The 131,348-nt window shown below is 39.8% G+C and overlaps 2 protein-coding genes across 3 annotated transcripts; one reads left to right on the top strand and one right to left on the bottom strand.

Annotated features, from left to right (window-relative positions):
• Positions 1-6,692: 6,692 nt before the first annotated feature.
• On the top strand, positions 6,693-34,647 carry KCNMB3 (potassium calcium-activated channel subfamily M regulatory beta subunit 3). 2 transcript variants are annotated; one of them, XM_075200577.1, is made up of 4 exons: positions 6,693-6,899; positions 25,518-25,713; positions 28,709-28,907; positions 34,114-34,647. In XM_075200577.1, exons 1-4 carry the CDS (start codon positions 6,836-6,838, stop codon positions 34,519-34,521), a joined length of 867 nt encoding a protein of 288 aa, XP_075056678.1. In that variant the 5' UTR covers positions 6,693-6,835; the 3' UTR covers positions 34,522-34,647. The 2 variants fall into 2 exon arrangements, with proteins under 2 accessions (XP_075056678.1, XP_075056677.1); XM_075200576.1 differs by lacking the exon at positions 6,693-6,899 and adding an exon at positions 10,572-10,871 and having other exon boundaries at positions 25,513-25,713.
• Positions 34,648-48,705: 14,058 nt separating this feature from the next.
• PIK3CA (phosphatidylinositol-4,5-bisphosphate 3-kinase catalytic subunit alpha) lies at positions 48,706-107,330 on the bottom strand. Its single transcript, XM_075202161.1, has 23 exons — positions 107,116-107,330; positions 105,066-105,159; positions 104,596-104,721; positions 102,225-102,647; positions 99,014-99,223; positions 96,972-97,222; positions 94,715-94,960; positions 94,546-94,631; positions 93,660-93,765; positions 88,633-88,785; positions 88,393-88,527; positions 87,757-87,881; positions 78,052-78,133; positions 76,156-76,320; positions 75,211-75,314; positions 73,930-74,101; positions 73,225-73,331; positions 73,007-73,128; positions 72,375-72,453; positions 63,481-63,651; positions 62,701-62,818; positions 62,184-62,335; positions 48,706-57,086 (listed from the first exon to the last, which is right to left on the bottom strand). The coding sequence occupies exons 4-23, from the start codon at positions 102,574-102,576 to the stop codon at positions 56,816-56,818; spliced, it is 3,207 nt and encodes a 1,068-aa protein (XP_075058262.1). The 5' UTR covers positions 102,577-102,647; positions 104,596-104,721; positions 105,066-105,159; positions 107,116-107,330; the 3' UTR covers positions 48,706-56,815.
• Between the last annotated feature and the right edge of the window lie 24,018 nt (positions 107,331-131,348).

Raw genomic sequence — 131,348 nt, 5'->3', positions numbered from 1 at the left:
TCTCCATTTCTTAAATGCAGTGGCTCCATCCAAATTACAGTGACTCCATCCAAATTACAGGTGTATCAAAGCCTCAATGTGGAGAGAGACAAAAACCAGGACTTAGAGCACATTTGTGCTGTGAAGAAGTTTGACCCTTTACAATATACTGATTTGAAAGATGATGTTCCTCAGAAAGGGGCAAATACCCATTTATTTGGAATTGGGGAAAAGACCTTGTCACAGTGCCCTAACATGGAGGACACAGTTAAAGGGCTGCGAGAAGCTACCAAGGTGTAGCAGGCAGCCACCAGGGAGCAGCAGTTAGCCCTTGAGGAGTCCTTGAGGCAACAGCACCAACACCATGAAGCCCTCAGTAAAATGTTGAGCTCTGTGCAAGAGGGAGCTCTCAATATCTCTTTCAGTGAGGAAGGAAAGTCTCAGGAGCAAGTCATAGAAATTCCCATTTGTGACACCAGAAAAATAATTTGCTGAAACAAGATTTGAAGTTACAGAAGGGGAATGTTTAAGATGCCAGCAGCATATATAGCACCTGGGGAAATATATAAACAGGCTACAAGATGAAAACAAACCTGAAGAATGAAAGGGAAAACTCTGAGAAAGGACTTGATGCCAAAGTCACAGATATACAAGAGAACATAAAGACCATAACTCTGGTTAAAGATGTTGGAAGGTGATACAAGAATCAGTATGATAAGTTAGATCCAGCATTTGTCTTGTAACAAAGGATCTTCCCAAAGAGTGTATTTAGCTTCAGGGAAAACTGGTTAGGGTCCCTGGGGTGTAAATGGAGACAGTAGGATGGGCTCTATTTGCAAGGCCCAGTTCGGGTCTTCTGTTTTGCCAGTTTAACAGCAGACTGGTTAATTTTTGCAGCTGTGAGAGGTGTTTTTAAATGCTTCTCTCAGACTTAGGGAGGAGTTTGGATGCCTCCTGAGAGTCTGTGCAAATGTTGACCAATTACAAGCCTTTTTTCTATGTTTTGTGTGTGGGGGGGACACACAGGAGAGAGGGTGTTCATGTGTGTTTTCTTAGCGTTGGACGGATAAGGTGTTTATTTTGAAGGTTTTTTTTTGTTTTTCTGTTTAATAAAACTGGCTGAAGCCATGTGTACCAAAAGCCTTGAAATGTGATTTCTCTGCTGCTGTACACCACCAACTACCACAGGAGATGGCACCTGTTCCCTTAACCTGGTTACACCATTAAATATAGCTCAAAACAGCATAATATGTATTATCAAATAAGAAAACATATCAAAAAAAAGTCAGAAGACATATCCCCACTTGTTTCATTTGTCAAGAATAATATATATGAAAAAAACAGATTTATTATTCATCTGTATTCTACTACTATTTATTTATAAAATGCTAGTAAAAAGTATTGGTTGTTAGAAAATTGTCCACCTCTTTTTATCCTATCATTGATGGATCATTGTTACACTCCAGCACTGGTTTGTGCACTTTACTTACCCAATCCAGGTTATCTTCTCTCAGCCACTTCCTTCTTTTAAAACTTGACTGATGGCATCATAGGGCCTTCAATTAAAAAGAGCCCTGTATATATGCTCCTGCATATTGTCCTCTTTTGCTGGTAATCTCCAGTATTTCTTGGTTCTGACTATAACGTGTCTTTTGGACCTCCCTTTTGATTCTGACTTGGCTCGATGCGTCCCAGCTGCTTCACTGGTTTCTAAACCCTGTCTGTCAGATGTCCCTCCAGGTTCTGATTTAAAGCGTCACCAACAGTTTGTGTATCAGACCCCGGCTTGCCTGACCTTTCGTCTTCATACTGATTCAAAGCTCAGTCACCAGTTACCAGCATGACACACCAAAGGACAGGGTAGAGGGCCACGACCTGCGAGTTCCGATTAGCAAACCCCAAACCTCCTTACGTATATCCCTGGTGAAAATCGGAGAGTCCGTTAGACCACCCCTCTCTTCTGTCTGTGCTAATTTTGGCTAAATCATCAATTTTGGTGTAATCATTTGCCCTGAATTATGACAACTACTGTCATCAAAAAGTATTTTGTTGCACAGTTACACACACATATACACGCAGCACACATTTACTTGGTACATAACAAGGGAGTATGTGTTTAATGTGTTATTGTTATCAGCATCCCTATTAATTATTCACATATATAGTTCTGTCCCTAAGTTTATAGTGTTTTTTGTTCAGTACATTTTAAAGCAAATATTGTTTAATTTTTTTATGCGTTAATGACCCTTTATTATTCAGTGCGTTCCAGCGTCTCCATATGTTGCTCTGGCCCTCTTCCTATTCTGCTTCCTGCTGAATTCTCTAGAGATATTTTAGGTGACATACACACCATCTGTGTCCTGATACACGGAAAGCTATTTATAACAATGCACACATCTCTTCTCACTTAAATGTTGACTGACTATTAGACAGCTATTTTCCAAACTATTTATGTTATATAAATAATAAAAATAGTCTATGTAAAAAACATGCAACGTGTATGTTATTCCAATGTGAGCTTCTGTGCAATCTGCTTTGTATACATATTTATTTGCATAATATATTTCTCTCTCTCTCTATCTATCTCTCTATATCTATTGTATAACACCTTATTCCATCATTATAATATAACATCATATGGCTCTAAGAAATAAATGTATCAATCGGTGTTTATCTAAAACAGCAGATTTTCAGAGATTTACTGCAGGTATTTAAATGGTGATAAAAATAAAGGCTGAACCCACCGGACTTTGCCTATTTAAATAACACTGGCAAATCACTGAAAATTGACGGATTCAGATAACCACCAATTGCTACATTTACCCCTAGGTTTCCACTCGAAAACCATGGGTACCACATTTTAGACAGATTTTCATATTGATCATGCACATATTTAAAATGTATTCTGCTTTCACTTATTTAACTGATCTTTTACAAGAGACTTCAAGTGTCTACTGTCATAAAATCATATTGGGGTTACCGTCTTCTGGGGTAGACGGCTGCACTTCAGACAGATCCGCCAAGGATGTCACATCAGTGTCACGGTCCAGAGACTGGATAGGAGCCCAGTGGCAGGCAGAAAAGCTAACCAACAGGAGATTATAGTATAAGAATAGTCAAATGTAGCCGGGTACGGTACACAGAGAGGCAATGAGGTCCAATGGTTAGGGAAGAAGCGAAGTCGAGGGCAAGCTGAAGTCGGTACACGAGTAGTAGATGTCTGCAGGTAAGAGAAGCAACAGGAACAGGAGCTAGATCACAGGCAAGGAGCACAATAACCAGGCATTGGAGATAGGAACTGGCCAGGCTTTTATAGAAAGTCAAGTGGTGGAGTTAAGGCATGCTGGAGCATCAGGAGATCACTGGGACTGATCTGGAACACAAGATAAAGGCAAGGAACTGTCCAGCAGCCATAATAGCTCAGTCAGCAAAGCAGCATTCCACAGAGGCAAAAGCCCTGGGTTCGAATCCTGACAACCAGTCAATTGTTTTGGCTTAACAGCTAGTTTTATTCACCATGTTCAAAACAGACAAAATATAAACAAAAGTTCCTAGCCTCTCTGGCTTCTAACTCTAACACACAGGAACACTCTCTCTCAAGTGAGGGCTCTTGTGTTCCACACATGCAAAATATAGGATTTACTGATCACCGTTTGCAGGGTCTCTCAGTAAGCATCCACCCTCCTCCCCAGGTATGAGAGAGGGTGAGGAAACTGCCTAGCATATTTTTAACAGTAACTTATCTGGTGCAACTCCTGATTAGCCAGCAACTTTCTAGCTCTCTGGAAAACCCAAAATGGGCCTTATAAATGGAGCCCACCCTCCTCTCTCCATTTATACCCATGGACCCGAAAGCTAAACACTGTCACAGTCTGCGAAGAAGTTACTAGCCGGTATTAGCACTGCTGAGCAGAGAGGCGCAGAGTCTAACACACCCCCGGTGTTCACCAGGCTGCCCCGCAAAGGAGTTTGGCCTTTACTGCAAGAGGGTGCACAGGTTGCGGTTCTCCAAGTCAGCCACTGGCGTAGTAACTGAGTGGACGGGCATAGTCAATCAATCCAGGTCAGAACCAGCAGAGAAGTGAGCTACAAAGGAGGATCCAAAGAGTCAAAGTAGCCAGGAGTGAGAGAGCCGGAACAAGCAATAAGGTACAAAAACATAGTCCAAAGGGAAGTCAAGAGATAAGCCGGGTCACAATGGATGCAGGTTCAGATAAACAGGAAAAGTGCTAGAGCAGGTGTGAGAATCAATACTCTGGCACCCTAATGTTGCCAGAGGCTCCTATTTATTCCCATCATCATCATTTATTTATATATATAGCGCCACTGATTCCGCAGCGCTGTACAGAGAACTCATTCACATCAGTCCCTGCCCCATTGGAGCTTACAGTTTAAATTCCCTACCATACACACACATACAGACAGAGAGAGAGACTAGGGTCAATTTTGATAGCAGCCAAGACAGAAAGCCTTGGACATATATATATATATATATATATATATATATATATATATATATATATATATATATATATATATACACATACGTGTCATTTGTCACTTTCCCAGTGCTTTTGTCACCCTACATATATGGAGATTTCATTGTTTTAAAAGTATCATTTGCAATTGTGTATTGGTATCTTCTTTGCAAACCCACATAATCACCAAATTTCAGCAATCATATTTACATTCAAAACAATTTGTATCCAGAAAGTATGCATTCACTTTTGGTTGGACCTTGGAGCATGGATCTTTTCTTTTTCTGAAGGAGATGATTTGAAGATACAAGCTTAAATACAATTTGTACATGTAAGGCAATTTGATACATGGTATGCAACACATTCCAGATAACTACTTAGGACTCATTCCAGTTTCCACAAACGAAACCACCTCTCTGGAACTTATTTGTGTGGCTTCTGTTCTGTTCAGAGTTCCCTAGAGTCTACGTATATTGTAAGAGTCATCCCTGAAAACAAGAATTCTCCTGAACAAAAAAAAGTTCTTCTAGTATGTGAGTACAATCAAGACACTACAATAAATAATTAGAATTCCTGAAATTTTACGTTTTGAATTTTAAACATATCAATTTACACCAGGTCATCTACCAGTTGTATTTTCCATTTTCTTTGATCAGCTCTATTTTATCAGGACATGAATGCTACATGGCCAAACACAGTTGAAAATGGCAAAGTTTGTAAAAGCGAAATCTTAGCATTAAAGAAATGTTGGCACTATATTTAGTCACTATATAAAGAAGTGTATAGTTATTGTGGTCAATTTTGTGCAAATTGTGCAAAAAAAAAGTCTGTTTTAGGAATCAACCAGATCAGTGGTTTCTCACTGCATTCCCAATGTGTTCTGCCTTATGAAGGACAGCAAAGAAATAGACACCGTAAAAGAGGAGGCTGGAAAATGATGAAGAAGGACGCAATGAGAGGAACCATTCGTCTGTGATAGCCCTTATTGTTGGAAGCTGCACCTGTCATCAGAGTAACTTTTCTTTTCTCCCACAACCTCAATAAATTATCCTATTTCACTGAATATTAAATAAATTGCTGGGTCATAAGTTCGATTCCCGACCAGGGCGACCATCTGTGAGCGATTTGTATTATATTAGGGAATTTTAGACCAATTTGGTCTAAAATTGTCACATATGGGAATGAAACAAGATATATCACAAAGTGAAAGCTAGCTACTATGCAACTCAGTCAACTCGGAGTGTAATATTACAATTCATTCCACTATTATTGACTTTATATGTAGAAGATCTTCACTAAACTTCTAAATAAGGAAAATAGATGGTTGAATGATCTGGAGCTGAAGCCTACAATGGACAAATCCTATGGAACCAGGAAGTATCTATGCCTAAAGGTGCTATTATACCCTCTGACCCCAACGTTCCGCCCAAACACCAAATGGCCAGGCATATACAGATTTAACCACGTAAATGCTAAGTCTTCCACAGCTTATGCGTCATCGGTCAAGCAGATTTTCCATTATTGGATTGTGATCCATTCGGATGGAGTCTGATTGAACAAGACGATAACAATATCAGTCTAAAGTGGTCAAAATTGATCAAACTGGTCAACATCATCTATAGATTCATGCCCAGATTACATATTTACTGCTGGTGCTTCTTTAGGAAGCAATCTATAAACCACAGGGTGCTCGTCCATCTCAGCTCTTCGAAACTATAAAGTGGGTTCTAGATGTTTGTAATTGTCCACAAATGTCTACAAAATTTTGACCATTCCTTATCAGAAGCATTTTATTTCTTAACAAAATTTGCCATATTATTTGAAATATTACTAATAATTTATTTAAAAAAAATAAGTAACTGTTTAAATGCTTGTTCTCATATTAAACCTTTAAATTTAACCTGCTGTCAAAAAATAATTCACTTTCTGCAGAGCAGAGTATTGCTAGAACCTGCAGGGTTAATTATGCATATTGAGAGCAATAAATTAACAAAACAGTGGATTAATTGCTAATGTAATCTCTTGGATAATGACATTGAAATTGTAAGTAATGATTTCACACAGACACATTCCTGGTTTTGTTGTTGCATTTCACGGTTTTAGTGGCCTGATAGAAAAGCAAAACCAGATGCCACCTCTTCAAATATGTATGAGCTACTGAGTAGCTAAAGCTTCCTTACTCTTCAACACAAAAAGATTATGTACAATTTTAGCCCGTTCAGCCAGAGACAACAAAATAGTCATCAATTATTCACAGGTCAATCGGACTGATGTGAAAAAAATCCCGGGCAAGGCAACTTGTTCAAGGATACAAAAGCTTCAGGTCTAAAATTCTTTCAGGAGATTTTAAGCAAAGATCAATCAAGGGTGTATGAAGGATGACAAGCAAAAGGATACCTACTACTCAGAAAGAAGCTGATGGATCTTTATTCCTTTTTTCGGGTAAAGTATTCCATTTGACCAAGCTGTTCTGTGTGTGGGTTTGTGTGTGTGTTGGCGACTGTGATTAAAACTTTAGACAGAGGAGCTAAGTAGAAATCAGAGAGGATTAGTTTTTGATTTAATTCCTACACAGAGATAATATGTCCTGGTGACAGCAAGATGGACCATCCTTCAGGTTATGAGTGCCAATGTAATAAACGCTTTATTGAGTAATAGTTAGTGTGTTATAGGCTGGAAACATTCATTTCTTCACTGATTTACACCATTTTATTAATAATATCAACAAGTGATTTTAATATTGGATTGTGTGTAGATGATTTAATGGTATTAAAATAGTTATTAGTACAATAATTTGTGTTTGTAGAAATTATTTTTTCTTTATATTATGAGCTCCTCGCGTGTAATTGTGCCGTTGGTAACACAAAAGGAGCAGACAGGCTGTATACAGATGGTAATTGGAAAAAGATTGGTTATTGCTGCACTCTGGCCCTGATGCATGTTACTCTATATGTCTGATACCTGATATTACTTGCAATGGTACATACATTTCTGTGTAATCTTATGCTCTAGCTCATACTACTTACTTCTCTACTTCCTGGTCACAAATAATTCAAAGAAATGGCATATGTGCACGGCATTCTTCTCTTCGGCAAAGTTAAACACTTTTTTAGTTTAGTTATGAAGTGTTTTATGAAAATGTGCTACTTAAAAAAATGACATAAAATCAATGATTCATTTTTGTAGATGTTTGTACAAATGAATTTTTAGTGTAAATATAGGTACATTACACCTATATTATAATTTAGTTTGTAAAAGTGAATAGACTTAAAATCTATTTCAAAGTGGAGGGAAAACATTATTTTGAAACACACACAGAAACATGTAAATACAGTGGTCAATAATGTAGCAGAATGGAAAATGTATATATATATATATATATATATATATATATATATGTGTGTGTATATATCCGATATCGAATACGTCAGCATTGTCTGATTACGCCAGCACCGTATCTCAATGGTTGTATGTACTATGCCCCAATTGGGTGTTTTTCCACTAAAAGTATTTAACAATGCTTACTTTCATTGTGTGTAACTTTTTGTAACAAACATTCTAATATATGATGGTATTTATAATTGCTACAAATTACATGTTATGAATGTCTGAAATAACCAAATAGAAATATTTGGCGATTGGGTAGAACCAAATCCAATAATGTTTAATGTAATAATTTCAGAGTACATATAAACATGTAACTGTTGATATTGTATCCAATTTACTTTTTGTTGCACTTTTAATAAAAATAACTAAAATCATTACAGGAAAGATTTAGGGGCACATTTATCAATCATCGGCAAAAATGAGAAATAGTTATCAATCCTTATCGCATGGATAAGGATTGAACTATTTCTCAAATTTATGAAAAACAGATCACAGAAACAGCAGTTCCAAAAAAACTGCTGTTTCTGTGATAAAAAAAAAAATCACACTTACCCCCCTCTTCGGAAGCACTGTCTCAGGATCTCCTCCAGGTGTTCTTTGTTCCTCTTCATTCTTCAATTGCGCATGTGCAGTTCGAAGAAGATCCCCGCTCTGTCTCTGCAACTATAGTTGCAGAGAGAGAGTGGTGAGTGACAGGGAGGGATCATGTGATCCCTCCACACATGCGCTGTCCAGCTCTGCTCTTCGGAGCAGAGCTCACAGCATTGGATTTTTTCAATTTTGATAATGTACGCCAGCTTCCGCTATCTAACAAGTTTCGAAAAAAATGTTTTTTCGGAACTTGTTAGATAGCGGCCAGGACCAGTCACCATACAGTTGAATGGTGACTGGTCCCAAAAACGAAGAGGAGTGTAAAGCAGCAGATATTCACACTATCTGCTGTGATGCACCTTTATTAAATATGCGGCGGACACACCGGGACATGATTTCCACGGTAAGTGCACGATAGTGCACTACCGTGCTTTCTTAAATATGCCCCTTAGTGAAATAAAATGACCCCCCCAAAAAAAAAAACAACTTGATTTGCTATAAGCCTTGTCCAATCAGCTGCTTTGACAATCTTTCACTGAGCAGTGTACTTCCAAACCGATGTGATACACGTGAACATCTTCAGAGTGCCCGCCATGGGGTAATCTCTTAATCTACAGAAGTCCCGGCCATGGGGGTATCTCCGGATCTGCAAAGATCACAGCCATGGGGTTGAGGATCCCCATTCTACAGGAGTCCCAGCCATGAGAGTAAGTACAGATGCTCAGAAATATTGAACCAGTTCAAAATGTTATCAAATTTCACCTGTACTATGGCCACAAACATGTTTGTGATACAGTCATCAGTAGACTCTAATTCAAATTTGTGATTAGAAATTTGCATCAATCATTCTAAATTCACTATTTTCCTTAAAATATTTTTTTTATTATTTAACACAATTTAAATAATGTTTTTTATTAATAAACAATTATTGAATATTTTTTTAAATTGAACTTCAAATGTTACTGTGTTTGAAGTTTGCCATTCTACATTAGTAACTAAAACCCACTAAAAGATATCAAGCTGTTCACATGTGCAAACTGGCTAGAATGTGTGGGAACCAGGTCAAACATGGTCAAAGCTGTTCGACTTTCTTGAATTTACCTTGATTTTTTAATAAATCTAAAATTTGGGAACATTTTGTTGTTTAAGAGAATTAGTCGCACAAATCTGAGTATGGATATGTGGCCAGTTCAAGCATCTCTAGGGATGAAAATATCCAATCTGCAGTAGTCCAGGTCATGGGTGGAATAAGACTCAATCACAAAATTTGTATTAGCTGGAGTCCTTCAACTTTTTTGCGCTTTGGATTATTTTAATTTCTTTTTGATCCAAAAATTTAGAAGATGAAAGTTTTCAGCTTCTGATTATTGAACACAAGTGTTTTTTTGGATGGATGGATTTGGATCTATGGATCACCAGAACTTCCAGTATATTAAAAATGCCCCCTGATTTCATTTTATACTGTTTTCTTAGTTTTCATGATTGCGCAACCAACTAGTAGTACATTAATCATTAAATGTATTTTTAAATGCTTTTAAGCAAATTCGAATTTACTAATTATTAGTTATAATTTAGTAACAAAAAAAGTGTAATATACAGTATTAATTGTAAAGTGAAACGATGGGTAAGTGATTCCTGGATCCTATCTTCGGTTAACCTTTTGCCCGCTTTTGCAGGGAGATTGGACTACAAAGTGCAGTGTGGGTTGAGTGAGTTTTGAAACTGTGTGCTTAGGATATGGGATGGTTCAGACCACCAGGAAGATAGTGTTTCTCCTGCACAAGTCCCAAAATTCATCGCTTGCTCAAGATAACGGAAACCCTGGAATGGTTAACAAGTATTGATAAAGGTTAAGAACTTGTGATCTAGCAATGCATATGAAGCTCATCCATAAAGTGACTTGATTCCTCTGACACACTGCATGTCAGCCAGCTGTACAAGAAGCCAGATCCTCCCCTTGTAGTTTACACTGAGCTCCTGAGACACTTGAACTTCCCAATGGAATAAGTGTTTCTATAGAAACATGCCATAGACTGATGCAGAAGCACCCAGGTGATAAAATATGCTTTTCATTACATAAGCATTAATTAGAGGCCTGTTATCTTCACAGGAGACACATTCTTCCTTGCCACTAAAGAAGCTTATCTTTAGTTTTCAAACAATCTTTAGTTATTAAACCTATTAGCCTGGGACACGCTGCAGCAATGGTAGCAGACAAGCACTAATAGAAGTCCCAGGTGGTCTACATATTGGGGCGGACATGGAAAAGATTAAGAAGTAAAGGCCAGGACATGGACTTAGCTGCATGTATGTTACGTGTTGTGTGTCCATGGCAGTGTTTAGGAAAGAGATGTGGATGCCGCCAGTAGCTCACAGGCAGTCCTTCAGTGTGCCCATCCAGATCACCTTACAGGGGAGCCGCAGACGTTACATGAGGTGAGAGGACCTTACACACTTCATATGTATCATTCATTTTGTTTACAGCAGTTAAATTAGTTATTATACGGAGATCATCATACTACGGTGACGTTTCCCGTCTGATCCCTTATACGATGTGAAAACCTAAATTCCCCGACGGAACTTTGCAAAGTGACGTTTGGTTGTGTTTTCTGGGTGTGGTATAAGTTTTGTAGGTTAATAGGTTTTGTGTACGCGTGGTTTTGTACGGGATTAGGAATCATTTCTAGAAATGCATTTTGCTTTTAGGTAATCCGGCTATTTGTAGAAATTGAGAACGGCTGACACAACAAAACCAGCGATCGCTATTTATATAGTTATATGCATTTTATAAAGTTATATGTTTACTTTATAGTTGTACTATTTTGTTGATAAGTGATGCATTTGAGTCATTATTTAATTAAAGGGACAATGCAGCCAATATAAATAATTCCAACTTTTCTTATTTAACATAGAACTTCAACTAACTGTTGCTTTTTATATGTGCAGGCCATTTTAATAAAAATGTGTTTATTGATAAATTCATTATTTAGATGTTTACATGTGACACTGATTACATGGAATTGTCTGTGGCTTCAAATGTATGCCTTAGTGATGTCACTAGTTCCTAATGAATGCATTCTCTCAAACATTGGTTTATCCCAGTGGATTCCAAACTTTATCAGTTTAAGGCACCCTTAGGGTCTCCAAAATTTTTTCAAGGCACCCCTAAGCCAAAATAATTACCAAGTAGTCCCCCGCCTTGCTTACCACTGGCCCTGGCCGAGGCACCCCTGTGAGATCGCCAAGAAACCCTAGGCGCACAGTTTGGGAACCACTGGTTTAGCCCATAAAATGGCTGCCTTGGCTGTGTGTAGGTAACCTGGGTTTAAGGGTAGAGGACTCTTTTTATGATTATTGCATTTCGTGCAGGCCAGATGTACTCTTAAACCTTCAAATAGTGCTGGCTCACATATGCAGTGAATGGTCTCCATTTTGGTCTTACCAAATTGGCTATTACAATAGCTATGATAACACGCAGCTATTTCTGATACAGGAACCTATCGAGATGCTAGTCTATATTGATAGCTGAAGTGAAGTTAGATCAAAATACGACTGAATTGGTATAAAAACAATTTCCCTCACAGAGATTTCTTTATAAGCAGGAGTGAGAATGTGCAATGTGTACCAACACAGTCTTCTACTTGGTATTGTAGAAGCTTTGTATGAAGGGTATATTTAAGAATGACCACATTTTTGACACGATCCCTTTCAATCCTTATTGCAAAAATAAGGATTGAAAGATCATGTGTATTTATTAAAAATTTTCAACAGGAACAGCAGTCATGAAAGACTGCTGTTCCTGCGAAGACCCCTCTCCTATCTTTTCTTTTCTCCACCTTTGCGATAGTGACCGGAAGGGAAAGTAGTAAGATGCGGTGAGGGATCAGTAGATCGCTCTACCCCAATGCTCTCCCCATACAGCAGACCTGAAAAATTACACATACGGTAATGTACGCCATCCTGGTCTGTCATATATTACCATATGTGTAAATGCCTTTTCGTTAAAATGCAAAGCAGCAGATTTCTACGATATCTGCTGTGATGCCCTATTAATAAATGTTAACTAATCTTAAAGATGTGGCTTATCCCCCGAAAACTGTCATTTTCTGGGAATTTTAATGAAAAAATTGATTGTTAAATAGGCCCCATAGTGAGGTGAGGCTGAGTCTTCCTGATCCTGAATGTGTTAATAAAGCTAGACATTGTGCAGAGGTGTGTATGTCTTTTAAAGAATTTATGTTGATGTGGAAAAAAATACCCTGGTCTGCGCTGTAACAAATGACAGTATCTATATCCATAAAACATTAACCAGTATGTTATATGACACATTTCATAGTTACTCTAGAACAAAGAAACCATGGTTTCTGCTTTATATAATGAGTAAGGGCTATGTCTAAATGGAGAAAATATTTATTTTTTATCTAGTTTCTTTCACACCTACATCACTGCCTTATTGCATCTAGTTTTCCTGTTGGTTGCCCACATGTCAGCATTATGGTACATACCCACTGGCAATTGTATTCTGCATTTTACATGTATTTTAAAAACATATAAAATGCATGGCAAAAGATTTGGCACTAAAAATCTTTGTTCCAAGTCAGTTCATGCACATTTAAGTTTCGCATTTGGTTAAGTCGAATTTTTACTACTTCCATTTCTGTGTATTTGTTGTCTTTCAGTGCATTTTAAAATATACAATCAATCTCCAAGATGCTAGTAAAAATGCATGTCAACGGCATATTGACGCAATTAACACTTGCGACAGCTTGCAACTCACTACGAGAGAATGGGAGGAACACGGAATTGTGAAGGCGTGACCATGTAAATACATCCTAGTCGCAGTGAGGCGCAGACGCAACACACGTCAAAACAGGGCTAAAGCTGTGCGGCAGGAATTATGTGGTGCAAACATTAGCTAGCTGCAGGAACTGCTCAAAGCTCGGTAGGGTATTAAGAGTGGGACGCAACTGGGGTTGCTTGCCACTCGTAATACCCTACCAAGCTGTGGCACACTCCCACTCCTACACTTCTTAAACGGACTTTGCGTCTAACTCTAAATAAGGTCATTTATAAAAGTTGCATTTCAGACCCCAGTGGGTATATAGCTTTTAGGTGAAAATCACATGGTTCCTCCTTCAAAAAATATCTGGTTAACAGCAATAGATCCACTTACACTATTTAATGCATTCTGTCATAGGTAGAAGTAAAAGTATTATTATTATTCAGTTTTCCCTGCTCAGCAATTTTTAAATGCACACACATGAAATATACACTCAGTGGCCACCTTATTAGGTACACCTGTTTGTTAATATAAATATATAATTAGCCAATCATATGGCAGCAACTCGATGCATAAAACCATGCATCCACAATGAGGAAAAATTGATCTAATTGCAGTGGCTGGCTGGTCTACGGGGCAGAGGGGCATCTGGCCGGTCCCATAGTGGGCTACCTTGTGCTGGGTCACTTGTATTTTTTCCATTTAAAATGTTCCTAATAGGCTGCTGAGTTGAGATTTGCCCCCCGGGCTAAAATTTTCCAGCCCTCCCGTGTCTAGGTGACTTTGATTGTGAAATGATTGTTGGTGCCAGATGTGCTAGCTTGAGTGTCTCAAAAACTGCTGATCTCCTGGGATTTGTATGCACAACAGTCTCTAGAGTTTACAGAGAATGGTACTCAAAACAAAAACATCCAGTGAACAGAAGTTCTGTGGGTATAGACACCTTGTTAATGAGAGAGATCAGAGGAGCGGTGTTAGTCATATTTCCAACTGTCAAACTTACAAGTAGACAACAAAAACTCAAATAAAGATGCTTTACAATAGTGATATACAGAAGAGCACCTATAAATGCACAATACATTGAACCTTGAAGTGAGTTGGTTACAGAAGTCCACACCAGGTTCCACTCCTATCAGCTAAGAACAGGAAAGTGAGGCTACAGTGGGCAAAGGCTTACCAAAACTGGACAGTTGAAGATCGAAAAATTGTTGCCTGGTCTGACTAATCTAGATTTCTGCTAAGCCTGATGGCTTATTTAAACAACGTGAGTCCATGGATCCATCCTGCCTTGTGTTATGGTTAAGGCAGGTAGTGGTGGTGTAATGATGTGGGGAATTTTGTTTGACACACATTAGGCCTCTTAATACCAATTTATCATTGTTTAAATGTCACAACCCAATGGAGTATTGTTGATGATCATGTGTATGCCTTTATGGCCTCAGTCTACCCATCATCTATTGTCTACTTCCAGAAAAATAGCACACAATGTGGTTCCACAAACATGACAATGAGTTCAGTGAACTTCAATAGCTACCACAGTCACAAGATCTCAATCCAATAAACCACTTTTGGGAAGTGGTGGAACAGGAGATTCACAGCATGAATGTGTAGCCGACAAATCTGCAGAAGCTGTGTGATGCTATCATGTTAACATGAACCTGAATCGTTAAGGAATGTTTCCAACGCCTTGCCGAATCCCCTGCCTTGAAGAATTCAGGATGTTCTGGGATCAAAGTGGGTCCTACTCAGTACTAGAAAGGTGTAACAAATAAAGAGGCCACTGAGTGTACATCATGCAGGGTGGCACTAGATTAGTATACTTTCCAACAGTACAGATGTTCATGGCATATGGGAAAACAGGTATACAATGGCTTCCTTTGAGCAGATGCCTTTGCAGCTTTTAGAGTGCTAAGTTGGTAAGCGGATTTATTGGGGTTTCTAACATAGTTGATGAGGTTGCAACCAGTTCATCAAGTTTAACCTTTTTTTTAGATCTCCTGTTCTCTTATATTTGAAATTGATTCAGATGAAGCAACTGCCAATCTGTTTAAATAGGGGGAAAAACCCTCCTGACCCACTATTTCTGTCCTATTTCTCCCTTGATCCTACATTTTAATTAACGTTTGTAACCCTGGATATCCTATTCCAGTAAAATTTTGTATAACCGTTTCTTAAACATATCAATTAAATCTGCCATCACAACTTTCTCAAGCAGTGAATTCCATATCTTGAATGCCCTTACTGTAAAGAACCCCTTCCTTTGCTTGTTGTGAAACCTCTCCTCCTCTAAACTTAGGGGGTGACCACATGTCCTGTGTGTCCTTGGGGTAAAAAGTTCCCATTAAAGTTCACTGTATTGACCTTTGATGAATTTGTACATATTATTCATATCCCCTCTAAGAAGTCTCTTTTCTAAAGTAAACATGCCTAAACTGGCTAACCTTTTCTCATAACTTAGACTCCATACTCTTTATCAATTTTATCGTCCTTCTCTGAATCCTTCCTAGTTCCAAAATGTCTTTTTTATATAGTGGTGCCCAGAACTGTACTCCGTATTCAAGATGAGGTCCTACCAAAGATTTATATAGTGGCAAAATTACACTGTCTTCCCTTGCCTCTATGTCCATTTTTATGCATGCCAACACTTTATTGGCCCTTGTAGCTGGTGCTTGACATTGAGTACTGTTGTTAAGTCTACAGTCATGGCCAAAGGTTTTGAGAATGACACAAGTATTGGTTTTCACAAAGTTTGTGCTTCAGTGTTTTTAGACCTTTTTGTCAGATGTTGCTATGGTATACTGAAGTAAAATTACAAGCATTTCATAAGTGTCAAAGACTTTTATTGACAATTACATTTATTTTATGCAGAGAGTCAATATTTGCAGTGTTGACCCTTCTTTTTGAATACCTCTGCAATTTGCCCTGACATGCTGTCAATCAACTTCTGGGCCCCATACTGACTGATGGCCGCCCATAATCAATGCTTGGAGTTTGTCAGAAATTGTGGGTTTTTGTTTGTTCACCCGCCTTTTGAGGATCACAAGTTCTCAATGAGATTAAGGTCTGGGGAGTTTCCTGGCCATGGACTCAAAATTTTGATCTTTTGATCCCAGAGCCACTTAGTTATCACTTTTGCCTTAGGGCAAGGTGCTCCATCATGCTGGAAAAGGCATTGTTTGTCACCAAACTGTTCTTGGATGGTTGGGAGCAGTTGCTTTTGAAGGATGTTTTGGTACCATTCTTTATTCATGGCTGTGTTATTAGGCAAAATTGTGAGTGAGCCCACTCCCTTGGCTGAGAAGCAACCCCACACATGAATGGTCTCGGATGCTTTACTGTTGGCATGACATAGGACTGATGGTAGCGCTCACCTTTCCTTCTCCAGACAAGCGTTTTTCCAGATGCCCCAAACAATCTGAAAGGGGATTCATCAGAGAAAATTACTTTACCCCAGTCCTCAGCAGTCCAATCCCTGTACATTTTGCAGATTATCAGTCTGTTCCTGATGTTTTTCCTGGAGAGATGTGGCTTCTTTGCTGGCCTTCTTGACACCAGGCCATCCTCCAAAAGTCTTCACCTCACTGTGCGTGTAGATGCACTCACATCTGCCTGCTGCCATTCCTGAGCAAGTTCTGCATTGGTGGTGCCCCGATCCCGCTACTGAATCAACTTTAGGAGACGGTCCTGGCTCTTGCTGGATGTTCTTGGGCACCCTGAAGCCTTCACAACTATTTAACCTATCTCTTTGAAGTTCTTGATGATCCAATAAATGGTTGATTTAGGTGCAATCTTACTAGCAGCAATATCCTGTGAAGCCCTTTTTGTGCAGAGCAATGATGACTGCACGTGTTTCCTCGCAGCTAACTATGGTTAACAGAGGAAGAACAATGATTTCAGGCACCATCCTCCTTTTTAAAGCTTCTAGTCTATTATTCTAACTCAATCAGCATGACAGAGTGATCTCCAGCCTTGTCCTCGTCAACACTCACACCTGTGTTAACGAAAGAATGAAAGAATCACTGACCTGATGTCAGCTGGTCCTTTTGTGGCAGGGCTGAAATTCAGTGAAAATGTTGTTTCTGGGATAAACTTCATCATTGTCATGGCAATGAGGGCCTTTGAAATTAATTGCAATTCATCTGATCACTCTTCATGACATTCTGGAGTACATGTAAATTGCTATCATAAAAACTGAGGCAGCAGACTTTGTGAAAAATAATATTTGTGTCATTCTCAAAACTTTTGGCCATGACTGTACTGTCTACTAGGACTCCCGGGTCCTGTTTCTTTTTAGTTTCCCCTAAATTTATCCCATTTAATTTATAGATTGCGTTATTGTTTTTGATCCCTAAATGCATAACCTTACATTTATCTATGTTAAACTTCATCTTCCATTTGGCCGCCCAATCCTCCAGTTTATTCAAGTTCCTCTGTAGAGAAACTCCATCTTGCTCTGATTTTATTACCTAACAAATTTTAGTGTCATCTATGAAAATGGAAACTTTACTCTCTAAACTATCATCAAGGTCATTAATAAATATATATTTAAAAGGAGTGGCCCCAGCACGTGTCAGGTGCTGTCCCCGCACATCCTCCATGTGCTGGGGGCGGCCGCCTGTCTCTTCCTGCTGAGCTTTTTCTCTCAGCCCAGCACATGTTCAGTGGTGTCGCGTTCCATTGGGTTGTAGAGAGGCCTGATAAAATAGAATATTAGGTCAAACTTAGCTCCAGTGTCCTCCCTGCGTGTTCCACTCACCAGAATCCTGCTCCCTTGATGTATTCAGCCAGACCGCCTCTGAAAGCCTGCCCCCTCATCGACCCTGGGACTGTCCCATCAATTTGATTCCTGGCAAGAATATTCCTAGAGGCAGGGTAATTCTATTGTCCTTACCTGAGACACAAGCCATGACGGAATATAAGAAAAAGGTGGTACCTTGAAACCCTGCATAGACCGCTGATCTTCATCACGATCAAGAATCGCTACCCAATTCCCTTCAATTCTGAATTATTTGATCACATTCGTTGAGCTCGGATCTTTTTCAAATTGGACCTCAGAGGTGCTTATAACTTAATTTGAATTTGTCAGGGCGACGAATGGGAGTCCGCATTTAATACTTGGGATGGGCGCTATTAGTATCTTGCTATACCCTTCGGACTCTATAATGCCCTACGGTCTTTCAAGAGTTTGTTACTGAAATTTTCCAGGATCTCTTGCACCAATCTGTGGTTGTCTACCTTGACAATATTTTGATTTTCTCCCAAAATCTCTCTGCTCATTGTAAGCATGTTAGGGAGGTCCTCTCCTTATTACGTCAAATCCTTCTGTATTGTAAGCTGGAGAAATGTTTCTTTGAGCTCCCCCCAAGTACCTTTTCTGGGGTATCTGGTCTCAGGCACTGGACTTTAAATGGATCCTAAGAAAATGGAGGCAATCCTTAGCTGGCCTCAGCCCATTGGATTAAAGGCTACATGGCACTTTATTGGCTTTGCTCACTACTACCGTCAGTTTATTTGGTTTTTCCACTCTTGTATCACCCATTACCTCACTCACTTGTAAAGAGGGACAAACCAAAACCTGGCTTCTAGAAGCGAGCTTTGCCTTTAATGCCTTGAAGAAAGCCTTCTCTATTGCCCCAGTTCTCAGGCAATCTGACCAACATAATCCATTTTTTTCTGGAAGTGGATGCCTCCACCGTAGGAGTTGGGGCTATATTATCATATAAGAATTCCTCCAGAGCTTTGGCCCCATGTTGTTTACATTCTAAGAAATTCTCCCCCTATGAAGTTAATTATTTCATTGGGAAAAGAAACTTTGGCAATCAAGACCACTCTAGAAGACTGGCAATACCTTTTGGAGGCAGCTCTTCATCCCGTCATAGTCTTCACGGATCACAAAAATCTTGTTTACTTACAATCTGTGCAATGCCTTACCCCCAGCAGGCTTGCTGGTCTCTGTTCTTTTCAAGATTACAATACATTTTGGCCTACAGTCCTGGTACAAATAATTTGAGGGCTGATGCTCTTTCCAGGTCTTTTGACTGCTTAAATATCTACCCTCCTGCAGAGATTCAGCCCATTCTTAGCTCACTCAAGGTTCTGGTTTTGACCAAGTCCACAGTCAAATCACCACCGATTGGTCTTTCTTCCGTTTACTCTCACCTTCCTACCAAAGTCTTAAAGTGGGCTCATAACTCCAAGTGAGACATGCTGGTATCAAGAAGACTATTGCCCTCCTGTTTTGTCATTATTAGTGGCCTTCCTTGGCTTCGGAAGTCCATAAATATATTCAAGCCTGTAATGTTTGTGGCCGACACAAGGTCTCGAGACAACTTGCGGAAGATCTTATTCTTCCCCTTCCTGTTCCTGACCCACCTTGGACCAGCATCATCATGGATTTCATCACTGAACTACCTGACAGCCATGGCTATAATACCATCTAAGTCGTTTTAGACCGCTTTTCTAAAACGGCCCATTTTGTACCACTGAAAAGGTTACCATTGGTTTCTGAATTATCTCTCCTATTTATCAGTAACATCTTTCGTCTAGATGGGTGTCCCCTCATATATATCTCCAATTGGGGGGAAGGGGGGGGGGGTACAAGGTGTTTTAAGAGTTCGGAGGTCCTTTTGTAAAAATCTTGGGATTGACCTAAAGTTGTCTTCTAGGTACTATCCTCAGACCAATGGACAGATTGAGCAGGTCAATGAGGATTTGGAATCCATCTTTTATACCTCCGAACACCAATCTTCCTGGAGTGATCATCTCCCAGGAGTTTTCCCGTTCTTCACAGTGTTTGCAAGGTATCCTCTTCTACCCACTATTTCTGATTTACCTGACACTTCTGTTCCTGCTGCACAGGGCATGGTCCCTGATTTCTCTCAGATCTGGACTCAAATTCAAACCAGACTCTTGGAAACTTCAAAATGGTACAAACATTATGCCGAATGTCAATGTAAAAATCTCCCTGTACTCCAAGCTCGTAACCAAGTTCCTTCAATGAAATTTGCACCACACTTCATCAGTCATTTTCGCATTTCCCATGATATCAATCCAGTTTCCTACAAGCTCCAGCTGCCTCCCTCTCTAAAATCTCATAATTCGTTCCATATATCTAATATATAAAAGAGAAAATTTGTCCTTCTGTCTGTCTTTCTATACAAATCCACATTTTTCAAGCGAAGATCATGAAATTTTGCATACGAGTGTATTAAAACATGACGGAGGCAACTAAAAAATTTTAAAATTGAAATTCATTACGGGGTGGGGGTGGCGAGGGGGGTAACACCTAAAAATCATCGAAAACGACCATAACTCTGGAATGTCTGGAACAATTTACACCAAACCTGGTACACATATGACTTACAGTCTGACAACAAATATTGTGGGGGCAAGACACCCCCACAATCCTAAGGGTGGGGGTGGCGAGGGGGGTAACACCTAAAAATCATCGAAAACGACCATAACTCTGGAATGTCTGGAACAATTTACACCAAACCTGGTACACATATGACTTACAGTCTGACAACAAATATTGTGGGGGCAAGAAACCCCTAGCACTCCTAAGGGTGGGGGTGGCGAGGGGGGTAACACCTAAAAATCATCGAAAACGACCATAACTCTGGAATGTCTGGAACAATTTACTCCAAACCTGGTACACATATGAATTACAGTCTGACAACAAATATTGTGGGGGCAAGACACCCCTAGTACTCCTAAGGGTGGGGGTGGCGAGGGGGGTAACACCTAAAAATCATCGAAAACGACCATAACTCTGGAATGTCTGGAACAATGTCTTGGAAGAAGTTCCAAAAAAAAGGGGAAATATATTTTTTCTGGATGCACCCGGAGGAACAGGTAAGAGGTTTCTCATCAAGTTGTTACTTGCTAAAATTCGAGTACATTCCAATATAGCTATTGCTATGGCCTCTTCTGGAATTGCTGCAACTTTAAATCCTGGTGGAAGAACAGCACATTCCTGGTGGAAGAACAGCACATTCGGCTTTCAAGTTACCGCTTAATCTGGCCCGAAGTTAAACTCACGTCTGCAATATCACTAAACGAACAGAAAAAACTCACATTCTGCAGCAATGTCAGGTCATTGTATGGGATTAATGCACCATGTCACACAAAAATGCTTTACAGGCCCTCAATCAAACACTTCAATTTTTAAGAGGCAATGATTTACTAATGGGTGGAGTCACTGTTGTATTGGCTGGAGATTTTCGACAAACATTGCCGGTCATTCCAGAAGGAACAATGGTGGATGAAATTAATGCATGCCTTAAATCATCACATCTTTGGAGGCATGTTCGCACTTTGCGACTAACCACAAATATGAGAGTTTCTCTGCATGGCAACACAATGGACGGTCAGTTTGCTGATCATTTCTTAAATATTGGGAATGGTTTAATGCCGCTTCATCCAGTAACTGGTCTCTTCAAACTCAGAAAAACACTTTGTAACACAGTTGTGTCTTAAAATTCTTTAAATCCCGTGCAACGCCGGGTATTCTGCTAGTTCTTTATAAAACCACTTGTACTCAACGAATTTTCCAAGAAACCTAACACCCCCATTCATATTAAAACTGTTAGAGGTGATGAGTATTAGGGGGAACACATCCTGAAATACTCTCTGGAGCAAGACCCTGTTTCTGGTTCATTGGAAAGTCTACAGCCCAGAAGAAAGATCATGGGTCAATATGAAGGATCTTCATGTATCGCGCCATTTGTCCAGTTTTCTAAAGAGACATGCTTCTAATTCCCTTCCAACAGGGAGAAGAGAGGGGGCAATGTCAGGTGCCGTCCCCGCACTTCCTCCGTGTTCTGGGGATGACCGCATGTCTCTTCCTGCTCAGAGTGTCCTGTTTCTAGGCAACGGGATGCTTCTTCTCCTCTAGGCCCAGTACATAGGGATGCTCCTTTGCTCCCCCATGTTGGCGGTCTGTGACATACTGACCACTGGATTTTTCCTCTGGCCCACTCACAAATTTCCTGCTCCCTTGGTGCAGTGTATTTTTGGCTCCAGACCCAGCTTGTTTCCTGACCTTCCCTTTGGATTGTGATTTTGGCTCATACTGATCTCTCTGGTTCTAACTCCTGGCTAATCCTGACCATTCTCTGAACAGCTACGTTCAGAGAGAGAGAGAAAGAGCTGATAAAAAAGCTTGATAGTATCTAGTTTCAGTATAGACCATATTTCCATTGGTTCAGCATTCAGGACAGTCTAATGTAAATCAGGTCTTAGGTCAGTTCAAAGGATTTCTCTGGGATAAGGGGATCACCTTCCCCCAACAGCTGAAAACATGTGCTTCTCAAGGAAACTGACCCAAGCCAGTTATAAACACAATGCCATTTTGATCATTCAATCTTTTATCTTCCATAACTATTGATTGCAGGAAGCGATCACAAAGCCGAAATTATAAGATGAGAGATGGTAATGTGCAGATCAAAATGATATCAGACATGACACCTGAACCCTAAATAACACTGAAGTGTACATATAATCATAATATATAAACTAATAATAAACTAAATACTATCTGCTCATAAATCACTGTATAACGGAACCAATATGAATATGAATTATATAAATCACTAAATGTTGTAATGTGAGTGTGTGTGCATGCTGAGTGCAATATCACAATGAAACAATATTAACCAGTATACTTTTCGTTCATCCAATTATACGACTTCGACAAGTTGCATTTCCAATTTTATTTATTATTCTTAACATTTGTACCTTTCTAGTAAACACTGAAGTAAAACAGTGTTTAATCCCTCTGCTTTTTCCCTATTATCATTAATCAATCTACCCATCTCACTTCTTAAGTGTCCTATATTGTCATTTTTAATCCATTTGCCATTTATGTACTTAAAAACTTTTTAGGGTTTGTCTTACTTTCTTTTGTAAATTGTTTTTCACTTTCTAATTTAGCCAATCTAATCTCATTTTTGCATGTTTTATTACATTCCTTGTACCTACGGAAGGACTCCTCAGACCCTTCAGACTTAAACAATTTAAATGCACGCTTCTTCCTTTGCATTTCTTCCCTTACCTTTCTATTTAGCCACATTGGTTTAGACTTAATTATTTTACATTTATTTCCAATAGGAATGAACTTATACGTGTATGTTTCCAACATTTAAAGACAGCCCAATTTACTTTTCCATTTTTTACTTCAAAAACGGTGTCCTAGTCTATGCACTTTATAGACTCCTTTAGCATATCAAAATTTGCCTTTTTAAAGCTGAAAGTCCTAGATGATCGCTTATATTGTTGCTTCTGGAAACTAATTACATATGCGACCATATTATGATCACTGTTTCCCAAGTGTTCCCTTACTTGAATATTTGATATTACATCGTCATTATTTGTTATTACTTGGTCCTGTATGGTCTGCTTTCTAGATGGTTCCTCTACTATTGGGGACATGTAATGATCTTTTAGTGTGCTCAAAAACCTGTTGCCCCTAGCTATACCACAAGTCTCGTTACTCCAATCAATGTCTGGATAATTAAAATCCCCAATAACTAAAACTTGACCTAGTTGTGTAGCCTTTTCAATTTTCTGTAGAAGTTGGGCTTCCTCATTCATGCTAAATCTGTCTATTTATAGATTATCCCTATCAGAAACTTCTCTGACCTTTTTCCTCCACTGGATATCTCCACCTACAATGCCTCTATACTATCACCAATACTCTCGTAAATAACTTTCTGTATACTTGGTTTTAGCACTGGCTTAATATAAAGACATACTCCTCCTCCCCTTCTGAAGAGAGTATAGCCGTCCAAGTCGACTGCCCAGTCCTGTGTATCATCACACCATGTCTAAGTAATTCCTATATTATCATATTGCTCGCTCATTGCTACTAGTTCTAACTCCCCCCATTTTACCCGTCAGGCTTCTTGTCATTTGCAAGCATACACTTAAGTATATTGCCTCACTTCGATATTCCTTTTTGCTTTGATATGACTGTTTTTCGTATTGGCTTTAACAAGAGCCTCTCCTTATCGGCTATGCTTCTCTTTCCCCCCTCTCCACCTCCTTGACTCTTGTTAAATTCCCCCTTACTACTCTCAGTGCATATCCTGTAAAAACTTGCTTGCTTTTGTTGCTAATTATTCTCAGGCACCTGTTTCATTGTTTACAGTAATGTTAGAATTTGTAAAATATTCTGTGCTCCTTTCCCATCACTGTCATTGAGTCATGTGCTTATTTCTTAGCTATCACAGATACTTTGTCACAATACAGTCTTGCTGACCTCCATTTTAATCTTGGAACAAGACTTTTAGGGGGGAATTCAATTGGCCGTGTTACTGTAAAATGTAATGCGCCGTCTGCTCACTATTACCGTTATTACGGTAATAGTGCGCTTAAATACTTAAATACAGTAGATTCAATGCCGGCTTTTTGCTCACAGCTCCATAAGCTGCAAGCAGAAAGCCGGGTTAAATTTACCGTAATAACGGTAATAGGTTTAACGCTACGCTACTTCGAGGGGAATTGAATTCCCCCCTTGGTGTGTTTTTCCAAAGACCAGAAGTTCCTTTTCCCTCTTACATGATACACCTGACAATTGTATGCACTTAAGAATCTGTTGCATGCATCACGCATTATAAAAGTTCCCCATGATAAAGCGGCTTCTTTCGCTGATCTCATGAAGCTTTTTTTCCTTAGCATTTGTCACAGAAAGATATTGCAACCCTTACAAATGAATAAGGATTCATTACAGAAGAATTTGGTACCTGGAAGCACGTTTGTAGTGTGTTTCAGGGCTTTTACTGCACATTGGGGCATATTCAATTGTCCGCAGTTTCCGCCTCGGAAAAACTATTACCAGTATTACGGTAATAGTAAGCCGGATTTCAGCTCGCAGCTCCCTGAGCTGCGAGCTGAAATCCGGCTTACTATTACCGTAATACCGGTATCTACTAGCAGTATTACCATAATGATGGTAATAGTGCGTGGGGCGCCTTACTTTTGGCTGTAACTCCAACAATTGAATATGCCCCAGAGAGTGCTGATGTATTGCGGGGAGTGAAAGATAGAAAGACTGAATTGTTTAGCTAAGTACAGGTTATGCTAATTACAGACCCTCTTCTGGGGCAAATGAAGTGGGTTATTGGAACAAAACAATCATTTACCCGCTGAGAGACCCTATTTAGGCATTATGAAGCTGTGCGACTGTGAAACGTATTTCTATGCAATGGAATGCTTTTATTCTGCTTTATTTGCGGTAATAAAACAAGAAAAAAGGGAAGATGTGCACATGATAACGGGATTCTCTGCTATTTTAAGGGAAGCCTTTTCTCCCATACCTGGCAAGGCAAAAAGAAAAGAGAGCAGCAGCGATGGGATGAAAGCGGCGGATAAAATGAAAAAGCAGGTGTCCAATGCTGGAGAAGACAGGGCGATGCTGTTGGGGTTCACTATGATGGTGCTCTCTGTACTTATGTTCTTTATACTTGGGGTCACCATTCTGAAGCCGTTTATGCTCAGGTGAGTCACACATATGCACTGCTTTAGTTTATAACAATACATTTAACTTTTATAATCACTTTTTAATTATATTGTTATAATACACCTATGACTAGAATAGGTATTATTAACTGTGAAATAGATTATTTAAGGCATGTTCTGACATCAGAACACGCCATAGATGAGGATATTTTCACAGGTGCCTTGGACCCCTATTACCAGAGCAACCTTCCTTCTCACCTAACCTCTCCCCATGCCAATTCCTGGACACAGCCTATTCCATACATAGGAATTTGCAATAACTTGACTTAATTACTGATTAGCTTACTGTACAGCCATTATGATTGCTAGAAAAGTAATTAATGTTAGATTAGTATGAGTGAAAGTCGGTCTATGCTAGTGAGGGTCTGATTATTATAAGGAAAAAAAACCTGTGTCTTGCAAAAACTGCAAATTTTGCTGAATGAATGGCTTCTCTATATTTATCTAAGCCGACGGCTGGTGAAGACTATCGTCAGCTAATGCCAACAGCCTCCCTATTTACCAAAGCCCTGATGGCTATTTCCGACTGTGATTGCCTATGCTGGGGGACTCTGACGAAGCCCCCCACCGAAAAAAATGCATTTTTCTTTTTGTATTACAGCATCTTTCTTTTGTTTTCTATTTTTTACTCTTTTTTCTTTCTTTACGAAAGTGGAACTGAAGCCCAAGTTTGGGCTTCCAGTTCCACTGCGCACATGTGAGTTGGGTCACACATATGGACCTAACACTGACAGGTGAAATTGTAAGTCTCATCTTACCGCTGACAGCCAGTATCACCGGGTACCACCAAGCTGCCCCTCCAAAATGTTATTGATCGATTGGGTGAGAGAAATTTTCTCTCTCTACAATTGTTAGGAACCCCTATAGCCGGTACAACACAACCCGGAGTCTGCTCTGCCAGTCTGGTGTTCACTGGAGCCCCTAGTGGTGGGAACAGACTTAGCCACAGACTAACAGAGGGTCGTGAAGTGCGTACCGGCTGGGGAGAACCCAGGAAAGCGAAGTGAAGTCCAGGCAAGGGTCAAGGGCAGGCAGCAGACAGCGAATCCAATAAACAAGCCGAGGTCAAGGGTCACGAGCAAACAGGAAAGTCGGTAAACACGCCAGAGGTCGGGGTCACAAGAAACACAGGCAGGGTCCAAATCCAGGCAAGGGGTCATACACAGGCAATCCAACCGAATATCCACAGGATAGGAACAAGGAGCAGAGCAGGTCAGCAGAACTGGTAACAGAAAGCTATAACCTGCAGTGAGGCTGCAGACCTCACTGCCTTAAATACACAGGCAGACCAATCAGGGCTTGAGTGCACATTTGCAGGCTAATTGCCTGCTATACCGCTAGACAAATCAGAGCTTGCCCCTGGACCTACACTCAGGTGTAGGCTAATAAATAATATGCCCTGCTTAATCAGTCCACAGGCTGTGAAATACTACTGAGCATGCGCCCAGCTACACAGCCTGCCGGAGTGCATAAAGATTACTTTCGGCGTCCGGCCGTTGCCCTGTCTATGTCTCCTTATCGGTCTGTTTATATATGTGTAATAAGCATTTTGTTACAATTTCTATGCAAGGAAAAGTAGACGATATTGCTATTGTGGATAAACGAACAATATATTTTCACAGTTCGCTACCTACCTCACCAGTTCCATGACGCTCTTTACCACTCAGTGCTAAGATATAGACGTATCCTTTAATGAGGTGTTCTTAAAAGATAGGAAGTTAAGCGATTTGTAGAGGCAAAAATCATGTCAGCTGATATTCTGTAAATTACAACAGTGTAAAATTAGCTGATTCAGAGAAAAAGCCACTTTCAGACTAATACTGTCAATCTACTATTAGTTTAGTATCACCCACTGTACAATGGCTGTATAGAATGTACTCTGCAAAGGCTCAGTTTAGGAGGGACAACAAATTAGTTTCTATAGCAGTGATTTGTGGTTACCCACAATTGCTGTGTGTGTATTAGGTGAGTTGGGGACTGTGGTGCATCGGCAACATACATTATTGATGGATGCCACCACTTTGTAATTGTGGATTGGTTGTTTAGCTAATAATGGATAGCAGTTCAATGAGTACATGACTGATGAATGCTTTGTACACATGTTTGTTGAAAAATAATGCATGCTAAAAGCATAAAGAAAGCCTTGTACTTCATGGGCCTGATTCATTAAGGAAAGTCAAGCAAGAAAAATGAGTAACTTTGCACATTTTTATTCTTCTACACTTTTATAAAAGGTTTGGTTAAGTAATCTAAATATATATATATATATATATATATATATATATATATATATATATATATATACACATACATACATACATACATACATACATACATACATATACACACACATATCAGTAGGGGGGTGCAGAGACGTTAAATGGCCATGAGGCGATTTCTTTTCCCCACTGTTGATTCTATGCTAGGCTATTAACTGGATGTCTTTTATGTCTAAGCAGGGGGTAAAATACCTCTCATAAAAGATTTTTAGATCAAATTATATTGATGTGAGCAATTTGTAGCCAAATAGCTCACACAGTAGAGACATCAGTGCTGTTAATCACTCACTGGAACTAGTAATAAAAGTTATAGTACTCATCTTTATTTGATGAGAAATACATTTGTGTCATGCCAACATGGATAATTAGATAATTATTTATGTATAAATATGTTAAAACACACTCATTAAATACACAGTAGAACACCTGTATGGATGGATGTCTCTTTCCTCTCCTTGGAAGTGGCATTCTATGCAAAGGAGAGATGAAGAGAGGTTTGGCTACTAGCATTCTAGTAACATTTAATTAATATAATTTTAGCCACTATTAATTTAAATACAGAATTGAAAGGACAGGTGCAGGTTACATTTTACTTTACCAGTCATACTCTCAGTGCATGTTATAAAGGTGCTGATACGCAAATAATAAGCCATGACTTGAGCACCAATATCTACTACCTTTTTGTTGTTTATCAGTGTCTGGAATGAAGAGTCAAACTGCACAATTATCCAAGCTGATATTATGGATGACTGGGTAGACTGTTCATTCACATGTGGTATTGACTGCCATGGACAATCCAAATATCCCTGCCTTCAGATACTGGTCAATGTGTCTAGCTCTGGTCAAGTGGCTGCTCTGCACTATAATGAAGAAGCTGTTCAGATAAACCCCAAAGTAAGTATATTAGTGTCTGGTAATGGACAGCAATTACCCAAATCCTGATAAACTATTGAGTACACTTAAGGGTCAATGTTGCTTTCAAAAGAGTGCTTCCTCTTTATAACCCCCATTCCTCCACTTACCACTAGACATATTCTCTGAACCATGACATGTACACACACAATTATTAATCCATTTTCCCCCTTTAGAACGACACCACCATTACTTAGTCAACCAGTTCAGAATATTTGTACACATAACGTATTAAAACATTTCTTTTAATAGAACATTGGTGTGAGGATACCACCCTTTCCTAGGATGGCAGTTAACCTCTGTGGGATTCAACTCACTTGGGTAAATCAGAGTATATTCAAAATAAGGCTTTATTACGACAGCACAACACCACAAGACGTTCACAAGATACAGGGTAATGGTAGCACGTGTCCTTCAGCAGCCTCTTGCTGTCAGCACTCCAAAGTAATAATCTCAGTCTCTTTCAGAGTCTTATCTTCCCACAATATTACCACTACCTTTCAGATAGACAGTTACTATGTTGCCCAGCTTGGGAAACTGGCTCACACAGACCCTGTCCTGGTAGGGTTTCCTCCAGCGGCACCACGATGCCTGGTCTAGAGTACTTTTTCGCTGATGTCTTGTACACCATGATCCTCCAAACTAGAATAGCTCTCTTGGCATTCTCATCCCTATCCCTGTATTCTTGGCTGTATACACAGGCAGTAGGGTCAAATGTCTCAATCCCCCCCCCCCTTACAGCAGGGGTCTATCAGTGGAAAATTTAACTGTTAGACATACAGTCTCTGTTACCTTGATTATACAAAGGAATGGCTTGACTCAATTAGCTATTTGGCTGGATACACTAAACAAAGGGTTACAATATAACATCTAGGAATGACACTTCACTTTGTGTGAAACAACAAGACATTTGACACATTGTGTCTGCAACATTACACAAAATGAGTCTGATACATTTTGATACAATAACATTTATATTGATACATATTAATACATTTCCCAATGCTATTTCAGACAGTATATTGCTGTGGAGACACATTGCATATCATCTAGAAGTTCTAACCTAATTACTTCTCAGATTACCTGTTGACCTAGCTAATTAACATGGGCTGCAAGCTAGCTATGCCAAGTTACTCAGACATTGTCCTGATTACAAACCAGAATTACGCCACACCTCATAACAATGAACATTTGAGACAAATGGAAAGGACCTTAGCCAACACAAGCAAAATGCCTTCTGCTGTCCTGTTATTTTCACACAATATGGCAATATTCTTTCTATTTCTAATACATACAATATTGCAAGTAATAGCAAGGGCAAAATGTACCTAATATCATAAGATAATAATACACATAATACACCAATGCTGTGGTGTATATACTTAAACTGGGCCATGGATTAAAAAGTACATTAAACTGTGAAAAATGGGTGATGAAAAAAAAGTTCTCAGTCCAATAGCACACCATTTAGTGATACTCCTCCCCCACTTTTTAAACTTGAGCCCCAATCTCTTCTGCAGACACTACTGCAGGTTTTATGCGCTCTCATGCGAGGTGAACCAATTTCCTGCTGGGCTGTGCGCAGCCTCCAGCATTCAGTTGTTGCACCTTGTTATATTCTTGTAGCCGCCAGCACCTGTCAATTCCCAGAGGCTCTGCGGGAAGTTTTGGTCTCCTGCTCCAGTAGCTACTCTGAGCCTTTACTGCCCAAGAGCCCTACTGACCGACTTTCCCTGGTTGTCTGGGGTCCTACCTAGCTATGCCTCCACCTCCCCCAGTCCCATCCTGCATTTCTTAATTCTGCATCTGCTTATGGACTGGATTCTTGTAGGAATCCTGCTGCACACTATCTCCTAGGCTGGGTAATATCTCTCTGAGCCCTGCTTTTACCAACTCAAGTCCTTTTCTCCAGATCCACTGACTGAGGACTTGCTGCAGCTCTCGGCGAAGCCGACTATAGTCATAGCTTGCACTGTGTACTGCTGACTGGCATGGGGTGGGGGTGGTCTGTATGATAGCTGCAATCACTGGAATTCTTACTGGCTGCTCCTGAAAGAATAGGGCAAGGTCTGAAGGTTTGCAGTAGCGCCTGCTCCTCGGGCAGTGAGGTGGTATAGTAGCTCAACCCAGTCTCCATTGACCATTCCTCCACCACATCTGGGAAGTTCTCCTGACTTTCCTTAATAAAGTCCACCTCAGATAGTTTTGCACATATGAATCCCCCATCACTTAGCACCAATATACAATGTTTCTTGTGGTCCTCACCCGACTAATTGGCTTCCAGGATTTCCGCAACATAAGTCCCAACTTGGGTGGCTTTCACTGCTGGGATCTCTGCTATCTCCATCCTGCCCGCATCATCGAGTAAGCACAATTCCTATTTACGTAGTTTTTCCACTAGCTGTGGCCTGAAGTCATCCTGGGTAAAGGCAATTTCCCTTGCCCGCATAATCCCCGCAGTTCATCCAGTTTTAGGGAGTTATAGTTGTTCATGGCTCACGTTTCTTGCAACTCCTCCGATAAATTTCCTTTGGGTGTTGTGTAGCCCGCACTGTGCTGTACCTATAAGGCGCTTGGACTGCAATCACCTGCGTCCTTTGCAGTCTTGCTGCCACCACTTGTGAGGATACCACCCTTAGTTGGGATGGCAGTTACCCTCTGTTGGATTCAACTCACTTGGGTAAATTAGAGTATATCAAAAATAAGGCTTTATTACGACAGCACAACACCACAAGACGTTCACAAGATACAGGGTAATGGTAGCACGTATCCTTTAGCAGTCTCTTGCCGTCAGCACTCCACAGTAATAATCTCAGTCTCTTTCAGAGTCTTATCCTCCCACAATATTACCACTACCTTTCAGATAGACAGTTACTATGTCACCCAGCGTAGGAAACTGGCTCACACAGACCCTGTCCTGGTAGGGTTTCCTGCAGCAGCACTACGATGCAATGCCCAGAGTCCTTTTCGCTGATGTCTTGTACACCATGATCCTCCAAACTAGAATAGCTTTCTTGGCATTCTCCTATCCCTATATTCTTGTCTGTATTCACAGGGAGTAGGGTCAAATGTCTCAATCCTCCCCCTTACAGCAGGGGTCTATCAGTGGACAGTTTAACTGTTTGACATACAGTCTCTGTTACCTTGATTATACAATGGAACGGCTTGACTCAATTAGCTATTTGGCTGAATACACGAAACAAAGCATAACAATATAACATCAAGGAGTGACACTTCACACTTGCGTGAAACAACAAAACATTTAACACATTGTATCTGCAACATTACACAAAATGAGTCTGTGATACATTTTGATACAATAACATTTATAATTATACATATTAATACATTTCCCAATGCTATTTCAGCCAGTATATTAGTGTGGAGATACATTGCATATCATCTAGAAGTTCTAACCTAATTACCTCTCCGATTACCTGTTGACCTAGCTAATTAACATGGTCTGCTAGCTAGCTATGTCAAGTTACTCAGACATTGTTCTGATTACAAACCAGGTCTATGCCACACCTCATAACAATGGGCATGTGAGACAAATGGTAATTACCTTAGCTAACACAAGCAAAATGCCTTCTGCTGTATTCTTTCTATTACTAATACATACAAAATTGCAAGTAATAGCAAGGGAAAAATGTACCTAATAACATGAAATAGTAAACATAATACACTCATGCTCTGGTGTATATACTTGGACTGGGCCAAGGATTAAAAAGTACATTAAACTGTGAGAAAAGGGTGATGAATAAGTTCTCAGTCCAGTAGCACCCCGTTTCGTGACAATAGGTGACATATATTACAAGGAATGCTGTCGTAGCTACTTTATGCCTAGCTACTAGGTTTTCCTTTATTAATTTTGCTGTGGAGCTACTTTATTAATCATCCACTTGAATCTGGAGAGCCGCAGGTTGCCTAAGATTGAATTGATGTAATTCAGGACTCTGTTTCTGACAAGGCCCAACAATATGTCCACCCACCCTGTACAGTGTTCAGCTGTAGTTACACCCAACCCAGCCCTCAGACCTCGCTATCAGTGCATGCTATGCTGATCACTTTCAATGACAAGTTTGTAACATCCACCTGGGCTGCGGGAACACACAACACGCTTTACTCATGCTAACATCTTTTATTGATTTATTATTCATATCAAATTATCATGACCAACTGTCTTTTAATGATATAATATTAAAAGGATTTTAAATGAATTACTTGTAGTGTTTTTTTCATCATTTGTTATAAAAAAACACATACACAAAAAACCCACAATTCACTCCTGTTAACATTCATGTAGCTTAAAACACAACTATAAATCGCAGTGTGGCCATTAGATTAATGCCATGAAAAAACGTTTATGCAGATACAATGTATACATGCAGCAACAAGACTTCCATTAAGTTGTGAGTTAGGTGCACTTTATACTTAAAGCACTTTGGTTTCATGGAACTCCTAATAAAAAGAATATTCATATCCAACCTAAAACAGGATTAGGATTATCAACTAGAAGTCTTTGATGTATGCAAGTCTGTACAACATCAGACCTGCAATTCATATTGTAATAGTGATCCAGGCCAGATTTGTATAGAAACCAGAAACACAGCTAGGTATAGGTAGCAGCAACATATAGGGTACAACACACACAGCGTTCTGCAGTCCACCTTGACTGACAAAAAGATATATAAATATATGGAGGGGAAACCCAACAGATTGAGAAGCAGATTAAAGGATGGCAGGAGAGAGACTAGGCAAAATAAAGTGAAGGAAGGGGAGGGGTGGAATCAAAGATAATGAATTGAAGAAGCCTTATACGAAATAAAGTGCTACATTTTTAAGAAAATATGTTTAACTGAAGGGAGTGTGATCTGAACTATAAAATATGTGGGTTCAGGGAAATTCGTGCAGCTGGAAGACAACAAACGGCTATTCTGATCCTTCATATAACACTATTTTAAGATATTAGTTTTGTTGTTTATGCTTGTATATCATATTTAAATTGACCATAATGATCATCAAAAATAGTTTTTTGCTCAACATGAGAATATATTAGGTTAGTAATGGCCGACTCGCTGAAACAGGTTAACGCAATTCCCGCTCTTTCTGCTGCTGCTTCGATTTTCTACACCAAGTTCAGTGTATATCAATATTTAATACTAATATTTCTTTGTACTTCATACAGTGCTTTTATGTCCCAAAGTGCCAACGAGACAAGAATGAGTTGCTGGATGGCGTGCTTGATGTGAAACAATACTTTGAGCATAAGAATGACACTCCATTTTCATGCTTCCACCAGCCTGACAGTAAGCCAGAAGATGTCATACTGATTAAAAAGTTTGACCGGACGGTGGTCTTTCATTGCCTTTTTTGGCCAACTCTCATGCTCATTGGAGGAGCCTCCATAGTCGGCATGGTAAAACTAACACAACATTTATCCTTAATGTGTATGCTCTACTGCAACCCAACAAGAGAGGAACCCAGAAGTGTGACACCACAAGTGGACTCACAGCAGAGCAGAAATAGAAAGGATGATAAGACTTTAAGGTGGAGATTAAATTCCCAAACTATGAGCAATGCTCCATTTAACTAATAGAGGACAAGGAGTGTTCAAGATGACCATGTGAAAAGTCTTCTCATGTGTCAACCAGAAGTGTAGCATACTGTAGCCAGCAGAAAACTGTTTATATTATAAATATGACAATAAGAACCATTTGTAGCTCTAAGTTTCTTTTTAAGAGAAATGTGAAAAATAGCACTGTGATGTTTTTTTATTAATGACTTTAATGATTTGAGGTGTTTACAATAAACACAATCAGATGCATGCTATTTTTTTTATTAGTAATCATATTGCTGTCTCTTTGCATAATATAATATATTTATATTTATCTTTGTAACCTCCAGGGTCTGCAAAAGCTAAAAGTTTATTGTAAAATGTTGCTCACCTGCTGAACACCATCAGACACACTTTGGTTTACCTGAAGAGGGAGCTGGATAGTACAGCTTTCCTTTTTGAGTACAGCCTGCATCTCATGTGGTAGTCAATACACACAGGTCAGGGGCAAACGCAGGATTTGAGGAGGGGGATTTCCACAGCACACCACCAGTGGGCATGACCAGCATGCATGGGGGCGTGGCTATTATTTTAGACAGTGCTCTCCAACTGTTCCAATCCCCCTTTAAATACACGAGCAATGCTGCATGCACTACAGTTAGGTGCATGCAGCTCCCCCTTTATGAGCAGAGCAGTGTGAAGCGGGACATTCCTCCCAACTGTCCCTGTACTCGGGACAAAGTCCTGACTGAGTGGGTCAGTCCCCAAACTCAGAACTGCCCCACCAGAATCAGGACAGTTGGCAGACTGTCCTGCTCTCTCCTAACTGTTCTTCCTGCTTTCAATACTTGTTGCTGCTGCTCATGTCCTAAGCTCAGCTGCACTTGTCTGGATCCTGGAATGTTGGGTCCTTGTTTGGAAACAGAATAGGTACATGAGATATAGAAATACCAGCAATGAGTGAACACAGGCCTCCCTGACTCTATGCAGTCCAATATTAAATCAAAGCAACTCATGTTTTATTATAAGTGCCCCTTTCTTGTAACCAGACACACTGTAAAATAATTTTATTCACCTTTAATAAAAAAAAAAAAACAAAAAAAAAACTATTTCCCCCAAACAACCCCAACATTAAATTAATAGTAATCACATTTATTTAAAAAAGCTATTTCCTACCATACATTAAATAACTTACATTCACTTCTAATGAAATAGCAATCCTTTTTCCAAAACTCTGCCACACATTTAATAGCGCCCAAACCACCCCAACATTAAATGAATCATCCCACCCTACATTAATAAGTCTGCATCAACCCCACTATTAAATTAAATTGCCCCACCATAACCACACAAACAAAATAACACCTATTAATTAGACACTACCTACCTCACACACTACATTGCCACAAGCCCCCTGTGCCATCACAAACACACTACATTACCACAAGCCCCATGCCATCTCACACACACACACTACATTGCCACAAGCCCCGTGCCAGCACACACACACACACTACATTGCCACAAGCCCCGTGCCATCACACACACACTACATTGTCACAAGCCCCGTGCTATCACACACACACACACACACACACACACACACACACACTACATCCCACGCTTCCTCCACCAGCCGGGTGGGGGAGAAAAAAAAAAAAAAGTCAGGCACACCAGGCAGGACAGGGGTTTCCAGAGACTAGGAAACGCCCCCTGCGTGCGCCCCTGCAGGTTGTCCCCAAAATACTTTAAATTGCAGAGAATTATAGTTCTGATAGTTAACATAGAATTTTGGCTGATCCAGCAGTATAATCATTAATAAAATATGGATTCAAAACTATATATATTTTTATACATTAAATACATAAATTAAAACGATTTTATTATTTACTGTACACACAAAGTTTATATAGTCAATCTTCCTTGCATACACATATTTTCTTTGCTATCTAGTAGTATTCATATGTGTAGTGTTTAATACATACATTAAGACTATACCATGACAGTGATCACTATCAGTTGTCACTTACACCTCACCTGTAATATGGCTTAGAAAAAAAAAAAAGAAAAAAAAAAAAAAAGTACTTTAGGGAAACACAGGACCTGAAATGCCCTTACTGTAGCTTGCTAACATTCACCTGACCCTTACCTGCCCAGTTCTGCCCTTCAAGTCGTAGGTCATTTGCATTCAGATATGAATTGCATGCAATTGTGTTCATTGGTGTAAGGTCTGAGCATGCATACACCTGTTTAAGGCAAGATACGGCATGTGAAGGGGACTTTCACCTGAACAGGAATCAGGCTTAGTGCTTCAGGAACACTATTTCAATCACACAGTTGCCCTTCCCTATGCTATCAATCCAAACACCAGTCTGCAAACTTTCATTCATACAATTTTTAAATGATTGCCTTTCCTGCTCATCCCTTTTATCCTCCAGCCTTCACACCAGCTATAGCAGTTGAGCTGGTATCAAGGCTAGGTGAGCACACACCCAGCAAATTGCTGGATGTTAGCAGGGCTGGATTTACCGCTAGGCAACCTAGGCAACTGTCTAGGGCCTAGCGGTCCCCAGAGGGCCCAGTCAGGACTGGCGGTGAGCGGGGTAGGCAAGGCAGAGGGGCGCTCCCCTCTCTGTCCGCCGACATACTAAAATAAACTGTGGCCAGAAACAGACTAAAAGACAAAACAATCACCGAGGAGCTGCGCGCTGGAGAAGAATGAAGACAGGAAGACAAGAAGACCAGAAAAGAGGAATACAAAAGAGAAAAAGACAGGTAAGTAAGACGGAGGCACATAGGGTGAGGTGATAATGAAGGGGCACAGAGGTGATATTGTGAAGGGGCAAAAGTGGCAATAAATGGGCATAGTGTGATGATTGAGGGACAAAAGTGACAAGGGCACATCCTTGGATTCATGCGTATTATTTACTTCATAAGTATTTCTGTCCTGACTTAAATACTTATTAAGTTGTTTTGACCCAACTACTTAAAAAAATGGGACTGCTCGATAATTATTTAGGGGTGCCTTTTTCTGTAGCAGGGTGGCCTTGCTCTTTTCATGTTAGATACGCCCCCAAAGATGCAAGCCACGCCCCACCTCCTTTGGCGACGTGCTGCTCCGGCGGCACATGCTTTCACTTACACTTAACTATAGGGGTATATGGTAGGCTACAAAATATAGTGCTATGGATTGTTTCAGGGAGGGGGGCCAAACCAGTATTCTGCCTAGATCCCCATGAAGTCTAAATCCGGGTCTGGATGTTAGACACTCCTTAAAAATGAGGGTCTACTTTCTTAAAATCAAACCAATGTCAGACTATTACGGTTTATGGCTGGCAGAACAGAAAGGAGAGTCTTCAGAGGATGTTCTAGAAAAGATATTCCAAATCCCAACACACATTAAAATACATCTAATACCATTGATTTACCTTATCTGATTTAACTATATAAAAAAAATATTTGGGGAATAAACAGCGTATTATGTATAGTAACCTAAAAAAAAAGGATAACTTTCAAATGGTAGCGGTACAGATTGTACCATTACTCTACCCACTTACTTTGAATTCCGTCGCATCCATAAGCACTTTCTAGTTACAAGAATTCACAAGGTACAAAAAAAAAAAGAAGAAGTATAAAACATGTAGTAGCTCATTCTCAGCATTCTTTAATTAGGAAGTGCCTATGTGTTCCACCGTGCGTTCGACTGCCTTGTGACTCCCCGAGGTTGGCACAAACAATAAACAGTGAGGTACCATTCTCACAATTTGGGGGCATAGTTTGAAATAGATGTGTGTGTGGCTGGTATAAACACGTGTTCTACTTTACAAAACGGGAACATTGAAACTTATTAAAAACATTGTTTACAAATAAATAGAGAAATTCAACAGAGATCCAGCAGTATAGATGTATAATCAGGCATGAGGCATACATCAGTTTAAAGTGTGACATATAAAGCCATCAGTGATCATGCCCCAATGGCGCTCGTACACTGTGTGCTGGATAGAAACTAAAATGATGTTCAGCAATAACATTTCAAACTATAAGGGGGGTGAGGGTATTTGTGGGAGGGAAAAAAAGGAGAGTAAGAGTGAAGGTAGAAATTAACATAATGAGATATAACAGGGATCCAATGGTATTCTAGACTGGAGAGCCATTCACAAGTAAGTATTAAATCTGTTCAGAATCGCAGTATAGATTGATTATGGTATGAGGCCCATGGGGACCAGACCTTGTAGAAGGATACGGAGGAGCCCCTCAGGATGCTGGTGCTATGCTCCATCTGATAGGTGTGCCATACCCGGCTGCAGACGATTTATAACATCGATGGTAAGGTTTTTTTTTTCCAGGAAGCAGCTATTTGACAGGTTGCTGCACTATGTCGGAACAACATAGAAGTATGTATTTGGGAGAGGATGGTAGGGATACACTAAAGACTGTCAAGGAAAAGGAAATAACAGCTGTTCAGAACAGACGTAGTTTGGGACAGTCCCACCATATATACATGAAAGGGCCAGTTTGGTCACAGTTCCTCCAACAGACGGGCATGATCATTTATTTTCATACATAGAGTTCATGTGGTGATGGGCAAAAGGGTTGAAGAGCCAATAAAGGTTACAAATTTAAATTCATTATATACACAAGTAGAACAAAAGCAACAAACAACACACACATATAACGAGAAGCATAATGAATAATGACAGGACAGGCAGATACAGGTAAGAGAATGCATACATATAGAATACAGATATAATGTTACTCTGGCTGTCATTTATGAGGCACAAAATGGTTGGGCACAATATCCTTTTTGATGATGTGCAAATTATCAGACGTGTACCCTGGCCAATAGGAGCAGTTGAACACAGGAAGGAGCAGCACAGTCCTTTTTCAATAAAATATGTATTCATTCAAATTTACAAATGTAATAACAAGCGTGCAAATGCAACTTTGTTTTTTTCAGCATGTATGGAAAATATTGCCTGCTTTAGCATGTAGCCCTCAATACTGGGCAGCTTTATTTGAACAATTATTATCCTTTATTTAAAAGGCGCCACAAGATTTCCACAGCACCATACAGAATACAGACGGTGGACCATACAGGGAAAACAGTACAGAACAATAAACTAATACCAGGACTCCAAAAGCTCTAAACATCGCTAGTAAAGTGAAGTTGGAGCAGAAGAATAAGTATAGAGACAGGAGGGTGGAGGGCCTTGCTCATAAGAGCTTACATCCTAAAGGGAGGGCAACCAGACAGGAGACACAAGGAAGTCAGAGGAGGGAATCAAGTACAAGAGGAGCGAGTAGTGGGACAGGGGAAGAGAGGTGAGGAGATCAATCATGGAGAGAAGGTTAGGTGGATGGCTAGAAGGCTTTGACAGTGATAGAGAGTGGGGGAGATCAGGTGAAGAGATGAAGGATTGATTCCCATCAGTGTAAAGGTGATATTGAAGACCGAAAGAACTGATGAGATTACCCAGTGAGGTAGTGTACAGCGATAAGAGTAGAGGACCAAGAACATAGCCCTGAGGACTCCTACAGGGAGGGTGGAGGGGAGGTAGGATGAACCATAAATGGATACAGAGAAGGAGGGGTTGGCAGGGTATGAGGTGAACAATGTGAGGACAGAGCCAGAGAGACCGAGTGATAGAAGGGTCTGCAACAGGAGGGGGTGTTCCACGGTGTCAAAGGCTGCAGAGAGGTCCAGGACAATTAGCAGGGAAAAGCGACCTCTAGATTTCGCCAAGAGAAGGTTGTTAGTAACTTTGGCCTGAGCAGTTTCAGTGGGGTGGAGGGGGCAGAAGCTGGATTGGAGAGTGTCAAGAAGGGAGTTTCCGAGAGGTTCCTGTTGAGGCGTTTGCAGACAACCCTCTTTAATAATTTAGAGGCATAGGGAAGAAGTGAAATGAGGTGGTAGTTAGTAATTGAGGTTAAGATTGGGATTTTTGAGAATAGGAGAGATAAGGGCATATTTAAAGGAAGAGGGGAAGATGTCATTGGAGAGTGACAGATTGAAGAGGTGTGTTAGGTAGGGGCAGGCAGTAGGGGAGAGGGAGTTACGGAGGTGAGAGGAGATGGGATCCACGTGGCAGGTATATGGGTAAGAAGAAAGGATGAGGGAGTGGACTCCTTCACATGAGGTAGGGAGGTACGGAGTGATGGGGCTATCAGGAGAATGATGCAAGGAGGAGATGCAGAGTCTCAATTATGGAGGAGAAAAAGAAGGCATTGTTGGTGACAGAGGGGGAGAGTGGGATAGGAGGGGCGGGAGAGAGTAGAGTATTAAATGTGGCAAAGAGGAGGCGGGGATTGGAGGACTGAGAGGAAATGAGGAACTGTAGGAAGAAAGGATATATTTGAAGTGAAGGAAGTCAGCCAGGGAGCGAGATTTACTCCAGAGGCACTAAGCAGCACGAGTACACTTCTGAAGGAAGCAGGTGAATTTGGAGTACCAAGGTTGGGGGTATTAAGTGGCGACGGTGGACAGAAGAGGTAGGGAAGACAGCATCCAGGGCAGTGGTGAGGGAGTGGTTGTAGAGGGAGGTTGCCTGGTCAGGGTGGGAATAGGGGAGAGGAGAGTTTTTAGAGAGGAGGAGAAAGTAGGGTCAAGAGCATCAAAATTGTGCCTAGTGAGGGTAGTTTTAGTTCAGGGGGGAGCAGGGGGAAGAGAACAGATTAAAAGAAAGGAGATGATGGTCAGAGAGTGGGAAGGGAGAGTTAGAGACGTCCGAGAGATCAAATTGATGAGACAACACAAGGTCAAGGGAGTGACCAAGACAGTGGGTGGGGAAAGAGGTCCACTGTGTGAGGCCAAAGGAAGAAGAAAGGATGACAAGTTTGATGGAGGCAGGGTCAGTGGGGTTATCAATAGGAGAGTTAAAATCACTGAGTATAATGGAGGGGAGGTCAGAGGAAAGGTATTGGGGAAGGCAGGCTGTGAAGTGGGGCCAGGAGGATGGCAGTTGATATACACAGAGGTGGATGTGGGAGAAGAGATGGATAGAGTGGACTTCAAAGGAGGAGAAAGAGAGGTAGGGCACAGTGGGAATGACCCGAAAAGTACAGTTGGGGGATATGAGGAGGCCCACACCACCTCCTAAACGGACATCCAGTATGGTGGAGTGGTTGAAGAAGAGGCCCCCATCGGATAGAATGGCGGGAGAAGCAATATCAGTAGGAGAGACAGATTTCGGTACTAGCAGGAAGGTTAAGAGAGTTGGAGATGAAGAGGGCAATTTATTACAGATGGATCTTGAGTTCCATAGGGCACCAGAGAAGGGGAGGAAAGTCAAACTAAAATGAAACTAAATGAAAGACTAATAAAAATGGAAGGTAATAATAAACTGGTAAAGCTAAAGTCTACAAAACCAAGCAGAGAAGAAAGAATGCACAAATACAAATGGTGCAAGACCATAGGTAGAGGTGAAACTGGATGGTAAATGTCCACAGGAACTGGTGTACTCAGGCAATGGTAAAAGAGCAGAAGTTCAGGTGAATGAGTTTAAGTGAGTACAGGGGGTATATCTACTAAACTGCGGGTTTGAAAAAGTGGCGATGTTGCCTATAGCAACCAATCACATTCTAGATGTAATTTTGTAGAATGTACTAAATAAATGACAGCTAGAATCTGATTGGTTGCAGAGGTAGTTGAGAGAGGTAGGGAAGATAGGTAGTATATCCAGCAGGAGGAACTGAAGGAGGCCACATGAGAGGGCCTATGGGTGAGGGGAGGTTGGTAGCAGAACAATCAGCGTACGTAGGTCACATGGTAGATCATCCAGGTCAGGAGTAAGGAGAAGTAGTGGAGGAAGGCCCAAACCGCAGCCTGAATTGACAGAGAGCACCATGTCAAGCAGAGTGTGAAAAGGTGATGCTGTCCAGGGGCAGCATGATGGGCGAGGGTATAAGGAACCAGAGCAGGAGTTAGTAGACCGCATGAAATAACAAGACACCGAAGTGGAAGACAGCAGTCCAGAAGGTAAGAATGAAGAGCAGGCATGAACCATGTCCTGGAGAAAATGTCACTAGCGGTGACCAGGAACTGGAGCAGCAGGTGACAATGGGGCATCAGGCGTTGGGCAGTACAAACCAGCGAGGCTTCAGTTAGGAGGCATCAAGAAAAGGAGACTGCAGGGCCGGTGGTAGGTAGACCGGCATGTAGGTCAAGGGATCGGGTCGATCAAAGGATGCGCCCATTTACTGTAACTTATTGTCTTTATTTTATTTACTGTTACTGCCATTTATTGCCTTTATTTTACTGTTATTTATTGTCTCTATTTCCTCACTGTTTTTGCTAATGCTCTCCTTGCCTTATATTTATTTTCATCTCTCTCCCATGTTCTTTTCATATTCATACATTTCTTCGCTGCATTTGCTCTGTCATTCCCCTCCCTCTAATACTGCACGGCCTGCCATACTTTTATGCCACATGATTTCTCACCTCCATCTTAGGCCTCTTTAACCATCCTTATCTCACTCTCTCATTCTCCTGGTGTCTTTTGCCTCCCCCGTCCCCTGAGGCCGTCTGTCTAACTGTCACTCCACTTTATCTCACATTACATGGCCTACCATGTTTTTACGCCACATCCTCTCTCACCTTCATACTTAGCCTCTCTAACAGACTTCATCCCATTCTTTCTGGGTCACCTCCCCTCCTCCTCTCTCTCCCTACTATGCCTCCCCGCTCTCACCCCATGCCCATACTCGCCCCACCCTCTCCTCCCCGCACTCCCCTGCGCACTGCTCATCTTGCTAACCTCATTCCCATCTCCTCCCTTTCTCCTGTGCCCTCTGGAATGCTAGATCAGTCCACAACAAACTGACTGCTATCCATGACCTCTTTTTATCCAACTCCCTCAACCTTCTTGCCATTACTTAAACCTGGCTCTCAGATTCCGACACTGCCTCCCCTGCTGCTCTCTCTTATGGTGGCCTCTCCTTCACCCACTCCGCCAGACCTGGTGCCCGCCCTGGTGGTGGAGAGGGCTTCCTCCTAACCCCCCCCCCTGAACCCTCCCTCTCCTGGTTTGAAGCCCACTCTATCCGCCTCTTCTACCCCATCCATCACCGCGTCACTGTCATCTACCGTCCCCCTGGCCCCACCTCCCTTTTCCTTGACAACTTTGCTGCCTGGCTTCCCCACCACCTCTCCTCTGACCTCCCCTCCATCATGCTCAGCGACTTTAACTTCCCCATCGACAACCCCACCGACCCTGCTTCCGGCAAACTGCTCACCCTTTCTTCCTACCTTGGTCTCACTCAATGGACCTCTTCCTTTACCCACTGCCTTGGTCACTCCTTGATCTGGTCTTCTCCTACTCACGTAGTCTCTCGGACTTCTCCATTTCTCCCTTTCCTCTATCCGACCACCATCTCCCCTCCCAAAACCTACTCTGTCCATGCGCAATCTTGATGCTCTCGATACTCTCCATTCTCCCCTTTCCTCCCAGGCCTGTCCCAACCAGGCGGTCTCCCTCTACAATCACACCCTCACCTCCGCTCTCAATGCGGTCGCCCCCGCCCACTCCGTCCATCCTCGTTGCTCCAAACCCCAACCCTGGCACTCTAAATTTACCCACTTCCTCCAAAAATGCACCCGTACCGCTGAAAGCCACTGGAGAAAATCCCGCTCCTTGGCTGACTTTCTCCACTTTATTCATCCTCTCATCCTACAGCTCTGCTCTCTCACTCGCTAAACAATCTTTCATTAAATCCCTCATCTCTTCCCAGTCCTCTAACCCCGCCACCTTTAGCAATCTCCTTGCACCCTACCCTCCCCCCCTGACTGCCACCGACTTCACCTCCTTTTTCTCCTCTAAAATCAAGGCCATTCGACTTGAAATGTCCACCTCCACCCCCCCCCCTCGCCACCTACCCCTTCACTCCTTCCACCCCGGGTAAATAAGTCCACTTTCATCTCATCCTCCTCCCCCCTTCTACCTGTCCCCTGGATCCTATCCCCTCCCACCTTCTTCGCTCCCTTTCCCTGACCACCTGCTCCCACCTCTTTAATCTTCCCCCTCTTCCTTCAAACATGCTCTCGTATCTCCCATTCTTAAGAAACCTAATCTTGACCCCACTTCTCTCGCTATCGTCCCATATCTCTTCTCCCCTTTTCCTCCAAAATACTCGAGAGGCTTGTCTGCAGCAGTCTCACCTCCTAACTTTCTGAACACTCCTTCCTTGATCCTCTCCAGTCTGGTTTCCGCCCCCTTCACTCCACTGAAACTGCCCTTGCTAAAGTTACCAATGACCTCCTCTCTGCTAAAGCCAGGGGCCACTTCTCCCTTCTTATCCTCCTTGATCTTTCAGCAGCCTTCGACACCATGGACCACCCCCTCCTGCTCCACACCCTCCAGTCCTTTGGCCTCTCCGGCCCTGTCCTGGTTCATCTCTTACCTTGCAGACCGATCTTTCTCTGTCACCACCTCTGGTTCTCTGCCCCCCTTCCACCCTGGGTCCCACAGGGCTCTGTTCTTGGACCCTTACTCTTCTCTCTATACACCTCTTCCCTGGGTGAACTCATTAGCTCCTACGGCCTCAAGTACCACCTTTATGCTGACGATACTCAACTCTACCTCTCCTGATCTCTCTCCCTCTCTCTTTAGGTTGTCCGCCTGCCTCTCTGCCATCATCTCCTCCTGGATGTCCTCTAGATTCCTCAAACTCAACCTCACCAAAACTGAACTCATTGTCTTTCCTCCCCCTCATACCTCCTCCCCCTCTGACCTCTCTATCACTGTCGACACCTCCTCTATCTCCCGTCCCCCAACTTTGCTGCTTCGGTGTCATCCTCGACTCCTCCCTCTCCTTTGCCCCTCACATTCTCTGTCTTGCTAAATCCTGCCGCTTCCAGCTACAGAACATCGCACGCATCCGCCCTTCCTCTCCCAAGATGCCACCAAATGTCTCATTCACCTTCTCCTTACTGGCCTCCCCCACTCTCATCTAATTCCCCTTCGATCTGTACTTAACGCAGCGGCTAGGCTTAACTTCCTTTCTTGCCGCTCTTCTGTCTCCCCCCTCTACCAAGCCCTTCACTGGTTCCCCTACAGAATCCTGTTCAAGCTCCTCACGCTCACATACAAGGCCCTCACCAACTCCACTGCTCCCTACATCTCCAACCTCATCTCTATTCACACTCCATTCCGCCCTCTCCGATCTGCCAATGACCATCGCCTCTCTTCCCCTTTGATTACCTCCTCCCATGCACGTACGTACCCAAGATTTCTCCCGTGCTCCCTCCCTCCATCAGAACCCCCAATCTGTCGTTTCAAACGGGTTTTAAAAACCCACCTTTCTCAAAGCCTTCCAGTCTCCCACTTAACTTCCTACCTTATCTTCTGCCTCTCCCCCTTCTTCCCCCTCTCCTGAATCTGCCTCCGTTCCCTTCTCTCCCTCTCACCTGTGTCTCTGTCTGTCTACCCCTCCCCTTAGATTGTACTCTCCCTTGAGCAGGGCCATCTCTCCTGCTGTTTCCTCCACTTCTAACTCTGCTCTCCAGCTACCTATCCCCCACCCCTCTGGGGGTCTCCCCATCATTCGAGCCCTCCCTTCTTGGGCTTCGGCATTTGCGGATCTTCCCTCCCCCTCTCTCTAGCTGTGCTTCAAGCTTACTGAGTTACTGTGCTTATTGTTTACTGTACCATGCCGTCTCACCTCGTATTGTAAACGTTTGTCCCTGTACGGCGCTACGGACACCTAGTGGCGCCCTATAAATAAAAATTAATAATAATAATAATAATAATAATAATAAGAGTGGGGTGGAATAAATCGGGAGCAATTGCAAAATCTGCAGCATAACAGGCATCTCCAGAAGTGAATGCAGGGCCCAGATGGATTTCCAAGCTTGGCTCCAATGGAGAGCACACAGGACACATCCATCCTGATCAGGAACACACTAGTGAATTTGGAGTTGAGCAGTAGCAGATTTATTGAGTACATATACATTAATGTGAAAATTCCAGTCCCTCTCATTTTACCTTATTGGAGGCTTGCAATAAGCCATTTGGTCAGAGAAGATCAAAATTTAGTGCAAGCTAAATGGACTTTTGTAAAAATAAACCCAATAGCTAACAACTGCAATGGATTTTTTTTTTTAAAATATTAAAAATATATACTATTCTTCCAATATTTTTAAAATTAAAATAAACATTAATATATACTATTCTACCAATAATTTGTTCAAGTACACACAGTGATTACATCCATTTTGTGGGTTGAACAAAAATTACAACCTGATTAATATACAACATACTTGCCTACTCTCCTGGAAACTCCAGAAGAGCTGGGAACCTTCCCAGATGCTGCCCACTTCACTAGAGAAGGTGGGACTTGATGTCATGACCTGCAGCAAATCACACAGTGGCCCCACCCCTGCGCAATGACATGATTAACTGCATTGTGGGCCATAGCGAATTTGTGGCATCATGCCCCTTGTAACCTGTCACTTGGACATCCCTTCTGGGATCGCCCAGAGGGGAGCTACAAGGCAAGTATAATAATATGGAAGACACAGGTACCATCACTAAAGCACAATCACACTGGATCCTAGGGAATTCATAGGTTACACTCAATATTTTAGCTTACAAAATGGATGCCTCCACTGTGTCAGCTATTGACTCTGAGGAAACAGAGATTCTAGTGGCCAAGTTTTGTCATTTTTGAAAAACGCCTGTCTCAGATTAGTTTGTGTAGGGAGATAGTTCTCAAAACATATAATGGGGGATATAGAAAAACTAGAACAGGTAAAACCACTGGAAAAAAGTGGCATAACCTCACAACGAGTGTGATAATATGCTGTATAACTATAAATGCTCTATACTTGCCTTCATTGTGAGCCCAGTGTCTGTATAGATTCTGAAGGGGAAAAAGGATAGTGCACTACTAACATCAATTGGATATTGAGCAGCACGATCGGTTTCTTTTCATGAATTGACTGCCTCCACTATAAGGTGATCATTCCAGTTTATACACATATTAAGGGCTAAAATTAATAAAGCTAAATTCTGGAAGGCAACAAGACCTATAGCTTGAGCCATCCAGACTTTACTAACTCAACTTTACAAATTTAGGTAGGACAGTACAAATCCAGATTCCAGGATAATTGTGAAATATTAATGGGCAGCGCATGCACCTGTTGCATTGCAGTATTGAAAGGATCTTTTTAGGAGATGGGAAGGAGGGTGGTGGCCACCCACAATTCAGATGTGCTGGGTATGCCCATATGTGACACGTGTCCCAATTTGACAGTTACAAAGGTCGAGTGGCATGTTATAAGGTTAGGTAAACCTGAAATAATTACATTGTACCTCTCACACTAACATCCAGCAGACACAAACAATGATGAACCAGTCTTATTTATTATGATTTATTTGAATGCAATTTACATTAAAACACAAATGTCTTCTAAGTCACCCTTGGAATAAATTAAAAAAGACATCCGGTCGACATTAGAGATTGAAGCATGGGTCATGGCTTTTCAGTTAGTCTGGAAAGGTCATACAATCACCTGGAAAATGACAGTGTTGGGGAAAAATTAAAAATCAATATTACTATTGTGTTTTCAAGCAAATTAAATTGCAAAAGGGAAAATATGTCTTATAGTGGTCCATTTTTATTTACATGGTGTTAGAATTCTTATGAATAGCATTCAGCTAATGAGACCTGTTTGCACTCTTTCTTGGTTGCTCCTGCTGGAAAATTATAGAATCTCCTGTAAACCTTAAAACAAACTTCCAGGTATATTCAGTGTGTAAAAGTGACTTGGAGTTACACTTAATAAATCCCTGTCATATCAAGGCAGAAGAATGTTACTAACCTTTTATGCGTATTTTCATTTATAAATTAGTGGCAGCATTCTTTAATGAAGCGGTCAGGAGTAGATATGGACCAGCATAAAACAGCAATACCATAATGTGCAGTCATGGTAAATTACTTCTACTTGGCTCTGAAACATATGAAATTCCAAATAACTCTTATTGCATCTCTCCCAGATAGTCTCATAGGAGGCCTACAGTATCATACCAGCAAACAGGACACACGATTTTTGGTCAGAGATTACATGTAACCAATTGCTTATAACAATAAAACCCTCCAAAGAAGCTGGGCCTTCAGAGACTGTCTGCAAAGATAGCTCCCATACCATTTATAATAAATTTATATGTGCCTATGTTCATAACATCATCTGAAGAGAGACACCGAGACAAGAATACAGCTTGCCAGAGGTTTAAAATGCATTTTCCTTTATTCAGGCATCAGAACCTGGGTAACCAATATAGACATAATATACATTATGGATGATGATGTATAGTCATATTAGCTAATGTAACAGAAATATGCAGGCAGTTTCTTCATCATTTTAATGACCAGCTTACTTCAAGTCAAGAACATTTCCAATAACAAACATTAAATAACAGAGAACATGTTAGCAAAACAAGTCTTTTTAAACCAAGTTCTTAACACACAAATGAGGAGGTTGTTATAATGACTAAACATAAGAGGTGAAAATAGACATCAAAATGTTAAATCTGAAGTTGCAAATGCAAACAAGACAAATATGCCCAATTAGTCCTGCTGTGGCGAAGTCAAACTTTCCTAACCAGCTGTGTTTTGGCAACAAGAAATGGAAATTATTAAAAAAATGCAACAAAACCCCAGAAAATGTATTAAAAAAACAAACAAAACAAAAAAACAAACAAACACCTAGGGGCTCATTCACACAGGGTCTTCTATTCTGATCTTATGCAGTATTCCATTAAATATAATGAAAAATAAATGTCAAATGGCACTGGACACCCTTAGATCAAATAATTCTACAATTTCTAGACACACTGTAGACTTCTCTCAAAGAGGACAGACATGCAATCTACAGAAACTGCATGAGCAAGAAAAAATACAAATGCATCACAACTATCAAGCTCTAAAGACAGAAAAATCAAATACAATTTTAGTGTAGTGTATTATGTTATGCAATTAAGTGTCAAGGTGTCAGGAGTAAAAACAAATAAAAATAATTTTTTTTAGGACCCCTACTAATGGGTAGCTGTAGTCACTTGAGGGAAATTGCCCTGTTAAAGGATCACCAGGAAGCAAAGCAAGGTTAGCAAACCTCAAAAACATCAGAACAGATATGATTTTTGCAGTATTAGTACGGAGAGCAGACAGCTAGATCATCACTAATACCGCTTTCATACTGCCGCCCAGGCAATATCCCAGGTATATTAACCTGGGATATTGCCGGTGTACAGAGGCTCCCCCGGAGTTAAATTCCCGGGTAGACCGCGCTCATACTTAACACGGGTCTGCCTGGGGTCTCCATGGCAACATCACAAGAGGAGCTCTGATTGGCTCCTCATGTGATATTTTTTTTTTGTTTTGCTTTTTTTACTTTAATATTGTGTCTAGTAACACCTGGGTTGAAAAACCCGGGTTGCACCATTTATAGTGCAGGCTTCCCAGGGCAGACCTGGGAATTAACCCACCAAAAGACTGGGCTTGCCATGGCAGAAACCCGGGTTTTTGGTGCAGTATGAATGTGGTATAAGTCACCATCTTGGGGCCTGTTCATGTAGCGATCATCTTCTGGCAAACTGCAGGGCAATGCACCACAGTTAGCACTACAAGATATAGTTTTGTTTCCTTTGCATTGGTCTTCATTGCCTTTTGCTAAAATACATTACATCAACTAATGATCTACCAATATTTTGCTAAATCACTCAACTCACTTCACTAATCATTGGCATGCATGTCAATTAGGATAACTATTGTCTCTGTACAACATTGTTTTATGCCATTACAGTGTGCTTTATAAAGAGGCAGGAATAAGTATAAAATTTGCATAACAAGTTGTATTTCCAGCATATAGGATAATGCAAGTCGGCTCTCTTATGCAGGTACTGTATCTCACACTACTTTTAAAAAGAACATGGTTTTAAATCCTTTTTAATGGTGTACCTAAATGGGTTTTAAACAGCTCTTATGTGGGTCCAGCCCAAGTGTAAAATGTGAAAACCACTTCAGACTAGAACAGATGGCTGCTTTGTAGGAGTTAGAATGACATACAATATAGGTGCAATTATTGTATATGGCTATCATATACTGTACTGGATATCATAGTAGCATCCCAACATAAGTTCTGCACACTTAGCAGTACCGCCAAGATTCATATTTTAGTCTTGAATATGCAAATACACTCAATCACAAAGGGAGAAATTAATAGTATCCATTACTACAGCTGAGGTAGCTGAACTGAGGACCACTTGATCGTTGAAGTCAGTCTACATCCTAAACATTTTTTTTTTTTAAAAAGGCACAAAATAAATGTTAAAGTAATTATTAATGTATGCAAGAATGTACATTTAACACTTATGTTTATCATGCATTTTAGCAAAGTATAGAAATAAAATTCTGTGGGAATTACTGGTTTTATATATTCACACAAATTGAATATAATCTATAAATATTCCTGTTATAACTTCATTTTCACCCCAAGGCTTTACACATTATCCCTTGCAGAGACATCAGGCAAATAGCTAAAAGAGAGCCGTCATCAGGACAAAATGTTATGTTGTAAAAAGACAACTGTGGTTTATGTTTCTAGTTTATTTCATTTTCGAAAAACTGTATAATCTTGGTTATAGTAGTAGGTTTCAATCTGTGGAGAGATTCTAATCACTGGCTAGGTGCCAGCTGCAGTGATACCTCTACATAGTAAGATATATAGTAAGTAGGTTCATATAAAAAAAAATAAAAAAAAAAAAAAAAAATATATATTGTATAATAAAAAAAGCTATAGTTTGGTTCCTTTGCAAGAGATGTCGTTTCATTACAAGTCTATAATGGGGTATCTTCCAAGACTGTTAATACAGTAAAAATATCCTGTAACTATTAGCACTATACTTTCATTTTCCACCAGATGCTTGAGAACTAGTTCCTGTTTCTGCATTTACAACTTTTACTTTTTAAACAAGTTTTCAAGGATTTGAGACTAAAGCAAAACGTAAAAAACACCCAGTAAACAAAGCTATACCCCGTAAACAAATCTACACCAGTTAAGTTCAAACCATCCCTAAGTTCCAATAGAAACTCCACAGTTCAAATAGACATGCACATTTAATAGAAAGCAGTTAAAAAAAACACATTGTATTCTATCCTCTTTGTTCCCAAAAATCACAGTTTCAAAATTCCCAGAACAATCATGTAGGTTGCCTCTTGATGTTTTCCCAACTCTACACAACACTATAGCAAAATAAGAGCAGCTCTGGTGGCTCCCAACAGTTCATGTTTTTTCTCTAACCAGAAGAGAACGTTTTACACCTTAGCGTAGTGGCTGCCTAATGCAGGCCTCAGAAAGGATTTACCAAAATGTATGTGTTTGTTTTTTTAAAGCAAAAAAGAGTAAATCACAGTTGCCTAAAACTATCACGAGAATAAACCCTTTCTATGGAGCTAAATAAGCAGCTACGGTGAATGCAAAGATCAGTTTGGCCATGGATGGTTGCGGTGACAAGAATTCTAGAAACCAATCAGAAATGGACAGTATTTCCCAGAATATGAGAGGTTTACAAATGAACTGTGTCCACATGTAGAATAGCTCTAAAGATGAAACACACTGGGTGTTGCTAATAGAATCGGTTTTATAAAATAATTCCTCAGAAAGAAAACAACATGAGTCATTAGGAGCACATTTCTACAAGGTGCAGCAAAATCATGGGAAAGATACAAGCTCATTTCAAAAAGAAGCAAAGAGACTATGTATCCAACAATATCACCAAACTTCAATCATTATCCACCCCACCAACATTTATTAACTGTTTGAACACAAGCAGTTGATGGTAACTGTAAATGTGAACCCTGCAGTTTTTAGAAATGTATCACAGAAGTTGAATACATTTTTAGATTGATAATTAGGAATTATTTGCTTTGAGCTGGTAAAAGTGCAGTAAAAAGGCCAAAAGGCTTTGCACGTGCCCGTCTTAGACTATCTTAAAAGTTACACAGGATCAATGAACAATTTGAACCTGTTATAAGAAATTTAAACTAGTCTAATTCATAAGAATAAATAAAAATGGTCTCTTGGAGCTCATACCCACTGGCAATAATGACAACGCATACAACAGTAGTAATCAGTTTATAGCATCACTCTACCCACTGCCACTGTGGCAGGATTCCAGTGTTTGGAATGCATCTTGAGCTATCCACGTGCATGCACCACAGATAAGGCATTGTGGAACCCTAGAGTGAGCTTGTAACAAAGGCTAGCAACAAATGCACGTCAAACCCATTTGACACGAGTTTCTGCTAGCATTAAAACTGCTAACACAACACCAGTGGATACCCGATATAATATATTATAATTAATTAATTTTGGAGCTACTTCTGAGCACCAACATCAATGGCTCTTCTAGTGCATAAATACAACCACTACACATTGCACATTTTTTGCCCAACAAAAATTAGAAATACATAAACTAATCAAATAGCTAGAACTATATGTATACACAGAGACGCTGTAGGGCAGAATATAGAGGTAATTTATGATAGCAAACACAAGTTTATTCTAATGCAGACATTGTTTCTGGCACTGCTGCACTAGTATTTATATATAGCCTGCATGTTTCTCAGTCAGTTCTACCAATGATCAGTTCTTCAGCTTCTACCACAAGAAGTGCAGATAATAGGAAACGGGTTCTTGAATGGCCATTTTAGGGAAAATTAAAAACACATTTAGATTCTACATTTAGTTCCTTTTAATAAACAATTCTAGATGGATTGTTTCTGGTACAATACAATGCACTGCTGTTGAGAACAATGGATATTTGCATTGACTACCACAATACTTGGCAAATGACCATTGAGGTTGCATGTGTGAATTGTAATGCATCTATTTCTGCTTGTAACAGAAGTTAAAGTGTTTGGACACCAACTTATCAAAATCTTTGCAGGCTTTCAACTTATATCTGTACTGGAATCAGTTGTGACCAATATCCATTAAACCTTTATGCCAACAATGGACAACTTCATAAAAAATGTAAATACAAATAGATGTGTATGTATTGCAATTGTGCGGTCTCGGGGTGTGGTGTAAGTAATATATGGGATTCTCACAGCCAATCCCGAGAATCCTTCTGCTACAAAGTTCCCCAGCCAATTGTGATAAACATTGCACACACAGACTGAGGTTTTTTTTAGCTCCTTTAAGTTAACCTGTGACCTGTACAAAGTAATGAAAGCCATTCTGGAAGCCAACGTTGTTGAACGAACATTCAGCCTATCGATGTACTAGGAATAGTGACGTCATGAGCGGTAAGACAAAGTGTATTCTCACAAATACAGCTTCAGACCACGAAATGGCTGCCTCCACTGATTTGGTAACCAGCAATCTTTAATTACATCCATAACTTATGAAATCAATGCTATTACCAGTCCAATAACTTCCAGTTAGGATGACTTGCATCAGCTAAAATGAAGTTGTGTTAAACTGCCCTTTGGATAGGAGCCTACATGTGTTATATTCCAACTGTGTCAAGAGGACACAATTACAGATTTTTATTTTCCATGTCCTGTCATAAAAAAACAAAACAAATAACACCTTCTTGGATTTTGCTACATACTACTAAAATAAACTTTAATAAATATTCCAATGTTGTTTAAGAAATGTATGGCATGTAGTTTAATTATGCTTTGATTTGGATCAGTATGGACACATTTTTGTAAGTTTAGGATAAAATGCATGTGAAATGTGTCCCAATAAAGTTTTTTTTGGTTTTTTTTAAATTTGCATTTGTGTATAGCTGGAAGCTCATTTATAGTACTGCATGTTATATAATGCAACATTGTGTAAATGTTAACTTTGGTATTACACCACTGCTAAAATGAAGTGTGTAACATTGCCATTTCATTTGCAAAACAAATACTACATTTTTCCCTCGTTTTTCTGGCAAACGTCCTATGACTTTGGGTCACTTTCTAAAGTGCATGCACCATTACTCAACACTTGTATATAAGTCTTCCTTGTTCCAATATGAGTCATACATGTCTGTCACAAAACTTTTTAATTATAGGGGCCCGCTGTAACTTATCAGTACTACACCTTTTGCACTAAAGCTTCCGTTTCAAATCTCCCGATTTGAAAACAGCTGCTTTGTTGCTATAAATCACAAGGGAGATTTCTCGTTAACAAGTACTACTACTAAGGTGTTTTAAATTATTTGGGAATCTAAGTAACAAAACTTACAATATTTATGATAATTTCAATGTAGGCAAAGGAAAATGTCATAGCAGGAAGAGAAGTAATCTAAAGCAAAACATGCAAGAGAAATGTGAGGCAATTCATATGCCTGTCTTTATAGCATATGTGAAAAAACTCAGCAACTAAAAACTAGTTGAGATAACACTATGGCAAAATGTATTTGTTACGAATTGGTATTTAACCTTTTTTAGGCTGTGCCATTCACCATATATACAAAAGTTTAGCAAATTACGGCAACAACAACTTGTCTGTTGCTTTTCAGGAACTGGAAGGACAATGAATTAACATGTCCCTGGATTAGTGTCTTATCCTCATAATACACAAGTGTCATTACTCCATGTTTCAACAAGTTCACATATACTTGATCTAATATCTTGCTTGGTGATATTATCATCTTGTCTGTTTATTAGCAACATATACTATACTACTGGTACGCCATACTTGTTACAATCAGAATATTAGAGTTCAGCACCCCTTTAAAAGTAGATGATCACTGGCTGCGTGAAAATAAACCTCTAATACTGTTGTAGTTTACTTCATGAGATACATCATACCATACCATACATTATTTAATAACTGAAAGAGAATTCTGATCAGTCCATAATTATCTTTTGAACTAACTTATAAAGTGGCTTATTTATCTGAATGACTTGCACGCCTTGTAGTTTACAAACATTGCTGTTGCAAGAAGATAGCTTACCCAGCGGCAGTGTCCATGAGCTGTTAAGTGATAAATGCATCAAAAACGAGACAACCAGTCATGAGGCTAGATGCAGTAAGGGGCTATTTAGTAAGAAATTTAAATACTGTTTAAGTAGCATCTTAACTGAACACAGTATCAAATGTGTTGATGCACAGTCATTTGCTAGCTTAAGTATAATCTGACAAAGATAGCCAAAAAGCATGCACAACATAGTGTAAAGGATTCTCAGTAGTCGCTACAAATCCCCAAAAAAAACTTGGTAAAATGACCTGGGCAGGATTAGGTTCAGACACTGGTAAAATACAAGATTAAAGTAGGATGATACCGGGAGAGTTATAAGAGTAAGCCCCTTAATGAAACATCAAAAAACCTGTATGCATACATATGTAAATAAAACAAAACCAATCCATACACTTTAGAGCGAGTACAGATTACATATAATGCAACCTCTGAAACAAAGAACCTTAGATATCAAGTTCATGGAAAATAAAGAACAGAATTTGTTAACAGACTAGGAAGACTATAAAAAAATAAGAGTTTAATAATAAGAGCAAAATTCTTCAGTGCAATAAGCGTTAACTTAAAACAATCCCATCTTCGACTGGTCTCTCATTTTGTAGTATTTTCAGAAAAAATATAAAAAAAACCCAAACATTTAAGTAATGATGAGTCTCATGGTCAACACTAAATATACGTAAAGCACACAGTCGCTGTGTGAATTTCAGACCTTTTTTTTTTTTACACTTCAGGAAAGTTTGAAACTGTTGTGTTCGTATGACTGGTGCAACTTTTGCAACTATAAACAAAGATATAAACAAAATGTCGGAGAGAGACAAACCCAAGACCATCCTTCTTGCAAGACTTACATGGTATATCACATTGTGAAAGAAAAACAAAACAATGGACTCTTGTCAATCGCATCTAAAGTTGCATTGTAGTTGAACAATACTGTGAGGCATTTCGGAAGAGCAGTTCCCTTCAATCTAGTTCCTAGTATATTACTGCACCAAGGTTCAAAAATCAGCATTCCAAAACACACATGGGAATCACAAAAATATTTCTCTATGCCAAACTTCTATTTGTATCAAATAGACCATGACCATATACACTGGGTACTAAAACGCCAGCGAAGAGGGTTAGCCTCCTGTTTGACATTAAGGCATAACGTTTGAAATCCAGACTGTAGCTCTTGAAATGTATTCCTTTAGTGTTGTTGTAGACCCTGTTAGTGTTAATGGTTCTGGTGCATTCTTATAGCTGCTGTTGTGATAGTAATGTTCTTTGTGGTTTGTGCAATTCCCATGCAGCCGGTCTTTGCTGCCTGTACATATTAACAGTGCAGTGTATACCCACAAAGTGGGTGACAAGTTCCAGCACCCTGCTCAGTTTAAAGCACGCTGTTTTATTGTGTGGAAGATCCAGTCCACTTTTGTTGTCCAGCCGCCATGATGGGCATCATTCATCTGTTTCATGAAATATTCCAAAGCTTCCTGTTCAGTTTTTTCCAGTGCTAGTGTCTTTCTGATGTAGGCAATGTCATCAAAAGACTGCAGTTCAGGCATTCCAGAACCAAGCATCATGGAAAACAAGTTGATAAAAAGATTGGCATGCTGGCGAATTGCCAAATAGGCTTTGTAACACATCTCTTGAAACCTAAAAAGATGAATATGGATAAGAGAAATTATGGTTTCTGAAAGAATTTACAAATCAAAAGTAACAATATGTAGCTATAGCAATAAAAACTATATTTTGCTTCTACATTTTTGCAAACAGTGAACACATTTTTTTTTTTTTTTTTATCATACACCGGTTACTAAGCAGGGATTTGATGGCTTCATTCAAAGTAAAATCTATAAGCGCTCGCTCACACCATAGCACGCTGTATAGGTGATGCTGTGCAGAAACAGGTGGTGTTTCTCGGCTCTCTATATAAAGAAAGAGGTTTCCAATGCCAACAACATTAACATATAACTGATATTTGTGCAACACAAATCCTACATGAGAAGTAAACAAGACACTCCTAAACCTATAATATCTGCCCTTGTCACCAATTACACCTTCTAAGAGTTACACAAATATAAGCAATAAATACTTGAATGAATCAATTTGTTGTTAAACAGCAAATTAAACAAAAACCTTTTTACGTATACGGGACACTAGTTGCGTAATAAATAAAAGAAAACAATATTAATTAAATGGTTCCTCAAATCAGATACCTACACATATTGCCCAGAAAGCAAAAGAACTGTCGGCCTACGTGATCAAATATAATAAGTTTCATATTGGGCGAGTTTTAGTTTTGGATGAAAGCCTTATGTTGCTGAATTTTCAAACTGTACATTGGACAATGAATATATAGTCACAAAAAACGCATATTTTTCCCAATGTAGACACCATTGCTTTTCCTTTCTTTTCTCCCTGTTTAGGGTTAAAGATTTCTTTAACAATCCCTTACTTCTCTTAGAGCATAGCCTGCAATCTCTCCTCCACCATATAAACAGATTTGCACTCTAAACCAACCAAGGGGTAAATTTATCAAGCTGTGGTTTTGAAAAAGTGAAGACGTTACCTATAGCAACCAGATTCTAGCTGTCATTTTGTAGAATGTAGTAAATAACTAGAAACTGATTGGTTACTATAGGCAACATCTCCACTTTTTCAAACCCGCAAGCTTGATAAATTAACCCCCAAGTCTCCTCATACCAACTGTCACTGTTCATTTCCAATTTCTTACAACAACTTCTCTGCAGCTACCCTATCTACCCAGCATCTAACCCAACCTAAGCTGTGGCACTGCCCTCAAAATCTCTACCGTAGAATGTTATATATGAATTTATAAAATATATTGCCATTTGCCACTCCTCCCAAAATGTAATGGGCATACATTCCCAAATAAATAGAATTCAAATCACTCATCTCTGCTCGATCTTCTAAGCCAAAAATGCCTCATTAATACATTTAAATAACGTATGAACCCTCCCATACCATGCAATCTGATCTATATCACCACCCATGATCCTGGTACCTACTTCAACAATAAGATCCAATATGAAATGGTATCCTCTTCCCAGAGCTACATCTGTTCAATTCCTTCCCTGCATTCCCTGCCATCTTGTCTTTATTTGATGCAAATAAAAGGACATCTCTGCCCTCTTCTTCTCCACTGACTCTGGACCCGTCCCCTCGACTATCAGTTGGTTGCAGTCTCCTATGCTGTTTCAAGTCTTAACATCTGTAATATCTCCTTCATTATTCAGTATCTTTTCATCATTATTCAAGCAGACATTCATTACTCCTATTCCTCACAAAATCTACTGGATCCCTCTTCAGTAGACTTTTGTATCAAACACTCCACAAAGACTGCACCAATTAGGGTGCTCAATCATTTGATCAGTGCCAAATCTAAAAGGACACGACTCGCTTCAAAATTTTCCTTCACTTCACGGCTGTATTTGAGACCATCGACAACTCGCTTCTAATACAATTGCTGCAAGGTCTTCAGCACACTGTCCTATCCTGGATCTAAACATACCTATCAAATTGCTCCTTCAATGTTTTTTTCTCTGGAGTCACCTCCAATTAGTCCTCTAATATTTGTTACACCAAAAGGCTCAGTCTTCTCTATTTAGATTACATCTCTTGAAAAATAAAGTTCCTTTGGATTTCAATGTCATCTTTATTCAATGACACCCAATTTTATTTATCTTCTCCAGATATTTCACCATTTCTGTTGGGTAATAAGCAGTCTTATTTTACTACTGTTTGTTTCCAATTGTAAAGCTCTGTGTACTATGCTGGAGCTATATAAACAAATGATTATATTAATAATTGTCTAGCAGAACATATAGCCCCATCTCCATGAAATATACCTATATATCAAGTGCACATAGTACATATGCATGCCTATCAAATACAGTTTATATACGTGTGTGTGTGCATGTGTATGTATAATATATATATCTATCAATATCAATAAAACACAACATCACTGGTGCTGCTTTTGTGTTTTCATGTTTTACAACATTCATTAATGTTATTTTGTTTATTTTACAGTTTATGTTACTTTATTAGTTTAAGCAGATGTGCTATGAAGCAAGCAGATCTGCTGGTTTTCCAACGATTAAGTACCAGCATGCTTAACTGACAATCTTATGTCAATTATATTGTTCTCTTAGAATGTGAAAATGCATGAAATATTCTGAGGTCACTCATATTGTCTGCTCAGGCACAGCAGTGCCAGGCTGATGTACTATGCAAGCTTTAGTGTGTTATCATAACAGCAGATAAGCCTACAGCAATAAGCCTTATGTGAGAAAGCACCACCAGGTAATGGACCATTGCTGACCTTGCATTCCTAGAGCTACTAACTTTATTTTTTCTCCTTTTAACAGGCTGATCTTTAAACAAAAATGTAGCACACCATGCACACACGGCGATAAGCACACGTGGCAAACATTTTATGATGCTGATGCCACTTGCTACGCACTTAACATATTGAATAAGCATGAAATGAACATACCATTAGAGCAAAAATTATAAATGCAATGCTTTGCACATCCCAAAATTAAATTTGCTAAAATGGTGCGAGTCATGTACTTAAATTAGTATAAATAAATAAATTATATATATATATATATATATATATATATATATATATATATATATATATATATATATATACATACATATATATACATATATATACACATATATATACATATATATACACACACACACACACACACACACACACACAAGGTAGCAAAAATACTACATCTGATGGGTGATCTGGATGTGAAGGAAGTGAATACATGGTATGAGCACAATAGCAGGTGAGGCTATATGTTCATATTGTCTTACATGCCACCAGACAGCCAGCATGCCCGCATACAAGCTCATAAAAACCCACTGTAGAGCCAAGAGGCCCAACATGTGCACCCAAATATACAATATACCCGAACATGCCTACCATGTAGTCATACTGTCTACTATACAGTCTTATACATCCAATACTATACCCTCAAATGCATCATGACGGCTTCCGCTCACTGTGGGACTGTGACACCTGGCAGGTCTGTCCCCCAGGTGTTGACTTCCCACAAGACACTGTATCTAGGAATTGGATAATAAGTTTTAAAAGGCAGCATATGTCAGCTGCCTGTTCAAAGGTGGGCTTTTAGCAAGCTGGCCTTTCATTGACAGCAGAGGTCTGGCACAAAGGACAAATACTCCTGCCACTCCAACCTTGGCAGAATCTGCTTTTAAAAGCAGCATATATTTAAAATTTATCTTTTTAACCAGTTGTTTATGACAATCATAAATGCATAACCCTCCTGGGTTATGTAACCAAGTAACTTCGGATGCATTATCCCTAACAACCTGACATTTCTAATACTATTCTATGTTTATTCACGCTATATACTACACTCCTGTCAGTCCTTCTACCTTTCTCTCTCTACACACACTTAACATGCACACAGAGAGCAAAAAAATTATGTTATCATATATCCCAAACGTACCTGTCATAAGTTTTGGATATACCAAACTTACTAAACTTACAAACATGACTTTTATTTAAAACAAACGTAGGGAGGAAGGTCTGGTAAAGGAGCTATTGCAAGAATATCTTTTCATGCCAGCCCATTTCAGCTCTTTCAATATAATCATAAATATCTGGCTGATTTTAGTAAAACCTCTATTTGCAATTAATGTCTGGCTATAAATCCACAAAAACACAGGACTCAGAAACATTGAGATTCGCCTTAAATGTTTCATGTGTCAATTTAAAGCATAGTATCAATACAGCAACCATCAGTGAATGAACACGATCTACAGGACTGAATGTTTAGCTATACCCTTCCCTTGCCATTTCCCTAACCTGAGACTCCCTCTTTCCTATTTTTCTCTCTACTTCCTGCATTCTCACTTAAAAGTAATAAACTCTGAATTTGCAGGCCTGTGACAGTGGTCATGTATGTATACACATACAAATAGAAAATTATGATAGTGACAAGCTACTCTGATAGCAGCTATCCAGCAAAGTTGGCTGTGAAATGCTGTTTAATCCAATACAGAAAAAGTACTGCCTGGGGTTGTCAGGAAACTGAATATGCTCATTGTAACATCACTGGTGGATCCCACAGTAACAGGGAGTAGATCCAGGTTTACTGTGCACCTCAGTGAAGCTAGATCTCATGTATAAGCAATCTAATATCACTATCACACAATCAGAGCAACAAAGCAAAACACATTCTCAAATGTGTCTCCTTAAAGGAAAGAAATAGAAGAATCAATATGTAACATTGGGAGAACAAGTAATAAAACCATTTCTCCAGAGCTGGGTACACACCGATACATTTGTTGTGTCGATCACATAAAAAATGATCATGTTTTATCGTACCAAAACAAATTGCATCTGTTGATTTGGTTTTATAAACAAAATAAAAATCATGATCAAAGATGTTGGGCAAATGTGGAAGTGTGTATGCACTGATGACCAGCAGTGTAGGCAGATCTCTAAAGAGTGTACAATCTTTTCAGCAGATCGTTATGAGAGATAAATTGTGTAGGTGTGTACACAAGAATCTGCAAGATCATCGGGACTTTCAGTCGTTGGTAAAATCGTTACAGAGATCGTATCTGAAGTAAAATAAAATAGAATGACCCAGCTTAACGGTCAAATGTCATGAAAAGGAGTCTGGTCTTGAAGGCATTAAGAGATGAATTGTTTAATTCAACTTTATGGCTTACCTCTCAAAATCCCTGGTCTTTGTGCATTCTTGTATTCCCTTGCTGATGACAATTAAAAAGTCCTGTGTTAAGACAAATGGCACACGTTCCCGCTTGTAGCCAAACTTTTTCTTTTTGTGATCCAGAAAGTGCCCAAAATCTATGTGAAAAAGCTAATAGCAGACCAATGTTAATACTTCGAAAAAATTAACACATTAAAGAAACAGCATTAAGGTGTGCCTAATTTGGTGTCTCTCCATTCATTACGACTACCGCCTCGATTTCCAATGAATTAAAGCCAGGACTTAATTTGTGCTGCAAATACAGCTGAACTGATCCAATTTACAACAGCGCTGAATAGAACTTTCCTATTCAGTGATACTGAAGAGATTTGAGGTGACTGCCAGCTTCAGGTGACAGAGGTAAGGGATTATATGGAAGGGACTCCTACCCTCTATTTTCTACATGGCGGGTTTGTCACAATAAAGGAGGGGGGAGGTTAGCAAAAGTAGGGAAAATATTTTTGGTTTGAACTTGCCTGTCCATTGTCTTTCACCATAATGTTACTGTTGTGGCGGTCACCTATACCAAGAATGAATGTGGCAACACAATAACCAGCACATGATCGAGTGAACAAGTCAATGGCAGCATCATACCTAAGAAACAAAAGAGACAGATTGATTAATGCATACACATATTGCCTTATCCTTTGTGTTAGGGGTATGTAAAAAGAGTCAAAATTTATATATACCATACATAAGAACAATATTTTCACTAACATCGATCACATTAGCGTAGTGAATGAACATATCAGAGACAACTTTGGTACAGCTGGCTAGCTTAATTTATTTTACAGTACTTTAAACTAAAAAAAAAAAAAAAAAAAAAAAAAAAAAAATACCAAACAAAAAACCTCCTAAAAACACATAACACAACAACAACCCAATGCCTGAACACAGTATTTTGCTACGAGTGTAGAGGGTTATTTGTCTTACACCCACATTCTAAACAGGTGTAGTAATAGTCTAATAACAATCACTGATTTTCATAATCGAAGAATTTAAGTCAAATTCTAGTAACCACAACTAGAAATCTCTAGTGCTAATAGGCCGGTGGAAGGTTAAAACAGTTCTTCACTGGCTTGTGTATGGTCTGTGGCTACTCAACTCACATATCCATACGCAGGACATTTGTCTACATGCTAAAATGTGTGTATATTGGACGATTCACACAATACATTAAAAATGCTATATAGCAATGCAAGCAGTATAAAGTACAAGTTAATGATTTAAGGTCAATAAATAAAATCACAACTTACGTTTCTCCTTTGTTTTTATCCCTGAGCCATTGATGTAATGTATGACTGTTGAACTGCAGAGCACCTTTTAATCCTCCCTTACACTGAATTTGCATAATAGTATGGGAGCATCTGACCACTTCAATGAGGCCTACACAGTCCCCAATAGATAGACAACCATACGGCAGCATCCTAAAAGAGGGCACAACACACTATTATAAACATTGGTCAAGAACTGGTCATTTTTGGTGTATCTATTGAAGCATGAAAACGGTTTACCTAACCTGACAACGGCAGGAGATTTGTTTGGGTGGGGGGTAAATAAGCTTCAAAGGGAAAGAGGTTGATTGCATCGTCACGTATGTGTAGAGCATAAGAGTAGATGCCACACAAGTGGAGAAATGTGCCAAACTGTGTGTCTATGGCAGACCATACTATATCTCCATCTATGTATATTATCTATTTATCTCTGTCTATATAAAGACAAGCACACATATACACACACACACACACGAACATACACATAGAAATCTATATGCCCTTAGTAAATTTCCCATAGAACCGTCAGGTAGCTCTCCATCAGCAAAAGCTGACTTTATGGAGCCAACTCTGGTACTTCTGCCAGGAGTCTCATAGTATATGCCAGGTTTCGGTTAAAGAAGTAACAGTAAGTCGATAAAATCCTATCTTGCAGACTCTGTCAATGGACAGCCATATTTCCAAATTAAAATAGAATCAAAACAATATTTATTAAGGAAGCACATTTGTTTTGCATTTGTAATATGCATTGCTTCTCATTGGAGAATCAATTCACTTTTTTGTTGACAGTCAAAAAGTATAAACGGGAAAGGTGACATGCACAAGTCACACAAAAAGCCTGTTCTCTCAGTGCTATGTGTGGGATTTACCTGTAGGTGTCACCAGTGGAGAGAAGACAGAACAAGAATTGAAGCTCCTCCTCTCTCTATCAATAGTTATCTCCACCACTCAGGATTCAGGTTTTCATTCAGCAGAGCTGTAGAGGTGGAGAGATAGATGGGAAATAGACAGAGAAAACCTTCAAGAGTGGTGGTAAGTGAAAGAGAGCAATGAAACGCCTCTGAAATATTAACGGCAGGCCAAAGTGCACTGAGAGTATGAGCCAACAAGAAAGGCATTTAACAGAGAAAAAAAAGCTGTTTCTCTACCGGCACTAATAGTCCATGCAACGTGTGGAAAAATACCAAAGTCTGCCCTGCAAACTTATGGATGCGCAAAACCATGGACAACATCTCCAACTGCAAGTAAAGAGTAAAAAGGACAGAAAGAAAATTCAAAGCAAATTTGTAAGGTAATCAATTGGTTTCCTAGGTGCAAGGCAAAACTATCCCGAGCCCATGAAGTAGAAGAAGAAGTACCATTAGTAGACTGTGCTTCAATGAAAAGCATATCAACTAATGCACAATTCCTAGGAGTACCATTAGATCTTGCCATAGATACCAAACATAAAAGTTAATTTTATGGAAGGAAGCAGTCCTGTGAATACATACATAATTGTCCAAAGCACAATGAAGTAAGACATCTGAAGTTAGAGGAAAAGACCACATATCCTTCATATGTCCCTCTTTATGTATTTACAAGTGATAGACCATTTCTGTGTTTCAACTGCTAGTAAAAATACTCCAAGTGGCATGCCTGGAAGAAACTCACTGCATGGGTGCAACAAAAAAACAAAAAATAAAAAAAAACTCAGCACCAGATTAAAGTAACAGCTCTTAGTAGGAAGGACTAGGGTCGGTGCAAGCATTGGGAGTTTGCCCTCACCTCTGCTGCAGCTCTGATCCTCAGATTGCAGTGCTTGGCTGTGACTTCATAGCCCAATGCCACTTTCCCAGCCCACCACAGACAGCTTCACAGTAAGAAGCTGTTTGCTGGGTCTCCATGTCCGCGTCAGGCGCTCTGTGTGGGGCATCACAGGGCCATTAAAAACAATAAGGTTGCTCATTTAGTGTTTTATGAGCCCCCTTAAACAGTATCACCCTTGCTGGGTGTCTAGGCTCACCTAATGGTAGCACCAGCCCTAGGGGGACAAAACCTTAAAAAGAGAAAGAAAATTGAGAGAGCGAGCCTAGTGAACTGAAACAAGATAGTTAAAGCTAAATGTCAAAAAGTTAAGAGCCAGGGACCAACCCAGGAAGAACAGAGGTTCTGAAACTTAGAATAGCAGAAACTACAAATTAAGCCAAGGGAATAAGACAAATAGCTCATTAGAAAACAGGGTGTCCTGAAGGGAGGCGACATACAGAAAGAGACATAATTGTAAAAATATTGTTACTTTCATGGTGAAATCCATACAGAGCAATGAAGATGGTCCAGATTTCAGTAAAACTTTTGTGGAAAGTTGACAACCTTCTTGAAGATTATTTATCTTGGGCAGGAATAGTACACCAAGCTCTAAAAGTAGAGCTTTAAAAAGTCGATTTTCAGCCAACCATAAAAGAGAGAACACTTCAAAAATATGTATACATAGAACTACGTTACCACAATGGCTGACATAGTTGAACCATCAAATGTCCATTCCAGGAATTAACAATGAAATGTCAAATCTGCATGCCCACTATGACTTACTAGGTCACCTCCATGTTGTCCAGTTAGATTACCTGGATCATTGAATCAGGTGAATTAATGACCAGGATGGCTTTAGACACAGAACCATGGCACTGCAGAGTAAGCAAGACTTAAAAGGCTAATCTAACTAAGGAGGGAGAAAGGCTGCTCCCCACTACAATAGACTGTTTGATGAACAACTGGAGTTTAAAAAACAGCCACCATGAGATAAAGTATATGCTATACAAACTTCACAGTACAGCATTTTTCAGTCATAACCGATGAAACCAAATTGGTGCAAATTGTCTTTTTACATGCAGGAGCAGACGAAATTGTGCCAATTGTTCAGTACAAGACTGAATGGAAATATCTATTTAATTGCAGGACATGGACATTATTAAACAAAAAAAAAAGTATTACAGAATAGATAGCACTGTTAGAAAAATCCATACAGTTAGTGGGCTTGGTAATATTCTCCATCTTGTTTACCACTCTCAATTTTATTTAAACTTTTTATTTTGAATGGACTTAAAAACACAAAACACCGCTGCCGATTTAATCTGCAACATCAGGAGGAAACTACCTCATAACACTTTGAAATCAAAGACATCTATAGCCGAGAGATACAATCATTGTGAACAATGCTGCGGTGTAAATTAAATTCAGAAAATAAAATATATACAAATCGGATAATTTGTAAAATCATCTTCTCTTTTACTTAAGTCAGAAAATCCTGGCAGCCAGTTTACAACAAACTGATGTACTTACTGTCAAAGGTAAACACATTAAAGTACTCTTTACATCAGAACCTGTATATTATGGGGCATATCCACAGAATAAGTATACATTTGTTAATTTATACCAGTGGTCGTGTCATCTATGAAAATTAAATAGACTGCTATAAATAATCAGTACTCAGAGCACTAGACACTTGCCCACTGTTCCTCCTTTGGTGATCTCCACTGACAGCAGCCACCACCACACTTGGGGTACATCAATCCTGGTTCTCTTTCCAGCAGAGAGCATGATACTAAAGGAAGACACAAGGCTACTCCCAAGTTGGCAGTTAATCATAAGAGTTCCCATAGAGCACAAAAGAAAAAGACTTCTTTACAACCCAAGTAGGACGAGGACGGAGGTTCAGTTATCATAAATCATAAAAGGGACAATGCTCAACAACAGCTGACTATTTTAATGTCTCTACAGTAACAGATTCTTATTTCACGCCTCCACCGGTGACTCCTTATTTCACCCATGACACTACTGACAGCTGCACAGAAACGCAATCCACTAAATATCCTGCTGCTGCTGTAATATCAACACACAATCAGCCACCAATAATAAAGAACTTTCCCGTTCAGCAGCTACAATGGTTATCTCTGTTTCCTTTTGTATCGGGTGTTCCCTAAACATTTTACATTGTAAGTTTATTTGAGTTGAGCTATTTTCACCTTTTTCATATCATTGTATGCAATTTGTTTATGTCATGACCCCCTTCAGTGTACAGTGCTGCGTTGTATGTTGGCGCTTTATAGATAAAAGATAAGAAATACTGGTAATCATTTTATGTGAGGTATCAAATTTAAAAGGACTGATCTTTGATCAGGTCCAAGCACTGTGGGAGAATTCCACCAAATTACTAGACATTTCTACACTCCTGTAACAATGGTTCTCTAATTAGTGGAGTGATCTTAACTAATCTCTTCTAATTATATATCCAATTCTTACATGGCAGGAGAGGTCGTCCATTAGTAGGCGTCTCTAAGTAAGCATGGTGAGATATCTGTGTAACATGAACATATCCCTGTTAATCTGATACTGCACATTTTCACACTGGGAAATACTGATGGCCACATGAAGCAAGATATCTGGATCTCCAATAAAATGTCAGATCCACATACTGTTTAATAAATCCACAGAATAACTACACATTTTAGGACAGATTATGAAATAAAATTTAAATATTTTAAAACCAACATCATAAATATTCTCCCATTCAGAATAGTTATTTCACGTAAAAAACTGCAGAAATAAAAGAAGGAATAACGTATTATCTTATTAACTGGTCTCATGTAAGGACATATGAGATTCATACATTCTATGAACATTATACCCCATTGTTCTTATTCTGTGGAACAATGCATATTGTTAATAACTAGCTGTGAGCATGTGAAATATTTCCGTTTTAAAGAAAGCTCTTACTGAATATACTGTATGAGAAACCAGAGTAACAACTGGTGGACATGTTATAGGATATATTGCAAGGTATACAATAATCTGTAACATAATATCAGACCCATATACGGAATGAGAAATCCATAAAAAATAAGTAATTTATAATGTCCAATAGAGTTGTTGGGTACAAGGTGCTAGTATCAGATCGACATATAGGAGCAAATTTGCTTTCTTAATATTGTACTGATTTCTTTAAGTCTCTATTTTAATTTGGGAACGGAATATGGCTGTCCATTGACAGAGTCCGCAAGATAGGATTTTATAGATCATCATCATCATCATCATCAGTTATTTATATAGCGCCAACATATTCCGTAGCGCTTTACAATTGGGGACAAACATAGTAAACTAATAAACAAACTGGGTAAAACAGACAAAGAGGTGAGAAGGCCCTGCTCGCAAGCAGAGTCCGCAAGATAGGATTTTATAGATTCACTTTTACTTCTTTAAAACACACACACACACACACACACACACACAAATATACACACATACACACACAAATATATATATTTTGTATGAGAAATCCACTGAATGCACAACTCATTAAATGACATTCAGGATTGTAACATTGTTTTTTGTATATAGTCAATTTTTATTGTGGACTGTAAACAAATAAATTAATTGTACGCAAGAATGCTTAAGAATTAGCCATCAGTTTACATTTATATGAGGCAAAGGGTTACACGAACAAACAGCATGCAGTGCTAACATAAGGAGTGTAGGAGGGAGGAGAGGTAGGTGTCCTAAGTGAAACACCCATAGTGGTCAGATAATAATTATAAGATTGAGAGGAGGTTAATATAATGTGGGGGGGAGGGGGGTCATCTGCTTAAGAATCTGGGCGCTCCTGGGACATGGGATCAAGAGTTTTGTGATGTTATGACGTGTCAGTATTTTGACATCAGGTAAGGTAGGCTGAGATTAGTAGGTTGGATATTGGGAGGTATTGTGGTTGAGTGAGGTTCATCAGTGCATAATTTGTAGTTGTTAGATTCTTTGAATTCCAACCAGCTAATCCAGGTGGACGGAAATTCTGTGAATCTGTCTTGAGTTGAGAAAGGCTATGGTTTAAAAGCAGGGGTGGGCAAACCTGTCTTCAAGGGCCATATCCAGTTCATGTTTTTAGGATTTCTTTAATCATGTACAGCTGAGTTAATCTATTTGGCTGGGTCAGTAATTATCCCACCTGTTTCTACAGACAGAAATCCTAAAAACATGAACTGGATATGGCCCTTGAGGACAGGTTTGCCCACCCCTGTAAAGGCTACCCTTTTAAACCATTCAGCTTCAGATGGGGGCTTATCAGACCTCCAGTGAACTGGTTTTACTGACTTTACTGCCTTTGAAAATGGGGGTTGTGGTATGTAATAGAAGCCAAACACCAGGGTCAGTCCGAACCTTACCTCCTACAATGTGGGAGGAAGTCAGGAAGGACTTTTGCCAAAAGGGTACATTTCGAGTTCACCAACACCAAATGTGTACAGAGATCTGATAGCAGAGCTGCATCTCCAACAAGTGGTTGGTAGATTTGGAGAGATTTTATAGAGTATGCTGGGGCATCTAAAACATCTAGAAAGTATTTTGATTCAATAACAGAGGCTAGAAGAACATGTCTCTGTCAATGCGTTTCATCTAGAGTAACGTTTAGTTCGCTGTTCCAAACCTGGACATGTTTGGGCAATGTGGTTGAGTGCTCTCCAGTATAATTTGGTAAGTTGAGGAGATGCAGTGTTTGGGGTCTTGAGAGCTAAACCATATCACAAGGGTGAGAGTTTCATAGACAAGTTGTGCTATTTTTATTTGTAGGTAAGACAACAGTTCCCTTGAAGGAAGACAGGGGGATTCCTCTTGTTTCTGGAAATGGGAGCACCCTATTTGAGACAACCAGCTGGCTGCCCCTTACAGTTCCTTCATTGCACCATGTCCACCATGGCTTGTGGGTGCGAGTCTGGAGGGAACCTAGGATTATATATGATTGAGGTGAGTAGGAAAATATGCAATAATGTTTTCTATATATTGTATGACAAATCCACAGGATAAATTTGAATTGTCCGTAAATGTGAGTGATGTGTGGGGTATATGAAGCATTACCAACTTATTAAATGTTTGGAGTAAATAAATAAAAAGCTCCTTTGTAAAAACTGCTCAAATTAGTGTGAACACAAATAAAAAAATCTCTCTCAGGATATGTGTGAAACTACAAAGTGAAAATAACTTATTGTAGCATTCCAAAGAAACTGCAAAAGGACAGATAGGAAGGAGAAGCAGGCAGCAGCTGTTTAGATCCGAGCGTGAATCTTTATCACTGTGAAACAGTTACGTTTGCCGTATGGTGTGTACCCAGTGCTTACACCAGCGTTTGTAGGGAGAGCAAAGCACCACATTGACCCCTTTGAGTTCACTTGCAGTGAAAGTGACTGTAAAGGACAGGTAGCAGTCAATTGATGTGACAATGACAGCGTTTCCAACTGCAGGTACAAGAGGAAGTGAGTATATGGTCATTGGAACCAACAACTTCCAAGCTTTAACTGCATTTTAAAATGTTAACAAAAGCAAGCTTTTAACTTCAGTGGGTAACTGGTTTTAGGTCAGCACATAAATGATTTGTATACAAATATAACATAAGTTCTAACACAGTGCATACATTTAGTAAGAGACGACACAGTATTATTGCATATATGTAGTAATAAACAACACTGTCTGAAAAACAACACTGCATACACATAAGAGGCTGCACAAAATGGCAACATTACTCAGAATGGAAACATTGTATGGGTTGTTAGGAATGATATGACAACTTTTTAAAGCTTAGAATTGGTCAGTGACACACATATAACGACTGTTAAAAGTATTGACTTGACACCCATGAAAGTGTGAAAAATGCCAAAAAGGGTTTATACTGGAATTATTAACACAAAAATTCTGTGAAAAATACCAATAGAGAAAAAAATGGTATAGCCACTGTACCACATTTAAAGGAAGTTACTCACCAAACCAAAATTTTCATTGAGGGATATAAATCATATAATGACAACAACTTGTAAGTCAGTTAACCCTTGCTCTGCTGATAATTATTACACTGAACCTGGGTGACATAAAATAAAGTATCAAATATATACACATTAGTCAGTTACATCTAATTTGTGCACAGGATAGGCCACCCCCAAGCCTTAGATGGGAAGGGCGAGAAAAACTTTTAAGCTGAAGGAGCCCAATGTCCATGTCCTACCTGTGAAACTGTAGGAAAACTCCAGCTCAGCAAAGAAGGGGAGGTAAGGAGGTAGACACTGTACATCATTAGGACCAGAAGGTGCAGAGGTAAGGGCTGGAGAAATCCTCTACTTTGCAACCTGAGCCTAACCAATGCTCAACACATATGCCAAAGACACAGCAGAGATTACTCTCATGGCTAAAAGATCAGGACATGGATGAGTTTTGTCAGTTCTGCCCTGATTAGTGGTGAACACACTCATTGATAAATAAAAAAGTCTAACTATGCAAATACTGGTACAAGTACTGGTACTGATACAAGTCAGTTTTGTCCTAACCTCACAGCCAGACCAAAGAATGAGGGGTGGAGATGACTATTTCTAGAGAGAGAAGGAACATCATTGCTTGTTCTTCCTCATGTTGCACAGGTCGGGTAGTTAAGAGAAAGTAGGAATGTGAAAGGCCTACAATAGCAGCAGGTGTAAAAAATAAAGAATAACTAAATGCACCCACTTCATATTCCGGTAGTAGTTTAACATACAAGGATAGTGTACTATATTTTGGTTGTCATTAATTGTCTTAAATAATATCTCTACAGAATGCATAGCAAAAAAAGCACTTATCCACTGTAAAAAAAAAAACATTTAAAATTCAATAAATTTTAAGACTGGAAATAAATCGACAAATAACACCCATTTTTATGGAGTTTGACCAAACAACTATTTCTAATTCACAGTTAATGTTGTAAGATATTTTTTTCTATTTGTTTGTCAATGGCTAAATCTACTTGGTGAATTAGAAAATTAGCACATCATTAACCATAGACAGTTTTCATGTGAAAGTCCAGACATTTCAGCAAAATACATCAATTTTTCACATACCGCAAATCAAGCCCCTGAGTTTGCCAAATGTTTTCCATAATTCTTAGGATCTGGAGCGTTAGCATATCCTGGCGCAAGTCTGGGGAAGAGCAAGAATAATAAAATCAGTGTTTGAAAAGTGATGTTTACATATCACTGTACCTAGTTTATATACATTTTAAAAGAAAAATGTATGTGATGCAAAAAATTCAGGCCTAGAAATCCTAATTAAACAAACATACTGCAACTTCTCTCTTAGTACATTATTTGGCTGCTGTGAAAGATAAAAGGTAGTGGGTGAGTAATGCCAAGCACAGCTCTTGAGTTTTATTGTGGTTATCGATACCAGGTCTTAATCAATCCAAAAGGAAAGACAGGATAAACAATTTGTAGCAGATGGATTTAGGAGAAAAGCAGGAGGAGGCATGTAATGAAGGAAGCAAAAGGTGGTGCATAAAAGTGTATATGCTTTTTATAGCGAACACTTTGAATTTAAATAAATTTAAATAACTTAAATTACTGCCTTTTATTTGACATTTCAAACATGTGTCTAGAAATATATATTTACTATTGTGGGAATTTCTCAGTGGGCTGACAAAAATAGCCCTTAATAAATTACATTCACTAGGTAATAAACATTTTTTTCAACTTACCATCTCCATTTTTAAAGATGATCTCATTATTCAGAAACAGCATCTCAGACATAATATCTGGGTTTTCCCAGTTTAGCCACAGCGGCCTTTTTGCAGACGACATTATTCTGCATTCTTCAAGCCTATAGAACAGATGATATTATACAGGTCAATACAAATTAATATTTATACAACTGGAATTGGTTAATGTGAAAAAAAGAAGCCATACTTGGTAATACCTGAGATTTCCCAATTGGTGAGCAGGGTTGAGAGGGGAGGTAAAGCCTTGTAATGCATCCATGAAATCTGGCCTCTTCATTTGCTCAACTAAAAATTTCATCTGCACCTAAAATACACACCCATTAAAATACAATTTACTATGCTGGTTCAACTTATATGGATCCCTAGATCCGAACTCTAACTACATCACAAAAAAAGAAGATTACTAGAAATGTGCTTAGCTGCAGAAGTGAAACTATAAAATCCATAATAAGTATAGGCACAGATACTAATCTCTAGGACCTCAGGACCTTTAAGGCCTTTTGCAAAGAAAAAGAAAAAGGGTGTTTGCCCTCCAGCAAACTAAGGAATAAACTCCCTCAATTCACCCTTCAATCCTCCATGCCCCTCCAGACGTCTTCACTTTGGACTGCAAGTCTTTGTGCTTCCCCAATAAACGAAGTTTAAGGTGCTCTTGCACGAATCTGTGTGTGCAAGGTCACATAAGAGCATTCACTATGTCATTTTACACGTTTGCAGTTTGTAAATGACTTAATTAGTGACTTCAGTATTTTAATATTTTTTATTGACAAGTGTTCATCTGCCCATTTTTTAACTATAAAATCGGAAACAGAAACGACAGCATTCATGCGATCCCAGAATATTTTTCTTTCTAGGCAATCAAGAAGCGTTGCATTTCAAGGAAAAATAAGCCTGCATATTACCTTGTGAGGCTCATCCTTCTTCTCCTGCTTGAGGATATCAGTGAGGTTGATGAGTTTTTCCATGGCCTCCACCTGTCTACTTAAATGTTTGAGGTACATCCCGCAGGCTCGGCAGTAAGATTCCAGCAGCAGACCAAATCTCTGACTAACGGTTTTGTTGTGCATTTCTGACCTAGTAAAAACAATTCACAAAGTGTCAAAAACCAATTACTCTTAAAGTGTATACAGCTTATTTTACAACAGTGCAGGAAGGCAATTTTGTCAGAGTGTTACACAGCAGAACAATGGCGATGAGTCTGAAAAAAGTGAATGCAAAACATGTTGTTCATGTAGAATTCTCTATTTGAAGAAAGTATCTATATTGTTTTACACTAAAATTGCAAGACGGATGTAAACTAACAGACATATAAATGGTTATAGGTTATTTGCTGGTGTAAGACATTTTAAAATAATGATGTTTCTATTTATTGCTAAATGTTTTGTCCATTAGTTGCTACTTGTGTCCTGCAAAAGGTTTTGAAATACTGCTGTCAAAAATATTATCTTGTGATCCTACTACAAATCTGTATTACCAATTATGGCTTTGTAACTTCCATAATAAAAGATTTGTTCTGTATCGAAAGCAATTTTCTGGATAACTTATACCCCAAATCTCCTTCTGTGTGATATTTCCATAATAGGGCAAATTAGCATGAATGTTTTAAGAGAGAGTTCTTAATCATATCTGCTTTTTTAAAATGTCCAAGCCACTAGATTTGTAGCCCCAGTTTATTAGAAAAAAAAAAAATGCCCCAAAAGACTAGTTCATGGATATCAAACCAGCATCCCTAAATTATGTTTGTGCACCTAATCCTTCCAGGAAACACTTAGCCATAAGCAGTTATCTATCAAAAATGGCACGTATAGGTTAGTTTAAGACCTGCATACAATGTGGTACCATTAACACAAAGGCAGGCTTAAATGTTTTGATCAAAATATGAACCAATACGGCATGTTTTCATTATGCTAGAAACACACATGTATACAGTGCTCAGGCAAGGGCTGACAATAACGGTCTTTAAATCATAAAAAAATGTATCCTGAGCAATGCTTTACTGGTCGCCTTATTAACCCACATGAACCTTTAATTTAAATTATTGTATTCTATGCATGCTTCCCATCAAGAGGGAAAAATAATTATACCGCCACAAAGACATGATTGTGTTTTACTAATAAATACACGCATGCTGTGCAAAATGAATGGGGAAAGATGCAGAGAAAAATTGTTATTTATGGACCTACTTCAAGTGCCAGAAAAAAAAGTGTCCAATTCTCTGATTCGTTAGTGCCTTCTTCAGTAGAAATCTCACTAGTAAATTGTCCAAGTATTGCTCGTACTTTAGAACCTGTTTGAAATACAGATAGAAAGAATAATTGATACACAACGGACACTCTTCATCATCATCATCATCATTTATTTATACAGCACCACCGATTCTGTAGCGCTGTACAGAGGAACTAATTCACATCAGTCCCTGCCCCATTGGAGCTTACAGTCTAAATTCCCTAATATATACACACAGACAGACACAGACTAAGGTCAATTTTGATAGCAGCAATTAGTCTACCAGTATGTTTTTGGAGTGTGTGAGGAAACCGGAGCACCCGGAGGAAACCCACGCAAATACAGGGAGAACATACAGACTCCACACAGATAAGGCCATGGTCGGGAATTGAACTCGTAACCCCAGCGATGTGAGGCAGAAGTGCTAACCACTTAGCCACAGTGTATAAAAATAAAAAAATAGGAATGTATAAACAGCTGCAAAGTGTTTAATTCAATGGGGTTTATTTTCCATTAATTATACATATTTCTTAATGCACAAGTGATGGTTCAGTTCTTGCTTTTTCACCTGGTTTCCAAACCAGAAATTAGTGCAAGATGCTCCCTGGTGAGCTTTGCAGGTATTGAAACTCATTTTAAACCAACCTTTCAGAGCCATGGTCATTCATAGAACAGTTTGGGTTATGCTTTGTAGTAAAACTTTTATGAAACACTTAAAAATAAATAAATGCTATTCTGCTATATTGAATGATTAACATGTAAGAATAGAATTGATGACAAAACAAAATTGTTAACATTTAAAACAACAAGCATTTTCAAGATAAACATTATTACATTGCTTCTAACATACAAATGTGATGGACAGTGTATATGGCCATAAACCTGCTAGGAAAGAAAAGTACCTGTACTAGTTGGATTAAATACTGAGACAGCTTGTCATCTGTCAAAAACTTCTCAAGGCATGTAACTGCAAACGAGCGTACCACTCTGTCTGGGTAATTAAAATCCAGCAATTCCATTGCTTGCTCAGGTCGGATAGCAGGCCAATCTTTAAGCAGACAATACATCTATAAATTGGAAACAGTAAGCACATGTCATGAAAATCAAGATTTAATTAGCCCTGGGCTCAACAATTTTTGGAGAATCTTGAAGTCAATCTCGAAATTTTGGAGCCAGGAATTTTTTTAACTCAATACATTTTATTGAAAAACTTTGCAAAAAACTTTTAAAAAAAACAAAACCACAATAGAATATAAAGTTTAAAAAAAAAAAAAAAAAAAAAAAAAACTGTGAAGAGAGACAAAATGATCTTTAGTGTGGTGCCAGGGAAGTATTAAAACCTTTTTACACAGTATCTGCTAATATATAGCAGACCATACAGATAGGCACCACCCTCCTTCCACACAGCTCACCCTTCTTACAGTCTTACACATCACTACCCTTGTCAAACCTTTTCTACGTCCATCTCAATACTTTTCTTAATCTTGCTCCTCTATCACACCTTCAAGTCCATTCCATATGCCCCTTCTCACTATCCAACCCATTCATGCCCTGATCCACGTCATCGAGGACCATTCAATATCCTTCTCTAACTCACTACCCCCTCTTCATCCCCCTTGTAGCAATATGTCTCATTCATCCCTAAAGTCATCTCATCATCACCCTGCCCCATCATCTCCACTTCCTCATCATAGTCCTATTAACGACCCCGTCATTTTACATCAATATTAACCCTCCCTCAATAACCTACCATCCTATCCTATTTCCTCCATCATTAAGCCCTCACCCACCACCATGCTGCCAGCTTAATCACAGAGTAACTGATGTGATCAGCTCCCCTCTCAGCTAGTTTAAATGTGTCGCTACAAAATGTTGCGATGTGCGCATATCATTCTGGAGGTCACCTAGATGGCAGGATCTGAGAACACACTGCAGATCCTTCTCTGCGGAGCATAGCTGAGGAGAAGAACAAATACCCCGATTCACACAGCACATGATTCCCCACGGTTTCGGCACCATGTCCCAATATTTAGGCATCACAATGACCTGGCCCCTGAGGTTTGTCAAGCCATAACTTCATCCTTACAAACACCAGTACAAAATCTTGGATGTATTTTAAAGACCTATAAAAGGGTTTTTTTTCCCCCACTTCCTCATGACCAATTTATTCGGCAGCAGTGCAGTAAATTTAACTAAATACATTGCTTTAAATTTCCTTTGGGGCTTTTCAGCCAAGTATTTATATCACCAGAGAGAATTATTTTATTTGCCCTGGGATATGATACAAAGCGGTTAATTGGAAACAAATGTAACCACAGCTGAGAGCACGGCATACATGTTTCTTTATCACTGTGCCACAAAATAAACTACCAAGATGATATTATCAGAAGGCACCCACATAAGAATGCTAGAAAGATAAATTAATGCAATTGATAAACTTTGCAGGGGCGTATGTACAAACCAATTAATGAAGTCATCTGAAGGTGCAAAACCCCTTTAAAAATTGTGTGACTCCACTTGAATTTCAAGTAGTGTCTCTACTTTCTCTGAAAATAATAATATGTTTTAAGTAGTTGGCTCATATGAGAACACCTTTAATAACGCATATCAATAGGTCTACCTTTGCGCACGGAAGTAAAAAAGTATTAGAAAAACAACCCCCCTCGGTTTTTAAAGGCTAGACTACATGGTGATTCGCAAATTCATTGCGGACTGCTCCTTTCAATTTATTCCTTATATAAAGAAAATAGAAACCATGACATGTCTGGTAACAAAATGATATAATTTGAATGCACTACCTGTGCAACATCATCTCTGCAATTCCATTTCACAGCCAAGAGCAGCTTAGGAAGGATTTCTGGAGTATTCCGACAATAATGCCTGCAAAATAAAATATATAGGAAATTACTACAATAAATGACTGGTGGAAAAAAAAAAAGTTGTTGCTACTTAAAGATGGTGTTATACATAAAGAAATGACAAAGTGCTTTTTCCTATAGTGACTGTGAGAAGTACTGCTATGCTACACAATTTAGTGAGAAGGGGCAGTGTGGGGAGAAACATATAAGTATTAAAAGTACGAAGCATGTTTTAGACATGGTGTTCAAAATTGTTGGGGAAAACACTTACTTTGAAAATCCCAAGAGCCAAGAATTACGAATATCTCAAGAGAATCAAGCCTGTGCCTATTGTAACTTTGTAAATCGACCTCCAAAATCATTTTATCAGGAAAGTAATTGCTTTAGATTCTTTGAACTTTTAGGACATGCCAAAGCTTGATGCGAGTAGGATCAGCAACATGTCTTAGACGACACAGTCCAGCATTCATTGCTTTTTAGAGGTAATCTAGCTATTTTGTTCTCATTTTTAGAGAACAAAAGCAGAAACACTATTGACAGGTTTTAGTAGGAAGACAGCTATAAACATGTGTGCTGTGTGCTCTGAAGGGAACATAATAGTGTGCATTGTGAGGGGCGAGTAATCAAAAGATGGCAGCAGAAATGGAAAGTCTAATGTGCTTGAATACAGGAGGAAAACCAGCCATGCCTTCTGTTCACAGACCATTGTTTAGCTGTGGTCAGTAAGAACCGTTTACATCCACGTTACAGCTCAACGAAGTGAAAACTGATTAGAAAAGCCACTAACAAAATGAACCCCAAGGGGGTTAAAATCTGGCGCTCTACTGGAAAAGTGCATATGCAATACATTTATGTGATTATTTTAAAAATAGATTCAAAGGATAAAAAGATCTCTAGAGGATAAACCACCCTACCCTGCAGCACATTAAAGGGTCTATTGACACCCTAGAAAAAGAGAGGAGAATTCATACAAAATAATGGCGCTGGCGAGGTACACAGTCAATCATCCAAAGACATTTAAACCAGATTGGCTCAACTTCCAAAAAATAAAATTTATTCAATACATCACAATAAAAACCGGCTGACCAGGAGTAAATAGGTGCACCTATGAGAACACCGCCATTAATGGAAAAGAACACACGGACACGCAAGTGAGGCACAGTTTGTGATTGAGCGGTGAAGTCCGCAGGTACTCGTTATACCGTGATTGTTTTCAACCCCTCCGGAGGGTCTGTTCCACTTCTGGGTGCTGGCAAGATCTTTCCCCGATTGGGATATTAATCATGTATGTTTTGACACAGACTGGATAAGTGTCTACCTTGTCTGCACAGTAAAAATCTCTCTTGAAAGTTCAGTTTTTTGGTCTATACAACTTACTGAAAACATTAGTTTGACTTTTTGTTTCCATATTGCAATATGACGAGTATCAGGACTTTATATATGTAATCCGGACAACTTATAAAGGGAATTTCCCCAGGTTGAATTTAACCCGGCTGTTTATTCTATGATCTTTACACAGGAGCCCTGCCAAGCAACTGGATTCTATAAGTGTATATTTTGATATGTTATGTATTTTATTGTGATGTATTGAATAAATTAAATTGTTTGAGCCAATCTGGTTTAAATGTCTTTGGATGATTGACTATGTCCCTCGCCAGCGCCATTATTTTGTATGATTAGAAAAGCCACTTTACATAAATATTTGCGAAATCAGACCAGTTTAGACAACTATATTTATGAAAATGAAGGTTTGAAAAAATAAAAATGTATGTGGACATCCTCTTTAAGCAACAAAAATATAGGTGTCAATCCCCCTAAAAGAATTATATTTGCCTCTATTTAAAAAGGGAAATATTTCACTAGTATCTCTGACCTGACTCACTTATACCCACTACAAAGTGCTGGCTGCCATGCCACATAACATTTAAGAGTGCAGGAATAAAGTGTATCAACCATTTTATGAATCTGAACACTTTTGCTTTGTCTCGATGTAACAAATTTAAAATTCTGTATGATGAAGTACCATCATACGAGGTACGTCTATCAAATAACGAGACTGATTAAATAACTCACCTTTATTTATTGGTATTACAAATTTAATGTTTGTCCCCTTCAATATACTCCCCATTTGCACTAATACATCACTGTAGTCTTGTTTTCCACTGGTTGAAGGCATGGAGCAAATCAATTTCTGTCCCTTGTTTCAACATATCTGCCGTTTTCTTCTTTACTGCATCAACTGACTCAAAATGTGTCCCTTTAAGCACTGATTTAACTTTTGGGAAAAGATAAAAATCGCAAGGTGCCATATAGGGCGAATATGGAGGATGTTCAAGTGTAGCAATGTGTTTGGCGGTCAAAAACCACTTCACAGAAAGTGCTGTGTGAGCAGGCGCATTGTCCTGGTAAAAGAAACTATTTTTCCACAGTTGCCGCCGTTTCTTTCGGACTCTTTCCCTCAGTGTTTGCAAAACTTCCTTATAATAATGCTGATTAACTGTTGTGCCTTCTGGAACCCATTCTTCCAAAATTACATCCTTGATATCGGAAAAAAACAATGAGCATTGCTTTGAATTTTGACTTGCTTTGACAAGCTTTTTTCATTCTTGGTGATGACGGTGTTTTCCAGAGCATTGACTGTCTTTTGGTTTCAGGATCGATTTCAGAAGATCCAGGTCTCATCACAAGTGATTACTTTATGAAACAGGTCTGGATCTGTGTGAAGTTGCTGCAGAATGTCAACACAACATTCCTTGCGACGTTCTTTTTGCTCTGGTGTGAGAACCCTTGGGACCATCTTTGCACAAACTTTCGTCATGTTAAGATCCTCACGCAAAATTTTCCATACGGTGTCTTTGTCAATGTTCACGGATTCAGCCATCATTCCAACACTGAGTCACCGGTCTTTTCGAACAATCTGACCGACGTCTATCATCTTCGACATTTTCATGTCCCTCGCCAAATCTTTTGTGCCACTCAAGCACACGCGCATGAGACAGGCAGTCATTCCCATAGGCCGTAGTAAGCATTTGAAAACATTCTGTTGGCGTTTTGTGCAATTTTACAAAAAATTTCACATTGACACGTTGTTCAACTTTTACACTTAACATTTTTTTCGGCACTCTACAGAAAACACAACCAAACTAAATGGCGACTCACAATCAACTAAATGTCATAGAGTGTTGCAGTTTGTCATGCAGGTTCAAGGTTACTACGTATGCAGTTATAACCGGTTCTGACTGCTTTGTTTACTAGGTGGAATCACAGTCTCGTTATTTAATAGACATACCTCGTATATAGCATAACACAAGGAGTCAGGAAGGAGGATTTATTATTAAAGAGCAAAAATGTCACCTGGTAAATCATATTTCATTTGTGGCTCCATGCACACTTTTCTGAAAAAATATGCCAACTTATACAGGAAGGGATAGACTGACAATATGGCAGAATTTGTGGAGGGTGCACAAACTTGTATTTTGTGAGAAAAAGAGCTGGGCATTACCTCTTACTGCTGGTACATAGGTTTTTATATACTGCAGGACAATTAGTGGTGAGGTCACAAGAGCAAGGAGATATTACTGTGGCGTACCAAAATAAGAACAATAGTATAGTAAATGTCACATATGTCGGTAAAAGCAAAAGTACTTTGTTTCTCCAAGAAAGTGTCATTTGATATAAATGCAAAGATGATCACATTTAAGAAATAGACAGATACAAACGAAAAAGCATATACAAACAAATATAAAGAGAGACTACACAAACAATGAAATATGCCAATGTGCAAATGGAACAAAAACATTGCAGTCAGTGAAAGAAAAAAAAAAAAAAAAAGTGTATAACAATTCCACTTTGTCACTTCCACCAAATCTTTTTCCCTGAATTGAATGGGGAACACCGGAACACAACAGGGCGTGGTGACTGGAGAATAAGATACTTGCAAATTTACCGGAAGTTCCTTCAAAACTGAAGTTCCTCCCCCTAGATAGTCCATTGGCTGCTTTTTGAACCTAACAGACAGAACACGAGAGGGAGAGGAGAGAGCAATGGTCTCCCCTAAGAACCAGGATTCTAACAATGATAACAGTGAGAGAGCAAAGAACCATAACAGGAACAAAACAAAAAGCGTAAAAGGGAGGGCCATCCAGTGTTCCCCATTTGATTCAGAGAGGAGAGAAAAGAGTTGCACAATCTAGGAGGATGTGGAACTGCACACACCAGAAGAAAAAGAAAACAGCACCCTAATACCGCATCATAAAGCCCCGGTAGGAAGAAAGACGAATGGGAAGGAACAAGCTGCTGATCCAGGCATCCGCTGTGGCGGTAGTGACCAGGTCCCCCCAACAAAATATTAACATAAACTAAGTTCAGAGACTGCTTTAGGCACACAAAAATCGCACAGCATAACGGAGGTTCTGGAAGCAGCCAATTGGATGAGGGGAGTGTGAGCTTCAGTTTTGCCTGTAAATTTGAAAGTGAACCAATTCTCTAGTCACTGCACTCTATACCCCAGTGTTTCAGTGCCCTCCATGGATGATAAGGAAATTTACATTAGTGAAACAGAAAAAAAAAAAAACAAGAAGAGAAGAGTAATGAGGATAACATTGAAGAGGTGAATATGTTCAAGTAGACATTGCAATAATTTATAGCCTGCCTAAATAACTATTTTTATTTTGCATTTACTGTTGAAAATGAAAGAGATGCATCACTAGAAGGGACTTTGTGTCTGCAATAAAGCAGTAAATACACTAATACATTTACAAAACAAGCAGTGTTATTTAAACTAGCAACATTAAAAGTAGAAAAAGCACAGATCTACCCAAACACATTTCTGTGGGACATTCCAAGGAGTCTAGTAAGTTGAGGGCCCAATTGAAGTCATTCAATTTATATGATGCCTTGCGAGTTTTATATCCCTCTTTCCAGAGCCTACACTCATTATTCGGCCCCCCATGACCTGTACTCAAGAATAGATTATTTTTTTGTTGACCACTTGACAACCCAGAAATTGGGAGATCTCCGGGTCTTCCCGGTGTCCTGGTCTGACCATGAAGCAGTTGAGCTGACTACATTTACCCTGACTCCCTCAATCACGTTCTAGATGGCGACTTGACGAGTCTTTACTCCTTAAGAATAAGCATATTTCTCAGATATCTCAAGCTATTACGGATTACATTTCCCAAAATGCGTCCCCAGAGATATCACTACCTATTCTCTGGGAAGCCAATAAGGCCACCATACGGGGTATCCTTATCAAGTTGGCAGCGCATCAAAGACAGAAAGAAAGAGTATATACGGGAGCTTGAGCAACGAATACAGCAAGTTACATCTGGTCATCAAATTAACCCTAAAAAACGACTGTACTCCAAACTTCTCTCTCAAAGGACAGCTAAACCAAATATTATCAAAATAAGCAGCTAAGACTCTCTTATGGGTTCAGCAAAAGTACTATGAAAAAGGCGATAAAGCGGATACTATATTGGCACGCAAACTCCATGCCCGCCGTACTCGTAACACAATAATGTCATTAAAAAAAGATTCCACGGGTTCTCTTCTCTATGATCCTCAAAATATTGCGCAGTGGTTTCGGGACTATTACGCCTTTCTTTACAAATTGCGTCAAACAATGGATGATCCAGCACAACTTAATATTTGCATTAAGAGCTACCTCCGTTCTTGCCAACTACCCAAACTTAGTAGAAGTCAATTGGCAACACTCAATGCAGAGCTCACTTCAGAAGAAATTACTGAAGCCATCAAAACGTCAATCTGCCCCAGGCCCAGATGGATTTTCCTCTATATATTCCAAAAAATTTGCCCGTCAATTGGTCCCTATGCTCACAGGGTTATTTAGCTCGGTACTTGGAGGCAAATTTGATGGAGCCACCACCGCAGCGGGGATTGTAGAGATACCTAAACCAGACAGAGATCCAACTGAAGAGAGTAGTTACAAACCCATTTCTCTTCTTAATGTTGATTTAAAGCTTTTTGCTAAAATACTGGCTAATAGACTGGGTACTGTTCTCCCCTCGATAGTCCACCCCGACCAATTTGGATTTGTCCCGGGACGACAAGCTTCAGATAACACCAGAAGAATAATAGATCTATATAGCTAACAGCACATCTCTCCTTCAGAATAATAATGGCACTCGCCAGGGCTGCCCCTTCTCTCCCTTACATTTTGCCCTTATTATGGAACCTTTAGCAGCTAGAATTAGAAACAATCCGTACATCACGGGTATCCCCACGAGTTCTAGAGACAATAAGATAGTTTTGTATGCTGATGTTATACTTACGTTAACTAGCCCACATACTTCTCTACCCAACCTCTAAAGAAATTTCGATCTACAGTTCTCTTTCGAACTACAAAATTAATGCGGACAAATCTGAAATTTTAGACCTTAATATTCCTCAACATATTACCCAACCGCTTAAAACCAATTATAATTTTTGATGGCAACATAATAAGATTAAGTACTTGTGAATTTATGTAACCAAGAGATACTCCTCCCTATTTGCAGCCAACTTTCCTAGACTTATTAATACAATCAGGTGTGACCTAACTCGATGGAATAAATTTCATATTTCCTTGATTGGCCGAATGGCCTCTATTAAAATGAATGTTTTACTCAGGTTACTTTATTTGTGCAAACGCTCCCAATTCAGGTTCCCCTGCATGTTCTCAAAAATTTACAACAATTGGTATCTAAATTTGTATGGGCAGGCACCAAACCACTGGAGGTCTGGGCCTTCCAAACATAATAAAGTATTATCGAGCTACGCATATGTCCCAATGTATTCTATGGCACTCGCCTCCCCATCATAGAGTGTGATAGGCAGATATATTACAATTATACTCCCCATATTCCCTACTCTGGATACCATCCCAGCACAGGACTAGTGGTCTAGCCCAACTTCCTTCTGCTCGTTTCTCTGTTTCAATTTGGGATCAAGTGACCAGATTCTATAAATTGCGTTCCCATCATCCACTCCTTGACCCACTTTGGAACAATAAAAATTTTGATCCAGGCTTAGATCATAAAATGCTCCACCACTGGACTTCTCACAACTTGTTTTTTATTTGGGATCTGGTCCCAGTGAGGGTTTTTCCTACATTTTCAGACCTACAGAAAAGCTTAGATTTGCCTCAAAATTTTTTTTTTAGCAATATCTTCAGCTTCTACACCTTTATAAATCCCTAAAAAGCACCTCTCCCCTCGGATCAATGCTCTACTCTGGAATCTCTATGTCGCTTTTCCCATACTACTAGAGGCCCGATAACCACCTTGTACCAACGCATTAATAACTTTGATCAGCCAGATAAAGACCATGAGTTTGCCTGGGAGCGGGACACTGGGGAGACTCTAACTCATAAAGAATGGTCAAAGATTAGAGTTAATATAGCCAAGACATCTATATCAGTTAGAAAAGAAAATTCTTGCAAGATTTTCTACAGGTGATATTTGGTACCCTCTCATCACCACACTATCCTTCCTGCTTCTAGCAACCGATGTTGGAGAGGGTGCGGTTCGCGAGGTACCCTGTTGCATGTTTGGTGGAACTGCCCTAAACTACAACCTTATTGGCAACAAATTCATAAACTCATTAATTCCATTACTCAGATTAAAATGCCTGAATCTCCCCTATACTCCCTCCTCCCTAGACGGCTCCCGGACGCTACTCCTCCCACACAAAAACTCAATCATATTTTAAATGCATCTAAATGTTTAATTGCCGCTCTCTGGAAAAATACCTCTCCCCCTACCGCTCAGCCACTATCAATAAAGTCTGGTCAATCTATAGAATAGAAAGCATTACAGCTTTCCTCAAAGACAAATCAGTAAATTTCCAAAACACGTGGTCTTCTTGGATGAATTACAATGCTGAACCTCCTTTAACAACCATTGGACATCTCCCGTTGTCTTGACACATGATCCCTACAGGTTTTTCACACATTTAAATCACGGAAATGTTTAATTTAGTTTTGCCTTCTTACAACCATACGGGTTACTGTTCCTCTTCTTCATTACCTGATTCATGGAACAATGAGTAGCACATCCTTTTCTTCTCCCCTCCCCTAATCCCCTTTTTACCCTATTGTTTATCTCCCCTTTCCCTCCAAGAAACGAAAATAAAAAAGCAACATTCTTGCTTTTTAATTATAGCATACCTATTCACTTTTTGCTACTTCGAGTCCTTTTTAATGTTTGTAAACATTTTGTGGTTCATGTGTATATTTTATTTTTTTTTGCTATGTTTTACCTATGTTGTTTTGTAAAAACCTTAATAAAAATTACTTTTCAAAAAAAAAAAAAAAAAAAAAGTAGAAAAGCACGTGTTCTACAAGGCAAATCATGCCTTTTATAGTTGATGCAAAGATTTGATAAAGACATTTTGAAAAGTAAAAAAAAAAAATATATCACATGGGTAGCGGTTTATAATTTCTTGCTTGGGTCCCAGATAATAAAGCAGCACCACTGCTTAAAGGCAGACAAAATACTATTTTCTTTGAGTACAGTCTATATAAAAGATGTTTGGAAAGATCAAGTCAAAGAGCTGAAGTAAATGGAGAATTCCTCCATGTAGTTATTAAACTATTCATTCATACTATATTTACCTCCTTATGGGATGTATATGTGTCATAAAGATGGCAAGCATGCCTTAATGCATGTGTCATCATCTCTAGGCCCCAGTCAACTGCAGTCTGATGGTCAAGTTAGGAGGCTGAGAAACATTTCTCTGGGCATCTGGCCAATCAATCACTTAAAGCTGTGCTCAGTCAACCAAGAAAATATAGTGAAATATACAGACAACTGTTTTAATGTGAACTGTTATAGTTTATAAACAAAAAGGGAGATGAGGGCACAATGGTCTCCCCTGAGAGCCAGAAAAATAAAAATAATATACAATTAAATTTAAGCCTCAGCATTGTTAAATATAAATAAGGGATAGGGATGGCCCAAAAGTGAGGTTTGTTCCAGCACTAAGGCATCAAGTATAATTAAGATAATATCGTATCCAGGTTACTCAAAATCTATTATTGTCGGCAATAACGAAGTCCCAAAATCTCCACTGGCTAATTAAGGTCTCTCCTGAATAAAGTTAAGTATACATATTTGGAACAACTAAAATCTGCTAAAGCAGCTGATAACACTTTGGATATACATTTTTGGGGTTGTATTAAATTACATGTAAGGAAATGTGGGCAGAATAATGTGTGTATATGTATTTATTTTACTGGATTCCCTTATATACTTCACATCTAGTAAAAAATATTTCTTACAATATGCTATATAAATACAAAGAAAAAAAAAAAGAAAAGGATACTAACCAAGGGCTAATGCTTTGGGACAAATTAAAAGACACAAGTCTATGGAATACATTGTGTGCCAACTAACAAAATAAGACTTAATTTTAACGTGGTTATCAGTTGTACAATTAGCCAATTGAATAATATTACCACAAATACATTTTACGGACCAATGCACAGCAATTAAAAGGAAAAAGTATTTATTTAAGCTGAACCATGGCTTGGGCAGCAGATTCACAGACTTAAACAGGGTCCTGGAGAAAAAGAAAAGATTAAGAACCTCTGTATCCCAAATGCAGTTGGTATGCTCAAATCAGTAAAGAAGGATGGAACAATACCTGTGGATCCAAAGAAACTCTTTTTCTTGCTCAGTTATTTCTGAAAGAGGGTCCCGAGTAGAAATGGCTTTGAGCTGCTCTTTATCACTTTCTATGACTTCATTATCTCTGGCTATTCTGTTAGTCTGTAACACCAAATTGTCACAACATATCACACATTTGACAGTAAAATGGTAATGGATATCATCTTAAAAAATATATTCATATGCAATAGTACAGAATGAAAGCCCCACCACTTGTGAGAATACCTCGTGTTTTCTCTGGAAAATATAAGTTGTCCCTCAATAAAGATCGCTGTAAGCATAAAACCAGATTCTGTACGTTCCTAAATAAGAAAACCACCTTGCCTAACTATACATATAGATTAGATATCCTCAAAACAGAGTGTGCTATCTCAACTGTTTCCACTCTATTTTCATATACCCATTTAGGATTGAATACATTTTAACCCAACAAAAGCTGAATTCTTGTTTAGAATTTGTAAACCACAGTTAGAAAACCAATGTAAGACAAATGAATCTTCTCTTTAGACATTTAAAAGACAATATACTGCATGTTCGTATATGATATAGTTTGTCTTCCATAAGAGTACATATTTTCTCCATATTATTATTAAAAAAAATACTAATAATTTACCAATCCGGAATGGCTGTAATTGTAGCCCATTTCTCTGTCCAAAACTTTATTTGCATGATCTTCTATTGCCATCATATCTGGGAACTTCACCGGGCTACTGAAACAGTCAAATTCAAGCTCCAAGCAAGGGGTTTCCTGGAAATAGTCCAAAATCAAATGGCCTGAAATCAATGCTGACAGACATGAAACATTACCAAACAAGGTTAAATTGTGGCAAATTGGGACAAACATTTGCATTACCTTGTTTGGGTTTGACCCTGTAACACCAATAGGATTGAGCAAGTCTTCTAACCCATGAGGTACAGGCCACAAGTTCAAAGCCATTTTTCCAGAAACTAGAGTATCCGTGTAATCAAACAAGTTAATATTGCCCCAGGCCAATGGGCAGTGCTCCTACAGAGATACAAATGCAAGGAAAAACACAGGAAAGTCAAACAAAATATAAAGAATACAAAATTATTCCATATTAACTGAATAAAGTGACCATATGTGGGTGCTTAGAGGGGTGTGTTAGGGCTTAACGGCACTGTAAATACAGACACAGTTAATAACTACAAAGCAATACCGCTTACCATTACACAGACAACCTGAAAATATTTACTTACCATATAAGAGACATGCACTGAATCAGACATCTTCAATGGCCTTCAAATGTAAAATGCGACTGAAATAAATATGTAGTGTCGCAAATGACGCCTCTAAAAGCGCCGTTTTTACTGTGTCCATTGTTAAAGTGGCAATGGCTGGCCCCACCACCTGGATTACATTACACAGGCGATGGGGCCAGCCATTGCCGCTTTAAAGTCCATTTATTAACAAACCGTGAAGCTCAAGGGTCTCTATAGTGAGGTGTAAATGCCGACAAAGAAGCTGATCTGAGGGGGCTTTGATCAGCAAGTCGTCGAAGTAGAGCAATAGGCTCACCCCCACGAACGAAGACGGGCAGCCATTACTGCCATGATTTTTGTAAATACTCTGGGCGCTGTGGCCGGGCCAAAAGGAAGCTCCCTGAATTGGTAATGGTCCGCTCCTACCGTGAAACGGAGCAATGGTTGGTGCCCTTCCCAGATAGGTACATGAAGATCTGTGTCCCGAATACCTATGGACGCCAGGAATTCTCCCCCCTCCAATTTATCACTGAACGGAGAGACTATTTGGAACCTGTCTATTCTCAGATGTAGATTTAGAGACTAATTTCAAAACGGGATTGAAGGAACCGTCCCCGCTTGGAGACCAGAAAAAGATTTGAATAGAATCCCTGGCGTCTTTGCTTCTCTGGGACCAGGCAGATTACTTCCACTAAAAAAAGAGAAACTACACAGTGCAACATCGCTTGCCTTCTATTCTGGTTGAGGGGCAAGGCAGTTGCAAACAACCCATGAGGGGCTCGACTTAAAAGATCTATGATATATCCCCTTGCCATGATCCCCTGAATTCAGGGATCTGGAGAGGTTTTTATTCACTGTTCTGTGAACAGTGGCAGACGTCCTCCCACTCCCACGAGGAGAGGAGGGTGTAAGTCAGACTGCCGGCTTCCTCGGGAGTCTGGCCTGACGCCTGCTGCCAGATGAGGACCTCCCTCTATGGGAGAGACCTCCAAACCCAGAAGACCTACCTCTGCTTGTCTGACCTCTAAAGGCAGGACCTCCGCGAAAGGGCTGACGAAAGGAGCTAAACCTCAGAGTACGAGGCTTTAACATATTACCGGGAAGGAACATACACTTCCCCCCCTGTTGCTTGGCAGATAATGTTATCTAACTCTGGTTCAAAAAGTACTGAGCCCGAATTAGGAAGAGCCTCCAAGGCCCTTTTAGATTCTGCGTCACCTTCCAAGGCCCGAAGCCAGAGAGTTCGTCTAGCTGCCTCCGCAGCAGCTGACATAGAAGATGACATGGATGCTGCGCTCTCTCATACAAAAACCCTGAAGCTTCCTTCAGGTGTAAAGCAAGGGGAAGAAGGTCCAAATCCTGCAATCCCTCTGCCAGTCAGTCAGCCCAAGTTTCCATCGCCCCAGCAGCAACCCATGCAGAAGACAGCATGGGTCTAAAGGAGGCTCCCACTCATCCATAAATGGATTGTAAAAATCATTCCACCTTACGATCAGTGACATCCTGAAGACTGGCAGTGCCCGGAACTGGAAGTGTAGCGTGGCGCAACAATCGTGCCACCGGTGTATCCACTCTTGGATCCTGTTGCCAGTGTGATAGGTCATCTAGCTGCAATGGGTATAGGGACATAAACCTACGTGGAACCACCATTTTGCAATCAGGCTGTGACCAGGACGATTCAGCAATCTCCCTTAATTCCGAAGGGGAAAGTAAATCATGGGTTTTTTAATCTTTTTGAATAACCCCTTGTTAACTGGCCTAGGCTCGTCAATGTCTACAAGGTCTAAAGCTCGCCTTACTTACAGAACTAGATCCTCAATACCCTGGTTTCTGTTTGAGTAATCCAGGTCTAAGTCCTGTTTCTGGAAATCTGACTCATGCAGAAGTTCTCAGTCCTCCACTGATGACGCCTCAGAGTCAGAGACCGAGACCGAGAAGAGAGGATGGCTCACTCTGCATCTCTTGTTTCTAGACCGCGATGGGGTCCTGGGTAGTCTAAAAACCGGTTTAACTCATCTATACCGCTAACCAAGGCACTGGACCAGGCCGGGTCCCCTTGGGAAAGGCCTGAAGGAGTTAATGAGGAAGGAAGGCCACTTGAACCTACCCCTGCAGTCTCCTATTTTTGGAACAATATTGCCGTCTCCATTACCTCTAATAATGAGGCAGAGGGGTGTTCCGTCACTGAAGTCCCTTTTGGGTGGCTCCAAAGCTGTACCAGAGAATCTACTGACTGTTGTAAAGACATTACCCACCTCGGTTCCTCCATGGCTATAGGAGTCAAAACATGAGACTGCATGGCCTGGGACCCCGCCTCAGAGGTAATTTTATTTTACATTTTGAACAATTATAAAATTTAGCTTTGGTAGATTTTCCCTCATCAGACATAATTACTGAATAGGAACAATACAGGATAGAAAGTATAGTATACAATCACGTAAGTACAGAGTGACCCCTAAGAATACCACTTATCCCTGACAAAGTCACAAGTAGTATCTCAGATTTATTTTTTTTTAATCAAATTATATATGTATACATTTTAGTGAGTAGAAAACAATATATTCAAATATGTAACTACAACAATATATCTCTTGTAAAATACAATATTCCTCCTCTTTTATAGCAAGTATAAAGAAAGAATAATACGAAGCCTATCCAGGCTAACATATAGCAGGCAGGAGGGAGTCCAGCAGCAGCCAAGTCTGTCTGAGTTTGACTGCAAATGTTTTCTTCTCCAGCAAACGCTTTGGCCCTGTGGAAGAAACCAACCTGCCGATTAAGACAGGGGAAGCTCTATAATAACTCCTCCCTGTCTGCAGCGTTCAGTGGGCCTCCTGACTGCTTGTTTGTAAGAGTCTGACTGCGGCGCTTTTCTTATTTATTAAGCCCGCAGACTGCCTCTCTCTTAATGCATTAGTCAATGTAGCCCACCTTCCCCTTTGAGGAAGGGACATAGTAGCTTCCAAGAAGGCGGCGGCCATCGCTTCTGGATTCCGGCGCACTATGCTCCACAGAGCAGCACTGTTCCCCATGAAATGATGTGGCCGTGCCTTCTCCCACCGCAAGCCAGCATCAGACAAAGAAGATAGGCGGTATCTGTGAAAGCCGCCTCTCACTACCGGACAGTGCTGCAGCTCCTGTAAGTAATGCAGCATTGCTGTCCCTTCCTTCCTATCTTCTTTCTACCTAACAAAAAAAAAACAGCCCAACTCTTTGGGCACTTTGACTACACTGACTAGCTACAGGGGGTTTCAGAGGGGAGGGGTCTGTCAGCAGCCACAGATTAACTAGTTAAGTGCGAACTCCACACTCCCCAGTTACAACCCCATGATAGCAGTAACCCCAGATAGGATGAATGAAAAATGATGCTTTGGTTATCTCTTATTTTTAAATATGATGTACTTTTTCCTAGTCATCACTTGTGATCTTCTGATATTTATACATAGACAGCAGTCACACTGAAGACTTCCAATGACTATATGACCTACAAAAGTGTGTATAAACAGGGAAATACCATATCATTCAAGCAATATCAATGCACAGATACCCAAACACTAGAAAGAGAAGGCAAATCATGCAGTCTTATGTCAGTGGCTTTGCCTTAAAAACCTATCACCTATAAGCTGTGGACACAATTGTGCCATCAGAACCAATATCCACGATACAGACTAAAAACCAGTACCTCATTGATTTCACCAATTCCTAGAAAAACGTATAGGTTGCACAAAGTTTCTATGCTACATGTAGGCGACACGTCCATTTAAAAGTAAGATCGCGGTAGAAGAAACAGTTTATTACACAAAGGCAATTCAGACAAAGGTATTAAGATTTTACCATGAACCAGGGCAATTTAGACTCCCATAGTAAATAATACACATTTATCACTTTGTGACCATGCTAAGCACGGAAAGTACTAAAATATGAAATGACTTAACACAGACCTTAAATGTATTATGTATATTATTATTTTTTTTTTTTTTAAATCAAATATTTTTATTTAAGTTATCAGAAAATGCAAGTAAAACATAAACAAAAGTAACTTGGCACACAGTTTCAGTTCTTTCAAATATTCTGCAAGAAGATGCGTATAAAGCATTAAACATATAAGCAACACACAGTTCCAGTGAATGTCCAATGCAACGTTTGGCCCAAAAATATATAGCCTCCCCTCTCAACTCCACCACCACCGAGCACTGTGACCCTTGAGGTTGACAACCAGCCGTCCAGCAGGTGCATATAAGCACAGGAGTGGTTTATATGGGTGGGTGGGGGTACATTCAAGGTGGGTCAAAATCTGCCGCTATTGATCTCGCTGCATATTTAGACTTCGCCCAGCGAGACCAGACTTTATAGTACTTGGGCATAGTGCTTTTGAATTGGTAGGTGAACTGTTCATGTCCCACAGTATCATTCACTAAAACCACCCAGGCAGCAAAACAAGGCCCACCCCAGGCCATCCACTTTCGGGCTATAGTGACCTTAGCCAATGCAAGGAGATTGGTGACATATCTGCATGCCCTTCAGCCAATCAGCAAATCCACTCCAAGACCGAACACAGAAATCTTAGGAAATAACAAAGGAATCCTGATACCCGTATCCCCTCCATCACCTCCAACCATTATTATGCATATTTCACAAACATTTTATAGAACTACTTACTTCTTTAGCTCCTTTTCTTCCCTTCACTGAGCAAATGGAAAGACAGAGACGAGCCGCTCTGGGCAGATCAGGGATGAACATGTCATACAAAAGCCACTCGTTCCACCTGTGAAGAAAACATGTGCGCTTAGTAAGAGTCTAAAAAAGGGAGATGTTGAAGACTATATAAGGTTGCTTATAATCGTCATATGTGTAGAATACGAACAGGTTTCCAGGGCCAGCGCCATCACTAAGCAAACCTAGATGGACAAAGTTGGTCTCCGACCACCCTTTAAAAGTGTCTAGTGATGGACATCATATCTACATTTTGTATTTTATTTCTGTTTTATAGTATACAACAGGCTATACACCGATTTACTTGTGCTCTAACCTGGAACTATTTTTACTACACAGTCACATAGTACTTGTCACACAGCATAACATAATGCGTTTCTCTTTTATTTGACACCTACGCTAGTTTTATATATCAATTGTTGTCCTCACTAATGAGCATTAAAAATTTGGATAGAGGAGAGGCTCAATCGGCAAAAGAGTAACAGTCCTGCCACTACTGCATGAATATGGAAAGGAATATTTGAAAGCAAAATACCTCATGTGCTGACCTCCTTACTTAATATAAGTAGTAGATTGTTAGAACAAACACAAACTAAATGATTGAAAGCATACAAATACAAAGTGCCTATATTGAGGTCACGTATACTTGAGCTTTACCGCAAACATGAATGAATTGTTGGCCTAGATTTCAGTTTCAAGTACCGGCTTACAGCACCAACAACCGACTGCATAAGGCAGTGAGCACTTAAGTATCAAATGCAAAACGAGATGTTCATATGACCAATAACCTCTCAAGAAAAAAAATATTACAAAGTATGAGAATAGAAATCACCTTGGATTTGAACAGGGAACTCTCTGAGTGTTGACATTGTCACATAATGGCTCAACTCCATGGTAAATACCAGTTCGGACATAGATCTAAAGCAAAAGCATATTCGGTTTATACACTCTTCTAATAACTGTGGAAGTAAACAAAAATGACTGCATGTATGTAAAAGTACCTTATCAATATCACGAATGTTCACATTGACGTATGTTGCACACAGAATTTTTATTCTGAGCGTGCTTTTGATAGCCCATAAAGATTTAGCAGAGGCTTCTCCATTCATGTATGGTGTTGCTGTTGAAATGCGTCTTGAGTAGGAGGGCATTGTGAAGGTGTCAACTGGAATTTGGTTGTACAAGCTGTCTTTGGCCATTAACATTAAATTGGGCATCCGGCCAAGCATAATACAACTTCTTATATACTGAAATAAATGAAGAATACAGAACTTAAATACGCTTATAGCAAGCACATACTTGTTTCAACTGTTGTTTTATTTTTTTTAGAGAAACACAATTGTTATTAAACATGCAATTAGTATTGCAGATAACCGATGACTAGACAGAAGACTTTCAGTGCAATCAAACAATTTATGCTTTTTGCCTCTTCACGACCAGACAAATATGTATGATCTGCCAATCTGACTGTTCTGCCAGGAATAACTTTTATTCCTTTGCCTACAAAAATCAATGTTACATCACTTTTTCAGGACAGATAGGGCCCGAAAAAGTAGAAAAATAATATATATATATATATATATACACATACATACACACATACATACACATATATATATATACACACATATACACACATATACACACACACACACACTATATACACACAATTTAAAATGGCACAGCAATGCCATAGAAAATAACAGATTACCTAATCATAGGACCATTGAATAAAGAGGGGCATGTTCATTTTAAAGGTTTTCTTTTTTTTTTTCCCCTTTATAATATGCTGTGTTTGCAAATGGGGACAGCAAACCCAATATTGCTAAACTTGGAAGAACATGTAAGGAAGGGTTAAGGATAATGACAGAATTGTGAAACAAAATGTCATCGATGCTTTGGGGGGGTGTAGGAAACAAATGGCTCAGTTTCTGTCCCTTCAGAAGACTCTTAGGCTGCCAGTAACAGCCCGAGTCCAGTTTGACTCCCATTAAGAGTTGTGTGTGTTTGGGAGGGTGCCAAAAACAGCATATATGCATAGTACACTGTACTTTGTGAATCCAATTACTATGTTTGCGTCAAGCCTAAAATGAAAGAATTGTCCACATCTGTCTAAGCAGAATAGCAAACACTTGCGGGTGCTGAAAAAAAACAAACCATGCAGTCGAATAGTAGAGAATAGCAAATGATCGCATTCAAACTGCAGATAATAAATGATTTAAAAAAAAAAAGCCACAAATAACAAAACTGCCAACTTTTAATTTTCTTTCTTTATTATCACTGTAACTAGGAGATCATGGCTGAGCTTAATGAAAGGATAACCCTCTAGAAAATATGTATTTATCCTCATGAAAACTCCATCAAGCTTCAAAACAAGTATTCATTTTTGGATAATGGGATAACTTCCTGAAGAGAGGATTATGTTTTTTTATAAAAAAAAATAGCAAACTAATGTTTTGGACTTTAGATGGAATATCATAAGTAAAACTATGATCGAAAAGCTTACCTACCTAGTGTCTACCGTTCAGATTATCCAGCAACATCTTGCACACACCTAATCACACAGACACTGACAACACATTGCAGGCGGGACCGTGCAGAGCAGCAGGGGGTGTGAGCAAGATATCAAGGGAGCTGCAGGATAGCCTGAAAGTTTTATCCCAGATAAGTAATATTTTAGGACAGGGTTTTAGTTTCTCTTAACACTTACATTAGACACATATTTACAAAGGCAGAGAAAAAACAAGCCCACGCTCGGTATATCACCCATTATAAAATGTGGGAAATACAGAGCGCGGGCTTGTTTTTTCTCTGGTTTTGTTTTAAAATATTGCTTTATTGTCATAGCAGCTGTCCATCAAGCCTATTTAAGGCACATTTGGCTGTGGCTGACAAGCCTGCCCTTGCTAGATGTAAACCCCTCCCAGGCGGGAGGTGAGAGCATCTGATTTTAACTGCATTTTAATGGTGTTTAAAGCATATAGGTCAGTGTAGGACATGCATATAAATGAGGTGCCCTTGACGCTGGGATGCAGGCTTAAATGTTTTGATCAAAATATGAACTAATACCTCATGTTTTCATTTTGCTAGACAAACACAGATATGCAGTTTATAGGATAAGCACTGACAATTGTCTTTTTGTTTTGTACATATTTGCAACGGGAAAATAAAAATATAGAGCTAGTGTACCTTGGCTTCCTGCAAATAACAATGAACTGATGATGAAAGAAAAGATGCCTTTCATAAGCAATTTCTCACCTTATACTGACTCAGTGGATACTTTTCCAGCAAGTATTCATCACACCCACAAACTTTCAATATGTACTTCCCCTGGTACTCCAGAACACAAAGCTTTAACTGTTCAGTGGACAATAACATACTTCTTGTCTTTTTTCTGATTGCTTCCGCTATTACATGTTCAGGTACACAATCATGGTTGATCTTCAAAGAGTACTTCTGCTTCTCATTGTTGGGTGATACAATGACCCAAATAACAACAATTATGTGCCCTGTTGGAATAGAGTAGTCAAAATAGACCATATCTATTATGCATAAAGATAGTCCACCTTAAATTCTTTATTGTGTAACATGCACATTGTAGAAATAGAATATATGGTGTTAGCACTATTCATAAAAAAACGTATACATGTAAATCTATCACTGCAAAACTGGTTATACAATTGCAGAAACATTGTGACCCTTCAGAGGCAACCTGCAGAATCCATTTGTGTAGTCTTAAAGCACTAGCTATGGGTTTTACACACATTACATCATACAATAAGATTAGAAATGTATGGGAGAGATGGGTAGCTAAGGTGGGGGGACGGACGGACGGACACCTTATAGGGCATGTAATCTTGTATATAATCCTTAAGGAAGCCAACTTATGCACTGAACAATTTCAACTTATCACTGCAGTTGAAATTGTTCAAAGAAAAATACAAGTTGTCTTATATAGAACAGTCACAACCATATAAGTTAAAGTTCCTATACCTTGAGAAAATGAGTTAACATTGCATTGTTCTGTTATGTCAGACTCAGTGAAGCCCAGTGCAATGTCCTTCAGTAGATGTGAAAACATAATTGGTGCGAAAGGTAGAGAAAAACTGCACCATAACCAAAACTTAAATTTGAAAGATGTTTACTTCTGCTAAACTAGAACACGTTTGTGAATGTTATTCTGTAGGGCAGCTTGCATTTTTTTATTTAATGGTCCTTTATATTGGAGGCAACTTAAGTAAAATTTTAATTGTTATTTGTTTCTTTCCGTTTTAGGGAGATAACATACTTAAATATAAAATAAGATTATGTAGCATTTCCAACTATATATTTAAAAATAAAGATCCTGTATGACAGTCACAGGAAACTGGATACACTTCAGGGGCCACATGACCCCTGGTATTTAACCTTCAAAAAGAACTTTATCTCAGTAATAAGTTAAAACAATACATTTAATTAAATACACTTATCAGTATTAAGATATAAGCAGGCATTTTAAACAAGTGTTAAAAGCTATAACAAACAAATCTGAAAACAAAGCAGAAAGGAGCTGGGGCTGCAGAGGGTTGTATGAGCCTTAAGACCGCCTCTTCACTGCTATAAGAAGATAGTATAAAAAGAGATCCTATAGAGAAGGCCCTCTTACCTCTTTGTCTGTTTTACCCAGTATTGTTTATTACTGTGTTTGTCACTAATTGTAAAAAAGGTAACAATTTTGCTGGCGCTATATGATGATGATGATGATAATAAAAAGAGGGCAATGGCAAGAGGTGTAAAGATATTAGCTCTGCCTGCAAGAGAATGTGTGATTTTGCAGGCCGAGATTCTTGAAATAAGATAAAGGGGTTTGCACAACCATTTCCACTTTGCAAAATGACAATAACGTTTCTACCTGTTCTGAACAAGTTGAGAACAGGTCTCATTCTATACCTTTTGTAGGATATTTTGTACCATACAGTTACACTTTGAAGAGTATTTCTTTCCCTGTTTAAGCAGTTGAAGTTAAAAAAAAAAAAAAAAAAAAAAAAAAGAGTCAGAAAAGGCAGCGACTCTCTGGTATCAGAATACTGTGAGAACTGAGAGAGTATGTGGCATAGCAGTGCATCTGAAACTTTCTACTATCAATACATTTCCAGCTCTTTTTGGAAGAACTTACAATAGATTTTTGTGAACTGTTCAAATCTGAAAAGAAACCCATTTTACTGTTCATAACCCATTATGCATTACAAAAATAACTAAGATTTAACCAAGTCAAATGCCAAAATTCCAGACAGTTGTAGAATGTTCCATAATTGCTGTACCTTTGTCTAGTTTGCTTTCTATGTGCTTGGGAAGCTCTGAAGAGGATTCTACATTAGGTGGGTAAACATAAAGTGCTCTACTAATAGGGCCATTTGCATCACGAAGTTCAACTGCGTCTTTACAAACATTGAGGATATTCTTCCTGAAGTCTTGAACTTCTGGATCCTTCACCATGTCAAATTCACAAACAGGCATTCCTATGGCAAAACCTTAAGAAAAAAAAATAAAAAAATCTTGTGTCCGTCAAAGCGGCAATCCAATCAATAGAATATAATCAATGTGGCAGGCTATAAGAGGAATGTTGGAAATTACAATTTTTCTTTGGTTTGTTTCTTCAGGCTGCTATTAATGATAATTCCACACAGTGACATGAATAACCATGGCAACCACAGCCACATGATGTAGTGAGCAGAGGCTTTGGAATGCCCCTCTGAGTTTTATACACTGTTAAAGCCCCCCCCCCTTCTGCCTTCACATGACATGTTAAGAGCATGTGCCTCTGTAATTGGCAGCCATATTTTTGCAACCTCCAGATAGTTTTTGAAATGAGATAATGAATTATAGAAGGACAGCGTAACAAATGAGTGCTTAATAGGTACTCAACTTGCTATTTAAAGAACAAAAAAAACTTCTATGTGGGATTGTTCCTTTAAATATCTCACCTGTTTTTCTAAACTACCTTACAAAAAAGTAAGTTTTAAAGAAAGAACATAATTTAAACATATTACACAGGTAGAGTTTCCAGGTAAATCATTTAAAACTGCACATATATGAATGAATTCCTATATACCATATGTATTTTGTATGTCTGTATAGTAACAAATATAAACATCCAGCATGCAAGTGACCTAAATGCAATGTAGCATCTATAATTCATAAACATCTAGGTTAGAAAAAGCTGACATAGCAATCCAACACATAATTGACTAAAAGAATCAATGGCTGAAATGTGGTTTAATTGTGTGTCTCATTGTCAATATATAACAATTTAGATCACCCATATACTCAGGCTTTACCTACAGTGCATGTGGCACAAGTGAATGTTAAACCAATGATTAGTTTACTTAAAGGAGATCCGCAAAACATGCACTGATGGGGAGAAGAGAGAATAGGTTTGATGAGTGTTGGATGTGCACTAAAAATATGCAGTGGATTTGCAAACAAATGCAGTTTTGTTAGACAATATAGAGGGATGCTACTTTACATATTGTGGCTGCTTGAGGCAAAAGCTATAGTATGGACGCCCTCTAACCGTATAATCAAAACAATTCCTGCAGTTTCTCTTAGTTTCATATTGATGTCAGCGGATCAAAATAGCTATTTTTGTTAACTGCTAAGCCCTCCCCTTTATGTTAAATAGTTTTACATATGTTGTTGGAAAAAAGGCAAATAACTAGAAACATTGAACTGATGGAAATTTAGTACAACTTAACTTTGATATTACACTTAAGTGCAACTCTAGTAAAGCCAAACTGTTTATAACACAATGGGAAGGTAGCCAGTTCAAACAAAAAAAAAAAAAGCAAAACACACTCCACACATGAATATCCCAATATTAACAATTTAACCTAGAACACACATTGTTCTTTTCCTGTTTCTACCTCTTCTTATCCAATTGAATGAACTTCAGCTGAAGCAACCATTATAAATTCAGTTCTTGTTAATTTGGCACCAAAAGCAATTCATCATGGGTGAAATGGGTCATAAGTGTGAATTTATGTATATGTTCTATCCAGTTGAATAAATGTCAGAAATGTAACCAATGTTAGCTTTATCAAACTTAGATTGTGCATCCCTGGCAAACGTCAGATAAATTCTACAGCATTTTAAGAATATTTTCAGCATTCAGACTTGCAACAAGGGAGAGTGGTTTGGGACTGTATAGGTTCTAAAAAAACCAAGAAAGAAACCAGGTTAAATAAACTCCCACAATATCTAAAATCCCTCATTCTTTTGTCAGCCAATACAATCAGTCAAGTTAGTAGTTAATGGGCAAGATTACCACATGCATAAACCACAAAATATCTGTTTTTATCAATGAGCTGTGATCAGTGTCTGAACATGTAGTAAACTGGACAGACCACTGAACAATTGGACATGTATAATACTGACTATTCCCATATTTAGCTACAGAAATGGTCATTTATTAATAGTAATCAACTCACATGAATATGTGGTAAACTTTACACTTGTCTAAATTTTTTTATAAAAACCTCAATAAATACCTGGACCACTTTAATGTCAGCCATTTTCTGTATTTACATAATACACCATAAGAACATGTGTATATACTGTGAAAGATGTCCTTGATTTGTCATGCTCTAATACAAGACAAATACAACAAGAGGATCACCAAGACATTGACTGTACCTGGTGGAGTAGTGTGCAATAATTCAAATTGAATAAATGCTATGTTCTGACTTCATAACAAAGATATATTTCATAGCATCCACTGAACCTTTTATTGAATGACTCAATTTATTACTACTGAACTTAATGGATCGTTTAATACGCAGCATCCCATAGGGCTGTGATTGTAGCATTATGATGAGGTGCGTGAGAAACAGGAAATCACTACCGACTTCTCATGTCTCTATATTAAAGATACCACATAGCAGGTTTCCAGTGCACCAACTGGAGTCATAGTTCCATTAACTGCAATCATTTATTAGAGAGTCCATAGAGGAACACCGAGCTGCAGGCAGTCCTTATTTATGTAGATTTGTAAATAGAATTTACCATGTTGGAGTACTTCATTTAAACATTAAGAATAATGCTTAACATTTTAGTTACTGGGATTTTCGTTTTGTTAAAAATGACTGAATATATGATTCAATAGGATACTCCAAAAGATATTTATACTGGCAAGCAAAAGGTTTCCAATATTGCTTGACAGTTTGTTTTGACTCAACAAGAACAGCACATTTTATAGACATAGCATAAGAATACGATTATGTCCTAGATTTCGGTCACAAGACACATAAAACAAGGCAAAAGACTCAACAAAATGATGTGCTAAAAACAATACCATAACAGAATACAATAAATACAAAAATGTAACCATTTTTTTTTTTCTTAAAAAAAGCAAAATTACATCTTTCTTTGATAATTATAAATCCTTAACTGCTTTATGTTTACATAAAAAAGTGTTACAAAAGCAAGCATTTAGTGAACATTTAACTACTACACAAGACATTAAACAGATCTTACCTATTTCCCGATTTAGAATTTTTTCTTCCCTGTTCCCTACAGGTTCAATTACTTTGAGAAAAGGTTGGAACAGCCTAAGGTCACACAGGCGGCGGGTCTCATCGAAGAATTCCTCTCTTTCTGCCTCTTGTGTAACACTGACAAAAATATAAGAGGACTCATCTTGGAGTAAATGGTGAAGAGGATACTTCCTGGCCTCTTTAAATAACTCATGCTTAATGTTCACAAGAGTAGCCTCACGTAGGCATTCTAATGTCACCATCATTCCATTGGGCAATAAACAATCCACCAGTATTCTGGGGGGCATTAAGTGAATACCCCATAGTTCCCCAGACGAAGGCCTTGGTGGCATGATTGCCAAGCTTGTTTGGTTATCTCTTCTCTAGAAGACAATTAGCACAGCATTGATTCTGCATAAAGAACCTAAAAAGATTAATATTTATTTAGTTTTTGATTCCTGTTTAGTACTTTTCTTCAAAATCTTAATGCCCTTATTAGCATTGTCCTGCCAATGTTGCTCATATACTGGGGCAGTGCCATGTTCAGGGGCAGGACGCTGCATAAAGAATATGGCAAACAAATGCAACAGTGTATGGTCTGGGTCAAGCTAGGTGACGAGGGTCTGTCCCACAGCCGTATCAGCAAAACAATATAAATAAAACTGCAGGATTATAACTGGATAATGACAGCTATTAAGCATGGAGAGTTTAATTTTATAACCAAGCTTTCTATGCTAAAGGATGTTTAAAACTCTATAGTACTATTTTCATCAGGACATGCTAGTGATGAATGGGTTGAGATAAACTCCCTATAGCCAACAGCGAAATAATAGAATTAATATTGACATTATGGAAAATGATGTGACCTACTCCACAAACACTGCATCGATTCAGAAAGGAAAGTAAGTGGTGTCATTTTAGATTACATATTGGAGCAGCATTCAGAAGTGCTTGTCTCAATATCATCCATAGCTATATATATATGAATGCCCACAGACAACGTGTAAAAATTGAAAAAAACCACATTGAACACAATGAAATATATATTTAAAAAAAGGCCTTGTTTCCATGCAAATTGTCCCATGAGGAAAGATCATTCCGGATGCACTGCTCAGACAACAAGCTTAACCCCTTCACTTGAATACTTATCCATATTGCTGTTTATCAGCAATTTATAGCAAGTTTGAATACAAGTAAAAAAATACTGGTAACATTTCTGAAGACATACGCAGTTAAAATTTGGAGTGGGAAAGCCCACAAACCCAACAGGACTACGTTTTTTTATTCAACAACGAAAGATATACAAATTTCAAACATAATTGCCATTTTGGCAACAACCGAAAAAAAAATATTCTAACGTAAAACAGAAATTTGATTCCTTCCTGGATGTACATTCAAATGTGGGCTGAAATTACTTCCTGTAAACAAGTATATCCTGTTTGCAAATAGTACTACATTCCTGAATAACAGAATCCAAGTTACTGTTGGCACGACCATTAACTCTCACCACACCTCAAACGTAAAATCTGTTATTTTATACTGCAGTGAAAATTGCTAGTTCTTTAATTTAGCATATTACTTTAAACATATTATGTAAGCCTAAAGTTTAAATTTGCTATTTTTTTTGAGTGTTAAACTATTGCAATAAGGTTAGGCTAAAAACTCTCAATATCTTAAACAGGTGCATAATAAAAATAGCCAATAATCAAAACGTTAACATTTTTGTCTAATGAAATTATTTGCAAAGTGCATTTAAATACAGATTAACTTTTTTTTTTCTATTCGTGACTGTATAACTACATTCATGGTTACAGGACTTTACCTAGCTTCAACAAAAAGCTGTTTTTTCTATCCTTTTGCCAGGCTTCTGGTATAATGACAGACAGCAAATAAAGGTTAGACACCCACATTTCTTTGTTGGAAGCTCATTATCATGGCTACTTTAAAATGTTACACAGCATATTCTTCCACCTGTACTAGGAACTATTAAGCAGATCAAAATATTGACTTCAGCCTTTCAAAACATTAGAAAAGTTGAAGATACAGGGTTTTTTTTGTAAGTAAGGTTGCTTGGCCTAAACCAATCCTTATAATTTTAAAATGAAAACAATTTATCAAGCACTATTGTCTTAAGTGTGTCAAAGGTTTCTGGAAAATTTCAGATTTCCAATTATAATACTATAAGAAAAAAAAATAAAAAATTATTTTCTATAAAAATATATGCAAGGATTGATAATAAATTCAGTAATACAGTTAATACTATAGGTTAAATTCACTTCACAAAAAGATGTTTGAAACAAATATACTATAAAGTCAATAAGCAAAACTGCAAACTACCAGCAAAGCTACTTCTGTTTCAAAGTTAAAAGCACCTGTTTGTTTCCTTTGCTTAACCTTCTTTACCAGCAGTTTCCAAACACAGGGCAATGGGGTACACAGACTTCATAGCATCTTGCATGTCATCCAGCAAACATTATTCAAATGTAAGGTGGACTATTCTGAAAACAGATGCAAAGGTTCATTTAACCAAAAGCAACAATTTAGTATGTATATTTTTTGGCGCAGTTTAAAAAATGAAAGCCAACATCTGTTTAAGTGCTATTGGTTACAGCAACTTTAATTACTTATTTTTTAAATACGATTTTTATAAAGTCATCCAAGCTATTTTTTCTAGAACATTGCATAAATCAGCAAATGTGTTTGTTTTGGAATCATCCAGGTGAACCTTTGAAATGTTAATATTTAGATTTCCAACATTATCCTTCACATACATATACTAGAGATATCAAAATTAGCATTTTCTATGGTAGATATGTATTAGCAAAATGTTCTGTGTACTCACCTGGGTACAGCAGCTTTTCTCCTGTTTTTTTCAATTATTAAGCAAGCTTTGCTCCATCAGCTGCTTAAACAGCGGACATGTTTCACTGGGCATTCTAAAGTGAGAGCAAAATGTAACAGTAAATAAAGGTCAACATTTTTACAGATTATGCATTTTTGCGTCACCTAATTCACTATAGTCGTCAACTATTTGCAGAAGGACTTTAGGATAACAAACTATAAAACACATTAACAAAATCATGAAATTTGGAAAAGAAGCATGGACATAGATATTACATAGCTGAATTTTTCTGTTTGGATTTTTACCCAACAAATTAAATTCAAATTAAAAATAACAGCAAATATCACAAAAAATTACAAGACTAAAGGCAGACTGTACTTCACTATTAAGTAACAAGTTATAGCACTTTATTTTTTGACATACAGAAAAAAAGTAAGCATCAAAATCAATAAAGAAAGCACTTTATATTTTTTTTGTCACTTAAAGTGAGTCACTGACAAATTCGCTTTAAAACGTGATTAAATATACTCTGACACAGAGAAAACTCAAACACCTTGGTAAACAATACTGCTATTTCAGTTATACTGTAAACAAGTCAGCTCCCAGTTTCCTCTCTCACAGGAAATAACAGGCAAAGAAAAGTATTCTACCTACAATATATATCATGAGAGGCCAATAATCAGGAAAAAAAACATTGAAACGTTCCATCAAAAATCAGATGCAGAAAATGAAAAATGATATTTAGGTACAAAAAGTTCTAGGTTTATCAAGTTGAAAACCCTTATAGTCCGTTAATCCATATTCAGATATATACAAAAAGAAAAGTCCTATTTCCCACATCCTATAAAGCTTTAAAACAATTATTCAGTAACTGCAATGGCTAAATGAAGTGCTTCAACATCATTTACATATATTCCAATCATTACCGAGAGCACATTTTACATAACATTAGAGTTGTTGAGTTAAACGCAACTGAATTGTCAATAAGGATGGAAACATGACAAACACAAAAGCATGATACCAAATGGCTGTCAACATATAAGTGGCATCAACTATCATCATCACCATTTATTTATATAGCACCACTAATTCCGCAGCGCTGTACAGAGAACTCATTAACATCAGTCCCTGCCCCATTGGAGCTTACAGTCTAAATTCCCCAACACACACATACATACAGAGACAGACAGACAGACTAGGGTCAATTTTGATAGCAGCCAATTAACCTACTAGTATGTTTCTGGAGTGTGGGAGGAAACCGGAGCACCTGGAGGAAACCCACACATACACAGGGAGAACATACAAACTCCACACAGATAAGGCCATGGTTGGGAATTGAACTCATGACCCCAGCGATGTGAGGCAGAAGTGCTAACCACTTAGCCACCGTGCTGCCCACACTACAGATGCCTGAATCTCAAGACAGCATAAATGGAAACATGTAGTAATATCACTGCAAACTGGTCAGTTCCACCAGCATATGAATCCTTGCCAAACTAGCTTAACAAAGAGGATACACAGAGGGTGGAAACATTGTACTGAGTTCATGGATAAGTGACACATGACAGCAGATTTAGACACAGATAAGGCCTCATTCTCACAGATCAGGCTTAACCTATTGCTGTGGAACTACAAGTCGCAAAATGCCAACCCACATCCACCTGGCAGGGCATGATGGGACCTGTAGCTTCACATCAGCTGGAGATCCACAGGTTGTCCATCTGTATATAATCACATTAACCAAACTACATATAACCGGCACAGGGCAAGTGTAAAGCGCTACAGAATATGTTGGCGCTATATAAATAAATGATGATGATGATGAAGTGACAGATGATGATGATGATATGACCACAGCAGTCACTATATACACTTTGACAGTCAGTGACTACCCCCACACTAGCCGGTGAAGGAGTACGGCTTAGCCCCAGACACACTAGTTCAGGGTAACGCCTGGAGGATACCGGGACCGAGTCATAGGACTTATATACACACAGATAACCAGGCCCTGGTCTCCTGTACCCTCATCTGCCCCAGGTCTCTCTCCTACCGCTCAGCCTCCACTCCAGTCACCTCCACAGCCGTTACCGAGCTCTGTCCATCCCCATCCTCCCCCGGCTGGGGGAAGGGAGGGCTTCCGGGGCCGGCGGGGAAGGTCAGCCTCTCGCTCTATACCGCTGCCGAGTCCCCACTCTGTAAACTCGGCTCGTTCTGTTATTCTTTTCCTCCTCCTCAGCAGCCCAGTTTCCGCTGCCACTTCCGGCATCCGGGAACGTCACCGCCGCCTCCTCCTCGGATTCCCTCGCTGGTTTCTTCTTCTTCTTTTTTTTCTTCTTGCTGCTTTATTTAAAAATAACATTACGGCCAATAAACATTAACTTATCTTGATAAGAGATTTTACCACAGTTGTGGGTTACTATGTCATAGCAAATCAACATTATTGTCTTGAAGAAAGGACTTTATACTTTAATACATTTAAAGAATATTAATTTGGATCCTGTCATTTTTAAATATATAAAAATTCTGAACTAAGGGACTTGAATGTAAGGACATTGTAAAAGCCATGCCATACTCTTTTTGTGAAGGTCAAGTGAGGTAACACCAACCTGTCCTTGTAATTTAGGTTCATCACAAGACTAAACTATGGGAAAATAGTGTGGGTCTGGTATAGAGCTGCACATAAATTTATTTGTGAAACATGAAAAAGCTTATTGGCAAAAATGTGATGCACTGTGTATGCGCACAAATTGTGTCTGTATTTAGAATTGCATGTATTTTCCACTTGTGGTGACCTGCTTGGAGAAGAAGCTAAGGGGCATTAATAGAAAATACAGTGTAGTAAGTGTGTGCAGAAGCAGATTGGGCCTTTTATGAGAAACATTACAAGTTTTGGGGTTGATAATGATGTTGATAATGATATTGATTATCACACCTTTGTTCTATATGCTAGAGTTAAGGTTGCACATCTCTTAATACGTTGTGAAAATACAGACATGGAAACGCATCTTTGCTCATACCAAATTGGGTATCATTATCTTCAACTCTAAATCAGGGCTTGTGAATCAAAGTTTTCTAGTTGTAAAAAATAGACTATCCAGGAAAAACATTTTCCTTTCCCATGGAAGAGGACACCAATTTGCCAACCTACCTCCCCTTTTGGATGGAAAACATTGTCACCAAAAGCAATACATTTCCCCTCCCCACTAATCTCTCTCCCTCCCGATGTTCAGCCTTTGGCTCAGTCTTCATACCTGTGGCCAAAACCTCTAGCATTATGCTGATGAAACATTCAACACTTTGAGAAGCAATAGCGATTGAGCTAGGAATGCATTAAGTTGCACATACATATTAAACCTTTATAGATAAAGCTTACCTTCTCTCCTCTTATATGTGAGCCTGTTGTATTTGGTTCTTCTTCTGATATTAACTGTGAGCTCTGAGAATGTTCTGTTGTTTTCTGAAGTGTTGGAAATGTTTCATGAGCTAGATTCTGCATATTTGAACCAGGTTATTACATGCTGACTTACTCCCTTTCCCTTCCACTTCTCAGTATAATTAATTGAGATGGTCACAATTGCACTCTAGCGGGTGAGTTGGTTTTAAGAGAGCGCTCTTCCTCAATTTATCATCTGGATTTATTCTAATTATGTTATCTCATTTAAGCTAATGTCCTAGATGCCATAACTAAGATCAACCAAGGAAGTCTTACAGAAGAGAGTACTCTACACGGATGCAAAGTGTGCAGAGAATGTAAAGATCCACAGTCCTTCCACTCAGATTTCAGCACTTTTCGATTGGATAAAGACATCATTTGTTGAATCCATGAAAGTAGGTGTTTCCAGAGTCAAAGAGTAGGTAATTATATCAGTCCAGCATCTGTCAGACTGGCTTCCTATATCTACTCTACTGACAACATCACAATCACGATCCAGAACACCGAATCTATATAAATCGTCTTGGATCTTTCCGAAGCAAAAGTGGATGGAAATCACAACCTTTTAACCAGCCTTCTTCCACCTTTAAGTTGAACTGCCTGAAACCTTGTCCCAGCAGGCAGGATATATTAACCTGGACAAATAAAAATTGACTTCTTTTGAAGAAGACAGGATGGTCAAAGAATTTGCCAGCTAGGATTTTCTTAGTGCACAAGAGAATGAAAATGTAATGTTAGATGAATGGGACCAAACTGAGAACTTTTTTTTTTGTCACCAAAAGAAATAATGTATCCATTAGAAGAGGATGAGACTGTCCACCAAGATAAGGTTTTTTTTTCCAAGGACCATTTATTTACAACTATCTTCCTTGGTTATACCTTACAGCCTGGATACTGATAATGACAAGTATTGGAAGGAGAACTTTCAGGGAATATAAATGTTGCAGGGCAGTTGATATATACTGTATGGTACACAAGTAACTAAATATAGCACTTTTATGAAGGTACCTTATGATTTGTAGATCTTTTATCAAGTACAAAAAGTGCATCTCACAAAGAAAGTTCACTTTAAAGCTACTGCTTGGCAAAACCATACAAGCAATTCAGAATTGTTAAGATAATTTTGCAAATGGGTGAAAATCTTATATTACTGTTTGTGCTTCAGTCTTAATTTTACCTCATCAACGATGAGCGATACTCTGAAGTGAGGCCACAGGTCTTGACTGTGGTATAAGCTGAACGGGTAATACTATGAAGCGATGAACTGTGCAGAGCAGAAGCACTGAGATCCACACAGGTGTTATAACTCTGGAACAGGACCAATGATGGGTGAAGCTGCAGCTGAAGAATGAATGGCCTAACTTGCAAAGACCGGAGCAGGGTAAGCATGAGCATGGACAGGAGTCAGAGAAGATGCTTCCTATCAGGTATGGAGACCTGATGAAGAAAAGAGGAGGACCCTTAGAAAGGGAACTGGCTGATGATCCTATCACCGCGAAGCAGAGGTTTTAAAAGGTTCCCGAGTTGCGCATATACAGAATACTTGGCAGATGGCGTTCGAGGATAGAGGAATGCCAGGCTGTACAACAGATAGGAGTAACAATGGGAAACCCATGTACACAAGGATTAGAATGGGACCAAATCGGTAAAATGCGTGATAGTCTGGAATTGGCAAGAGACATAGCACTTACAAGTATACCTCACGCTCCTGTCCTCCTTTGACCAACTGCAGTTCACTAGCTGTTACAATTAGTACAGAATGCTCTTCAGATATGGTGGCACAACATCTCCACCTGTCCACACAGCTTTTCTCCTCACAGACTTATTTGACTGTTTGGTCTTACTTTTGCTGGTATAAGTGGCAGTGATTCTAGCTGGATTATCAATCAGGCCAAGTCTTTCCTTGTTCTATAAATAGTCATGATTCTGGACCTTCTTTTCACATTAATCAATGGGTGTTCCTTCCTGGGGACAAGGCTCAAATAAATCAGGGATTCATTTCTTCTCTCCTGGCCAATAAACAATTGCATGAGGTTGGCGGGCACAATGGTCTCCATGCTGGAGTACACTACGAATGCTCATTTTGGTAAGCACTCCTCTCCAAATGCTCTTATGCAGTCATGGAACAAATCCCTCAGGCATTTATCAAAATCCATTTGTTCCCTAGGATAAATGCTTTCCTCTGGTGGTAGATGGAATTGACTCATTTGACAGTGGGTGACCCATGTGGGATTCTGGAGTGGTAGATGATCACTACCAATACCACACTCCATGGTCATGGCCCTCACAGGAAACAGGTCTCCAGCTGTTGGATCTGGGTGAGTGCTCATCATTCCCAGAGGTCTTTTGGGATCTTGTGGAGGTCTGGGCACTGAAGGAGATAGATGTACCGGATAGATGTCCCATCTGAATCATAAATTGTCTGAATATTGTGCTACGTCTCAGGATCCAAGCATATGTTTCACAAAGGTGCTTCAGTTCTCTGACAGTTCCAGTTTATATCGTTCCTACTAATGCACTTGATTCCTTCGGTAAGTCAGTCTGGAGAGGGTTCCATGCCATTCATTGTGCCTGTCCAATAGGGACTTGATACTTCAATGTGGTTGATTAATCTGTCAGACGACCTCAGGATTTCCATTCTAAATGTATCTATTTTCTTTAGTACTCTTTTTCATCTGGGTCTATCAAGTCTGGCTTTAACAATGTGGCATCTTAGATTTGTTTTGCTGAATCGGTCACTGAGGCTACAGTGTGCTATGGGCACAGAAGCCTTCTCCTCACAGATACATTAGAGGGTTTCAACATCTAACATTTGCTGGTATGAGGGACAGTGATTCCAACTGGATCACTTTAGACTCTCTTTTTGTCTTGTTTATGATCTTTAGTTTATGGCCCTTATGCTTGGTTGCAAAGAAAGAGGAATCAGCAGCAGAAAGTAAGAATAATGACACTGTATAAGTCACTGGTACTCCCTCATCTAGAACATTGTGTTCAATTCTGGAGGCCATATCTCCGGAAAGATATAAATACATTTGAGACTGTACAAAGAATGGCAACTAAAATGGTGCATGACCTACAGCACAAAACTTATCAGGAAAGACTTAAAGACCTTAATATGTATAGTTTGGAGCACAGACGTGAAAGGGGGGTGATAGAAACTGTCAAATATATCATGGGTTTTAAGGTACAGGAAGGAAATGGTCTTTAATGGAAGATAAATATTAGAGCTTGAGGACATGCACTGAAATTGGAGGAAATTTCAGAGAAAAATTGAGGAAAAAGTACTTCACAGAAAGGGTAGTGGATAAGTGGAGTAGCCTCCCATCATGTGGTTGAAGTTAATACAGTAGAGCAACCTAAACATCCTTGGGATAGGCATAAAGATAGCCTTACAAAGAATAAAGGATCAAATAGGTTTTGAGGTTACCATAGGTTAAAATTTGGGCAGACTAGTTGGGCCAAGCGGTTCTTATCTGCCATCAAATTCTATGTTTCTATGTTTAGTGCCTTCAAGTTTATCTGCCACGATTCCCTGCCAGTTTGTGTTGATTCTTGAAATTAATGTTGTTTTGAAAGGGGCATGTCATGTACATCCTGCTGTCATGCTTGTCTTGGGACTCTGCTCCTATGCTGCAGGAATAAAAGAAGGCTACCTCTTGGTTTGGTTCATTTTTTGTTTTTGATCTTGAAGACCTTTTTTACTTACAGTGCTTTTAACAATACAGGACTCCCTCTCTAATTAATCCCCTTGTGTTGAGTGTAAGGCAATCCTCGGGGGCAGTACCTTCTGTTTCAGATAATATCTGGTTTTCATATCAACCAGGAATTGGTCTTACCACCTCTATGGCTCCATCCACAATAAGCAAAGACAGAGGCATTATATTTCCTAGATGATGTGTGATGTCTGCAACTATATATTTAGAGAAGGCATGAGTTATTTTTAATGGACTTTAAGAAGGGATTGGCTCCTTCCTGTTCTGCCGCTCCCTCACTGGATCAAACTGCTATTCGCCATGCTGGAAGAATTTGTGCTTACTGGCCTAACAGCTAATTTGACTTGGATAGGTTGCCTTAGTTGATTTGTATGTCACAGATTTAGTGGATGTGATGGAAAGGTTTAACGGGACTGTCATGCAAGCCCCCCTGTCTTGTTGATCACATACATAAAATGATCCCTGTTAAGGAATACAAAGAGATGTGTCTATTTCCAGCAAATAACTGGTTTTAACTAGTCTGAGGGTGGAGAAAGGGGGGGGGGGAAGTGGATTCAGAGTTTATCATGAAGCTAGCATCCAAATAGTCTCAGCGGTAACTTCGGAGCTTAGCTGGAGTTTTCAGACACGCAGTCAGTACTTTTAACTCTCTGGTCTACCCAGTTAAAAAAAAGATAAATCCTATCATTTCACAATCTATTGTATGGGATTAAACAGGGTAGCACCACCATTCAGCTGTTCCACTGTTCCACATATATGGTAGAAAAGATTACTAAAACAGCCGGACAGTGGCAATACTTTCTTTTCCATTCCTATAGCACCTGAGAGTCAAGATCAATTTACTTTCACTTAGGATGGACAGCAATATACTTTGACAGTAGTTCTGCATGGCTAATTACAGTCACCCACCAATTGTAAAGGTTTGGTGGCAAGAGAGCTACAAATGCTGAAAGTCTTGACTGTGCTCTGTACCATTATATTGATGATATTATGATTTCAGGAGCAACAGAGGAATAAGATATTCACCATTGGAGAAACAATTGTTAGCTGGTTACAGAGCCTTCCACATGTTAAAGCAACTACAAAGCAGCAACTGGTGACTGTCAGAACAGACTTACCAATTACCAGATAGGTTCAACATGAAGGCTTAGGTGCATGTACTGCAGTAGCTCAGAAACAAACACTAGAAATGGAAGTGGTATTTGTGTGAAAGGGGTGGCTTGTCATCTCAAGAGCCTGCTGACATCAGTACACAGCTAGCTGGTTTGGTCAACTTTCAACAAGATGAACAACCCCCTCTCCAGATAGGCGGCAGCCTAGTGACAAAGGGTAAACCATGGGCACAACTGTCAACTGAAGAGCCTGGTTCACCGATGGCTCAGCACAACTAATATTTATGGATGAGTATGGACAGCCACTGCCTACCAACCAGTAACAGAAACCATAATTCATGAAACAGGTGATGGTGGGTCATGTCAATATGCAGAATTACAGGCTGTGAACATGGTCCTTCATGAAACAGAGGGAGATGTCATTATATATACAGACAGCTGGGCAGTGTATAAAGGACTTTTAACATGGATGCCTACATGGAAAAAAGATCACTGACAAGTACATGGAAAAGAAATAAGGTGAGGTCTTGCAATATGGGAGCCTATCTGGAGTGCAACCAACATTGTATGTCAATTGGACATGCAAATGCACACACTAATTTTGGTCATAACAATGTAGCAGATAAACTAGCAAGTCAGTGTATTTTCCATTGACAGAGGCAGAAGAAGATGAAGAACTGAAAAGATTCGGAGAGTGGTCCCATATCCAGTCAGGACACAGAGACACACCTGCTGGACAGGGACTTTGTTACCAAGTGTCAAATACAGAAAACAATTGATGGGTGATGTAGGCTCTATATATTGAGAAAAAAAACTACTGGACAAGTGTGGCAAAATGATTTTATAGGACCACTACCTACAGGAATAGGTGGTCTCAAATATTGTGGTGGAGTTGACTTAAGCATCAGAGAAAAGCATTTAATGGTAGATATTTGTTTACCTGACTTGATAGTGTGGAGTTCTGTCCTGTTAGGTAATAAAGTAGTAGGGGATGAACTGATCTTAGCAGGTCCTATAGGGTACTTTCTTGACTGGTCATCTGATAATACAATATTGCCATCTTGCAGTAGTGTATCCTGCGAAAGGTATACATGAAAGTCTGTCCTGTTGTACTCTGTGATGGTGGTCCAAGCTAGGAATTTGCCAACCAGCTTACTATATTAAATGTAAGAGAAAGATCAATGTTCTCATTAGCCCTCTGGTCCTAAATTCAAAATGTTAGAACTAAATGTATATGTCACACTTTTTTTTTTTTAAATCCAGTATTTGTATTGAAAATTTTTAAGATATAAACATACTAAACAACAAAAAGAAAAGAAAAACAATCGCATACATATCGGAATTAAATGACGGAATTTACAAGATTACATTAAAGCATAATAATAATAAATGTGCTATATTCATTCAGGATCATATATCGTAAATGCTTATACATAAGTATGTTACACATGCAGGGTTTATTACATGGACTCAGATACTTATTATAAGAACTGCGGTAGCCATACATTTAAGTAGATAGAGCATCTGTACTAGATGACATAGGATAGAATGGAGACTCTAACCATCTGTACCATATATTCTCAAATATGTCACGCTTTTACACAGAGAATATCACTGACTGGTATTAGCGCTACTAACCTGAGAGGCGCGGAGTCTAACACACCACCGGTGTTCACCAGGGACCCCCGCAAGGAGGTTTGGGCTTTGCTGCGTGCGATGTGCAGGTCGCGGTTCTCCCAGGAAGTCACCAGTGCAGCGATTAGAGGGTAGTCAGACATGCCGAGTCGAAACCAAGGAAGCGAGGTACCACGGAGAGTAGGCGAGTAGTCAGGGACGGTCCAAAGGTCAATACCAGTACGGGCAGCGAAGTACAAAGGAAATCCGGAAGAGAGGTCAAACAAGCCAAGGAGTCTTTACGCAGGAGGTCAGGAACAGGAATGCAACTAAATGCTGGAGCAGGGTAAAACCAATACTCTGGCACTAGACCAGTGTCAGAGGCTGCCTTATATACCCTAATGTGCCTCCTGATTGGGTTAGGGAGATTTAGGCGGTTTAGACATGCTGGCTGCAGACAGGTGAGTAGAGATAGAGTTCTGCTGCTAGGCAACAGGACGTGGATTACGGAGAGAAGGTGTCCGTCTTTGGCGCCTGTGGAGAGCGCGGAGACGGCACCTGACAGTATAATTTCCACACAGATGAATTAGACAGATACTAACACAGAACAATGAATAGCTTCTAGCATTTGTAAAGTATAGAATAAGAAATTCAATGAAAAACTTAAAGTGATTGTGAGCTAGATGAGTCTAATATTTTCACCACAATCTTGAGACAATAACCTAATCTGCTGAGTCAGACCCTAAAACTTTCAAGTTTGATTATCATGTTTTGGCTCAGTGCATCTAGGGTGTAACCGATAGCTCGCTTCTAACATTGGGTTATAGCGGCGGTTCCTAAAGTGTGCGCCGCGGCTCCCAGAGGTGCCGCAGCGCTGTCACTGGGGTGCCGTGGGCCAGGCAAAAAAAAAAGAAAGAAAACAGAAACTTACCAATCAGCGCGGCGCCGGGACCCAGCAGCCTCCTCTCTCCCGCAGCTGTCACTGACGTCATTCAGTGACAGCTGCGGAAGAGGAGGCTGCTGGGTCGTGGCGCCGCGCAGATTGGTAAGTTTCTGACTTCTTTCTTTTTTTTTGCATGGCACCTGGCGCGGGGCAGAGGAGGACAGAGGCCAGAGGAGGAGGGGGGCAGACCAGGAGGACAGATGGCAGAGGAGGAGGACAGAGCAGAGGAGGAGGGGGACAGAGGGCAGAGGAGGAGGGGGACAGATGGCAGAGGGGGAGGGGGACAGAGCAGAGGAGGGGGACACAGGAGGGGGACAGAGGGCAGAGGAGGAGGACAGAGAGCAGACCAAGGGCAGAGGAGGAGGGGGACAGAGGTCAGAGGAGGAGGGGACAGAGGGCAGACCAGGAGGACATATGGCAGAGGAGGAGGACAGATGGCAGACCAGGAAGACAGAGGGCAGACCAGGAGGACAGAGAGCAGACCAGGAGGACAGAGGGCAGAGGAGGGGGACAGAGGAGGGGGACAGAGGGCAGAGGAGGAGGACAGAGAGCAGACCGAGGGCAGAGGAGGAGGGGGACAGAGGGCAGAGGAGGAGGGGGACAGAGGGCAGACCAGGAGGACAGATGGCAGAGGAGGAGGACAGAGCAGAGGAGGAGGACAGATAGCAGACCAGGAGGACAGAGGGCAGAGGAGGGGGACAGAGGGCAGAGGAGGAGGACAGAGGGCAGACCAGGAGGACAGAGAAGGGGGACAGAGGGCAGAGGAGGAGGGGGACAGAGGGCAGAGGAGGAGGGGGGCAGAGTAGGAGGGGAACAGAGGGCAGAGGAGGAGGGGGACAGATGGCAGAGGGGGACAGAGGGCAGAGGAGGAGGACAGAGAGCAGAGGAGGAGGACAGAGGGCAGACCAGGAGGACAGAGGAGGAGGGGGACAGAGGACAGAGGAGGAGGGGGACAGAGGGCAGAGGAGGAGGGGGACAGAGGGCAGAGGAGGAGGACAGAGAGCAGAGGAGGAGGACAGATGGCAGACCAGGAGGACAGAGGGCAGAGGAGGGGGGCAGAGAGCAGAGGAGGGGGCAGAGGGCAGAGGAGGGGGGCAGAGAGCAGAGGAGGGGGGCAGAGGAGGGGGACATATGGCAGAGGAGGGGGAGAGATGGCAGAGGAGGGAGCCAGCGTGACAGTGGGCAGAGGGGGCAACATGAGAGAGGGCAGTGTGCCTGGATGCAGAGGGGGCAGTGTGCCTGGTTGCAGAGGGGTCAGTGTGCCTGGTTGCAGAGGGGGCAGTGTGCCTGGATCCAGAGGGGGCAGTATGCCTGGATGCAGAGGGGCATTTTTGCATACAATTAAATAAGTATTTCTGTCGTGACCTAAATACTTATTACAACTTTTTGACCCAACTACCTCTAAAACAGGACTGTTCAGTAATTATTTTGGAGGGGTGCCTTGAAAAATTTGGGAGACTCTAAGGGTGCCGCGAACTGCAAAAGTTTGGGAACCACTGGGTTATAGGGTTTGGCCAACTGAGAGAAAAAGCACCATCAATGTGCACTGAGTACTATAAGTCCCATCTTCATATACCACTTGTTGTTTACTCTACTTCTACTACCGCTGTGATCTAACCGGATCAATGGGAAACTCAGCTTTAAAGTTGGGTGCTCCACTTACTACTGCAGAAAATAGAGTAACACCCATTCAGTTATTGGTACTCTCAACTATTTGTGCAGACCAAGGGCAGCAGAATTGTAGGGTCAACAGACTGCCCCTATTAAGGCAATACTAGTTGAAATAATAAAACCCCTAGAGCCACTTCACATGGTCTTCATCTATAGCAGCACCCTTTCCAAGGAACACAATATGTTCCAGAGTATTCGGTTGCTCCAAGGTCTTTTTGTTATGGGCTTTTTGAGTTGAGATTTTGCTAATAGTGTGGACAGGAAATGGATGGAGGTAGGTAGTGACTAAAAGGCAAGGGCAAGATCCAATAAGCAGACTGAGTACAAGGTGGTCCAAGATCAATAACAAGTCCAGTAATCAGGCCAAGGGCCAGGGCTTTTCCACCAGGGAACAACTCAGGAGACCCTTTCACCTGACACAAGCAGCATGTTGGACACACACAGACATACTTTTTATAAAAGCCACCCCAGCACATTTCTTACAGGGCATGGGAGGTAGGTACTGGTGGGTAGGGACAGGATAAGAAGTTGGTGGCAGCCACAAACAAATAGGCATGTAACAATGCAACGGAGCAAACAACTGCAATACAATGAAACAGTATAGGCTGTCAATTAGGATACTTGAAGAGTAGCATTAGTTAACACTGTGGCAATTGAATAGTGTAGGTTCACTCACATACACAACTCATCACACTAACACATGCTCCCAGAATCACAGCACACTCCTATTTCTAACTAAGCAAACCATTAACACTATAACAGTATTGTTAATGTTGGGTACCATTGGTGCACATTAGTTGTTAACCTGGGTTACTTAGTCTTGCAATGTATAAATGCAGCCGTGTAAAATATCTAACTAAGGCGGCCCAGATGATGGATGTGTTAATAACTATTGATAAGTTGGCAAGGCCAGTGAAGACAGTCTCTAGTAACTCTTTGTGCAGTGCAGTCTCTAGTAAGTATTTCTTGGGTATCAATCTATAAAGCTCCTTACTTGAAGTAGATGTCAGGTGTGTGTACAGGTTTCTGTATGTCTCTATTTTTACAGATATAACACCTGAAACTGTATTACACAAAGGATCAAACTTATCTGTCAGTGACCATTTCAGCAAAGGTGCAAGGGAGAAGGAGACCACAGCAACAGACTTGATCTTGACTGTAAACAAAAGGAAATTGTTGTCCAGTGCTCACAAACAAACAATATATAAATCACTATGTGTCAGCATATACATAAAGGATACTTTTGTGCACAATATAGCTATAATAGGATTAAGATCACCTGCATGTCATGTCTCCTATAGATGAGTCCCTTCCTAGCCATTGAAATAAATATATATTCCCGGAATCTCCATTTTCTAAAGCATGCAGCACCTGGAGGGAGTGGTCAACTTAGTCAAAGAGAAAACGCGCACTTCTTTAAATGAATGAAACGTGTACAAGTGAATAAAATCATTTGAGAAGACAGCCAAGGACAAGTGAGACCAATGTGCATGTGCAATCAAAAGAAAATTGTTGTCCAGCGCTCACAAACAAACAATATATAAATCACTATGTGTCAGCATATACATAAGGGAGAATTTTGTGCACAATATAGCTATATTTAATATATCTATCTTGATTGTAGTCTTAGCTCACAAACAATACACTGAGGTCAAAAGTCTTCCTCTCTGATGAGGAACTCGCTTTAACGCTTACTGTAGAAGGCACTTAGCAGCTTTTCCATGCTGACAGGTCAAGTTAAAAAAGTTCCCCCATTCAGAACAAGGGTACAATCTCTTCCTTCTCTGGCACCCTCTAAGTCTCCGGTATTCTTCACATAACCAACTGGGCATTTGCAGTCTTCTATGCAGACTGTACCAGGCACTCTCCTCTCATTTTCCCAGCTGGTTTTTCATTTTGGTACCTCTCTGCCTCTTGGTCCTCTTAACTCTTGTCTGCTGAGCTCCCTTACCCTCAGTCTCCTTACTGACAGGCAGTGCTTGGTTGGTCCATCCAGATTTGAGCTCTCCTTCATTCTGGGTTGTAGGCTCCACTTGCTTTTTCTGCCTCTGTCTAGCAAATTCTCTTCCCTGCAGCACTTCTCCACGTGTCAATTCCACCTGCATGGGTTCTACTCTCCTCTCTTTGCCATCCTGGTAGACCCTTTCCCCGGGCACCCCCTCTTGTGCCACTCACTACGGCTTGGAGCACTCTTCCTCTGCCTCCCTCGTGCCAGTAGGTGCTTCTCCTTTTCAATCTGGGTGCTCTTGTGAACTCCACCCCGGCCTGCTGCTCCAAGATGTGAGGGGGGCATGGCCAAGCCTCATTTTAAAATGCGGTGTAAAATTAGAACTGGGCAGTATGGAGCTGATGCTGAGTTGGAACTACATCTTTAGTGTAAAATACATATTTTTGTACTTCACATGTACACAAAAATGAGTACACATATGTCCATATACAGATTCAGATGCCTCCTACCATTGTGACTCCTTTTGTTTAGAGAGGCAGGAAAGGGGAGGCTAAGCAGAGTTATGTTCACGTAAATGCAAGTGAGTCAGACTTGATTGTAGATCCTTTAAGCTGCGTTCTGTCTGGCGATTTGAAACCGAGTGCAGATCGCCGCACATCAAGTGCAATTTTAATTGCCACCCTGCCAGATGTATTATACTGCAGTTCTGAGGTTAAAAGGTAAAATCACGTCATTTGGTGATGTGCTGTGGTTTGCAAACCACCACAAAAGTATCAAATCACTTGCAGTTTGATGAATAAGTGCCAGATTTGGAAAAAAAAATATATCGCTTCTGATTGGTTGCAGGCTAAAGACTCAAAAAGTATTTTTTTTACCTCACCAGTACTATAATAGCCCGTCTACTTCTTTATAGTTTAAGTACTATAGTAGCCCACCTACTTCCTTATAGTTTATAGCAGTTGCAGCAGTTAGAGTCAGTGTAGTGGAGAAAGCAGGAGCTTGGTGGGTGGCGTTATTGTACATATAATATATAATGTACACCATTTTCAAAAATTATTTCTATATTAAAGCACCAGGCATCATTATCAAGTTGATGATGATGAGGACTGGAGTTAAGAAACACTGATGTAAAGCATGGCTTGCATGGTGCACAACGCATCTACATAGGTGTACCCAGGTTTTTGGAGAAAGACGTGTCTGCAAAAGGTAAGTAAGAGCTTCAAATTGAGCGGCATATCTAATTTGTATACTATGGATATGGGGGATGACTATATGACATACTATGAATTGGGGGACACCACAGTGGCACACTATGAATAGGGGAGACAACTGTGGCATGCCAGGAATTGGTGGACAACTTTGGCAGACTATGAATTGGGGCGACAACTATGTGGCATACTATTGTTAAGAGCGTTTTGTCGCTATCCAATAACGATTGTCGAATCTCGATTTGTGTTTCCAACGCACAAATATTTATTCTCAAAAAGTAGCAGAATAATTCAAGCAAAATAATAATAAGTACAGCCGTTACTTATCGCAGGCGCTCTGGATCCAGTGAACGGTCATTCAGTCCTGAAGTCTGTGGTCTAGGTGACTGAACACTAGATGAGGAGCTGCTGCTTATATGCAAACAGAAATACAGTAAAACAATGCAAAGGTGTGGCTTGCTTCTATTGGTCCAGGTTTCAGGAGGGTCCAGGGGGTTGCAGATCATAGACTAGTTTAAGCTCAGGAATCCAAAGGAGGGGGTCATCTCTCCAGGGGATGGGTACTGAACTTCCCGCCAAGATTTCTAATCATAATAGTCCATAATTCCTTAACATTAATAACTTGCGTATGCACTCTGCGATCCCTTCGCAGAGTGAACCGGACAGTCGCAAATCTGAAGGGGATTAGTATGATACCACACATGACAGGATTCCTTCAACGTGTACCATATGTTTTACTGATATGCATATAACTTATAATATTACACATAAACTCTACTATATTTCGACATAAATAACTATGTGCTGCAACTACCATTAATGTATACTATTTTACAAATGTGAGTGTTTGTGCGAATGCATGTAAAAGCGTAAATACTGTTTGTGCCACTTGTTGCGGCCGCGTACGCCCTTTCACGCCGTAGCGTGCCATACGCATCTTTTCAAACAAAGACAACCAAGTTTGCTCGATTTTAATTGAAATGACTTTATCCAATTTGCTGACTTCGACACTATGAAAAGGGGGAACACTGTATGGCATACTATGAAAAAGGGGACAACTGCAGCATACTATGAATTGGGGGGATAACTATGTGTCATACTATAAATTGGGGGCACAACTATGTGTCATGATATGGGAGCACAACTATGTTTTATGATATGGGAGTACAGCTATGTGTCATGCTATGATTTGGGGGCACAACTAAGTGTCATGATATGATTTGGGGGTACAACTATGAGGCATGATATGAAGTTGGGGCTCAATACAAAGTCGGGCACTACTGTGTGGCATAACATGAATGTCTGTGCCATTACTATTAATATGATATTAGCATCATAAAATAAGACATAATAAATGTGTGTATATATATATAAAACATGATGCAAATAAACTGTTATGAATATTCTTTGGTTATTATAGCACCAAAAGAGATATACTGTAGAGCAGGCAACCTTTTTCTATCAGTGTGCCGGCTAAAATTCAAGTCAAGCCCAGGAGCGCCAGTTGTATGTTTGTGTGTGTGTGTGTGTGTGTGTGTGTGTTTTTTTTGTTTTTTTTATCAACAAATTTTTTTGTATGACCTCGCATCATTTAATGACTGAGCAGGGAATTGAGGGATTGGGAAGAGAATGTTTTGACTACACAGGCAGGGCCGGTGCAAGCTCTCTAGGTGCCATAGGCAAAGTTTAAACCCAAACTCCCCCCCCATACCCTCCTGCGAGGTCTCACATACAATTTTTTCTTGTAAATGAATGAATAGGAATTCTACATTTATTATTAGTGTAGCGGCCTTACCTGGTTTCGTTCAGATCACCTGCCAGTTACGCCCCTTCCTCAGCAACAATCTGTCCACACCGCTTGAGTCTAGTGGAGAAAGCACAACAATTACTGAAGTGCAATAATCTGTAGGGGAAGGAAGGTGATGGGCAGAAGTAGAGACACAGCACTCTACTCCAATACACCTCGATTTCCTCTGGGCCTGGGCGTGAGGCTACTGATATTTGAGGCAGGGAAGTATGCCTCCCGAATATCTTACTCACCGATGTACCGGTGAGGGCCCCACCAAGAGAAAGGCGAAACCACACAATGACACTCACCGCAATACATAACAATAACAATACACCAACAACATGTTGTTCCTAAAGAAATCTTTACATCTGCCCAGAAACTCTAAATCTAATGGGTATATTTACTAAACTGCGGGTGTGAAAATTGGAGATGTTGCCTATAGCAACCAATCAGATTCTAGCTGTCATTTTGTAGAATGTACTAAATAAATGTTAGCTAGAATCTGATTGGTTGCTATAGGCAACATCTCCACACTCCAAAAACATACTGGTAGGTTAATTGGCTGCAGCAAATTGACCCTAGTCTGTGTGTCTGTCTGTGTGTATGTGTGTTAGGAAATTTAGACTGTAAGCCCCAAAGGGGGAGGGACTGATGTGAGTGAGTTCTCTGTACAGCACTGCGGAATTAGTGGCGCTATATAAATAAATGATGATGATGATGATAATGATGATGTTGGGCTCCTCTTTCTCTACTGAAGAACTAATATTTTTTTCTAACCCATGAACTAAAATCTTTTAAAGAAAGCAGTACACTGAAATAAAATTGTGCTGTGTAGATATTTCTAGATGATAATTTTGTAAAGAAAAAATGTTGCTAAAATATAAGACTAACATAAAAATATTGGTGACAAAAAACTACATTTTTTGACACAGTATATTTCTAAACCAAGACAACTATTGACCTGATATACAGTTGGATGTATAAAAATCTGCTTTTGTCTGCACAAGCACAAAAAATTGCTAGTAAGTTAGTGGTTTTATTTCCTATTTTATTTCTGAAACTTATTTGTGCAACATATTTTGTATGTCTAGTTATTAATTGTTTTGTAATTAAGCCTTGGAAACATTTTTGGATTAAATACATTTAATCTAGCATATTTTACGTGATTCTTTGTGAATTTACGAAGCCAAGTGAGGCTCATGCTACATGTGTATGTGATTTAAGTGTGTAATATTAATAAGTGGTTTTGGTGAATGCAAGTAAATCCTTCGTGGTGGCAGAAAAGGTGTATTCATTGGTAAGTGAAGAAGGTAACTCTAGTCACAGCCAACTGTTTCAGATTGCTGTATCTGAGACAGGCTGGGTGTTTGTGACAGCATGATTTTGGATTTTTTGGCATTAAACTGTAGTTGCCATGTTCTTGACCATTCCTCATTTTTACCTAGATCATCAATCATTTGCTTTACCCCAAGTAGTGTATCTACTATGTTGTATATCTTTGTGTCATTTGTAAGAAGGCATACTTTTCCTTTAATAGCATTTGCAATGTCATCAATAAAGATATTAAATGCACACCATTTACTACAACTCTATCCTGCAACCAAGGTATTATCCATTCCACCATCTTAGAATCCAATCCCAAGCTTTGGAGTTTGTTTTTAACAGTCTGCAATGTGAGAGAGTGTCAAAAGTCTAACTAAAGTCTAGATAGGCTACATCTATGCCCCCCTTGATCCATTACTTTGGTCACCCAGTCAAAAAAGTCAATAAGATTTGTTTGACATGATATTCCCCCACTAATCCATGCTGCTTTGGATCCTGTAACTTGTTAGATTTGAGATATTCTACAACTCTTTCTTTTAAGAGTGTATCCATCAATTTGCCAACTACTGATGTTGGTAGTTGGTACATTCACTCTTTTTCAGTCCTCTGGAATTACTCCTGTAACTAGTGACTGGTTGAATATTAAGCTCTTTTAGTATCCTTGGATGTATCCCATCTGGCCCTATTGATTTATCCACTTTTAGTTTTGAGAGTTCTGCTAGGACAATCTCCTCTATAAATGTACTACTATCTACCGCATTTTTATAAATGTACAAGCAACTTACTACAGAAAGAGTGGGGAAGGGGGCCACAGTTAATACTTAGCAGAAATAATTATTAAGATGATGTGCTATTACATTGTATCCCTCAACAAGACTCTCACTCTCTTGAGTATATTTACTAAACTGTGGGTTTGAAAAAGTGGAGATGTTGTCCATAGCAACCAATCAAATTATAGCTGTCATTTTGTAGAATGTAATAAATAAATGACAGCTAGAATCTGATTGGTTGCTATAGGCAACATGTCCACTTTTTCAAACCTGCAGCTTAGTAAATATACCCCTCTGTCTTCAGTCTTATTATTCCTCTTTTTGTTTTTCCTCTTTTCACTTATATACCTAAAAAAAGTTTTGCTACCTTCACCTACTGACTAAGCCATTTTCTATTCAGCTTTGCCCATCTGATTACCTTTTAGCCTCCTTCTGTCAGGGGCGGATCTAGAAAAATGCTGTACCCGGGGCGATTTAGGGGGGGGGGGCGATTTAGGCCCCACCCCTTTCTAACATCTTAGGCTGCCGACAGCTGCACACTATGTGCAGGTCCGTCCAGCCGTGACAGGCAGGGACAGTGTGCTGCCCGGCTGCTCTGATTGTGTTTTAAACACAGTCAGAGCAGCCGGGCAGCACACTGTCCCTGCCTGTCACGGCTGGACGGACCTGCACATACTGTGCAGCCGTCGGCAGCAAGTGTCTGCTAGGGGGGGGCGATCGCCCCGATCGCCCCCCCCCTGGATCCGCCACTGCCTTCTGTCTGTCTAACCCCCTTCTTCTGTCTAACAAGATACACCTCTTTGCATTCATTATTCTGGGCCTGCTTATATTTCCTAAAGGCCATTTTTTTTGCTTTTACAATACTTGCTACCTCTTTTGCAGACCACAGTGGATTCCTTTTCCTTGTGCTTTTTTCTAACCCTTTGATACAAATGTCTGTTGCTTTTAGTATTGCACTTTTTAACCCTTTGATACAAATGTCAGTTGCTTTTAGTATTGCACTGTTTTATTTTTCCCCACCTCTCCTGCACTCCTTTCAAACTCCGCCACTCTGCCAAAGAATCACTTACACATTTTCCCATCTCTACAAAGTCAGCCTTCCTTAAATCTAACAGTTTTTTTGTGTGGTATGAGTCAGTCTCTGACTTTATACTAAGCCATACTGCTTGATGGTCACTGGATGCCAGGTTCTCACCCACATTTACGTCAGATATTCGGCCTCCATTTGTAAGTATCAAGTCTTATATTGTGCCTTTTGCGAGTCACCAATTGCTTGACTTATGCTCCATGCAAGATATTCAGAATATTCCGACTTCTAGTGAAACTTGCAAAAGACCCCTACCAGTTTACATCAGGTAGATTAAAGTCTCCCATGATTATTATCTCTCTATTTAATGCCATGTACTGTTTGTTGAGGTTTTGGGGTGGGTGATATAAAAGGAAGATCCATGCATTCTTTGAAATTGTGGCTTCCAATACAGATTTGAAGAGAGTATGTATATTGTCACAGTAGGTAACTATCACAAACCAACACCACTAGATAAAAATTAGTGATCCTCTCTGACCACAGTTTCTCTAGCAGCTGGGAACAGCTGTGGAAAACATCCTACTCAGTCGATCCAGACTGTATTACCGTCTATTATATATCTTGTAGGACGTTTCTTTTATCTTGGTTGAAATGAAACCTTTTGCAGGGTTAATATCACCCCAGTTCTCTTTATCTGGTGAGGGTCCAAGATCTCTCCCCCACTCCATTTTATAGTGACACTCTAGAGGGTGGGAGAAATGAAGCAGGAGACCATATGTGAAGATACCGGGTTTTCTGGCTGGTCTACCCACTTCACTCTGGCTGGCCACCCATGGGGGCCTTCCTAGGCCAGGGAAGCCTACCCAGTACCTTCTGTATTTTACCAGTAGAGAACAGCAACTCAAAGACCAGCCACTGTGCAGCTTCCAGCCATCAATTCCCAGAATGAACATCACCTCCCACCCTGGAGTGGCTCCTTATATCTAGGGTCAAATAACACAGTATTTTCCCCTCCCTGGGCAAACCCCTGGGTCTCTCCTTCTTAAACACTGGTGAGTGCTGGACTAGGGGGTTGGAGAGGGAAGTGGAGATGAGCTGTACTTCCACAGAAACCCCTCTGTTAGATTGTAGACCAAATGTCCGAAGCAATCATGTGAGAACAATGGATATTAATTAGCCTCCCCCTCACCAGTATCTTGCAACCTGATCCCTACCCAGAACCCACCTGGCTTAATTTTAAGGACAATGAATAACAGCATCCATGCAATATCAACAAAATACAATAAACAATATACCGTATTTCCCCATGTATAAGACGCACCTTTTCCCCCCAAATTTTAGCTCTAAAAAAAAGGTGCATCTTATACACTGAAAGCGCTACTTACCTCAATGAAGAAGTCGGAAGTCGGTGTGAGAGAGGAGTCCCCGCTGGCTGTGTCCCCGCTGGCTGTGTTGAACAGCGTGTCCCGCTGGCTGTGTCCCCGCTGGCTGTGTTGAACAGCGTGTCCTGCTGGCTGTGCCCCCGCTGGCTGTGTTGAACAGCGTGTCCTGCTGGCTGTGTCCCCGCTGGCTGTGTTGAACAGCGTGTCCTGCTGGCTGTTTGGAACAGCATGTCCTGCTGGCTGTGTCCCCGCTGGCTGTGTTGAACAGCGTGTCCTGCTGGCTGTGTCCCCGCTGGCTGTGTTGAACAGCGTGTCCTGCTGGCTGTGTCCCCGCTGGCTGTGTTGAACAGCGTGTCCTGCTGGCTGTGTCCCCGCTGGCTGTGTTGAACAGCGTGTACTGCTGGCTGTGTCCCCGCTGGCTGTTTGGACAGCGTGTCCCCGCTGATTGGCAAAAGGACCTTAAGGTCCTTCAAGCGCCTCCCACAGTCTCGGAGCTGTCAGTCTTTATGTAATACATCTTTTTTTTCATTTTGGACCTCAAAATTAAGGTGCGTCTTATACATGGGTGCGTCTTATACTTGGGGAAATACGGGTACATATTTACAATGAGCTACAATATCCAAGATAGTAGCTTGGACAGCTGTGTATAATCTACTGGGATGGACCTCCCCCTGATTAATAGACTGAGCATCCCTTTTTTTTAGAATGTGACAAAAGATATTGTAATTTCCATTTTTCAGTATTCATTTGATAACTCTGATCTTGCCACATTTCAGTGTCAGTAAGTCCTTGTCACCATACCTCGTCCTCTGCTTCTTTAAAACTTTTAAAGAAATGAAAGTTGCTCAATCAATTTATAGGCTATAGCAGGTGCGTGAAAGGGTGGGGTTATCCTAAAAGGAACAAACACACAAAAAGAGTTCCCCCAGCACACTGCTATAGCCAGCAACAGATCTGCTATTTCTACTGTAGATAAAAATGCAAAAGTCTCAGTTACACACATTTGCAAATGTATGTTTAAGCCACCCACCTCTCCACGGTGATTTTGCTAATAGGGTGGTCCTAACTCTAAACAATGAGAGTCCCATATATTTGGGCCATACATATGTGTTTTGAAATTGAGAGCCAACTTACCAAAGAGGTACCCCAGAAACCTCCAAATAGCAATCCAATGTCAGCACTCCCCCTCAGCTACTGACACCAACATGCCTCTCAGACAAATAAATGGGAGAAATTCTATTAGTACATTTGCAGGGGATTCATCAGGCATGTCCCTGTGCTGTAACAGACCATATTCGTCTTGTTTGTACTGCTGATTATTGTTGTAACTGGAATTTCCCTTGGCCAGATTCTGCATAGTACAAATAGCTTTATTTGTACAATCATCCCATTCTGGTTCATCCGGAAAATTCCAGGCACTTGCTTCCTCTTTGAACATTAGGAAAACATCCAACAGTTTCTCCAATTTCTCCTGTAGACTGGCTCCTTTTCACATAATAATCTTTGGGCACTCCTCATCCCAATAATCCAAAATGTGCTGCATTGTGGTAGGGTGGTGCAACACATCCATATCCCCATCCTACAGATACTGCCACAGTCCTTCATCCCAGAAATCCCTCCTCCCCCCTGGGTACACTGGATTGCTTCATCCCTTCCTTTGGGACCTTTTTTAAACACTGGGCTGTGATCTGCTCTTATCTTCCCAGAGCTTACACCCATTTTACTTCCAGGGATCACCTCACTGTTATTTCCCCTCCTTGAGACATGGTTCTATCTTCTGTTCTCCTCTGGCAGGGTGTGCCTCCCCTTATCAAATCGGCACTTAACGGGCATCTTCCCTCGCCTAAAGCCCACAATGCTTTTTGTGACACTTTCTACCTTAAAGCCTTTAGGAGTAATTTCAGAATAATGTGGTAACTGGTTTCTAGTGCTAACTGCTTTGCAGAGCCATAGAATATATAACGATTCAGTTCCCCTGCAGAGAGGACCTGAGAGGACCTGGGACTGAGTGACCCCGCTACTTGCCTCCAAGTGAAGATAATGGGCTTATCTCGCCCAATGCTACCCACTTCACTCTGGATGGCCACCCACGGATGCCTTCCTAGGCCATTTAAGCCTACCCAGTACCTTCTAATATTCTTATTAGTTACTCAGGCAAATGCAGTTTGAAAAGTACAACAGTACATTTATTGTAACAAAAACAATCTCTAGAATATTATGTACACACACTAAATAAATGCCAGGCAGGTTCACCACATCACCTCTCCCTTATCCCACTAGCTTAAGGAGTTACAGTCACCTGGCTGTCCGGACTTGACAACAAATTGATCTGCCGATTAATTTCACTGGTAGAGAACGGCAACTCAAAGACGACCATTTATTCATCAAATATAGCATAGAAGTGCCAAATAATAGTCAGTTTTCCACCGCATAGTTTGCAAATCAAATATAGAGTATGACGTGGCAAGTAGTCATTTTTATACCATTGAAAAATTACTATTTGCCACCTCATGCTCTATATTTGATTTTCAAGCTATGTGGGAGAAAAAATACTATTATTTGGTACTTCATGCTCTATCTTTGATTTTAAAACTATGGTGGATAAAATAATTATTTTATTGGCACGTCATGCTGTATTATTGACTTGCATCAAGTCAAATATAGGTCATGAGGTGCAATAAAATAATTATTTTATCCACCATAGTTTTTAAATCTAAAATAGAGGATAAAGTGCAAAATAATAATGAAATCCCACCCCCAACATTTTTTTTGAATCCACACTTTAGGATTTTACCTTTGGGTACCCCTTTTTTTTTAAAAAAATTAATAATAAAAAAAATAAAAAAAATAAATATACTCACTGTTTTTGAGGCTGGTCAGCAGATGCAGGGAGGATCTCTTTTAATGGCTCAGCAGAGCGGTGATTGCTGGGAGGGGAGGGGAGGGGAGGGGGGTGTTGGGTAGAAACTTTATTTACACTGTCTGTCACTGACAGACAGTGTGAACCTGCAGACAGGCGCCGCCGGACAGACTGTCACTGACTGACGTCAGTGATCATGTGTGAGATGCGCTGGGCAGCCCGGGCGCATCATACTGAAGAGGACCGCACCCCGCCGCCGCCGATTTTAAAATCTAGTCAGCGGCGCCCTGCAGGTCCCGGCGCCCTAGGCAACTGCCTAAGGTTGCCTAATGGGAGCGCCAGGCCTGCATGTATGTATATATAATTGTTCTGGGATTTACTTTTACAGATAGAGGTATGTGAACACCTTCAGTAGCGCTGAAAATGCTTTAATTTTTTGTATATATATATTCCTCTGTTAGATTGTAGACCAAATGTCTGGAGTAGTCTTGTGAAAACAATGGATATTAATTAGCCTCCCCCTCACCAGTATCTTGCAACCTGATCCCTACCCATAACCCACCTGGTTTCACTTTAAGGACAATGTATAACGGCGTCCATGCAATATCAACAAAATTGTCACGGTTGGCTATAAGAAATTGATCCCTAGGCTCTGCTGAACATGGCTTAGCCCACCCACAGGTGCGGAGTCTAACAGGCAGGTGGTTTTCACCAGGAACCCCAGTAAGGAGTTATGGGCTTAGCGGCACCAAACCTGCAGGTCACGGCCCTGTGAGTGGGTGCACAGCAGAAAGGTGAGCCAGGTAACACAGGTAGAGATTCTGGAGCACTGGAGTACTGCACTAGAATAGTGCTGAATACACGGAGAAGCGGAGGTAACTGGAGAGGACAAGCAATGAGTCACCAAGGCAGTTGCGGTTCACAGTGGTAGCGATCAGAGAACTGGAGCTGTCACGATGAAGTACATAAAATATAGTATAGTGGTACTGGAGCAGCAATATTTCAATACAGCAGGATACTGAGAACAAACTGAAGTGGTGAAGGTAACTCGTAGCAACCACTGATGAGACTCAGTAGTAGTAGCGGCTCTGAGTGATAGCGGTGAGAGAACTGAGGCTGTCGCGATGTAGTACAGGTGAGATGGTGGTAGCAGTACTGGATCAGCAAAAGTTCAACACAGCCAGAGACTGACAGAAGACTGAGGTAGCGGAGGTTACTCGTAGTAACGGCTGATGAGTGACAATAGTAGCAGCGGCCCTGAGTGGTAGCGAAGAGAGAACTGGAGCTGTCACGATGGAGCACACTGGAGATGATAACAGTAGTACTGGAGCAGCAAGAGTTCAACACAGCTGGAGACTGAGAGCAGACTGCAGTAGCGGAGGTAACTCGTGGTAACAGCTGATGAGTCACAATAGTGGTAGCGGCTTGGATGAGAGAACTGAAGCTGTCACGATAAAGTACACTGAAGATGGTAATAGTAGTACTGGAAC

This window comes from Mixophyes fleayi, chromosome 3 (assembly GCF_038048845.1).
Source record: "Mixophyes fleayi isolate aMixFle1 chromosome 3, aMixFle1.hap1, whole genome shotgun sequence".
NCBI lineage: Eukaryota > Metazoa > Chordata > Amphibia > Anura > Limnodynastidae > Mixophyes > Mixophyes fleayi.
This window is presented reverse-complemented; position numbering and strand designations above follow the sequence as displayed.

Bases quoted from the DNA above. Each gene is read 5' to 3' on its own strand.
- KCNMB3 (XM_075200576.1), top strand. From the start codon at position 10,741: ATGTATGTTACGTGTTGTGTGTCCATGGCAGTGTTTAGGAAAGAGATG. The intron at 10,872-25,512 runs GTGAGAGGACCT...TGCTATTTTAAG, and splicing joins AGCCGCAGACGTTACATGAG to GGAAGCCTTTTCTCCCATAC. The intron at 25,714-28,708 runs GTGAGTCACACA...GTTGTTTATCAG, and splicing joins CTGAAGCCGTTTATGCTCAG to TGTCTGGAATGAAGAGTCAA.
- PIK3CA (XM_075202161.1), bottom strand. From the start codon at position 102,576: ATGCCACCAAGGCCTTCGTCTGGGGAACTATGGGGTATTCACTTAATG. The intron at 94,632-94,714 runs GTACTTTTACAT...CTTTTGCTTTAG, and splicing joins ACATTCGTGATATTGATAAG to ATCTATGTCCGAACTGGTAT. The intron at 87,882-88,392 runs GTAAATTATTAG...TTGGTGTTACAG, and splicing joins ATTACAGCCATTCCGGATTG to ACTAACAGAATAGCCAGAGA.